The sequence below is a fragment of the Gorilla gorilla genome, chromosome 10 (genome assembly GCF_029281585.2).
Source record: "Gorilla gorilla gorilla isolate KB3781 chromosome 10, NHGRI_mGorGor1-v2.1_pri, whole genome shotgun sequence".
Taxonomy (NCBI): domain Eukaryota; kingdom Metazoa; phylum Chordata; class Mammalia; order Primates; family Hominidae; genus Gorilla; species Gorilla gorilla.
In genome coordinates, this window is record NC_073234.2 from 108,354,757 (window position 1) to 108,489,194 (window position 134,438).

At 41.4% G+C, this 134,438-nt stretch overlaps 1 protein-coding gene and 2 long non-coding RNA genes across 3 annotated transcripts; 1 reads left to right on the forward strand and 2 right to left on the reverse strand.

Moving 5' to 3' along the window:
* Window positions 1–6,889: 6,889 nt before the first annotated feature.
* Window positions 6,890–32,758, reverse strand: LOC134756524 (uncharacterized). Its single transcript, XR_010129261.1, has 3 exons — window positions 32,627–32,758; window positions 8,653–8,733; window positions 6,890–7,607 (listed from the first exon to the last, which is right to left on the reverse strand). It is a non-coding gene; the product is annotated as an uncharacterized lncRNA (long non-coding RNA).
* Window positions 32,759–33,755: 997 nt separating this feature from the next.
* On the reverse strand, window positions 33,756–49,914 carry LOC109028984 (uncharacterized). The gene is made up of 4 exons (XR_008670206.2): window positions 49,791–49,914; window positions 36,858–36,942; window positions 36,036–36,165; window positions 33,756–33,938 (listed from the first exon to the last, which is right to left on the reverse strand). It is a non-coding gene; the product is annotated as an uncharacterized lncRNA (long non-coding RNA).
* A 17,642-nt stretch (window positions 49,915–67,556) lies between these two features.
* Window positions 67,557–68,039, forward strand: LOC101137799 (developmental pluripotency-associated protein 3-like). The gene has a single exon (XM_055357396.2). It carries the CDS (start codon window positions 67,557–67,559, stop codon window positions 68,037–68,039), a length of 483 nt encoding a protein of 160 aa, XP_055213371.2.
* The last annotated feature ends 66,399 nt before the right edge of the window (window positions 68,040–134,438 follow it).

The window sequence follows — 134,438 nt, forward strand, 5'->3', positions numbered from 1 at the left end:
AACACACCATAAAAATTCATGGAATAGTACTGTGCCATGCATTCAGGTACAGAACTATTGTCTTAGGTCTGGTTTGAAAAAGCAGCTTACTCTGGCTAAGAAGGAAGCTTTCCTTGACAAATAAAAAATCTATCTTTGTGGCTGAGGGTCTTGGCTGGTTAGTGTAGGCCAGTGTTTTCAAAGTGCCTCACAAATGAGATGAGTTTTAGTACTATATAGACACAGCAATAGCTAAAATAGTTATATTGTGATTTCTTTCCAAATTCTCTTTAATCCTTCTGATTACATCAAGAAGAAAATTTTGATTTGGTACTGCTACTTTTTTTTTCTTTTAACCACTTCTCTTTTTTTGTTTGTTTGTTTTTTGTTTTTTATTGGTGCTGCACAAATTAAACCTCTTCTTAAGAATGACAGAGAGAGAAGGTGCAAGGAAGCCTTAGGCTCAGAGCTTTCAGTAGACAATCCTGTCTTATTAGGATTTAATAACACTGTTTTGCTTTCGTTGTGATTAGTTTTACAATTACCTTCCCTTTCTGACAAATGACACCAGTCGTGTAACATATTGGTGGAGCACATGGCAGCTTGCTTCCCCCAGAGCAAGCGCTGGGGAGTGGGGACCCATGATGGAAGTGAGTCTTTTTAGTACCTAATCTCAAAATGACATCCTATCACTCTACCATATTCTATTTGTTAATAGCAAGTCATAAGTTGAGTCAACACTCAGGAGAGGGGGATCATACAAGGACATGAATACCAGGAAGCAGTGATCATTTGGGCCATTTCAGAAGTGTTTGCCACAGGGATATATTGCAATTGTTGTTTTCCTTCTTTTCTCCAAGAAATAATATGCTCCATGGGAACAGAGATAGTGTCTTGTTCATTGGGAGCATTCCTAGCACTGGACATAGTGCCTGAGACTTAAACTGCTCATAAATGTTTCTTTGAAGGAAACGAAAAAGGAAGGGAGGGAGGAAAGGAGGGAGGGAGGCAGGAAGGAAGGGAGGAAATGAATCAGCATGAGAAGATCAGGGCACTTTGCTAATCCATAGAAAACAGGAGATGGTTCTTTGGGGAAGGAAAACTCAACCATAAGAAGGATTGTGAAGAACAGAGTCAGTACTTTAATTTCTTTCCTAGTCTTGAGCATAAATGAGCTTCTAGGAAAGTGGAAGCACTCTGTGAAGAGACAACGCCCACCATCTTGCTCCCAGGGTAGCTTCTGTGGATGGTGAAGAGCTGAGCTATAAAATAGCACAATGTGTTACCCATGGAAGGGCAGTCCTGGTTGAGGTTCTTAATTGTGAATGTACAGATTCTGTTGAATGAATTGTGATAACCTCCAATTATCAGGAAAGAATCAATTAGGGAGAACTCCTTGGTGCTTTTTTTCACTTGCACTTGCAGAGTGCAGCAAGAAGTTACACTGAATGCACATAGACTGCTAGACTGCTTTGGCATTTAAAATTATAGAATAAACATATCACTTTGTTAGCATAATTCTTTTTGTGTGTGTTGTGGGGGTGACAGCATCTTACTCTGTTGCTGTGGCTGGAGTGCAGTGGCACAATCTCGGCTCACTGCCTCAAGGGTTTCTTGAGGCACCTCGACCTCTGTTCAAGGGTTTCTCCTGCTTCAGCCTTCCGAGTAGCTGGGATTACAGGTGCCTGCCACCATGCACTAATTTTTGTATTTTTAGTAGAAATGAGGTTTCACCATCTTGGCCAGGCTGGTCTTGAACTCCTGACCTCAAGTGAGTGACCTGCTTACCTTGGCCTCCCAAACTGCTGGGATTACAGGTGTAAGCCACCATGCTCAGCCTTTGCTAGCATAATTTTAATGGCTCCATAATATTTAATCTAACAGATATGGCACAAGCTGTTTGGTCATTACTCTACTGTTGCATTTATGGGTTGTATCCGTTTTCTTCTTTTTTTTTTTTTTTGAGACAGAGTCTCACTGTCGCCCAGGCTGGAGTGCAGTGGCGTGATCTCAGCTCACTGCAACCTCTGCCTCCTGGGTTCAAGCGATTCTGCTGCCTCAGGCTCCCAAGTAGCTGGGATTACAGGCATGTGCCATCACACCTGGCTGATTTTTCTATTTTTAGTAGAGATGAGGTTTCACCATGTTGGCCAGGCTGGTCTCAAACTCCTGACCTTAGGTGATTCACCCACCTCGGCCTTCCAAAGTGCTGAGATTACAGGCATGAGCCACCGTGCCTGGCTGGGTTGTATCCATTTTCAACTGTTATATAAAATGCTTCAATAAATGCTTTTGTAAACTTATCTTTCCACAATTGTATAAATATCTCCTTAGGTTGAATTCCTAGAAATGGAATTGCAGGGTAAAGAGTATGCACTCTGTGTGTGTGTGTGTGCATATGCATTTGTGTATACTGTCAAATTGCCCCCAGAAATTACGTATAAACTTTCATTCCCAATTTATAGATGTTTATACACATTTGATGAGACAAGATTTTAGCTGGGCTGGGTGCAGTGGCTTACATCTATAATCCCAACACTTTGGGAGGCTGAGGTGGGAGGATCCCTTGAGTCCAGGAGTTTCAGATCAGCCTAGGCAACATACGGAGACCCCATCTCTCTCTCTCATTCCATATATATATATTTTTTTTTTTAAATTTTATTTTTTTTTTTAATTTTTTGAGACAGAGTTTTTGCTCTTGTTGCCCAGGCTGGAGTGCAATGGCATGATCTCCGCTCACTGCAACGTCCGCCACCCAGGTTTAAGCGATTCTCCTGCCTCAGCCTCCTGAGTAGCTGGGATTACAGGCGCCTGCCACCGCGCCCAGCTAATTTTTGTAGTTTTAGTAGAGATGGGGTTTCACCATCTTGGCCAGGCTGGTCTTGAACTCATAACCTCATGATCCACCTGCCTTGGCCTCCCAAAGTGCTGGGATTACAGGCGTGAGCCACCGCGCCTGGCCCCCGTCTCTATATTTTAACTTTTTTGTTTAAAAAAGGTTTTAGCTGTTCTTTAAAGTTGCCAATCTGGTAGCTGAAAAATAATAACTTATTGTTTTGATTGTATGTTATAGTCATTAATGCTCCCCCCAAGCACGTGATAAGATTTAATTTTATGAGCTGGGCGTGGTGGCTCATACTTGTAATCCTAGCATTTTGGGAGGCTAAAGCAGGCAGATTGCCTGAGCTCAGGAGTTTGAGACCAGCCTGGGCAACATGGCAAAACCCCCTTTCTACTAAAAATACAAAAAAAATTAGCTGGGCGTGGTGGCACATGCTTGTAGTCCCAGCTACTAGGGAGGCTGAGGCACGAGAATCGCTTGAACCTGGGTGGCGGAGGTTGCAGTGAGCCGAGATCACACCACTGCACTCCAGCCTGGGCAACAGAGCGAGACTCTGTCTCAAAAACAAAAACAAAAAAAAAGAGATTTAATTTTATGGCCCTGGAGGTTAAGCGGGGCCATGTGACCTGGTCTGGTCATTGAGTTGTGAATAGCAATGGTATGTGTCACTTCTGGGTTGAGCAAGACCTTTCAGAGTTCTCTTTCACTTCTGCAATTGATTACCAACAATGTTTCAGAAAATGGCCTGGGTCCCATAATTGATTAACATACACATACTCTATTCAGTTTGATAGAACAACATGGAATAAAGACTCCAAGTAAGGCATGATGAGTATGAACAAAAAATATGACTTCTTTGTTGTAAGCCACTGAGACTTAGGGTTGAGCGTTATGGCAGCATTATCTACACCATCCTGACTAATACATTAAACATCTTTGCTCACTACTGAGACTAAACATATTTTCCTGTGTTTATTGACCATTTGGACTTCCCTTTTTGTGAATTTTCTGCTCATGTCCTTGCATGTTAATTTTTTAAACATATGACGCTCAGCTACACATTTGTTAAGCCTGGACCTGATCATCACTGAGGTATCAGGGAGAAAGATGAAGTCTGTGAACTAAGAAAAATAGATGTATCACAATAGTCTCTAATACCCAGGGCAAGATTTCTGCAATCTACCTTTAAGGATCTGAAAATCCTTTGCCACAAATTGTTTTTTTTTTAAAGCCATGTGCTTTCATTCAATGATAATGTCAAAATTAATAGAAGCATATTTTTGATCATTTGAATGGCCACTTTATAACTGAAGGATGTTATTTACTTTTATGATCAAGATGGTTTCTTATGGGCGTCAATACTACTACTTTTATCCACACAGACTCATAAGAAAAAAACAAATGTGAACATAATACATAATGTAATGTTTTTGCACCAAGTGAGGGACAAGTGGTATTTCAGCATATTGTACACAGTAAGATCAGAGGTTGCACAGCAGAATTACTAAAGAAAATTGTGGGAGCATTGGGTCATCCCACAGTCTGCAAGCAGGCTCAGCTCAAAAGAATCTGGCCCAGAACACAGTACCACTTTCACATTGTCACTTATCTCAGTTATGGTCCTTTGCTTGCAAACAACAGACATAGATTCTGACTAATTTAAGCAATAAAGAACTGATTGGAATAATACAAGAAAACACAGAATTCAAGCAACAAAAAGAACAAATCAGGCTCAAAAAGAACCAGACTAGGGGATCTCCAGGGGCTTCAGTACCAGAAATTCCTGAATCAGTACATTTTGGATGCTGCCAAGAAAATGACTCAATGACTCAATCCAGTCTTCCTTTTTTTTTTTTTTTTTTTTTTTGAGACAGGCTCTTGCTCTGTTGCCCAGACAGAAGTGCAGTAACCCTATCATGCCTCACTGCATCCCTGAAATCCTGGGCTCAAGAAAATCTCTTGCCTCAGCTTCTTGAGCAACTAGGACTATAGGTGCATGCCACCATGCCTGGCTAGTTTTTTAAAATTTATTTTTTGTAGAGACAGGATTTCACTAAATTGCCCAGCAATCCTCCTGCCTCAACCTTCCAAAGTATTGGGATTGCAGGCATGAGCCACGGTGCTGTGTCCATCAACCCCAGTCTTCTATCTGTGTGTCTTTATGTTCTAGATTCAAATTTCTGGCTTCATTTGGGTCATATGCTCTTCATATGAGTGGGGTAGGGGGAGGATGTTTGAGACTTCAAAATACTCAAGACATCTGGATGCTTAATGAAGAAAAAAAGTTGTTACAGTGGGGCACAGTGAGTTCACACCTGTAATCCCAGCACCAGCACTTAGGGAGGCCAACACAAAAGGATTCCTTGAGTTCAGGAGTTCAAGATCAGCCTGGGCAACATGGCAAAACCCCATCTCTACAAAACTACAAAAACTGGCCATGCATGGTGGTGTGCACCTGTAGTCCCAGATACTCGGGGGACTGAGATGGAAAGATTGCTTAAGCCTGGGAGGTCAAGGCTCCAATGAGGTGAGATAGCACCATTGTACTCCAGCCTGGGCTGAGATCCCGTCTCAAAAAAAAAAAAAAAAAAAAGTTTATATATCTCAAAGAATGTGTGAAATATTAAGGGCCACTCCTAGAAGGTATATGGGATTTAATCCTTCCTGAACAGAAGAGAGGATGGGACCTTTTTCTTATGAAGACCTTTTCTTTTCTTGCTTTTTTTTTTTTTTTTTTTTTTTTTTTTGACAGATGGAGTCTTGCTCTGTCACCCAGGCTGGAGTGTAGTGGCGCAATCTCGGCTCAGTGCAACCTCCACCTCCCAGATTCAAGTGATTCTTCTGCCTCGGCCCCTACCAGTAGCAGGTACAGGCGTGCACCACCATGCACAGCTAATTTTTGTATTTTTAGTAGAGACGGGGTTTTGCCATGTTGGCCAGGCTGGTCTCAAACTCCTGACCTCAGGTGATCCACCAAGATCGGCCTCCCAAAGTGTTGGAATTACAGGTGCAAGCCACCACGCCCAGCCCATGTTATTTTATTTATTTAAGACAGGCACTCACTCTGTTGCCCAGGCTGGAGTGCAGTGGCATGGCCATAGCTCATTGCAGCCTCGAAATCCTGGTCTCAAGCTTTCCTCCTGTGTTGGCCTCCCAAAGTGCTAAGATTGGGAGCTACTGTGAGCCACTGTTCCCACCTGCTATGAACATCTATGTCCATATTTGTACATGTAGACATAAGTTGTCAATTGAGAAATATGGTTAGGTAATGGTTGGACTGCAATTTTCTTAACTGCCTGGAACTTGTAAGTCTCTCAGTCTTTGCTAAGGAGCTCTGTGTGCATGTTGGAACTTGCCTTTAACACTCAGCCAGGCAGTTTTCAACTCTGACTTAGCATTCACTTCCTGCTAATGTAGTTTCAAGATCAGCCAGAGGTGAGAGTTCAGGGCCTTCTCAATTCTTTCCTGAACTTGTACACAGCCCTGGGCATGCATATAGTTCTACTCATTTGTATTGCTTTCTTTTTTTTTTTTTTTTTTTGAGACCGAGTTTCGCTCTTGTTGCCCAGGCTGGAGTGCAGTGGCACAATCTCAGCTCACCTCAATCTCCGCCTCTCAGACTCAAGTGATTCTCCTGCCTCAGCCTTCCTGAGTAGCTGGGATTACAGGCATGCACCACCACGCCCGGCTAATTTTGTATTTTTAGTAGAGATGGGTTTCTCCATGTTGGTCAGGCTGGTCTCGAATTCCCAACCTCAGATGATCTGCCCACCTTGGCCTCCCAAAGTGCTGGGGATTACAAGCATGAGCCACCGTGCCCGGCTTCATTTGTATTGCTTTCTAGACTCCCAGGAATCTATCACAGCATGTCAAAGCCCCCTGTGGACATCTCATTCCCCTTCTTTTCCTTTTTTAAAGTTTTTTCATTATTCTATTATTTTGCCCTCATGTTTATCTACTACCTCAGTGTAATCACCTAATGGGTTCCTCTTGCCTGCTGTCCAGAAAAGCGAATGCACTCAGAACAGCAGATTTATAAAGCAAAGAAGGAATTTAATAATTGCAGGTCTGGCCAAGTAGAAGCTACAAATCTTGTGACATCTGGCCACATGACTCTTGAGCAGTAATGCATTATAGAAAAGCAAGCTCGGGAACAAATGGCTGGTTATCATTTAACTGTACCTACATTTTAGCAGAAATCAGCTCTGCCCCTCACCATAATCCTAATCTTGTGGCCTTTCATTAGTCTTAAAAAGGTGGTTTCAGTTTTAAGGAGGAGGTCAGTTTTAGGGAGGTACTATTATCATCCTTGATGCAAAGCTAAACTATAAACTAAATGTCTCCCATGGTTAGCTTGACCTACACCCAGGAATAAGTGAGGACAGCCAGCCTGTGAGGCTTGAAACAAGATGGAGTCAGCTATGCTAGACTTCTTTTGCTGTCATAATCTTTACAAAGGTGATTGCATCCGGCAGCCATGATGTTAAACAATTGCCTCTAATTGTTTTTAATAAACCCCCATAGAGAAAAGGCTCTTTTCACTGCATGAGCTCCAACTCAAGTCAAACAATGACAACCTTGCAATTGGGGTCTTCCAGGGACCTATGAGACAGGTTAAATAATGACCATTCCCTGGGGATGGGGCTTTGAAGGAGCCCCAGTAACATTCTACCTTTCCACTGGCTGACAGGCTGCTGGTTTCCATTGTGATCATTACAAATGTGGTTGCAGCTTGTTGGTTTTGTGGCTTGTGGCTGCCTTGTTGCTTTTTAAGGCTTTCTTCGAGCTGCAAAAAGTGGGAATGGAAGTAGAAAAAGTTAAAATGACACAAACTCTCCCTTTCTGAGTTTCAGACATTTTTCTTGAATAAACATTCTCCAGATTGCTGCAAGCTTTTGATTTTCCAGAATTCTGAAAAAGTTGACTGCATAAATCTTTGAATCATGCTCATTGTTTTTATGGAAGAGAGAATATTGGGAAGGTCCTTACTCCACCACTTCACTGACATGATCTTATAAAAACCTTTTGATCTAAGAATAATCAACCATTTTATAGATTAGTAGTATTGTAGTGCATCTCATCCATTATCTAGTTTCCAAGCTGTATAAATTATGCTAATTTTTCTGCCCTTTTATTTTCTCTAAGTCCGTTGTTTTTCTCTTTGATGTTAAGTAAAGTACTTACTGATTCCACCTGATGATCAGATTGCCTCAGAGGACATCAAGCCATTCTAGCCAAGAGATTAGCTGTTTCACAAGCATTAAAATGAAAGGATGCTTGAAGATTGTAAACTAAGTAGTTTTAAGGTAGGGTTGCCAGATTAGCAAATATAAATACGGGACCCCCAGTTAGATTTTAATTTCAAGGCTGGGTGAGGTGGTTCACATCTGTAATCCTAGCACTTTGCAAGGCTGAGGTTGGAGGATCAGTTGAGCCCAGGAGTTCAAGATGAGCCTGAGCAATATAATGAGACTCCATCTATACAAAAAGTTTTTAAAAAATTAGCTGGGCATGGCAGTGAATACCTGTAGTACCAACTACTTAGGAAGTTGACATGGGAGGATTACTTGAGCCCAGGATTTCAAAGCTGCAGTAAGCCTTGATCATGCCACTGTACTCCAGCCTGGGCCACAAAGCAAGACCTTGTCTCAATAAATAAATAAATAAAATGAAATGTGAATTTCAGATAAACAATGACAAAATATTTGGGACACATTTACACTAATCATTTTCTTGTTGTTGTTTTCGCTTATCCAAAATTCAAATTTAACTGGGCGTTGTATATTTGATCTGAAAGCCCTGTTTTCGGTGAAAAATAAACAAAACAATACCTGTAAAGTCATTCTCAGATGACTTGATGGTGATACTTTCTTCTGTTTTCTTTTAAACCACTGTTGAAGCTCTTTTCTAGTCTATAAGAGATAATTAGTTTTGATTAATGTAGGTTTAGTTCTTTTATGGAAAAATATGTTAATTTGGCATGGTGACAATCCTGTCCTTATTTCTTATACATTCAACAAGTACATTTAAGATGGTCTACTTATACCTACTAATCAAGATTTGTAGTCTGTACAACCAGAATTTTAAGTTCAGCTCAGCTCCTAGGAAAATACATGTATAGAACAAATATGCTTATGAAAGGCCTCTAGAGAGCCAGAACACTCAAATCAGGAAAACAAGCCAAATCAGTAAAGTCAAGGACTTGCAGGTAGATAGATAAATATGTATGGAGAGAAAAAGAGAAACACAGAGAGAGAGAGAGACATAAATTTAAGCAATTAAATACAATGGCACACTTTATTCCATAATATGGAATTTATTATTCATTAATAGCAATCAGTTACAAATCATACAGAGCATCAGTAATTTGGAATCTAGTTGTCACTGAGGAAGACAGGAACTCAAGAAAACTCAGATAAAAAAAAAACCCTCAAAATATGTGTTGTGAACTATGAAAAAAATCAAAACACCCTCCAGACATAGATAAGGCTTTGAAGAACCTCTTTGGGACTCAGAGGCAGGTTTCAACCCCCGGTAACATATACTTTCAATCCACTGTAGTCCTCTTACTTAATCATTCAAAAATAATTTCAAAATACCCTTAAGAAATTGAAACCCAGACATGACAGAATTCATATACTATTTCCAACTCTAATTGCTTTTCATATCTCTTCATTAACCATGTATTAATCAACTAGTCTGTGTCAAGCACTGTGCTATCACTCTATCTTTTCAGAATCAATTTATCTTTGGTCATCAGTCAATCATTTTGCCTTATAATGACACTGGGCAGCTCTAAACGTGGAAGCAAGCCCTGGAAGAGACCAATTTGATCGCCAAATGTTTTCTATCTCACTATTCTCACCACACCCCAGGTGCCCCCATGACTGCCTTGTTTCCGTTTGGCTTCTCTTTGAGACACTGCTTTGTTCCACTGTCTCGAGACTAGCAACATCATGAGGGAATCTGGTATGGAGAGGCAGAGAGGAGAGTGTATGCGACACTGCCCAGTCCAGTTGCTGTCCAGGGGTGTCAAGTTGCCCTCAAAATATCACTTTGTGCAAGACTCAGCCAGGAGGAAATGACATTCTCAGCCTCCTACGTAAAGACTCAATCACAATACTTCCTTTGATTAAAAATCTAACCAGAATTCTCTACAGCTGCTTGATGTCCTGAGTGTAAGCTCTACATGGAGAAGAAAGCATCAAACATTCATAAAATGGAACTCGTTTCTTTGCTTCCACCTGCTGCTCTGAGCAGCAGTAGCCACTCTGCACAGGCAGATAAATTGTGAGTTCTGAGAAGCTAAAAAGATCACCCATTCAAAACTGCAAATATCCTTACCCAAGCTACCAACTCTCTACCCCATCACCACCACTGTGGCCCACAGTTGACCAGATTTTCTGATACTGCCACTTCCAAGGTGATTAAGTCTGGGCAGTGGCAACAGTTCAATATTTTTTTTATTTTATTAAAGTTATTTCTGAAGATGGCCAACTAGACGCAGCCAGGAAGAGCATCTCCCACCGAAAGACCAGACCATCAGGGAAACTGGGTACACTCTGAGCAGATCTTTGGAGATAAGGCATTGAGAGTGAATTCAGGGAGGACGTAGACCCCGGGCTGAAGGCAGAGGAAGCTGAGAACCATGCACAGGGCTGCCAAGCACCAGGACTTGTTCCTGGCCCCCAGTGGTTCCTTGGGAAGGGGTGAGTTAAACAGGTGGGGAGCAGCTTACTCTCACCACGGACCTACAGACTTCTAGTGCAGCAGACCCCATGACCCCCATTTGAGCTGGCAAGGACAGCTGCTCAGAGAGGTGGCAGGGGCAGAACTCTAGCCTGTGTGGAGTCCAGCGGGTTTGGCATGAGAATGGCTACAGTGGAGCATGGCCAGGGAGGCCCATCCTTCAGGGCTTGCCATGCTCCTATGGGTGGCTTTGGCTCTTGGTGACTGCCAGACCTAGACGAGCAAGGCAGTCTTCCCTGTAGGATGGGGCCAATCTAATCTGAGTGCTCCACTGTCAACCAGCTTCTTCTGGGGCCCCAGCCTTGCTGTGCTTGCTTGCAGCATAGCCTTGGATGCCCAATCAGGGTGCTTCCTGAGGGCCTTCATTTTAGCTCTTTCACTGGCAGAGCACTCTTAACCATTGGAGAATTCCAGCAGACTGGCCTATGCTAAATACACCCACCTGAAGCCTCCCTGAACCACAGCCTCCCCCTGCCACTTTACCCGTGTACACTTGCCCATGCCTGCCCTCATGGCAACACATACACACACTGCTTTGCATGTGTGTCTGCATGGGTGGACCCTACTTCTCTTTTCCCACGGATATGTGTGCGTGCATTCCACCACCCCACTGCCAGTGTGAGCATGTGCCTGGATGCCACCACCCTGCCCCCACCCCAACCCCACCAGTGCCCCACCTGTGCCACTGCTGCTGCTGAAATACACATGAGCACAGATCCTGTCATTACCACCACAACAAAGCACTTTGGCCAGCACTCTCCATCAGAGTTTTGTTGCCACCTAGCCAGGAATACTTCGACCCCCTACCAGCGCAGCAAGTTCTTAATCTCAAGGGGCCAAAGAACAAAGCTGGAGCCCTAGTACCAGCCCCACAGGGTTAGAACACACAGCTCAGGAGTGCTGAGCTGAGCCTTGGGCCCCTAAAATCTTCCAGAAACAAAGCGAGTCAGCTGAACCCACCTTATATCACAATCAAACCCTCAAGGATGTCAAAGAATATAAAAGCAAAAAACTCCATTCAAAGGACTGAAGCTTCAAAGATTAAGGAAACATCAGCCCACACAGATGAGAAAGAACCAATGCAAGAAGTCTGGCAACTAAAAAAGCCACAGTGTCTTCTTACCTCCAAACGACTGCACTAGTTCCCCAGCAATGGTTCTTAACTGGCTGAAATGGCAGAAATGACAGACATAGAATTAAGAATCTGAATAGGAAAGAAGATCATTGAGATTCAGGAGGAAGTAGAAATCCAATCCAATGAATATTAAAAATCCAATAAGTCACCAGGCACTGTGGCTCCCACCTGTAATCCCAGCACTTTGGGAGGCTGAGGCGGGCAGATCATGAGGTCAGGAGATCGAGACCATCCTGGCTAACATAGTGAAACCCTGTCTCTACTAAAAATAAAAAAAAATTAGCCAGGTGTGGTGGCAGGCGCCTGTAGTCCCAGCTACTCGGGAGGCTAAGGCAGGAGAATGGTGTGAACCTGGGGGGCAGTGCTTGCAGTGAGCCGAGACCACACCACTGCACTCCAGCCTGTGTGACAAAGTGAGACTCTGTCTCAAAAAAAAAAAATCCAATAAAACTATACAAGAGATGAAAAGTGAAACAGCCATTTTAACAAAGAACTAAACTGAGTTGATAGAGCTGAAAAACACTACAAGAATTTCATAATATAATTGCAAGTATTAACAGCAGAATAGACCAAGCTGAGAAACAAATCTCAGAGCTCAAAAACCAGTTCTGAAATCAACTGAATAAGACACAGATTTAAAAAAAATTAAAAAATAAAAAAATGAACAAAACCTTTGAGAAATTTGAGATTATGTAGAAAGATCAAATCTGTGACTCATTAGCATCCCTGAAAGAGAGACAGAGAAGGCAAGCAACTTGGAAAATATATTTGAGAATATTGTTCATGAAAATTTCCCCAACCTCACTAGAGAGGCCAACATTCAAATTCAGGAAATGCAGAGAGCCCCTGTAAGATACTATACAAGATAACTATCGCCAAGACACATAGGCATTAGATTCTCCAAGGTCAACATGAAAGAAAAAATATTAAAGGCAACTAAAGAGAAGAGGAAGGTCACCCACAAAGGGAACCTTCATCAGGCTAACAGCAAACCTTTCGGCAGGAACCCTACAAGCCAGAAGAGATTAGGGCCTATATTCAACAATCTTAAAGGAAAGAAATTCCAACCAAGAATTTTATATAAGTTTCATAAGTGAAGGAGAAATCCATTTCAGATAAGCAAATGCTAAAGAATTCTTTACTACCAGACCTGCTTTTCAAGAGGTCCTCAAAGGAGTGATAAATATGGGAAAAAGAGATCATTACCAGCCACCACAAAAGCACAAATACATAGACCATTGACACTATAAAGCAACTACACAATCAAGTCTGCATAATAACCAGCTAACATCATGATGACAGGAAAAAAGTCTGCACATATCATTAACCTTGAATGTAAATGGGCTAAATGTCCCACTTAAAAGGCACAGAGGCTGGGCACAGTGGCTCACGCCTGTAATCTGTAATCCCATCCTGGCACTTTGGGAGGCCAAGGTGGTTGGATCATTTGAGGTCAGGAGTTTGAGACCAGCCTGGCCAACATGGTGAAACCCCATCTCTACTGAAAATACAAAAATTAGCCAGGCATGGTGGTGCACATCTGTAATTCCAGCTACTTGGGAGGCTGAGGCAAGAGAATCAATTGAGCCCAGGAGGTGGAGGTTGCAGTGAGCCAAGAGCACACCACTGCACTCCAGCCTGGGTGACAGGGAGAGACTCTGTCTCAAAAAAAAGAAAAAAAAAGGCACAGAATGGCAAGTTGGACAAAGAAGCAAGACCCAACTGTATGATGCCTTCAAGAGACCTACCTCACATGCAATGACATGGATAGGATCAAAGTAAAGAGATGAAAAAAAATCTACCAGGCAAACAGAAAACAGAAAAAAAGCCGGGATTGCTATTCTAATTTCAGGCAAAACAAACTTTAAACCAACAATGATCAAGGAAGACAAAGGGCACTACATAATGGTAATGGATAATGGTAATGGGTTCAATCCAAGAAGAAGACTTAACCATCCTAAATATATATGCACCCAACAGTGGAGTACACAGATTCACAAAACAAGTTCTTAAAGATCTACGAAGAGACTTAACCCCATAATAATAGTGGGAGGCTTCAAAATCCCAATGATAGTGTTAGACAGATCATCGAGGCAGAATAATAACAAAGATATTTGTGAGCTAAGCTCAACACTTGACCAAATGGACCTAACAGACATCTATAGAACTCTTCACCCAAAACAACAGAATATACATTCTTCTTATCTGCGTATGGCACTACCTTAAAATTGACCACACAATTGGTCATAAACAATTCTCAGCAAATTCAAAGAAACGAGAATCATACCAACTACACTCTTGGACCACAGAATGATAAAAAGAGAAATCAATACTAAGGAGATTGTTCAAAACCATATAATTATATGGAAATTAAACAATCTGCTCCTGGATGACTTTTTGCGTTAACAATGAATTTAAGGCAGAAATCAGGAAATTATTTGAAACTAATGAAAACAAAGATATAGCATATCTTTAGATATAACATATCTCTGGGACACAGCTAAAGCGGTGACAAGAGGAAAGTTTATGGCACTAAACACCCACATCAAAAAGTTAGAAAGATGTCAAATTAACAACCTAATATCACACCCAGGAGAAAAAAAAAAAGAGCAAACCGACCTTAAAGCTAGCAGTAGAAAATAAATAACCAAAATAGAGCTGAACTGAGTGAAATTGAGACATGAAAAACCATAAAGAAGATCAACAAAACCAGAAGTTAACTCTTTGAAAGAATAAATAATATTGATAGGCCACTAGCTAGACTGTGATGGTTAATATTGAGTGTCAACTTGCTTGGATTAAAAGATGCAAAGTATTGTTCCTGGGTGTGTCTGTCAGAGTGTTGCCAAAGGAGTTTAACATTTGAGTCAGTGGACTGGGAAAGGCAGACCTACCCTCAATCCGGGTGGGTACTATCTAATCAGCTTCCAGCTCAGCCAGAATAAAAGCAGGCAGAAGAACATGGAAAGACTAGACTGGCTAAATCTTCTGGCCTCCATCTTTTTCCTGTGCTGGATGCTTCCTGTCCTCAAACATCAGACTCCAAGTTCTTCAGCTTTTGGACTCTTGGACCTACACCAGTGGTTTGCCAGAGACTCTCGGGCCTTCAGCCACAGAGTGAGGGCAGCACTGTCAGCTTCCCTACTTTTGGGGTTTTGGGACTCGGACTGGCTTCAATTGCTCCTCAGCTTGCAGACAGCCTATTGTGGGACTTCACCTTGTGATGATGTAAGTCAATACTCCTTAATTAAATGCCCTTTAATACATACATCTATCCTATTAGTACTGTCTCTCTAGAGAACCCTGAATAATACCTAGACTACTAAAGAAAAAAGAGAGATTCATATAAATACGAGCAGAAATGTCAAAGGGGACACTACCACCTAATCCAAAGAAATAGAAAAACCCCTCAGTTTTTGTGCATAGAGGTGTTCACAATAGTCAGAACTATTATGAAATAAAAGGCATCCAAATAGGTAGGGAGGAAGTCAAACTATCTCTCTTCATAGGCAATGTGATTCTTTATCTAGAAAACCCCATAGCCTCTGCCCAAAGGCTACCAGAACTGATAAACAACTTCAATAAAGTTTCAGGATACAGAATCAATGTACAAAAATCAGTAGTATTTCTATGCAACAATAACATCCAAGCTGAGATCCAAATCAAAAACATAATCCCATTGACAATAGACACAGACACACAGACACACACACACACACACAGAGACACACAAGTATACCCAATACCCAGGAATACCACAGCTAACTAGGAAGGTGAAGAATCTCTACAACAAGAATTACAAAACACTGTGAAAGAAATCGGAGATGACATAAACAAATGGAAAAACATTCCATGCTCATGGATAAGAAGATTCAATGTTGTTAAAATGGCCATATTGCCCAAAGCAATTTATAGATTAAATGCTATTCAATACATAAATGTTTATATATTCATTGTTATTTTTCACAGAATTAGAAAAAAAAATTCTAAAAGCCACATGCAACCAAAGAAGAAGCTGAATAGCCAAAGCAATCGTAAGCAAAAAAAAAAAAAACAAAGCTGGAGGAATCACATTACTCGACTTCAAACTATACTACAAGGCTACAATAATCAAAATAGCATGGTAATGGTACAAAACCAGACACATAGACCAATGGAACAAATGAGAGAACCTAGAAATAAAGCCATATCCCTTCAACCATCTGATCTGCAACAAAGTCTACAAAAACAAGCAATGAAGAAAAGTCTCCTTATTCAATAAGTGGTGCTAGGATAACTGGCTAGCCATATGGAGAAGATTGAAACTGGACCCCTTTTTTTCACCATATACAAAAATCAACTCAAGATGTATTAAAGACTTAAATGTAAAACCTAAAGCTATAAAAACCCTAGAAGAAAACCTAGGAAATACCATTCTAGACATAGGTCCTGGTAAAGTTTTCATGATGAAGACATCAAAAACATTTGCAACAAAACGAAAAACTGACAAACAGGACCTAATAAGTTAGAGAGCTTCTGCACAGCAAAACAAACAAACAAACAAACAAACAATGGAGTAAACAGAAAACCTACAGAATGGGAGAAAATATTTGCAAACGATGCCTGTGACAAAGGTCTAATATGCGAATCTATAGGAAACACTATACACATGTTAAGCAAAAAAATCAACAATCCCGTTAAAAAGTGGGCAAAGGACATGAACAGACACTTTTCAAAAGAAGATATCCAACAAACATATGAAAAGATGCTCAACATCACGAATCATTACATAAATGCAAATCAAAATAAAAATGAGATACTGTCTCACACCAGTCAGAACGGGTATTAAAATAGTCAAAAAATAGGCTGGGTGTGGTGGCTCAAGCCTGTAATCTTAGCACTTTGGGAGGTTGAGGAGGGCAGATCACTTGAGCTCAGGAGTTCAAGACCAGCCTGGGCAACAGGGCAAAACCCCGTCTCTACAAAAAATATTTAAAAATTAGCCAGGCATGGTCGTGCCTGCCTGTAGCCCCAGCTACAGGCACGTAAGGTGAGAGGCCAAGGTGGGAGTATCACTTGAGCCTCAGAGGTGAAGGCTGCAGTGAGCTGAGATCGCACCACTGCACTCCAGCCTGGGTGAGAGTGAGCCCCTGTCTCAAAAAAAAAAAAACAAAAAACAAAAACAAAACAAAAAACAGCTGGGTGCAGAGGCTCATGCCTGTAATCCTAGCACTTTGGGAGGCCAAGGCAGGTGGATCACCTGAGGTTAAGAGTTTGAGACAAGCCTGGCCAACATGGTGAAACCCTGTCTCTACTAAAAATACAAAAATTAGCTGGACGTGGTAGAGCACACCTGTAGTCCCAGCTACTCAGGAGGCTGAAGTAGGAGAATTGCTTGAATCTGGGAGGCAGAGGTTGCAGTGAGCGGAGATCACGCCACTGCACTCCAACCTGGGCAACACAGCAAGACTCTGTCTCAAAAAATAATAATAATAATAATAACATGCTGGTGAGGCTGTGGAGAAAAGGGAATGCTTACACAGTGCTGTTAGGACTGTAAATTAGTTCAGCCACTGTGGAAAGCTGTTTGGTGATTTCTCAAATAATTTAAAACAGAACTACCCTTCAACTCAACAATTGCATTATTGGGTATATACCCAAAGAAAATAAATCATTCTATCATAAAGACACACACATGCATATGTTCATTGCAGCACTATTCACAATAGCAAAGACATGGAATCAACCTAAATGCCCATCAATGGTAGACTAGATAAAGAGGTGGTACATATACAGCATGAAATACTTTGCAGCCATAAAAAATAATGAGAGCATGTTCTTTGTAGAAGCTGTAGGTCATTATCCTAAATGAGCTAATGTAGGAACAGAAAACCAAATACCACATGTTCTCACTTACAAGTGGGAGCTAAACACTGAGTACACATGGACGCAAAGAAGAAAACAATAGGCACTGGAGTCTACTTGAGGGTGCAGGGTGGGAGGAGGGTGAAGATAGAAAAACTAACCATCAGGTACTATGCTTATCACCCGAGTGACGAAATCATCTATACAACAAACCCCCGTGACATGTATTTACCTATATAATAAATCTGCGCATGTAGCTCTGAACTTAAAAGTTTAAAAACACAAAACAGCCGGGCACGGTGGCTCATGCCTGTAATCCCAGCACTTTGTGAGGCCAGCGCAGGCAGATCTCTTGAGGTCAGGAGTTCAAGACCAGCCTGGCCAACATGGTGAAACCCTGTCTCTACTAGAAATACAAAAAGTAGCCAGGCATGGTTGCGGATGCCTGTAATCCCAGCTACTCGGGAGGCTGAGGCAGGAGAATTGCTTGAACTCGAGAGGCAAAGGTTGCAGTGAGCTAAGATGGCACCATTGCACTCCAACCTGGGCGACAGAGAAAGACTCCATCTCAGAAAAAAGAACAAAAATAGCAACAACAACAAAAAAACAGTTTATGATGTATCTCTCAGAAAGCAATATTCCATTTATGTTTCAGGACTGGATTTCTCTATGAGCTTATTGGTGTATATGGGAGGCAGAGCATGTTCTAATAAATATTGTCAATATTTGCTTACAACAAATTTCTTTCTTCTTTTTTAAAATTTTCTTTATTTTAGTTTGAAAAAAAATAGAGATGGGGTCTCACTAGGTTGTCCAGGCTGAGCTTGAACTTCTGAGCTCAAGTGATCCTCTTGCCTTGGTTTCCCAAAGTGCTAGGATTATAGGCATGAGTCATTGTACCTAGTATCTCTCTCTCTCTCTCTTTTTTTTTTTTAAATAAAATAGAGACAGAGGCTAGGTGCGGTGGCTCATGCCTGTAATCCCAGCACTTTGGGAGGCTGAGGCAGGCAGATCACGAGGTCAGAAGCTCAAGATCAGCCTGGACAACATGACAAAACCCTGTCTCTACTGAAAATACAAAAATTAGCCGGGCATGGTGGCACATGCCTGTAGTCCCAGCTACTCGGGAGGCTGAGGCAGGAGAACCGCTTGAACTCGGGAAGCAGAGGTTGCAGTGAGCTGAGATCACACCATTGCACTCTAGCCTGGGTGACAGAGCGAGACTCTATCTCAAAAAATAAATAAATAAATAAATAATAATAGAGACAGAGTATGACTATGTTGCCTAGGCTGTTCTTTTAACTCCTGGTCTTAAGCAATCCTCCTGCCTTGCCCCCGCTAAAATGTTGGGATCACAGGTGAAGCCACCATGTCCAGCCTTTTTTTTTTTTTTTTTTGCTTTCTCTCTCTCTCTCTCTCTCTTTCATAAATTAGAGATGGAGTCTCACTATATTGCCCAGGCTAGTCTCAAATTCCTGGCCTTAAGTGATCCCCCCACCTCGTAATCTACTTTTTGGGGACTAATGAGGTGTAGCCAAAATACAACATGTGTGAGGCAGTAAATGTAGAGATTAGGAGTAGATTTGGCAAGCCAGACTGCTGTGGTCACACCCCAGCACAGAATTTATGAATCTGTCTCCTCTTCATTCAAATCTCTGCTAAAAATTACCTCCTTCTGGAGGCCCACCATGACTACTCTATTTAATACAGCTTACCCCACTGCCCTATCACTCTCTACACCATTCTCATTTTATTATGCTCAGAGTATCTATTATTCTCTGAAGAAGCATCTCTTAAAAATCTAGCTGGTAATCTTCTTTCCTTATTAGAATGTAAGCTCCATGAGAGCAGGGATCTCTCTGTATCAGAATCTGTATTGTGCTTGGTAGGTAGTTGACTCAATAAACATTTCTGAGTGAATGAATATATTATACGGAAATTGAAGAATACAAGCTTCACCACATAAGCACGTGGGAGAAAAGACAAAAAGAGAGGTAGAGAAAAAGACTCTCTTTTTATTTAAGCTTCCCTCCCCTGTTGAAATCCACTACTCCAAAAAAGGGAGACACTGACCAAAACAGAAACAAAAGAAACTAATTCTTGGTTTTTATGCTTCCTGATAATTTAAGGGATTTTCATAGATAGGTTTGACAAATGCAATTTTTTTGCCTTAGGCACTGGCACTAGAAACTATTAATAAACAAGATTGGCCTACAGAGGGTGCTAGTTCACTTCAAAAAAGTAAAAGAAGTGCATGCGCTTTTCCACTGGGTCTGGGAAAGAGTTTACAAAACAAGCAGAGACACAGCTTAGTAACAACTAATGAAACGTCTAAATTGCCACATTTTGCTTCATAATCAAAGTTTAGGAAAAAAAGGAGGACTCTGTGAAAGTGCCAGAGGCATTCAAAGACGTCCCCTGAGGAAAAGAATTGGCATCATTTTTCAAATGCAAAAAGAAGCCAAGCTAAGAGAAGCATCCATTTAAAAAGATTTTTAGTTCTTATTTTTGATAGAGAAGGGGTATCACTATGTTGACTGGCCTGATTTTGAACTCTGAGGCTCAAGGGATCCTCTGCCCCTCAGAGTGCTTGGATTGCAGGTGTGAGCTACCAAGAGAGGCATCCAGAAGTTGAAAAGACTGAATCTGTTGTGAAACAGAAGACCCAGGTCGGGGGAAGTTGTTGCCAGCCCTGGAGGGAGGAGAGGTGACAGGCCTCTGCCACATTCCACCCCCACTTCATGCTGGGACATGGGGACCTGGGGACCTGGAGACCTAGTGTGAGATGCCTGTAGACTCTGTAACTGGAGGAGTGTTCTGACAGCTGTGTTTCCTGAAACTGAGTCTTGGTTTCAGAGTTCAGCAAGGGATATGCATGGTGGTGGTAGCGTTGGGACAGAAGTGGGGCACTACTTGAGAGTTTTGAAATATGTAATTTGTCACAGCAAGGACAAGGGCAAGTGAGCCTGGCAGGAGGGAGGAGCCTCTTCAAAGTCTGGATCTGCAAAAAAAATCTTCAGAAGAGGAAATGAAACAAACAAGCGAGTTCTGAAAAAAGCTTTTGAGCTCTCTAAATGAGCAATAGTTGAGGCAGCTTTGATAGTCCAAAGCTAACCTCAAGGCTGGGATTCTTTTATTTATTTATTTATTTATTTATTTATTTATTTATTTATTTATTTATTATTTTGTAGAGATGGGAAGGGGAGGGGTCTCACTATGTTGCCCAGCCTGGTCTTAAACTCCTGGCCTCAAGCAATCCTCCAGCCTTGGCCTTCCAAAGTCTTGGAATTACAGGCATGAGCCACTGTGCCAGGAAAAGGTTAAGATTCCTTTTTTTTTTTTTTTAACTTCAAGGCTGAGATTCTTAATCCTAGTACTCTAGACGTCATATTCCAGTGATCAGATGCAGAATCCATAAGTGCTCTGACAGGTCTTATCATTATGTGTGGTGTTTTCACTTAGCGAGTGCCCTTGTTTTTGTCAGGGCACTGACAAAACAGTCAGTGGCTTGCTTAGTTACTTTATTGTAATGTTCAATGGCTAAACTTTAAACAAAAATCAATAAAGGGCAAGGAATGAGTTTGCAAAAACTATCAGCCACTTCCCTCAATTTAATTGTAAAATCAATCAAATCTGTTTTTTGGCACAATGCAAGGAAAACATCTATTTGTCCAATGAACTGTCTCATTGATTAAATGGTTCATTTGGAAGAGATAACAAAAGTCTAAGATTTTAATCTCAAGGAAAAATGTATCTTGCAAACATGTTTTCAAGATCCTGAGATCATATTATTTTCCTTTAAGGATTTGCTTCATCCCAGGTGTTCATCTAATCCTACTTTTGCTATTTTTAATCATTATTCATCTATGTAAAATGGAAAATCTATTTAGATGCTTAAAAGTCAACGTAAGCTCACAAACCTAAATTTTAGCAACTAAAAAGGGAGAAGTAATAATGATTCAGTTCTTACTGGGAGCCACTTTATACACTATTTTATTTGGACCTCATAACAACTATATGAGAGAGAACTGTGCACTCTCTGCCAGGGGTTAGGGTTAACATAAAGCCAAAACCCAGGCAGGTCAAGAAAATGAGCAAAGCAGGCCAGTTATGAGTGCTGTCACCTTACAAGGAGGTGGAAACAATGTTTCCGGATCCTGTTTCTTAAGAGAAGCCAAAAGATTTACGTAAAGTCTCCTGATTTTTTTTCAATGGTGGTAATTGATTAAAATAAATATTTCCAATACTGTATGTACTGAATAAAGAAAATTTGGGGCTGACCCTGGCCCAGCAACTGCCACTTAGCAATGTCTGGTATTGAAGTGAAAATAAGGCTCAGGGCTGGGCACGGTGGCTCATGCCTGTAATCCTAGCACTTTAGGAGGCCAAGGTGGGCGGATTGCTTGAACCCAGGAGTTCCAGACTAGCCTGGGCAACATGATGAAATCCTCTCTCTACAAAAAGTACCAAAAAAAATCAGCCAAGCATGGTGGCAGGCACCTGTAGTCTCAGCTACTTGGGAGGCTGAGGTGGGAGGATTGCTTGAGTCCAGGAGGCTGAGGTTGCAGTGAGCTGAGATCACACTACTACACTTCTGCCTGGGCAACAGAGCAAGACTCTGTCTCAAAAAGAAAAGAAAAGGCTCAGGAAGGTGACATCACTATGCTAATTCAAGGAGGAATGAAAGGGTGACCTCATGGGACAGTAGATCAGAGAATGTTCTACCTGGTGGCCAGCCTATTTGCGGGGAGGGGTCCCTAAGAAGAGGCTGTATGCTGGCTTGGGTTAGGGAGGGCCAAAGCTTGGGGGCCTGGGGGAAGGAGAGAAGCTTAACCAAAGTTTGGCTAACAGGCATTTTGTTCTGATTGATCAGTGGTGACAAGCAGTTCAGCTAGTCATTTAGGAGGTCAAAAACAGAAGACTGGAAGGTCCCTATCTAGTTTTGTCATCAGTAGACAAAGGGGCACTCATGAAACTTGTCTAAGTCATACAGGGAAGGGTGGCCCCTTGCAGTAAGTCATTTTCCAGAACGTAAAAGGGCAATGGGCTTTCTTAACCTTCAGGTAAAATTCCACTTTGTCAAAACATAAGCATGATGTAGACAAAGGCTGAGAGTGAGATCAGGCTTATTGCCCAGTCTTAAGCCATTTAAACCCAAGGTGGACTTTCCCCTCAGGAAAGAAGGGAAGGAAAGAAGCTAGGAAGGCCCTGGCTAGGTTCTGTGTGGGTTGGGGAATGTGAATCCTGATGGAGCAGCCTAAGGAAGTCAAGCAGCCCTGTAGCAGCAGCCCTGGGGCAGGTTCCTCCTGGGAGTGGAGGAGGGCGAGTGCTGCAGGTCCGTCAGTGGAAATGGGACTGGACCATTAGGCGGAGAAGACTTATCGAAGCTGCGAAGTCCAAGATCAAGGTGCCAGCAGATTCTGTTCCTGGTGAAGGCTATCTTCCTGTTTTGCAGGTGGCTACCTTCTCGCTGTGTCCTCATATGGTGGAGAGTGAGACTTCATCTAAAAAGAAAAAAAAAAACCCACTCCGGACATAGTGACTGTGGCTGGGTCTTGGACTGCAAGAAGACCATCCTGGTGAGAAGATCTTGACCACAGGTGATATTCATCTTGGATAAAAAACATTCTGATAATTCAGAATGTTTGTGCAAATAAGATTTCTAACCCAGTTCTATGGAGGTATAATTTATATATGGTAAAATTCACCTCTTTAGGTATTCAGTTTATGAATTTTGAGAAATGCAATCACCAACCACTACAGTGAAGATTCAGAACATTTCCATCACCCCAGAAAGCCTCCTAGTGACCCTTTGGAGTCAGTCCCCTCCCCTCAGCCCGAGCTCCTGGTGACCAGTGATCTGATTTCTATCCGTGTACTTCTCCCTTTTCCAGAGCATCACCTGAGTGGAACTGCACAGTATTCCACCATAGTGTTTTGCATCCGACTTCTTTTCCTTGGCATGTGCTTTTGAGATTCATCCTTTGCTGTTATATTATCACTGGTTTGTTCCTTTTTGTGGAGAGTATTTTATTGTTTGGATATACCACAGTGTGTTTATTAGTTTACCGCCAGTAGATGGACATTTGTATTGTTTCCTGTTTCTGGCTGTCAGGAATAAAGTTAATATAAATATCAAAAAAAAAAACCCAATAAAACAAGAAGCTAGAAAGTTGCTAGTTTTCAGTAGAGGGGGACAGGCTGCTGTAGAAGCTCGGGACTGCTCTGCTTTTGGCACCCAAAGGTGAGAGTGTTTTGCTGAAGGCAGCAGCTGTGAGGAGTGACAACTCCACCAAAGTCAAGGAAGCAGGTGTAGAACAGGCAGGTTATAGGTGGCAATCTGTGGTCCTAAAATACCCTGGAAAAGACCGGGAGCCCTTACAGGATTGGGAAACCAAGAGAAAATGTGGGGCAAAAAAATTCCTCAGGTTTCATTCACAGTCATCCCCACAGCCATCTTAAGTCATCAAGAAAGATTCGGAAAAGCTCCAAGAATCAGCAGATGGGGGCTAGTGCAAAATAATACTTTTTGTCTTAATTATTAGTAATCTCAATCCCTCACTCAATTCTTAGGTTGATGCCACCTGGGAAGTAATATTTACTACATTGCATTTCCATAAATGGTGACCTTTTTTGTATGGATGTTGGACACCAGCGAATGCTCTTAAGTTAACTGCATTTCATCAGATCCCCCTACTATTTAATTTGATCTTATTTCTATCATTTCACCTCAAGATTTATTGTTCTTATCTTACATTCTAAAGAACTGAGGGCTGTCTTTGAAGTGGATATGAAAAGTTTCACCTCAAACAGTCTACCAATATATCATTGAAAGTTTAAAATAACAAATACAAGAACAAAAATACTCTCCACTTGTCCAAGCATCCCAGGAGGTCTCTGTATTGTTTAAATTACTTCTGAGTTTAAATTGCAATTGCTCTAGTAAATTAGCTAACATCTGCTGTCTGCCTGATGATGAAGACCACCCTACTAGAAACCAAATACACTCTTTGCTTGAGTCATTTATTTACTATCCAGGACAACACTGACTCACAGCAGTATAATATGAGCCACATTTTATTTTAAATGTTGTAATAGTAACCACATTTTAAAAAGTGGGAACAGATAAAATTAATTTAATAATACATATTTAGCTCAGTATATCAAAAGTATTATCATTTCAACACATAATCAATATAAAAATTATTATTATTATTTTGAGAGGGATCTTGCTCTGGCACCCAGGCTGGAGTGCAGTGGAGCTCACTGTAACCTTAACCTCCTGGGCTCAAATGATCCTTCTGTCTCAGCCTCCTGAATAGCTGAGACCACAGGCACACACCACCATGCCTGGCTAATTTTTTTATTCAACTTTTCTTTTTTTTTTTGAAATGGAATTTCACTCTTGTTGCCTAGGCTGGAGTGCAATAGCACAATCTCAGCTCACTGCAACCTCCACCTCCCGGGTTCAAGCAATTCTCCTGCCTCAGCCTCCCGAGTAGCTGGGATTACAGGCATGAGCCACCACTCCTGGCTAATTTTGTATTTTTAGTAGAGATGGGGTTTCTCCATGTTGATCAGGCTGGTCTCGAACTCCCAACCTCAGGTGATCCGCCCACCTTGGCCTCACAAAGTGCTGGGATTACAGGTGTGAGCCACCGTGCCTGGCCTTATTTAACTTTTTAATTTAATTTTTTATTAATTTATTTTTTTATTTAATTATTTTATTTAGAAATTTTTATGTAGAGATGAGGTCTCACTATGTTGCCCAGGCTGGTCTCTAACTCCTGACCTCAAGTGATCCTTCTGCCTCAACCTTCCAAAGTGCTGGGATCACAGGTATGAGCCACCACACTCAGCCAATACAAAAATTATTAATGAGATATTTTATATTCTTTTGTCTTCATACTAAGTCTTCAAAATTATGTGTGTATTATAATCTTATAGCACATCTCAATTTGGACCTGTTACTGAAGGAGATTAGCCACCCCCAAATATGCCACTTTGGCAAAACAATTATTTTGAGCTGAAAGCAATTATGAATTAACAGACGCTAGAAGGAGGTCTCTGCCCTCTCCTTATCTGCCTAAAATCAGAGCATAAACTTCCCTTGGTGCAGGTCCCCTCTCCAACCCTCCCCTGCCAGGAAAGGAAGAATGACTATTATCATTGGAGAGGAGGAGTCAACACTGAGATGAGTTTGCGCAAACAGAACTTACTAAAATAACCTTTACCTTCCATTGGTTCTCTCATCATTTCGTAGTTACTTCCCTATGATTTACCATCCTTTGAAGCCCAAACTCTTTTCTCTTTGTTAAAATGGTATATAAGCCCTCAAGTCTAACTGCTTCTTTGAGTTTCACTTCTATTATGTGAACTCCCATGCACATAACTATTAATAAACATTGTGTGCCTTTTCTCTTATTAATCTGTCTTTTGTTAGTTTAATTTATTTAACTTAAGAAGATGGAGGAAAAGTTTTTCTTCCCCATCACTACATTTCAAGTGCTTAATAGCCACATAAAGCTAGTGGCTATATATTAGACAATGCAGGTCTAGGAGAATATGTAGCATAAATCATTTCTAATCTACACTTTATATTTTTTCTTATGCAAAACCTATTTTTGTCAGTACTTTTTCCATGGTTGCAGAAAATCAGCATAAACAGTGTTACATTTTAGCAGCTACCAGCAATTAGTAACGTAATGGAGTCTGTAATACTTTAGTTTTATATTCTTGAAGGTTTCAGAGCATGAGAAAAAGACCAGTCCTTTCCCAAATTTCTTCATACTTTGGTCCTGAAAAAGCTATTACTAATAGTTCTGCAAAGTGAAAAAAAGTAAATCTCAATTTAAAAATTACATGTGGTTTTAAAAACAAATAAATACAAAACGAGACTATATCAAAAAGCCAGGCACGGTGGCTCAAACCTGTAATCCCAGCACTTTGGGAGGCTGAGGTGGGTGGATCATGAGGTCAGTTGTTCAAGACCAGCCTGGCCAACATGGTGAAACCCCATCTCTACTAAAGATACAAAAATTAGCTGGGTGTGGTGATAGGCACCTGTAATCCCAGCTACTCAGGAGGCTGAAGCAGAGAATTGCTTGAACCTGGGAGGCAGAGATTGCACTGAGCCGGGTCGCGCCACTGCACTCCAGCCTGGGCAACAGAGCGACAGAGTGAGACTCCTTCTCAAAAAAAGAAAGACTAAATCAAAGTAAGAATTCACTTTGTACTTTGCTGGAATTTTCTATTCTGTAGTCAATGGTGGTTTCTAGTAGTGCAGGGTAGGGAAACTCCAGAGCCCAACTAAAATAACCACATGTTCTGAAGTTAATTAAAAGTATAAATTAGTGTTATAAATAGCAAGATGTCCCATTCAATGGTTTTAATTATTTTACTTCTTTGAAACAACAAATGGATTTGATTAAAGAATAATTTGATCTATTAAAATGTAATTAAAGGCATGTGTTTGAGCACTTCCATTATTTCTCCAAAAATACAAAGATGTGCCCTTTATCCCTTTGTATATATATATTTTGGCTGCATTTAAAATTTACACAAGTGTTCAATACCTAAAATCTAAAAGTAGGATTAGATGTAAAATTCCCACATGATTGTTATTTTATTTTTCCCACCACCATATCAGACATGAAAGATGAATTGCGAATCTTCTTCCTACTTTTCTTTCATGCTCTGCTCTGCTCTGAATGAAGACTCATGCTGTAGCAGTTAAATGAAAATAAGATCTTTTTTCCTTTGGCTTATCGTTACTAACAAAGGATTTTTTTTGGGGGGGGGTGGTAATAATTCCTGGTAAAGGAGAAGAAAAAAACTCATCATTAACAGGCCCAGCAGACTTTATGGTGATATCAATTAAATTTTTGATAAATGAATGACTCTCTGAGTAAATGAATGGATATGGCCATGACATAGGATGTAACAAATACTCAGGAACCTGGTATTAGAATCAATGCCCAGTTCTGAGAAGGCTCTGAGTGTCATCCATAGTCCTTATGCAGTCTTCCACGTGTGATTACTCCATGATGACTATTCTCTAGAAGCTTATATAAAAATAAATCTGCAGAAGGTTAGGGATGTTTGGGGCTGTTAGTACAATTCTTCAAAGGAGCTGAAGGTCTGATCAGATCTGTACAACTTTGCACATCTTGCATCCTGCCACTTCCCCAAATCTCTGCTGTTTAGTTCAGCTATTACTGCAACTATTCACTTAAAAAACGAACTGTCAAGAAAACAAGTTGTGGCTCTACTGAAGCCTAAAGCCAACCACACTGTGTTGCTTCTAGCCTTGTTTTGTGTTCTGATTCTATGCCAGGGGTTTAACTTACAGTTCACGGACTCCTACTTGGATCATGGCTTTGGGAAGTCTATGAACTTCCGGAAATAGCATGAGTCTTTTTTTCTTTTTCATTTTTATACCAAGGGCTTTCAGTGGATTCTTGCAGAACCAAGAACCACTGCGCAAAGCACACATGCACACTGGGAACTGAGAAGCAACACTGTCATAATCAGTCAACTGAGAAGAGCCCACTGATGCCTGACTGCCAAGGACCCTGCTAAGCTGCTTTGCGTCAAGAGAACAGACAATCCTGGCTTGGCACATTACATTTCAGCAATGGGGTGTCCTTTGGACTAGCGGCTTCCATTCAGTCCACACACAACTGTAAACCACACTGGGCTTTACGGATCAGAATTTTTAACTATAGAGAAAAGATCGTGCACGGGGGTAGTATATCAAATTGCTGTGCCCGGGTCTTCTCCACCACACCTATACAGGGGTGGTGATTGAAGTTAAGAGCATCACTTTTTTTTTTCTTTTTTGAGACAGAATGTTCCTCTGTCGGCCAGGCTGGAGTGCAACGGCGTGATGTCGGCTCACTGCAACATCTACCTCCCTAGTTCAAGCGATTTTTGTGCCTCAGCCTTCCGAGTAGCTGGGATTATAGGTACCCGCCACCATGCCTGGCTAATTTTTGTATTTTTAGTAGAGACAGAGTTTTGCCATGTCGGCCAGGCTGGTTTCGAACTCCTAACCTCCAGTGATCCACCTGCTTTGGCCTCCCAAAGTGCTGGGATTACTGGTGTGAGCCACCGCACCTGGTCGAGAGCATCATGTTTTGATACAATAAACAAAAGTAGAACTTGACCGTGAGGTAATTGCCATGTCATACCATGGAAATAGCTGCATGAGGGATGGCTGAGGATATTCATCTCTACAAATCATTTTCAAAGTTTATCTAGGTTATTGAACCAAAAAACCATGGGAAAAAAACAATGGTATGTATTCTTTCACACTTGATCTTGGAAGCCATGGTATGTATTCTTTTATTCCAAATACTTATCAAGGTCATCTAATAAGAGCAATTTATCTCCCTGAGAAACTTTGTGCTTCTGCCTTGGCCCATGTTAATGAGCCATGTTTGGCTCATGGTGGCTCATGCCCATAATTCCAGCCCACCTTAATGTACTAAAGGACAAAATCACATGATTTTCTCTTATATATGCAGAAAATAATGTTTAAATCAATTGTGAACTTTTGAAAAAGGTGTTTACAAAGCCAGGATAGATAAAAAGTTTTCTAAGTTGCCAAAAATCAGCAGCAAATTTAACATTTCTTGGGTAAATATTAGAAGCATTTCCTTTAAGGTTGAGAATGAGTTAGGATGCCTCTTGTTTTTTTGTTTTGTCTTAAACATTTTTTTGAGACAGTCCTGCTTCGGCCTCCCAAAGTATTTTGGGACTACAGGCATGAGCCAGCATGCCCGGCCTCTAGGAGGCCTTTTAAATTATCTTTTCTTCCATGTAATATTGGGAATTTTGATCAAGAGACATAAGTAAGCAAAAAGATCAGAAGAAAGAGAGTCAGGAGACTCAGCTGTCATTATTTACAGATGATATAAATATTCACAGAAAACTCACAAGAGAATTGGCAGAATCTGTTTAGAGTTGTGAATAGAGTTCAGCAGAGTTCTAGAGACCTTTCTGAGCTCTATTAACCTAGGAATTAACCTAACAAAAATGCCCAGCTTCTCTTGAAGAAATCTTTAAAATTCTATGAAAGCTGTATTTTTCCAACTTTAACGTACCTCCAGATAACGTGGGGATGTTTAAAAAGCAGATTCTGATTCGGTAGCTCTGGGGTGGGGCGGAGCCGGCGTTGACATTTCAAAGCCTGTCAGGTGATGCAGCAGGCCCTGTACAACACTTTTGAGTTGATGGTCCTGATGCACTTAAAGAATACATGCAGACAGAAGGCATGCTCATGTGGGGACTCTTTACCATTGCAAAGACTCTAATTCTCTCCAAACTAGTCTATGATTTTCAATACCATTCTCACTAAAATCCCAGTAAAATTTGGGGGTCAGAGGCACTTACTTAATTTACATGAAAAAAGGTCAACTTTCAGACAAAAAAGTGGGGAAAATGGAGAATTTGGCTACCATATATTAAGACATGTAACAAAACCAGGGTAATTAAAAAAACACCACCACCAATTTGATAATGCCCAGGAACAGACAATAAAACAACGGAACAGAATATAGAAACAACCCAGAAACAGACCACATGATATTGATTTACGAAAGACATGGCATCAAAACTTTGTGGCTCATGCCTGTAGCCCCAGCATTTTGAGAGGCCAAGGAGGGAGGATTGCTTGAGGCCAGAAGTTTGAGACAAGCCTGTGCAATAGAGTGAGACCCCATCTCCATTATTAATAATAAAAAAAAAACCCTGGTGAAACAAAAAATACATTGATAAATGGTATGCACAAAACTGGCTTACTAGATAGAGAGGATAAAAAATTCTCTCTCTGACACACACACACACACACACACACACACACACACACTCTCTAAGCTAAAGACCTGAAGTTGTTTATGCTTCTGGTAGAGATTGGTCTTGGGCTTCTGATTCAGAGGCAGAAAGCAGAGGCGAAAGACACACTCTTTTTTTTTTTTTCTTTTTTTTTTTTGAGATGGAGTCTCGCTCCATTGGCAGGCTGGAGTGCAGTGGGGCGATCTCAGCTCACTGCAACCTCCACCTCCCGGATTCAAGAAATTCTCCTGCCTCAGCCTCCCGAGTAGCTGGGACTACAGGTGCGTGCCACCACACTGGCTAATTTTTGTATTTTCAGTAGAGACGGGGTTTCACCACATTGGCCAGGATGGTCTCGATCTCTTGACCTCGTGATCCACCCGCCTCGGCCTCCCAAAGTGCTGGGATTACAGGGGTGAGCCACCACGCCCGGCCAAGACACACTCTTTCAAGCAAGCTTCCTGCATCAGCACATAGGATCCACTACTTAACTCCTTCAGTTAGTCACTCTTGGCCTTGCCATTCATGGAAATGCCTCTGAGATTCTCACAACAAGCCAGTTCTCATACATTGTCTCAGTATATGGTATTGTGAATTGAGTTTTATGATTTCTTTTTTTTGGTCTTCATTTGTATTTTATTGCAAACTTGGAAAAAGGCACGTGAGGAGCTGATAATCTTATCCAGGTTTAACTACACTCAACTTTTTGATTACTGAAGCCAATGCATTAGAGGTTTTCTCTAACTCTGTGTTGTTCACAAATTTTATTTTCATATCCTTGTTTTCATTCAAGTTCATAATGACTATTTGAATAGGTCAGAGTCATAGACAAAGCTCTCAGACAAATAATTAAGAGCTTTCCCACAAAGCTGGTATAGACCCGCTGGTTGACCCTACGTGGGGATAAGGCACTTCCTGATTCTTTCCCTTTGTATCCCTCCTCTCTATAGCTTAGGCCACCTGACTTCTCTCTATGGGCGTGGTCTCCCCCATTTGTCTCAGGATAATACTCAGAATTTGAAGCTCTCCAGACCAAAAACCTAGAACTCAGCACAGGATCGTGATTCCTCCTTGTACAGTGCTGGCCCTTGTCCAAGGGCTAACAGCCGAGCTTCTGCCATGCATGTGACCCTTTCTTTTTTCTTTTTCTTTTTCTTTTTTTTGACAGGGTCTAACTCTGTGGCCCAGGCTGGAATGCTGCGGCATCATTACAGCTCACTGCAGCTTCGACATCCCCAGCTCAAGTGATCCTCCTGCCTCAGCCTCCCGACTAGCTGGGACCACAGGCATGTGCAACAACAACCAGCTAATGTTTTTATTTTTGTTTTTTTTTTGTTGTTGTTGTTTGTTTGTTTTTAGTAGAGATGATGTCACATTATGTTGCCCAAACTCATAGCTGGTCTTGAACTCCTGCCCCCAAGTGATCCTCCTGCCTTGGCCTCCCAAAGTGCTAGGATTATAGGCATGAGCCATTGCACCTGGCCAACGCTTTCTGAAATTACTGTTTCAATAAACTGCTTTTTATCCCCATTATTCTCTAACTGGAGTACCTTTATATTTTTTAAAAAACATGTTTAAACTTGGGATCTTTTCATCCATTTCCCATATATCCTCATGCAGAGACTTCCCCCCACCCATACCCCAATACTAAAATTACAAGCCTGTGGCCTGTCCATCTTTCTGTGGTGCCCATTCTTGCCTGCCGAGGACTACCATTTGCTCCTGACTCAAGTACACTGCCCACTTATTAGTGTGCCCACCATTCCCATTACACACTTGCCAACCTCCCCCATCCTCTTTGTTTGCCTGAACCATGTATCTGTTTGTTACCTGTCACAGTATCTTTATTTTTTTAAATTTATTTTAATTGTAAATTGACAGATTATAGTCGTATATATTTATGAGATTGTTGTGGCTCAGAAAACAATATCCCAAAGTGAAGGCCTCAGAGGTAGCCTCAGAAGCAAGTTCTCTCTGACCTTCTCCTTCCCTCCTGTCTCTGACCCATCAGTCTCCCCTGAGGCTAGCCATAAAAACTATAATCCTTCTTCCCCAAGGTGTGTTATAGAAACTAGAACTCCTGTTCCTCAAAGCCAGCCATAAAACCTAAAAACATTACTCTAACCTCCCGCCACTCCCCGACCTTCCTGTGTAAGACCTGGCCATAAAGAAATCTCTGACTTACATTGTTTAACGATAGGTCATAAGACACTCATTCCAAAAAGGGTTCTGCCTCATACCTGGAAGGAAGACAGCTGCACAGAGAGGCCAGGAAGAGCCTTAACAGACAGGCCTTGCTGGGATTCCCCACTCGGTCTATTTCCATAAGATTACACCTTTTCTGTCCAAACACAGTTCTACACTGCGGTCCATTCTTCATGGAACCTAAGTATAAAAATGGATGGTTTTACCTGTATCTTTGGGTCTTCATTCTAAAGGCTCCCATGTCATATAAAACTATGATTAAATAAATTTGTATGCTTTTCTCTTGTTAACCTGTCCTTTTTTATAGGAGTGTCAGCTTTGACCCTCAGCATGGGGAGAAAAGGGATCACCCTCTTTCTATCCCTATGAGGTACAAAGTGATGTTATCGTTCTCTTTTTCTTTTTTTTTTTTTTTTTTTTGAGACAGAATCTGGCTTTGTCACCCAGGCTAGAGTGCAGTGGCACAATCTTGGCTCAGTGCAACCTCTGTCTCCCGTGCTGAAGCAATCCTCCCACCTCTGCCTCCCGAGTAGCTGAGACTACAGGTGCATGCCACCAAGCCCAGCTAGCTTTTGTAATTTTGGTAGAGACAGGGTTTTGCCATGTTGCCCAGGCTGGTCTTGAACTCCTGGGCTCAAAGCGATCTACCACCTTGACCTCCCAAAGTGCTGGGATTATAGACGTGAGCCACCAGGCCCAGCCCATGATGTTATGACTTATGAATACAATGCGGAGTAATTAAATCAAGCTAAATAACATATACATCACCTCAAATACTTTTTTTTTTTTGTGGTGAAGACATTGGAAATTTACTGTCTTAGCAATTTTGAAAAGTACTATACACGATTATTAACTACCTTCACCACGCAGTGCAATTTATCTCAAAACCAAACCAAAACACAACCTTGCTCCTCCTGTCTAACTGAGGCTGTATACTTTGACCATTATCTCCTCATTCCCCCAGCCCCCAGCCTCTGGTAACCACCATTCTACTCTCTGTTTCTATGTGTTCGATTGTTTTAGATTCCAAATATAAGTGAAGACATACAGTATTTGTCTTTCTGTGCCTGGCTTATTGCACTTAGCGTAATGTTCCCTAAGTCCATCTCTGTTTTGCAAATGACAGAATTTCTTTCTTTTTCAAGGCTGTCACTGTACCTTTAAAATGCCATGATCTGTTAACCAGTCTTGTCTTCCTCAGCATCTTGTCTTTCTTCAGCACTACATCATCTCCTCAATATTTTTCCATCCAATATTGGCCAAAATATTATAAGCAATTTTATCAAATGCTTGCTGAAATCCAATATGTGATGGTGGTGACTTCCTTCGGCATGTAATCTATCAATCCTATCAAAAAAGGAATGTTTAGCTTGGCACGCTTGGTCTCAGTGAATCTGAAGTAGATACCACTGTTTACCTCTCCTTTCTTTAAATGCTTGCATGTCAAATATTGTTCCATTCTCTGGAATGACTTTTACCTGTGAATGGAATCTTGAATGTCATTCTACAGTAAAATTCTCAACCAAAAAAAAAAAAAACAAAAAAAAGCCACTGATTTCTAGTCATCAATCTATAAACACTAAAGACATTTTACTATTTCACATAGCAAAAAAATTCTGAGGTAGGGTGGTTTCAGGTTGGTTGATTCAGCGTCTCAATAATATTATCAAAGACTCAGATTCTGGCCAGGCACAATGGCTCATGCCTATAATCCCAGAGCTTTGGGAGGCCTAGGTGGATAGATCATTTGAGCCCAGGAGGTTGAGACCAGCCTGGGCAACATAATGAAACCCTGTCTCTACAAAAAATACAAAAATTAGCCGGGCATGGTGACATGAGCCTGTAGTCCCAGCTATTCAGGAGGCCAAGGTGGGAGGATCACTTGGGCCTGGCAGGCAGAAGTTGCAATGAGTGGAGATTGTGGCACTGTACTCCAGCCTGGGTGACAGAAGGAGACCCTGTCTCAAAAAAAAAAAAAAAAAAAGACCCAGATTTTTTCCATATCTGTGCTCTGCCACCATCATTATGATGGCCTTATCTTTGGCTGGTTCTCTTCATGGAGGCAAGGGAGCTATGGCAGCTATGACCTGCTTTTCTACAGGTCTTCTTTTAGGAGCAAGAAAAGCATCTAGGAGCTCCCCTTGCCTGACCTGCCACTGTTTTATTTCACAGAACTGGGTCACTTTCCCCCTCCAAACCAGTCACTGGCAAGCTGAGACAGATCAGAATTTAATCCTGAGACATACAGGGAAGAGATGGGTGAACCCTTGAAATTGGCTGTTTACCAACAACAGAAAGTCGACAAATGCTCTGGGCTAGGAAACCCTACTGTCTGGTCCAGACGGAAGGAATTACTGTCTAATTTGGAGAGTGGTCATATTTGAAGACAGTTACTGATGAAGACCTATTAAAATAACATGGACTTTTTATCTATTCAAAACAGCTTAAAACAGGACTGTGTCCAGAACAAAGGGGTAGATTAAGTTATCTCTAAAATTCCCAGCCAACTGTTTAATGCTGCGATTCTGTTCTCATTGTTTTCACTGTGGAAACTGCTTGCAATTTGGAAGAGTGCGTGTCAGCAATGTTTGTGCTGCCAACAAAAGTGCATAGTTGCTGATCTGTGTGCATTTCCCCAAATAGCACATTTGTGGAAAACTGAGTCATGGGGATTCTAGGTACTGTGAATCCATCATCTGCACAATTTTCTGAATGCCTTAGATCTTAGACACTGGCGGCTTCCCTGTAAATAAACAAATTGTAATGAGACAGTTGACACATAACATGGGATTGGCCAAAGCAAAGCAGGTTTAGCTAACTGGTTTTCCTCTGGCAAATTGTTCCTTTTTTTTTTTTTTTTTTTTTTTTTGAGACAGAATCTTGCTCTGTCACCCAGGCTAGAGTGCAGTGGCATGATCTTGGCTCACTGCAACCTCCGCCTCCCGGGTTCAAGCGATTCTTCTGCCTCAGTCTCCCGAGTAGAGGGGACTACAGGCACATGCCACTGTGCCTGGCTAACTTTTGTATTTGTAGTAGAGACAGGGTTTCACCATGTTAGCCAGGCTGGTCTTGAACTCCTGACCTCGTGATCCGCCCGCCTCAGCCTCCCAAAGTGCTGAGATTACAGACATGAGCCACCTTGGCCGGCCATTGTTCCTTTTTATTTATTTTGCCCTGAAAGCAGATGATTGTGTTAAATAAAGCAACAAATTAAATGTGGATGTTAGTGCTGCAATGGAGGAAAACTTGCAGAAAAATTGACCTGACTTATTTAATCAAGTGCAGAGACATTACTGTGCTACCTGGGGAGCTATTCAAATACAATACAATCTATATGCCTTCCACCTGAGCAACCAAGTTCTTACAGCGCTAACTAGAGAAGGTGCAGGGGAGCGGGGGGAGGACTGGATAAAGTTATTTTTGTGGCAGTTAAGCTTCGATTACTTGTAGATCCATAAATCATCAGCCAAGGTTCTCTTTTCTCCAGCAGTGAGCCCAGGGAGAAGGAGGTGCATGCAAGCGATACTGCAGGGCCAGAATCAGAATCATCAGCACGTAGCAACTGATTGGATTTCTGGAGCAAGAAAGAAGAGTTGAAGATAATGTTGAACTTTCTCATTGGGAGATTTTACTAACATTATTGAGGAATTACTGCATGATGGATATTACGCTAAGAGCATTATACAATTATTATACCTCTTACGTCTCCCAGTAGTTCTATTAAGTAAGTACTATTGTTTTTGTTTTAGAGACAGAGTCTTGCTCTGTCACTCAGGCTGTAGTCCAGTGGTGCAATCTCAGCTTACCATAGCCTCGGGCTCAAGCGATCCTCCCACCTCAGCTCCCCAAGTAGCTGTGGTCCCAGCTGGCTCCATATGAAAAGCCTCTTGCTTCCTTAATTACTTAATTAATGGTAATAGTTTTTTTCTTTTTTGTTTTTTTCAAGAGACAAGGTCTTGCTCTGTCACCCAGGCTGGAGTGCAGTGGTGGTAACATAGCTCACTGCAGCCTTGAACTCCTGGGCTCAAGGGATCCTCCCACCTCCGCCTCCTGAGTAGCTGGGACTACAGGCATGTGCCACCATGCCCAGCTAGTTTTCAAATATTTTGTAGAGACTGGGGTCTTGCTAATTGCCCAGGCTGGTCTTGAACTCTTACCTCAAGCAATACTCCTGCCTCAGCCTCCCAAAGTGCTAGTACTTCAGGTGTGAGCCACCACCCCTGGTGACCAACAGTAATTCTACACTTCAATCTCTTGCATCCTTACCCTTATCTTGTGTCCTCATGATCATCATAAATAGCTCATTTGGCCGGGCACAGTGGCTCATCCTGGGCAGCACATGAAACCTCATCTGTACAAAAAAATATAAAAATTAGCCAGGTGTGGTGGCACATGACTGTGGGCCCAGCTACTTGAGAGGCTGAGGCAGGAGAATTGCTTGAGGCTGGGAGGTCAAGGCTGCAGTGAGCCGAGATCATGCTTCTGTACTCCAGCCTGGGTGAGAGAGCGAGACCCTGTCTCCAAAATAAAATAAAATAAAATAAAAGCTAATTTGTCTCAGGCTTTGAATTAATCTGCATTAGCTCATGTAATTGTTGCAATAACTCTATGTGGTAGGTACTCTCAGCCCTGTTATACTATGGGTTTGAAATGACTACTGATGTACAGAGGTTTGAAATGATGTTACTTGCCCAAGTCTCATGGTGAATGGAGGGGCAAGGAATGGAACTCAGATCATTTGACACCAAAGGTCTGACCACCACACAGCACTGCCCTCTTTAGCCAAACTAATGTTTTTGTCTTTCTTACTTTTGACCCATTTTATTTCACCTTTCTGAGGTATTTTCAGCATTTTCATTAAGATAATGAATACAACAATTATTTAAGCAGCTAATCCTTAAATATACTTCTATAAAATGTACTTTTAGTTTTATTTTCTCCTTATCACTCCCCAAACCCACCAGACCTACACTTCATATTTTCCCAAACGTGTATACACAAGGCATTCACCTGCTTTTATATGATGTCCTTTCCTGTTCATCTCAACCTGGTAAGGTTAAGAAGGAAAATGATTTTACATATCAGAGGGGAGAGTGCTACAAAAGAATATGAGACACAGACAATTTTGTAAAAAAAGAAAAAACCTTGTATGAGATACCTTATGTACATACATAGAACAGTTAAATCCTGGGCAACATGAAAAAAACCTCATCTCTACAAAAAAATACAAAAATTAGCTGGGCATGGTGGCACAGGCCTGTAGTCCCAGCTACTTGGGAGGCTGAGGTGGGAGGATTGATTGAGTCCTGGAGGTCGAGGCTGCAGTGAGCCATGATTGACAGAGTGAGACCCTGTATCAGAATAAATAAATAAATAAAAATATAACAAGAAAAAAGTGAAGTACAGTGAATGACTAAGTGTTCTAAAGAAAAATAAAAGCAACAATCCATGGAAGAGGTAGACCTTAAGGATGAGTGGGATTTGATGGGAAAAGGGTGGAAGCTAGAGTGAAGACAGAAATCAACATCTCATTACTGACAGCTATTTATCAAGCACCTCCATGTGTTTGGCCATTAAATTAAAGTTTTGAGGATAGAGATGGAAAAGCTGCTTGCTGTCTTTCTCCCAAATACTCCGTGTTTGGGAAAGGCTTAAACAGATAGCAAAATACACAGTGACACAAAGAGGCACACAATACACCGAGCAAGAGTTTCAGGCATTCTGAAAATGCAGGGAACATATCCCAGTAAGAATGGTAAGCCCTGGGACAGAGGGTGAGCGGTTTACATGGATCAAAGGGCTCACTCACGATAACAACAGCCTTCTCTAAGCCAGGCACTGAATACTATGGATACAAAGAGCCCAGAGTCATCAAGAGGAACCAGGAACTCTAACATGATGTGTGGAGCAGGCTATGCAAAGAGGGGTACCTCTCCCAGTCAGAGGCATCAGAGAAGGCTTCCTGGTGGAGGTGAGTAGGAATCACGTGCAATCGTGCAGGCGAGGCGGGGAGAGGACACTTCTGAGCAAAGAAACTGGTTAGAAAATGTATTGGTGTGTAGGGAGAAGGAGGGCCTCCAGGTCACTCAGGGTTGCTATGAGAGCACGAAGTTTAAGGCCAGGAGCAGTGAGATGACATGGAAGAGAGAGGTGGTGACTGGCTGCCTTAGGGAGCCTGGGCTTGATATTGAGCCAGGAAAATGTTTTAAGCATCCTTTAGGTTAGGGAGCTGTATGAATTAGATTCAGTTTGAGCCAAGGTTTTAGCAAGCTTCAAACGCCAAACTGAGCAAATCTTCCCTCACTGTGAGTTTGCTGTGATCACTGTTCTTATGGTTCAGAGAATAACTGTGCTCTAGATATTCGGCTCAATTCAAAGTGGAGCTGCTGAAAAATTTATTAGTGCTGGAGTGCATAGGATGCTGTTCATGCGTGACTAGCATTTCAAAGGGCTGTAGATTAAAAGTGAGAGGTCTCTAAAGTCCAATTTCAAAACCCAGAGCCTCTCCCCCACTTATCTCCTCCTTCGCACCAATCCTGGAATGAGTCTATAGACCACTGTAACTTCTCCTTCTCAACTTCCACATCTTTTCTTCTCTTTCTATTAACAACCTTCATATTCCCTTTGAGTGTTTTCTTTTTCTTTCTTTTACCACTTATGATGACCACATGGTCATACTATGGGAAATGCAGAGCTGAATCCCATTAGAGTCCATTGAGAGCCTGCTGTGCTCCAGGCATTGTTTGGGGGCATTTTAAAACATTATCTCATTTAATTCTCCTAGCAACAGTAAAAGGCGGGTGTCATTTTACATGAAGAATTCGTGGCACAGACAGGATAAATTACTTGCCCAAATTCACACAACTAGTAATGGACAGAGGTTTTTCACATAAGCTTTTTGGATGTGAATTGGAACAAACTCGTCTCTGTGAATTCCCAAAGCTCTTGGGATAACAATACAAAACTTTGTCATGACCTACAAGGGTTTGGATGGCGATTTCTCTGCTCTCTCACCCTACAACCAAACCCAGACAATTGGCATCCAGGGCCCAAGGTCCTGGCCACTCTGGTATACTGTCTCTGGGTTTCGAAACAGTTCATTTAGGATCCTTTATATACAACGAGTTACAAATCATATTCTGTGAGTTTCTGATCTAAGTTAACAGTTCTTTCTTACCAAGGAGACGATGAACCAACACACAGACAAGAAAGAGCTGCAGGGAAGTAACAATAACCTCCAACAGGTTCTTAGTTGGAACGGACCCATCGCAACAGACAAACAGGAGAAAAACAGAAGTTTATTAATATGGATATTTTATACACGCATGGGAGACATCCAGAGAATGAGTTTTCAAAGAGGTGGCTTTAAGTTCCAGTTTATATATAGCATCTTCAACAAAGAACAATAGATTTTTAGACAAGTGGCAAGACAACAAGAAAGGACTTTTTGAGTTTCTGTGAGCAGGCTGGCAACTCAAGGAAAAGCAAACAAACAGCAGATAAACACTAGTTAGGAAAGCCTGCCAATGCAAATTCCTCTGGTTCCGACTCTAGGCTGATGAGGGTCTAAAGCTGTCTTCAGTGGTTAAACTTTTCTTGAGGGAAAAGGCGGGGGTTGGTGGCCAGGATATTTTTTGCCTTTGTAAATCTATGTCCTCCTTTTGGACAAATTGAGGCAGAGACCTCTCCTGTACCTGTTTCTTCTTGAGCATCTTCAGCTCAACAATCCTTCATATTTTGGGGAAGGTATTCTGGTCTCCCACAGAGCCTTTCAAAGAAGGTTCAGCTCTGGTCTGGGTTCCTCATCTCTCACTATTATCTGAGTTTCAATGTCTCCCACCCTCCTCTGAGTCCATACTGGTCTGTGGAAGAAGGCTGCTTCCCTGAATAAAGGCCCTAATGTTCTATTTGCACAAAGCTCAGTCTTTCTCTATGCTGAACTTGGCTTTATTACTAAGTGGCTGTGAGATTTTCATGTTGTCAACTCTCCTATCTCAGTTTCAGTTTCCTCATCTGTGCAAAATCAGTCATCCCCAAAGTGTTGCCCAGATCAAAAATGTTAGAATTCTATGAAGAGCTTTACCCACTAGTAGAAGAGAGAATTAATACATTCATCAATGAGGACCCCATTTGCACTACTGTCCAGTATAATTATTTAAACTTTCTTTGTGGCATTTATAATTACTTATTGTAAATGAAACTGGTGTGAAGGACACACATTTTTAATGCCTTTAATTGTCATCCAAAGGCGCTTTCCAGCTGAAAAATTCCATGATTCTAAATGTGTATCAATTTCATGTCAGGCAGGATCAGAGGCTTGGTCAATATTATTTTTTCCACAGTGAAATTGTGTAAGGCAGGAGATCCTACTTAAGCTAACAAATGTGTATCCTTCACAATGGAAGAATAAATAAAAGTGTAAGTTGTGGATTTGCTAATAGTTTCTTCCTGCTAAAAATATTAACCTCTTCTATTCCTTAACAATAACTTAATACATGTAGTTTTAGCTTAAAATGTTGGGGAATTTTTGGTGTCTTGAAGTATTTTCTGCAAATTTATTTCTCATCTCCAAATTCTATCTCCCTTTTCTGAATGTTCTTGATGCTACATTTTCATGTATTCATCAACTTGAGATGTTTGGCTCCTTTTTTTTGTTTGTTTGTTTTTGAGACAAAGTCTCACTCTGTCACCCAGGCTGGAATGCAGTGGCATGATCATAGCTCACCACAGCCTCGACTTCCCTACCTTAGGTGATCCTCCCACCTCAGCCTCCTGAGTAGCTGGAACTACAGGCACGGGCCATAATGCCCAGCTAATTTTTGTATTTTTTGTAGAGGCGGTGTTTTGGCATGTTGCCCAGGCTGGTCTTGAACTCCTGGGCTCAAGTGATCCTCCTGCCTCGGCCTCCCAAAGAGCTGGGATTACAGGCGTGAGCGACCACACCTGACCTTTTCTACTGTTCTCTGAGCTCCCCAACATTTTCATATTTGCCAAGTCACTGTTATGTACAGAGAAATCTCCATCAAATATTTCATTATTTGAAAGAAGCGACGCCAATAAAGAATTTACTCTCTGTTTACTTGGACATAAAGAGCTACTCCAAATTAAGACCTGACATTTTCTCATCTCCTTCTTTGCAATAAAAATAAAATTGAAATTAAACTGGGATAAGTGCAACACATTGTATCTAAGCAGCCATTGTCAAACTGTTTCTAAATATCAACAGCAAAAGCTCTAATCTGAGTCAATTTTGGAATGCATGTATATTCCAAAGGGAAATGAATTTTCAAAATGGTATAGGACTCAACATTGCATATTTTAGTCTTCAGGCCAAGCAGGAAAATGCTAACAAGCTACTTCTTCCAATTTTGCTATTAATGCAAATTGATGTAAAACTACCTGCTATGGGCGAAACACTCAGCCTCTGCAAATGGTCTCATTCTGAAACTGTCAGTGTCAGGGAAATGGTGTTTCCCTTCCACAGCTCATTGAAATGGAGATGGCATGGAATGGAGTAAAGGGATGGGGATCTGCTTTCTAATCAGGCAAAATTAGATTCATTTGAATTGGTGCATGGACTGAAATGAAGGGAAAATCCAACCAGTGCCTATTTTTACCTCCTTAGACAGCCTTTGAGCAGCTAGGCATCGTAAAATCACACATGCTAAAATTTCCCACATTGATACAGAATTCATGAGGAAATTATTTTCACACTTTAATGGAATGGGTCTATTGCTTACATTATACAATGTAAGGGAAAAAATTACTAAACTCAGAAGCACATTTCCACATTTCTCATCAACTTAGTTTCTTTGATACAAACATAAGAAGCTACCCCAACTATTATAGAGCACATTTTGCAAATTTCACTAATGCATAGTACTCATGTGACATCAAAAGCAAAAATATCAAAGCAAACACACAGACAACAAATGAAAGCAAACCTTAATAGTGTATCATTCAGTGAAAAATACATGTTCTAAAGATTGTGATATGTGATACTATGGAACTATAATATATTCCAGTTTCTACAATTTCAGTTCTTTTCAGATTTGGTGTTTATAAAATAACCTAGTAAAGAAACAGTAGAAGAAAGTGAAATTTTACACAGTGGATTATGTGAAACACAAACTAATGAAACCAGCCAAAGTTTCTGAGTTCTTTTTTTTTTCCCAGCCTTCCCCCAGCCAAATGAGTTTTTAATTCATATAGGATTTTTTTAAAATCATTTATTTAATTCTCCTATATTTTAGAATAATAGCGTTCTTAGGTTAGTAGTTTTCAGACTTTAAGTTTTCAGGACAGCAAAATTTCCCAAGGCAGTAGAAAGAGCTAACATAGAGTTGCCAAACTGTTAATTTTGCCAATAACAACAATAACAAAAAGCTACCATTGCCATCATTTCAGACAGGAAAGGGTATTTCCACACCAAAAATGTAGGAAGTTCATAATGTCAGAATACAAAAGAGCTCTTCCCAAGAAATACAATTTGTTAACCGTAGATAATTTTAAAGGATATACTTATAGTTTTATATACATTTAGAAACATTTATAACATAAAATTTATTTTATACTACAACAAATATTATGTTCCCTTGGTACAATTTTTTTTTAATTTGATAGCACTATATGTATTTCATACTCTGGTATTTGATAGCACCCATGATGAAGGGCTCTAAGGTGTCATTTGTTTTGGTGTTACATTTTTATCAGTGCCATCATGAAAAATTCTGTTTTACAGATATGAGCAAAAATAAAAACAATAGTCTTAATAGTGTTTTGTTTTTTGTTTTTGAGATGGAGTTTCACTCTTGTTGCCCAGTCTGGAGTGATGGTGTGATTTGGACTCACTGCAAACTCTGCCTCCTGGGTTCAAGCGATTCTCCTGCCTCAGCCTCCAGAGTAGGTGGGATTACAGGCGCCCGCCACCATGCCCAGCTAATTTTTGTATTTTTAGTAGAGGCGGGGTTCCGCTATGTTGGTCAGGCTGGTGTCAACCTCTTTACCTTGGGTGACTCATCCACCTCGGCCTCCCAAATATGCTGGGATTACAGGCATGAGCCACCATGCCCAGCCTAATGCCGTTTCAATTATTCTGACATAGTCTAGGCAAATCAATATGCTCAGGAACAGTAGCTCCCACATTCTCAAGTCCTTCCTTTTACCTTGCTTACAACGGGCAGGTAGAAAGGCCGGTTGAGCCAGGCCAGGTGGGTGGCTGGGACTCTGCAGGAAGTAAGCTCAGGACTCTCCTCAGTTATTGCCCCTCACTTTCAGGGCAGAACCATATGGTCTCCTTGCCTTACGGAGAGAAGCTGGAAATTTTTACAATAGGTGTTCTGTGGGCCAGTAAAAACTCTGGCCCTTCCCGGCATTTGGGAACCATTGAAATGGGTCATTTAGTCTTTGAATTCCTGAATTTTGTGTAATCCAGAGGAGCCTGAGACTCTGCGTGGATACGGGTTGAATCCACAGCCATCAAAAAGCACCTTCCCACTGGTAAGTTAAACATAGTACAAAAAGCACTGGTCCTAGGGACAGAAAAGTTGTGTTCAAGTCTCTATTTAACATAGACAGTTGACTCTTGAACAATGTGGAAGTTAGGGGTGTTGACCCTTCCTGTAGTTGAAAATCCAAGTATAACTTTTGACTCCCCACCAAAACTTAATTACTGATAGCCTGCTGTTAACCAGAAGCCTTACTGTTAACATAAATAGTCAATTAACACATATTTTGTCTATGTATTATATATTGTATTCTTACAAATAAAGTAAGCTAGAGAAAAGAAAATGTGATTAAGAAAATCATAAGGATGAGAAAATATATTTACTACTCATTAAGTGGATAATCACAAAGGTCTCATCCTCATCATCTTCACATTGAATAGGATGAAGAAGAGGAGGAAGAGAAGGGGTTGGTCTTGCTGTTTCAGGGGCAGCAGCGGTGGAAGAAAATCTGAGTATAAGTAGACTCACACAGTTCAAACCCATATTGTTTAAGAGTTAACTGTACTTGATTTCATAATGTTTTCTAATGTTTTTCTCATGTTCAGATGGGGGTTGTGGGGAGGAAGACCACACAGATAAAGTGCAGTCAAGAATTCTTGATAGAATTTGGGAGGCCGAGGTGGGTGGATCACGAGGTCAGGAGATTGAGACCATCCTGGCAAACACAGTGAAACCCCGTCTCTACTAAAAATACAAAAAATTAGCCAGGTGCGTTGGTGGGAGCCTGCAGTCCCAGCTACTCGGGAGGCTGAGACAGGGGAATGGCGTGAACCTGGCAGGCGGAGGTTGCAGTGAGCGGAGATCACTCCACTGTACTCCAGCCTGGGCAACAGAGCGAGACTCCGTCTCAAAAAGAAATAAAAAATAAAAAAGAATTCTTGATAGAATTCTCATCATATTCTATCAAGGTTACATACTATCAATAGAACATCACTATTGATATCAACCTTGATCAACTGGTTGAGATAGTGTTTGTCACATTTCTTCATTGTGAAGTTACTTTTCCCTCTTTCCACACTACTCTTCAGAAGGAAGTCACTTAAGGAATGGGAAGCTATGTTCCACCTCCTTCAGGGTACAGTACCCTCATAAATTGTTTGAAATTCATTTACATGGAAGATTTGTCTATTCTCCTCCATCTATTTATTTATTTGACAATTTATTTATATCAATATGTTGTCATTAGTTTTCATTTCAACTGTTCTAATATGTGTATAGTAATGGTCTTAATTTGCATTTCCCTTAATGGCTAGTGATATTGAACATATCTTCAAATGCTTGTTTGCCATCTTTGTATCCTCTCTGGTGAACTCTCTGGATGTCTTTCGCCAACTTTCAACTAGATTCTTTTTAATGTTGAGGTTCAGAGTTCTTTGTATATTCCAGATACTAGTCCTTTGTCAGATATGTGATTTGCAAATATTTCTCCCAGTCTTTAGCTTGTCTTTTTATCTTCAACAGGGTCTTTTGCAGAGTAAAACTTTTAAATTTTGATAAAGTCCAATTTATTATTTTTCTAACGGTTTGTGCTTTTGGTATCACATTCAGGAACACTTTACCAAGCCCAAGGTCCCAAAGACTCTTCTATGTTATCTTCTAAAAGCTTCATAGTTTTGCATTTTACATTTACATCTATAATTCATTTTCAGTTAATTTTTGTATAAGGTATGAGATTTAGATGAAGATTTATTTTTGTCTATGAATATCTAATGAGCCAAGAATAATTTTAAGGAAGTGATATCAATGGAAATGAACTCTAAACCAGATGGGAAGAAAATGAAGATGGGGCCAGGTGTAATGGCTCATGCTTGTAATCCTAGCACTTTGGGAGGCCAAGTGGGGGGATCCCTCAAGCCCAGAAGCTCAAGACCAACTTGGGCATCAAAGTGAGACCCCATCTATACAAAACAAAAAGTTAGCCTAGTGTGATGGTGCAGAGTACTGTGGTCCCAGCTACTCTGGAGGCTGAGGTGGGAGGATCCAAGGCAGAGGCTGCAGTGAGCTGTGATCACGCCACCACATTCCAGCCTAGGCAACAGAGGGAGACCCTGCCTCCAAAAAATAAATAATAAGTAAAGATAGAAGGCTTATAGATAATTCTTAAGTGTTAGAGTCCATGCTTAAGGTAAAATAAATGTAGCTACGGGCTGGGCTTGGTGGCTCATGCCTGTAATCCCAGCACTTTGGGAGGCCAAGGTGGGTGGATCACCTGAGGTCAGGAGTTCAAGACCAGCCTGGCCAACATGGGAAAACCCCGTCTCTACTGAAAATACAAAAACTAGCCAGGCATGGTGGTGCGCACCTGTAATCCCAGCTACTCAGGAGGCTGAGGCAGGAGAATTGCTTGAACCCGGGAGGCGGAGGTTGCAGTGAGCCGAGATTGCACCACTGCACTCCAGCCTGGGTGACAGAGCGAGACTCCATCTCAAAAAAAAAAAAAAAAAATAGTAACTACAAAGCCAGTCAGCCAAAGACTAAGAAATAGATAGTAGTTGGAGATTTCAGAAAGAAAGCAGGTACTGGTGGTGTAAATAAAAAGCCCAGTAGTGGCCAAGAGGGTGACTGGCTGAGATGAGGTGGAGTGGGGTAAAGAAGTTAAGGAACTGAGATATCAGGGTGTAGAGAGGCAGCCTGTGAAAGCTGAGGTCAGAGAATGATGCAGGAGTGGGTGGAGAGAAAGCACATTGGTCAGGGGCTCAAGTGTTTTTGAATGAGCAGGAATGAGCGGAGGTCAAGGAGATGACTGGTCCAAGATGGGGGGAAAGGAGCAAGAGGAGACAGTGTCAGGAGGGAGGCAGAGAAATGCTTTGCAGTCAACAGTGAGGAGCCAGGGGGATGCTTTTTCTACTTCTTGGCCTTAGGGTGCAAGGGGGATGAGAAAGAAAAAACAAAACAAAACAAAAAACTATCCTGTCCTTGAAGAGGCAGTGGGGAAGGAAATGGCCTCAGAAGTCTTCCAATGTCCGTTAGAGCAAACAGGTGAAAGGAATATTTGGAGAAAATGCTGCATGAGCTGATCCCAGGACAAGAGGCAGGAGGGCAGTTTCAGGAACTCAGAAATACCAGGAATAGGAAGAAGGCTTTGAGTCACACTGGAGAGCAGAGCCCAAGTGACAGAGCTGCCCTTGGTTATCATGAAATTCTGAGCGATACGTCGTTGTTAGACTGGGCCTGAAAGTCAAGAGTGGAAAGTGAGTCCTCAGAGAAAAAGAGGGTGAGCTGATGTTCAGGCCTCTAACTGAGATAATTATGTGAAAGCACTTTGCTTATTTATTTATTTGTTTATTTATTTTGAGACAGAGTCTCGCTCTGTTGCCCAGGCTGGATTGCAGTGGCGTGATCTCGGCTCACTGCAGCCTCCGGCTCCCCAGTTCCAGTGATTCTCCTGCCTCAGCCTCCCAAGCAGCTGGGATTACAGGCATGCACCACCACACAGCTAATTTTTTGTATTTTTAGTAGAGATTGGGTTTCACTACGTTGGCCAGGCTGGCCTCAAACTCCTGACCTCAGGGGATCTGCCTATCTCAACCTCCCAAAGTGCTAGGATTATAGGCCTGAGCCACTCCATCTGCCCAAGCACTTCGTTTATAAAGCTGTGTCTTAAAAAGCTGGAAATCACTAGCTATTGTTAGGGGGTGAAAGGCATTACACAAAGCAAATTAATATGTTTGATACTTGTCCAGAAATTATATATTTATGATTATATCTACACACACGATAATATTAAAAAATATCCATTGTTGCTGGGAGCAGTGGCTCACTGCTATAGTCCCAGCTACTCTGGAGGCTGAGGATGGAGAATTGCTTGAGTCCCGGAGTTGGAGGTTACAGTGAGCTATGATCATGTCACTGTACTCCAGTTAGGGTGACAGAACAAGACCCTGTCTCTAAAAAATAAAAATAAAAAAATCCATTGGCCTAGACATAACAATTTCATGGTTATATAGACAAATATATAAATACACACATACACGTTAGCCAGAAATGGTAAGTTCAAGCAGCTGTAAAATAAAATGCAATCGGACATTTTACAGCTTGTATTTTAAGGTCCTGGCTCAGTTCAATCTGTCTTCTCACTGGTTCCTGCTTCTCTCTTCTTTGTTCTACTTCTATTTCTCACCATGTTTTGACAGGTGAGGTTGTTCATGCAAAGGGATCCAACAAAAATACAGGAATGCCACCTTTGCCTCCTCAACCAGGATAGGGCAACCCTCCCTTTCCTCCTTGCAACAAAGCAGGCAAAACACACATTCTCCTACCGCCCCACCATGAAGCTGAGGCACGAATGGCAGTGATGCTATTGTTTTGCTTGCAGGGAGGGAATTTTTATGCAATCAATAAGTCACCTGCCCTCTTTGCCCAGGATCAGCTCTCCACCCAAACCCCTGTGAGCTTCAGTGGTAGAATACTTCAAGCTTCAGCCAGCACAAACATGTCACAGCAAGAGGGACAGTGATTGTATTTGCACACACAATTTGTTTAAGTACAGGCTTTATTTGATCCTTAAAAAAAAGAACAGCTTTGGTATTACATTACAACCAAAGGAATTTAGCCTTTAACCTGCAGTTTCCCTACTCTCAGTGATATAAAACCTTTTTCTGATAAGAGGTGAGGCCCAGTGAAATTTTCTTCTTTTCCCTCTTTCCCGGAGGTGAGGTAATGAACTAACAACTTAATTAGACCCTGTTTTATACCAACTAAAATAATAGAAGGGAGTCTTTGGTAACATGGCAAAAAAGAAAAAAAAAAAACCCCAGGAACTCCAGGCATCATAATACAGAGAAATATACGATTAGAATTAATCAGGATATGGAAAGATATGTTTATCCTGTAGATACTTCACCCTGAGGCCATACCATTTTTATTTCCCCTCCATTGGGCATAATGGAAGGGACTTGAACCCTCTGCAACGGACTGAATATGCATCCCCCTGAAATTCATATGTTGGAGTTCTAATCCCCAAGGTGATGATATTAGGAATGGGGCCTCTGGGAGGTCGTTAGAGTTAGATGAAGTCCGGAGGGTGGAACCTTCATCATGGGATTAGTGCCCCATATAACAGGCCCCAGAGAGATCCCCTGCTTCTTCTAGCATGTGAGGTTACAGTGAGAAAACGACTGGCTATGAGGAAGCAGGCCCTCTCCAGACACTAAATCTGTCAATACCTTGATTTTGGACTTCCCAGCCTCCAGAACTGTGAGAAATAAATTTCTGTGTTTATAATCTACCCAGTCTATGGCATTTTGTGATAACAGCCTGAAGGGACTATGACATTATTCCCCACTGCCCAGCTCCACTGAGAGCTTGAGAGCTAGGACTCTAGAGGACACCCGAGAGAGAGAGCCTGGCTGGAGAACAAAGGGAGATAGGCTTTTTTTTTTTTTTTTAAACAAAGGCCTTCTTGTTGCCCACAAAGGAGGAGGATTCTCATAGACTAATTTCCACCAATGGAAAAAAATAAGAGCAGCTTTGCACCATCCTCTGAACTCAGTGTCTCTCCAATCATCACACAGCAAGGTTTTTTGTTTTTGTTTTTGTTTTTCAGGTAATGGTCTGTGTATTTGTTTTCTATGCTGTGTGACAAATTACCACACGCTTAACAGCTTAAAGCAACACATGCTTATTATCTCACATGCTCTTTGAGTCAGGTGCCTGAACACAGTTCAGCTGGGTTCTGTCCTTAGGGTCTCACCTGGTGGCAATCAAGGTGTTGGTCAAGGTTGGGTTCTCATCAGAGGCTTGACCAGGTAAAGATCTCTGTGCATACTCCCTCAGGTTGTTGAATTTATTTCTTTGCCACTGTAGGGTTCACGGCAGCTCAATTCTTCAAAGTCAGCAACAGAGAGAGAAAGAGAGAGAGAGAGAGACTCTACATGGGTCTACTAAGAAAACAGAGTTCTACATGAACTAACATAATCTTGGGAATGACACCCCATTACCTTTGCCATATTCCATTGGTTACAGGCAAGTCACAGGTCCTGCCTACACTCAAGAGGGCAGAAACCTCAGGAGATAGAGATCCTGGGTACCACCACAAAGTCCATCTGTGTCTCTCTAGTCTAGAAATTTAAGGGTATAGCCAAGGAGTTCTAGAAGCAACATTTGTAGAAGAATCATAAAACGAGGGTAGATATTTTAAGTCTACACACATATTCATGCACCCTAACCTACAAATAAAATAAAGGTAGGCGTTTTTCTTGGTGGTCAATGGCTTGAGATATTGTAGTCATGCAGTGTGGCTTTGCATCTCTGATCTATGATTTATTGGTTGCTTAACTTTACTAAGCCTCAGTTCCCATCTTTAAAATGGGAATCATGGTACTTATCTTTGAAGCTGTTATGAAAATTAAATTAGATAAAGTAGACAAAACACTTAGCACAATGCCTGGCATAAAAGTGCTCAAAAAATGATTGCTATTGTATCCGGGTAAGATCCTGAGGTGTCTCAAACAAAGTAGAATTTTATTTTTTTAGTTTTATATATTTAATTAACTAATTAATTTTTGGAGACAAGATCTCCAAAAGTCACTCAAGCTGGAGAGCAGTAGTGCGATTATGGCTCACTGCAGCCTCTAGCTCCTGGGCTCAAGCAATCTTCCCACCTCAGCCTCCTGCATAGCTGAGACTACAGGCATGTACCACCATGCTAACTTTTTTTTTTTTTTAGTAGAGCTGGGGTCTCAATATGTGGCCCAGGCTGGTCTCAAACTCTTCGGCTCAACCCATACTCTCACCTTGGCCTCCCAAAGTGCTGAGATTACAGGGGTGAGTTACTGCACCCAGCCCAAGGTATGATGTTCTCTAGACACAGATAACTTAATCTTCAAGGTTGGGTTCCCTTCTGAGATCTAAGAGGTTTGACACTATTTTGGCTCCATGCTTCCCTCAAAACCATGGTCTTTTTAACCTCCTGAGTGGCTCTACCAGGATCTCAAACCTACCTTTTCCTGTATCTTCATCAATGGAACCGGTAAACTTTTGCAATGCTGAGTTCAAAGTCCCTGCAGACCTTCACACTTCATAACTGGAATGCCCTGGAGGAGGCTGGCCTCTTTCCTACCCACCTATGCCTCCACCCATCCTGTCCTTAGGCAGACACCTACAGGTCCTAGCTGACTGTCTTAGCACAAGCTTCCTATATGCTAGACCTGCTTAGACCTTGGAACCTGGCTCCTGAGATGGATTCACTCAATTATTCACTCACTAAACACCTAGGTGACACTTACCATGTGCCAGACACAGAGCTAGTTTGAGAGAGAGAGAAGAGTGATGAAGACAGAACCCTCTCTTCAAGCAGGCCATTGGCCAATGGAGAGGCAGACACACACCAACAGAGTAAAGCCAACACTTGACTTTGGACAGGAATATATCGGACATCTTACACCAATCCCTCAGCCTGTGAAAATGCAATGATCAGCCGGGCCCCTTGCTTTCTCCCATGTCTCAGTTCCATCAAGATTCATGCTTCCTGTACGGTCTCACACCACTTGTGCATTTCCAACTTCTACTACAGTTTTATGCCTCACGTGATAAGCAGTTTTTGTGCTAGCTGTTTAGTAAATGTTTAGTACTTACTAAAACATTTCATACACCATGTTTTCCTTTCTCCGCAGAACGTGTGTGATGGACTTATGGACTCATTCACTGCATCGATCTTGGGCACTGCCCAGCTTCATGTTCCACTCCCCCATTTATCCCAAATTGCTGAGGATTTCCTAAGAACCATCACTTTCCAGAGCTCATTATTTTCTGTTATTCGCCTCAGCAGCACAAGCTGTTTTCACAAAGAAATAAAGGGTCTTCTATTCCAGAAGAGTTCTTCTATGCATGTAGGTGAGCAGACAGTGCAGAGCCATGCTGAGGTGTGTGTGCCTTGCTGTCACTGTCTTTCCTCCGGGAGGAACACTAGGCTCCTGTAAACCAGGCTTCCCACAGCCCAGGAGGAACACATCCATGCCTTGCCAGTCATTTGCATCTTAGTAAGACTAAAACTAATAAAACTAATAATAAAACTTAAAATAGATTGAAGGATTACAGTATGCCAAGCATATATGTATTGTGTTATTTGGCCCTCACAGTCACCTTTTGAACTAGGCACCAGTACCAGCTTTAAGAGCTCAGGAAGCTGAGGTGTCAAGATTTTAAGTCATTTGCTCAAGGTCATACAGCTAGGAAGTGTAGTGGGAGAGTCAGTCCCCCATTTGTCCAATGCAGTGCTGTTGCCCAAGTGTGAAGAGGGATGTGAGGGTCTGAGAACAAAGTTAGCCTGCTTAGTACTTTGTCCAAGGTCAGCCCTGGCTCCAAGCCCAAGAAACAAGGCAGGATCAGCAGCCACAAAGTCCAACAGTCAGCCAGGCTCCCTTACTGCAGGGGTCTCTATCACAGCCCAGCTCTGGATATGGGCAAATGAAAGCTAGCAGCAGAGTACCCAGGCTACCTCTGCACAGGGAGTGACTGCGGAACTTCAAGAACAAAAGAGAGGCAAAAGATGTGGGGTGGCCTGGCTGGGAGGGACTAGGGAACAGGGACACCTTGCAGATAACTCTCAGGACTGAGGAGTAAATATCTTTTATTAAACAAAGCTTATAATTCTGACTCTAAGCCTGGCATTTCTAACAATGGCAGGGACTGATGGCTGTGAAAGGCACTAATCAGACACAGTAGATTCGTGTTTACACTGGGAAGGGCTGCTGATCCTGCATAGGCCTTTGAAGCCACCCGTGCTCACACAGATTGTAATGCACTATGAAGTAATGTCTTCAAATAAAAGGGAGGAGTTGAAATAGACCTGTCTAGCCAGTTATTTCTCTAAGGCACTTCAAAGAAACATTTTCTTTGATCGTTTTGACTTTCCATCTATAAGAAATGTGAACATATTACTCATAGAAATTGCTGAGAGACCTCAGACTGATGGGGGCTTCAGTTTGACCCATCACCAGTGAAATGGGAAGGATAAGGTAGGGAAGGGCACACTGGTTCTTAAAACTTCCACCAGGAAGTGACACACATCCCCCACTCCCTCACATTTCACTGGCCAAAGCAAGTCACCTGGCTTATCTAACTTCAAGGGGAACAGAGAAGCACCATCCCGCCACATGCTGAGAAGGAGGGTGGGCAGATACTCATGACCCCCAGTAAACAGCACTGATGACTAACACAAAGGCCAAGTGATAAGGAGGTTGTTTTTAGGAGGTCAAATGAAGGAGTATATTCTTCAAGAAAATAAGGCACTGATGAGCTTTGTTACATCTCCACAGTAATTTCTAAAATGGAATTTCCCCATGAAGGCCTTTAATATGAGCATTATAATTGTTTAAGAAAACAAAGTGTCCTGATTTGACTAAATTATCAAGGAAAAATGTGGAAATTACAAAACTGGGACCAAAGCAATTTTCCCATATGTAACTGGAGGATGAAACAATCCATCCGTCATTCTGGATTGTTGGTGGGAAAATCCACTATAGGACTCTACAAAGGAAAACTACCAAAACTTGGATGGCACCTTAAACCTTTTCTCCCTGGAACTTGCCTATTATCTTGCTTTTTCTCTCAGCAGTTTCAACGCATTTTACGTGTATCACCACATCTGGAGCTTCAGATAACCTGACGATGACTATTTATATTTCACTCACGTGTTACTTCACTCAACAAACATTTATTTTGAGGATCTACTACACGCAGCATTCTTCTCTAGACACTAGGGATACAAAGATAAAACATGGTTCTACCTGTAAGGTACTTATTAACAAATTTAGTTGAGGGAAGAAAGAACATGAATCAGAAAATTATAGAATATTGCAAAAGTACAGGCTGGTCTCAAGGTAGTGAGATATCTTAATTGATTGTTCAGTCAGTTGCAGATCGAATTATTCGTCCTACTCTTCCCTTCTCATTACCGTACTTGACTAGACTTTAAGAAAAAAAAAAAGTAGGCCAGGCTCGGTGGCTCACACCTGTAATCCCTGCACTTTGGGTGGCTGAGGTGGGCGGATCACCTGAGGTCAGGAGTTCGAGACCAGCCGGGCCAACATGGTGAAACCCCGTCTCTACTAAAAATATATAAAAAAAAAAAAAATTAGCTGGGCATGGTGGTGGGTGCCTGTAATCTCAGCTACTCAGGAGGCTGGGGCAGGAGAATTGCTTGAATCTGGGAGGTGGAGGTTGCAGTAAGCCCAGATTGCACCTCTGCACTCCAGCCTGGGTGACAGAGTGAGACTCTGTCTCAAAAAAAAAAAAAGCGCCAGCTATTATGGGAGAGCTGAAATGATATTTATAAGGACATCACCTTCCTTGCAAGGGAGTAGTGTCCGTGTAAGGGTCACTCAGTACACAGGGACATGGCTTGGGGCAGCGCAGGTGTGCATTGCACAATATCAAGGCACACTCATCCCCTTACAGGCTTCTTAGATTTATGCAGATGTCAGTTAGGTGTCTTGAACCATGAGTACTCCTATCTGTGCCACCATTTGAACTATGAACAGGACAGCCAGCAACTAACCAACCCTTAGTTCTCTGAAATATGTTCATCATATGCTTACTCTTATTTTTATTAGTATGATATAATGATAATCTCTAACTTGCTGAACAATTTTTTTTAATAATCATCAATTATACATCCAGTCTAAGACTGTTCTAACCACACTGGAAGTCCGAGATAAAGATATGCCACAGTCCTTGACCTCAAAAAGCTTTAAAACTAGATGGGGAAGAGAGACAAAAGCACATAAATCAATTCGAGGATAATTAAATGCTAACTTGTGTAACATTAAGTTTAAATGCAATCTGAGTTATGAAGACCAAGACATCAGCCTTAGATGGGACTTCATCTGGAGCTTAAAGGACATGGAATATTTGGGTAGGCCAGGGGAAAGAAAATGATGAGAATGTATGACTCTATCGATCTTTGGCCATTACTTCCTGGGCAAAACACCTCCAAGCTCACGCCTTGCTGATGGAGAGTAGCAGCTGCCCCTGTTGTCAGAGCAAAGAGGGTGGCACAGCTGATAAAGGGTAGGGAACTCTGCCCATCACTCTCTGACCTGCTCTAACTCCTTTCAGCACATCAATTTACCCCATGCCATTGTCCCAGGTTCCTTCCGTATAGAGCAAGTCCTTCCTTCTGCTATTACTTTGCAGCAGTTAAGAGCACACGCTAGTTCACTAATTCTCCAAGTGTGGTCCCCAACCAGCAACATGAGCATTACTGGGGAACTTGTTAGAAATGCAAATCCTTGACCCCTGCCCCAGATCTAGTGACTCAGATAGTCTGGGGATTAGGTCCAGCAATGTGTGGTTTCCCAATCCCTCCAGGAGATTCCGGTGCACACATGTTTGAGAACCACTGGGCTCAGCAGACACCCTGGCTTCAACTCCTGGCTCTGTTGGCACTCATCAACTCCATGCCTCAGACAGATGGTTAATCCTGCTAAATCTCAAAAGGATATAATAGTAGCACCCATCCCCATGGGGCTATTGTGAAGAAAAAATGAGTTAATGCATAATGCAAGGCCCTTAGCCTAATTAATCCTTGATAATTGGTAAGCACTCAATGAATTAGTACAATTATCGCCTGATAAGATTTCCCTTTACTTTTTTTTTTTTTTTCACCCAGGCTGGAATGCAGTGCCACAATCATGGCTCACTGTAGCCTCGACCTCCTGGGCTCAAGTGATTCTCCCACCTCAGCCTCCTGAGTAGCTGGGACTACAGGTATACGCCACCAAGCCTGGTTAATTTTTTGTATTTTTTGTAGAGATAGGGTTTCACCATGTTGCCCAGGCTGACTTCGAACTCCTGGGCTCAAGCAATCCATCTGCCTCAGCCTCCCAAAGGGGTGGGATTACAGGTGTGAGCCACTGGGCCTGACTCATTTTCTTATCATAACATGGTTGGGAAATCTTATCTAAAGATATGTTTCTCAACATATCTAAAGATGTATTTCACTGCTCCTTCTCATCTCCTTCACCATTGTCATCTCCAATAGCCCCATTCTCACCACTCTTTGGCTTACTAGTCTTTTTTTCAACAGCATAAGATTTACCGTTTTAATCAATTTAAGTGTACAGTTCAATGGCATTAAGTACATTCACATTGTTGTGTTATCGTCACCACCATCGATCCCCAGAACTTTTTTTTTTATCTTTCCAGACTAAAACTCTGCACTCATTAAGCAGAAATTCCCATGGCCCCTTCCCCTTCTCATCCTTGGAAACCAGCAGTCTTCTTTCTGTCTGTCTCTGGGAATTTGACTACTCTAGATACTTCATAAAAGTAAAATCATACAGTATTTATCCTTTGTGATTGGCTTATTTCATTAGCATAATATCCTCAAGTTTCATCCATGGTGTAGCACAGGTCAGAATTTTTATCCTTTTTAAGGCTAATATTCCATTGCGTGCATAGGCCACATTTGTTTCTCCATTCATCTACACATGGACACTTGGGGTGCTTCCATCTTTTGGCTGTTATGAACAGTGCTCCTGCAAATATAGGAGTACAAATGTCTCTTGGATTCTCTGCTTGTAATTTTTTTTTTTTTTTTTTTTTTTTTTTTTGAGACAGTCTCACTTTGTTGCCCAGGCTGGAATGCAGTGGTGTGATCTTGGCTCATTGCAACCTCTGCCTCCTGAGTTCAAGTGATTCTCCTGCCTCAGCCTCCTGAGTAGCTGGGATTACAGGTGCCTGCCACCATGCCCGGCTAATTTTTGTATTTTTAATAGAGATGGGGTTTCACTGTGTTGACCAAGCTGGTCTTGAACTCCTGACCTCAAGTGATCCACCTGCCTTGGCCTCCCAAAGTGCTGGGATTACAAGTGTGAGCCACTGCATCCGGCCTCTGCTTGTAATTCTTTTGGGTTTATACCCAGAAGTCGATTGCTGGTGGTTTACTAATCTTGATAGCCCCCATCTTTAAGAGAAGCCTTAGTTTCCTGTCTCCTCTGTCAAGGTGGCTTAGCCTCCACTACCAGAGAGCAGTACATCCTCCTTCTGCATCCAGGAGAATGTTACAGGAGTATCCTGTATTCTTCAAAAACTTGAAACTGGGTGAGTAAAGGGCCAGTTTTCCTCTAAAACATACTTAGGCCCCTCTAACCCTAGACTCCATTTGATCAGAGTAAATGGTTTTTATTGTCTGTCTACAAATACAAACTCCTCAAAGAGAAAACTTTATTTTCTACCATTCCACTGGTGACAAGGACCTGAGAATAAAGGAGGATTATAGGGCAGACTGTCTGCTATGATAACTTATTTTTCTTCCAGTTGTTTCCAACCAAACATACAGTATTATTAACTTTGACTGTGGTCATCATTTTGGCTTCAGGCTTAATCTATTTTGACTAGGAATATTGTCCTCGGAAACACTACAATTTCCTGAAGAGACTGCAAATCAGCAGTCTTGACTAAACTCATACATGGCCGTTATCTTTCCTCTGCTTGAAAGATGTACAAAGACAGTATGTCATTGTGAGCCAGGAGGTTTTCTTTATTTAGCGTCTGCCTTCTGGCTCAGCTATAAGGTAAGGCAATTAGGTACCCAACATTTATAACAGACATGTTTAACTTCCCTGATATGTCCTGCAGAAGTTAAGCAAACACAAAGATAATAGATTTTAACTAGCAGTTAGGAAGTTTAGACTTCAAACCTTTGAGACTGTATAAAATATGATGGCGAGACAATGGACAATGTACAATGTATTCATTTACTACTTAAAACCATCTTGAACTGAAATATTTAAGGTAGAATCATTTCTACCTGTGAGGTCCACAAGAAATGGGTACTAAACATCTTTTAATGCAAGACTTTGATGTTGAGCATGGTCAAGAATAAGCAAAACAAATGTGATCCCTCTAGGAGGCAGTGTTGTGTAGTGGAGATATCTTGATTCAGGTTGGCTATGTTGCTGTTAGCCTCCACCTCATACTGGTTATGACCTTGAGCAAATTACTTAAGATCTTCATATCTCAGTTTCTTCACCTGAAAAGTGTAGATACTATTAGCACAGGAAGGCCATTTCCTGTCATTTAAGGGTAACTGGTACCTGGAAATTGCCACATTCATTGATTGATTGAGACAGGGTCTTGCTCTGTTACCCAGGCTGGAGTACAGTGGTGCAATCATATCTTGCTGCAACTCAAACTCCTGAGTTTAAGGGATCCTCCCACCTCAGCCTCCTGAATAGCTGGGACTTCAGGTGAGCGCCATCATCCCTTACTAATTGTTTTTTACGTTTTTAGAGACGAGGTCTCCTCATGTTACCCAGGCTGGTCTCTAACACTTGGCCTCAAGCCATCCTCCAGTCTTGGCCTCCCAAAGTGCTGTGATTCCAGGAATGAGCCACTGCACCTGGCCTCTAGGGCCACTTAAAATAAATGCACCAAAATATCATTTGGAAAAAGTAGGTGTTATTGGGACGTTTTCTTGAAAAATGAACTAAAAATTACACCAATTATAAAACTCTCTTACATTTAACCAAATTTAGTTTAAAATTTCAACTGCACAGTTATTCTCAGAAAAAAATTCAACAAATAAATTAGTTTGGAGCAATAACCTATTGCTTTGGTATTGGATTCTCCCTTTTGAAGCACTTGTCACTGTTCCCATCATTGTTTTCTTCAATTGTTAACAGGTTGAGTCATGTCAAATCCTTGTTTGCCATTGGCTTGCAAATAGTTCTAGTAGCTCTCCTCCATCACTTTCATCAACTTCATGAAATTCTAAATGTTTAGCAAATTGTGCTTTTTCCCTTTGCAGTCCTTCTGCTTTATATTTTCAATGTACAGTATCATGTGGTAAATATCTGACAATTAATGAGACTATGGCCAACAGGGGTGACTGGCCCACTGGTCAGAAAATATGATGGATCAAACAGGAATAGACATTTGAATGGAGACTGATTTTAATAAAGGGCCAGCTCATGACAATTTTTACTTTCCTAACACCTATTAACTACAGAGACGTGGAAAATGAGTACTCAGATAGCATAAACGCTCCATTTCTCATTAAATTGTCAAATGCCATGGCTCAGCACAGTGCCACATGAATAACATGTGCCTTAGCTGTTAATATTCTCATTATTTATTTAAGAGGACCCACATGTTCACAAAGGAGTTGAAGGCATTTAAATACAAATTGTATATAAGCTAAGAAGAATATTTTCCTTAAATCACTCCACTTTTCCATCAATGAACACCATGATTAGAGAACAAAGGAATCCCTCACTCTTAAACCTGCCTCTATTCCTTATTCCCCTTTCCCCTTATTTTGTCTTATCTTCTCTCAACAACACTTACTGCCATCTGACAGACTGAAAGTTTATATATAAATACATGTGTGTGTGTTTTAATCTTTCTCCTGCCACTAGAATCTAAATTTCAGAGTCCAAGGATTTCATTTGTTCATTTATTTGTCCCTAGCACCAAGAACAAGATCTGGCAGATGGTGCGTGTTCAGTAAGATTTGTTGAATAAATGATGAATGGAAGACTCCTCATTCCAGGGCCCAAGTGCCCAGGGACCATCACAGCAATTCCGTGGCTAGGGATCCCAATGCACTATGTCCTGAAAGAGCCTCTGATGTGAATAGGAAACACAATCAGTGGATACTGTGCAAATCCTAAGAAGAAAAGACAGCACAGAGATTCCAAGAAGCACACGGTAGATTGAAAGGCTGTGCACAGTTACTGCAAACTCAGCCCTGATTTGTGGTTGAACTAGGCTCCATTCCAATTCAATTCAATTCAGAAGGAATAGAAGGGTCTTCTGTGGGGCAAAGGAAGCAAGTTGGAATTCTCCCTTCCACAAAGAAAAAGATATGTGTTTTTGCATCATGGTGTAGTGGAAAGAACTACCTGTACAGATCAGAAAACTGGTGTGCTGATCTCAGCTCTGACATGACTTGGGTCTGTAACTCAGCAAAATCACTTCAAGCTTTCAGGGCTCTACAGCTTCATCTGTATCACCAGAGGGTGTGACTAGATCAGCATTTCATAAAGCACAATCCTTGGAACAACTGGCACTCTAGACCTGCACTCACAGGTAGTCGCTAGACACATTTAGCTATTGAGCACTTGAAATGTGGCCAGGGTCACATTTTAAAATGTAAAAACTAAAGCAACATACAAGGAAAATTTAAAGTGTCTCACTAATAATTTTTATGTTGATTAATGTTGGAATAATAAGCATTTTGTAGATTGGGTTAAATACATTATTAAATTTGGGATAGAAGGGGAGGCTGGGCGTGTTGGCGGAAAGGGGTATATGGGGACTGTCAGTACTTTCTATTCAATTTTGCAGAAAATTGAACCTAGAACCAAAAAATGAAGCCTATTTATAAATAAATAAAATTTATATAAAAAGTTAGGTTTACGTGTTTCTTTTTACTTTTTAAATGTGGCTACTAAAACATTGAAAATTACATATGTAGTTACAGATATGGTTGGCAGAATATTTCTACTTGACATATATTTCTATTGCTGTTCTATAATCTGAAAGAAGAAAAAATGTTTCTCTAACCAAACTCTGTACATCATATCCCCCACACTTCACCATCCCTCTTCCTTGTCATCATGCTCATTATTAAGGTGTGAATATCGACATGGATATAGGGTGTGGAAAGGTAGACAATGGAGATTTGGAGGGGTGATGGGATGGGAGAGGGGTGGATGATGAGAGATTACTTAATGTGTATAATACATGTTATTTGGGTGATAGATGCCCTAGAAGCCTTGACTTCACCACTATGCAATCTATGCATGTCACAAAATTACACTCATACCCCATAAATTTATGCAAAAAAAATACCCAAAGTGTGTTTAATACACAGTATGGAGAAACATGTTTGATTGGCATTTTCTAGATGCATTTAATAACGGAATCTATTTTCCACTGACCATCTATTCATACCCTTCAGTTCTGAGGAAGATATTCTGGAAATGTCAGATCTAGATTCTCTGTAAAGTCTTTTTGGAGTCCGATAATTTGTGATATTAGGATTCTAAGGATGTGGAAGGAGGCCATGAGTGAGAGTCTAACATGCCTGTTCAGATAGGGAGAGTTTTAAGGAGAAATCATGTTCTTCACCAACACCTCACAGGAGAGGTAGCAGCTAACTGAATGCTGAAAGGGAAGAAAATTGGGAGACCAGAGCCTGGAATCAAGGGATTGGGGAGGAGAGCCAAGCTCAGGCCCAGGGTGTCTCCTAAGAGAAGTAAACCTGGCTCTCTACTGTGTGGGATGCTGATGCTTGAGAAACCAGCACCACAGGAAATGTCAATGTCCTGGATAGAAGTTGGAAATGGAAAACATGAAGTTCCAGCAGCAGCAGCAGTATGAGCAACTAGAGGGCTGCAGAAATCCCACCGTTGAAAGAACACCTTCCATGTCAGTGGGTCAAACCCAGCCAGGGAGGCTAGGCTGCTCCACACTTCCACCCTCTCACCCCCAGGGCTCCAGAGAGCAGATGAGGAGAAACCCGTAAGGATTTATCTAGCCAGATAAAGCACTGAAGCCACAGCCTGTGGCCTCTGACTGAGATTTCTACGTGAGTGATAAGAAACCTATTTCTGTGCCTGACATTTCTGCCTGTTTCCAGACAGGGTGTCCCAACTCAAGTGCTATGTGGCTTAGGATTTCTGGGGTTCCATTATGAATTGAAGTTTCTCTGGGATGAACCTCAAAAATTCTCCTACCGTATTGCTTCCTAACTTCTCCTTGGGCCTCTGAAACTGCCAAAGTCTTGCTTTGTAGAATTACTTTCTGTAAGCTCCAAGTGTGTATTTATTTTGAATTAACATTGTTTACAGCTTTATTGAAGAATAATTTATATACAATAAACTTCACCAATTTAAAGTGTGAATGGATTTTAGTAAATGAAAATAGTCATGCCACCATCACCACAATCACATTTTGGAACACTGCCATAACCCCGAAATTGTCCTCAGGCCCCTTTGCATTCAACTCCTGTCCATATCCCCAGCCCCAGGAAAAAAACAATTTATTGTCCCTTTAGTTTTGTCTTTTTAGGATTTTCATTAAATATTTTGAGACAGCCAGGTGGGAAGGGATCCCCAGAGAGACTCCAACCGGCCTGCGCCCCGGGAGGAGTGCGCACTGGGGTGAAGCCTTGGGAAGTTCCTGCCATTTGCAGGGGGAGGAGCCTGGCCTTTCTTCTTCCTGGGTGGAACCCGGGATTCAATCTGTGAGGCAGAACCCTTTACTAGCAGGACTCTCACTCTGCTGTTTGCCCTTTTTTTCCTTTTCACCCAATAAATTCCATTTTTCTCACCCTTCAAAGTGTCTGTGGGCCTAATATTTCATGGTCGTGTGATAATGACCCGGCTCTTAGCTGAACTAAGGAGAAAGCCCTACAACGATTTCAGGTAAATGGAATCATACAGTACTATACATGGTATTTTGTTTTTGGCTTCTTTCACTTAGCCTGGTGCCTTTAAAATTCATCCACATTGTTGCATCAGTACTCTATAGAGGAGGAAAAATAATTTTTCCTCTACCCTTCATGAGTTCTTAATTGGGACAGACCCTTGTAACAAAAAACAGATTAATAAGAGAAAAACAAACAGAAGATTAATCACATGTATACCTTACGCATATGTGGAAGATACTCAGGGAAAAGTGAATAAAATCGCCAGAGTAGATCTCAAAAGCTTGCTTACACTTGAGACTACAGTCATGTACCATGTCCCCTGAAATAAAGAAAGAAGGGTGTGGGAAATGCCTAGTTATGGGGAGCTGGCCAGGAAAAGCCCCGTAAACGAGGTTTAGATTTGTTGTACAGATTTAAGCCTATGCCTTCTCCATTGGCAAGAGTGTCTAGTGATCTACCATCCTTTCCTCCTGGTACAGAGAGGGAGACAATCTTACAAATGGAGAGTTCCTTTATAGATGTACATTTCTCTTACAAAAGGGTAACCTCTACTCTCATTTTCAGAGCTTCTCCTGTGTCTGCTGTTTCCCAGAAGAATCAGCTCAAATAATCCTTATGCCAAAAAGGCATATTTTGAGGTAGTATATTCTGGTCTCCTACAGTCAAATTTTGGGGGTATTGTGCCCTGTAGCGCCATCAACTCCATTCCTTTTAGTTGTTAATATTTAACTGTATATCACCATTTTCTTTTTATCTATATATCAGTTGATGGCCATTCAGATTGTTTCCAGTTCGGTGTTATTATGGAATGATATTATGAACATTCATGTATGTCTTTCAGTGGGCATATTTTCTCATTTCTGTTGGGTAATACCTAAGAGTGGAATTACTGGGTGGTAAGTGTATGTTTAACATTTTAAGAAGCTTCTTTTTTTGAAACATCTGTATTGTTTTCCATTGCCAACAGCAGCGTATGAGATTTCTAGTTGCTCTATAGCCTCACCAACACTTATTATTGCCAGTATTTTTAACCTTAACTATTCTAGTGTGGGTGTAGTGGTCTCCCATTGTGGTTTTAAGTTGCAGTTCTCTAATTACTAATGATGCTAAGCATTTTTTCATGTGATTTTTGACAGTTCATGTATTTTCTTTTGTGCATTGTCTATTCAAATATTTTTCTCATTATATTATTGGATTGTTTTCTTAAGTTGTAAGAGAAATTAATGTTATCTGGATACAAATCCTTTGTTAGATATATATTTTACAAATATTTTCTCTTAATGGCTTAGCTTTTCATTTTCTGAATTGTGTCTTTTGACAAGCTAATGTTTTAACTCTTTATGAAGCCCAATTTATCAATTTCTCTTTTACAGTTCATGCTTTTTGTAATCTATTACGTAAGAAACTTGCCCTAATCCAAGGTTACAAAGATTTTTTACTATATGTTATTCTACAAGGTTTATAGTATTGGCTCTGAGATTTAGGTCTACGATCTGTTTTGAGTGAAATTTTGTGTATGCTGTGAGGAAAAGGTCAAGGTACCTTTCTTAATATAGAGATCCAGTTATTCCAGTATAATTTATTGATGGCTGTTCTTTTCTTACCTTGGCACTTTATCAAAACTCAATTGACTATGTTAGTGTAGGTCTATTTCTGGACTCTCAACTCTGCTGCATTAATCCACATACCTGTCTTTGTGCCACTACCACACTGTCCTGATTTTCTAGCTTTTCTAGTAAGTCCTAAAATCAGATAGTATAACTCCATTAAGTTTGTTCTTTTTAAAAATTATTTTGGGTATTCTAGTTCCTTTGCAGATGCTGCATTTTAAATAATGCTTTAATGATTGGGAAATATAGCATATCTAATGCTATACCCATTTCATTTATTTATTTATTTATTTATTTATTTTTTTTTTTTTTTTGAGACAAAGTCTCACTCTGTTGCCCAGGCTGGAGTACAGTGGCACCATCTTGGCTCACCGCAGCCTCTGCCTCCTGGATTTAAGCAATTCTCCTACCTCAGCCTCCCGAGTAGCTGGGATTATATGCATGCACCACCATGCTTGGCTAATTTTTGTATTTTTAGTAGAGATGGGGTTTTACTATGTTGGCCCAGGCTGGTCTTGAGCTCCTGACCTCAGATGATAAGCCTGCCTCGGGCTCCCAAAGTGCAGGAATTACAGGCGTGAGCCACCACACCCAGCCATGCCCATTTTATAGACAAGGAAGCCACAGACTTATAGACAAATATCTGACTTCACAACACAAGTCTGAGTTTCTGTCTTTTTGTGGTCATGTCTCATTTTCCTACTGGACTGCCAGTAAGGATCCTATGACAGCAGAAACTATGTAGGTTTTCTTCACTTCTGAATCCCAGGTAAAGTAGCTTTTAAAGTAGGTTTTCAACAAATACTTCTTGAACAAAAGAAGGAGTCAGGCCCAAGAGAAATTCAATGACTTGTGTCTGGTACTAAGGTCAGTAGCAGAACTGAATCCAGAACTTGAGTTTCCAAACCCTTCATTTAGTACTTTTTCTATCATGCAATGTGAGTGGAGGAGATAGAGAAGAAATGCAAAGAAGAAAAAACAAAGCAAATGATGTTGGTGTAGATAAGAGCATTATTAGAAAGTTTGATAAATGCTTTTGTTTTGATACATCTCAGCCTATAGCCTGCTGCTGCCAGCCACTAAACACTTACATGTTTTTTGCTTGAAATACTTTTTAACATGCAGAGGGATATCCAGATGATTCACAGATCCCAGACCACAGCCTAAACAGGAGGCAACATTTCCTTCCTGAGCATGGTTCTAGGAAAATAAAGAACAGGTGCATGAGGCCAGAATGAGTCTCTGGGGCTCACAGCAGACAGACCCCAGCTGAACTCTTTTGGACTGACAATGCTTCCAATGAGGAAAGATCTTCAGGGAGCAATGTTTGGCAATGATTTTCTCCCTACAATCTAATTATAAAGTAATTTCAATCAAATATATACAAACATATATATATATATAAATATATATATATATATCTTGTGCTATAGTTCTTCTTTTTTTAAACCTGGAAAACCAGGTGCCAGAAAAAATAATAACATGGTGTTAATCTGAGAAGGAAAGTAACTGGAAAAGAGGATAAGGAACGTACAACAATCAGACAGTGGAGGTGGCTCCGACTCCACAACCTCTAATTCATGTGACATGTAATCTTCTTAAACAATGATTAGAGATACTAACTGTGTATTTGAAGGGGATGGAATTGTCATTAAGTGCTATGCAATATCCTGTCAACCAAATTCTCCCTTCAAGTAAACACATGTCGCTTCTGTTGAAATTAGTAGGTGTCACAGGTAACCGGGAGGCAAGTTTGGTTCTGGGACCTTACAAGGCACTGTGAAGACTTTGATTTACAAGCGATTATTAAGGAAGATTTCCACCAGAAGTAGTCATCCATAGGGGAGAAATTAAGTATCTTTATTTCAATAGAGTCAAGAAACATTCGCTGATGGTAGACTTTGTTCAGAGCAAGATGCTAAGTGTTGCTGCGACAATCCAAGAAGAAACATGGACAGCCCTTCCCCAACTTGCTCCCAAATCTGCAGGTGAAAGGCAGACCATCTCTTGTGTCTGCCTCATTCCCTCAGTTCTCAGCTTAAATGTCACTTTCTCTGGATGACATTCGATTTGCCCAGTAAGATGCATCATATTTGTAATTACTTGTTTAAGGCTTGTTTTCCTCTTCACCTCCAAGAAGAAAGGGACCACGCTCATCTTATGTTGGCAGGCTGTGGATGTCTTGAGAAGAACACAGGTTCTAGAGCCAGCAGCCTGTGTTCATATTTCAGCTTCACCACTTACCTCAGTGTGATCTTGGGCAAATCACATAACTTCTCTAAGCTTTGGTATCCTCATCTGCCAGACAGAAATAATAATTCTCTAGTACTTACCTCATAGCACTGCTCTGAGCTATGATTAAATGAGGTAAAGCCACTAAGTGGCCTGGCATGTATTAAGCCCCCAATAACAATGAAATAAAATGTCAGCAGTTAAATGAAGTTCATCCCTTTAGTGAATAAAAAAAGACAATGGTTGCCATTCTCTGGTTATTATAATGATCATACAACAACAATAATTCTTATTGAATGCTTACTATGGGCCAGGCACTGTGATAAATGCTTTACGTATAGTCAGTGAATTTAGGACATGTGGATATCAAGCCATCAATGACAACCTGGCCTTTTAAACTCTTCTCTCTGGGCATATCAGCATTTATTAGGGAAGTAGGACCATCAGAAAAGCCAGTGTTGGTGGCATACGAATGTCTCTGTAAGTCAATGTCTTGGAAGGAACTGAATGACATGCTCAAAGGGTTAATTGAGGAGGATGAAATGAAAGAACTGTGTCAAGGATTTGGGCACGGTTAAGGAAAACAATAAGCATCAAGGAATACCTAGGGACTAGCAGCATTGGGGCTGTTACTTCCCCTAAGCTTGAATGGATAAGAAAGAGAAATGGTGTTTCCAGGTGCAGTGAGATCTATAGTCAAGGGAGTCTATACTGCCCTGCAGGTGCAGTAGTGGGAGATAGAGTATCCCAGCCATGCCAAAACCATGGTGAGGCAGGGAGCATCCAGAGAATGCTCAGAGCACTCTCCTCCTGCTTGCTTCATCTCCTGTTGCTACCTCTCCATGGCCAAACTGTGCTAGAAGCCAGACAGTGATGGAGCCAAGGTGATGCAGCCCATAATTATCTCCTCCTGAAGCAGAGAATAAAACAGAGAAGGGCTGAGAATGAATCTATCTAGAAGAGCAAACAGAATAACCTGCACAAAACCACTGACCATCACATCTACTCAAACTTGAGTAAATTCATGTTGACTACATGAAGAACATTACAGGGAAATGAAGAATCTCAACAGTTAAGCCAAGCAAGACTGGCAGAGCTTAAAAAGTTAAAAAGAGGTTGGAGCTCTGGTTCTCAGTCTCTTTCTGGGCTACCTTATAGCAATTTGAGGCTCCGTCATCAGTTTCTGCAAGGTTTCAAAGATCCAAGAGAAGCTTAGTGTTGTGTCAAGATGCTGATGGACCCACCACAGAAGTTTAATCCAACCTCCATCCCAGAGTCTTCACAAATGCTCACCGAAGAAAATTCCCAGGACGATTCAGGGGCCTCTCAAATCTGCTCCGAGACATTGATAAAAAACCTTAGTAACTTGACTGTCAATGCTAGTAACGAATCCCCTTCCCCTGTACCGGAATGTTCACTCTATGAACAGTCTACAAGAGCAACAATCCTCAGGGAAATCACAGATGACTTGCTTTACAGGAGGAGAGGAGTAAGAACATTGCTGTCTGTGCAGAGAGAGAGGATGGCAAGATTCAGATACATGTTACTCGGCGGAGTTCATACGCATGAAAGAATACTAAGAAACACTGGGCTTAAGGGAGTTAAGAAGGAATCAAGACCATTCAGATGTCCCTGCAGTTTCTGCTTGTTTAACAGATGGGATCCTTCTGAGAATGCTAGAATAGGGAATTATGACACCAAGCCACTTCAGCCATAAACCTTATTCTTGCACCTTTTTTTCTTGCTGGTAATTTTATATAGCAGATTAAGAAAGCTACTCTATGCTAGTATAGACTATACACCAATACTTTTGATAATGAGTTCTAGGATGTATTTTTCTTCTTGTATCTTTTTCTTCCCGCTATGATACTAGTAATTTATAAGGGATCTGTGTAATTTGAATGTATTTGAATAACTTTAGCTCTACTGTTTGATTTGACCCAAAGAAGCCAAGACGACATAAGTATTCCCATGTTTCTTAGAAGCCCAAAGTCAATGAGATGAAACCCAACATCAAGAAATTGAAGCAAAGTTACTTGTGGATAAAGAAAGCATTAGGTAGTTTGGCTATAGCATAGTAATTAGATTTTCTGTCTTTCAAAATTTTGGATTGCAATCACAGCAAACTTTGTTATTTTTACAGTTTTCAGTACAAAAAGGAGTTTATATAGAAACAATAAAGTTGGCATTTGAGTACCTTTAAAAAAAAAAAGTTAAAAAGAAAGACAAGCTTTTATTTCCTGCTACAACTACTGAAGATGCAAAAAAGGTAAGGGGCATTAGTTAGCAACCAGTGTCTATTATTCCTCTTTCTGCTGTCATTGTTGAAAGATGAAAGTTCATGCAAGCAGGCTCCATTCTTGCAAATGACCTAATTATCATATTTAGTTGAATGTAAAAACCCTAGTTTTTCTGATGAATCTGAAACATCACAGCCAATCACCTTTGCCTTCCCATTTTCCTGTCTAACATCAACTGATTAAGATTGGGAGTATCTTCTGTTTGTTAAATGAAGCACAATTCTTCTGGATGATATCTTTATATTTTATTTTTTTGTTGTGATAAAATATATAATACCTAAAATGTGCCTTTTTAACCATTTTTAAGTTTACAATTCAGTGGCATTAAGTACTTTCACATTGTTCTGCAACCATCACCACTATCTATCTTCAGAACTTTGTCAACATCACGAAAAGAAACTCCCTATCTATTAAACAATATGTCCCATTTCCCTTCCCCCCAGACCCTGACAATCACCATTCTACTTTCTGCTTCTGTGACTTTGCCTATTTTAAGTACCTCACATGAATGGAATCGTATAGTATTTGTCCTTTTGTGACTGGCTTATTTCACTTAGCACAATGTCATCAAGGTTCACGCATGTCATAGCGTGTATCTGAATTACCTTCCTTTTTTAAGACGGAATAATACTCCACATTATATGTACATACCATATTTCATTTATCCATTCATCTGTCAACGGACACTTGGCATGCTTCCACCCCTTGGCTAGTCTGAATAGTGCTGTTCTGAACATGGCTGTGCAAATATCTGTTCTAGCCCTCATTTTCAATTCCTTTGGGCATATACCCAGATGTGGGATTGCTGGATCATATGGTAATTGTATGTTTTAGTTTTTGAGAACACGCCATACCATTTTCCGTAGCAGCTGCAGCATTCCCACAGCAATGCACAAAGGTTCCAATTTCTCTACATCCTCACTAATGTTGCAGAACTTTATCCTCAGTTCAGCTAAAACCAGGCTCTTGTCACACGACCAGGAAAGATTACGCTTGCGGACATATACAAGAGTAAGGAAAACGGAATTTATTGGGCAAAAAGGAAAAAGGCAAAATAGTTCTTAGCAAAGAGAGAGAGAGTCCTGCTAGCAGATTTACTGCCTCACAGATTGAATCCCAGGTCACCACACAGGAACAGGAGAGGCCAGGCTCCTCCCCACTGCAAACGCCATGAAATTCCCGAGGCTCCACCCCGTCCTCCCAGTGTGCAGGTGGGCATTATTCAGAAAGAATCAGTCAGGAAATGGCAGGCTTCATCCAGAACCAGCAGTCCGGTTTTTCAGCCTTCAGGCTGCTTTAGGCTCAAGGGCAGGGTTTTGCCAGGGGACTTTTGGCTGCCGCCTGTCTCTATCACTAACACATATTTACTGTTTCTATTTTATTTTATTTTATTTTAATTTTATTTTATTTTATTTTATTTTTTTGAAGACAGAGTCTTACTCTGTTGCCCAGGTTGGAGTGCAGTAGCACAATTATGGCTTACTGCAGCCTCAACCTTCTGGGCTCAAGCAATTCTCCCACCTCAGCCTCCCAAGTAGCTGGGACTACAAGTGTGCACCACCACACTCAGCTAATTTAAAATTTTTTTTCTAGAGACAGGGCCTCACTATGTTGCTCAGACTGGTTTTGAACCCCTGGGCTCACGAGCCCCCTGCCTCTGCCTCCCAGAGTGCTGAGATTATAGGTGTGACCCAGCATGTCTGGACTTTTAAAAAAATAATAATAATAGTCATCATAATGGGTATAAGGTGGTATTTCCTTATGGCTTTGATTTGCATTTCCCTAGTAATTAGTGATGTTGAGCATGTTTAAATGTACTTATTGGTCATTTGCATATCTTCTTTGGATAAATGTTTGTTTAGATCTTTTGTCCATTTTTAAATTAGGTTATTTGTTTTGTTGTTGTTGAGGTGTAAGAGTTCTTTATATATTCTGGGTATTAATCTCCTATATTTATAATTTGCAAATATTTTTTCTTATTCTGTGGATGGCCTGCCTACTCTGTGGATAATGCCTTTTATGCACAGAAGTTTTTAATTTTAATGGAGTCCAATCTATGTGTTTTTTCTGGAAGATTTATCTTATTTTATTTTAAGACAGAGACCTCAGCTCACTGCAACCTCCGCCTCCCAGGTTCCAGTGATTCTCCTGCCTCAGCCTCCCGAGTAGCTGGGATTACAGGCGTGCACCACCATGCCCAGCTAATTTTTGTATTTTTAGTAGAGACGGGGTTTCACCATGTTGGCCAGGCTGGTCTTGAACTCCTGATCTCAAGTGATCTGCCTGCCTCAGCCTTCCAAAGTGCTGGGATTACAGGCGTGAGCCACCATGCCCGGCCAAAGATATCTTTTAATGTAGGCTTTGCATGGCTAAAATTTTTGAAGAGCAAGGCTCAGATTGGATGTGGTTTTGGTTGTGGTGGATTTTTATTCTATTCAATTTACAGCAGAGCAAAAAGAATAAAGGCTTAGGTTTCATAACTCACAAAAGTGCCCTAACTGATTCATATACTTTGGATGATTCCATCATATGTCCAGCATTGAAATTTTTCCTCATGGCAATTGAGGGATACAGGTCTCCCTGCCTCCTCTCCAGTCTATTGGATGCTCTAGCACCTTGCCGGGAGGCAACAGAAGGGAGTCAGATGAAAGTTACTCTTTCACTTGCAGGTCACAGTGTATTAGTCTGTTCTTGCATTTCTATAAAGAAATACCTGAGGCTGGGTAATTTATAAAGAAAAGAGGTTTAATTAGCTCATGTCTCCTCAGGCTGTACAGGAAGCATGGATGCATCTGCTTCTGGGGAGGCCTCAGGGAGCTTTTATTCATGGTGGAAGGGAAAGCAGGAGTAGACATCTTACATGGAAGGAGCGAGAGACAGGGAGAGAGAGAGAAGAGAGAGATAGAGACGGGGGGTGTGTCAGACACTTTTAAACAACCAGATCTCATGAAAACTCACTATTGGGATGACAGCAGGAAGCAGGATGGTGTTAAACCATGAGTAACCACCCCCATGATGCAATCACCTTCCACCAGGCCCTGCCTCCAGCATTGGGAATTACATTTCAGCATGAGATTTGGGCAGGGACACAAATCCAAACCATATCACACAGTAACCCAACTCATTTTCTTAAGCAAAGACAAACTTAAAAATGTGGAAAACATTTAAATTCTGCTCCGAATTAATTAGCTTCTATAACTGAAAGAGAGAGTGGTATCCTGGCTTCAGGTATGGGTGGCTCCAGGTTTGCAAACAATGTCCCAGCTCTGCTCTTCTTGGGTAGGCACCATTTTTAGTTAGTACTTCTCTTTTTTTTTTTTTTTTGAGACAGAGTCTCTCTCTGTCACCTAGGCTGGGGTGCAGTGGCGTGATCACAGCTCACTGCAAGCTCCGCCTCCCAGGTTCACGCCATTCTCCTGCCTCAGCCTCCCGAGTAGCTGGGACTACAGGCGCGTGCCACCATGCCCGGCTAATTTTTTGTGTTTTTTAGTAGAGACGGGGTTTCACCATGTTAGCTAGGATGGTCTCGATCTCCTGACTTCGTGATCCACCCGCCTTGGCCTCCCAAAGTGCTGGGATTACAGGCGTGAGCCACCGCGCCCGGACAGTACTTCTCTTTATGATAACAAAATGATGCCTGTTGGCTCTTAAATTATTTCGTACCTTCTCAGCAGCTCCAAGCAGAAAATAAGTTCTCTTTTCCTTATAGTTCTAAGAAAGTCCTTGTGTGATCTTTTATCTTAAAACTGACTACATTGTTGGCCCCACGGATGAGTAAACATCGGTGGGTCAGCTGAAGTGCTTTCTTTGTTGGGAAGACACGTTCTCTGATGAACAACTATGGTCAATATTGACACCTGTTACACTATGAATGTATTTCTTCCCATCATTAACTTGCTTCAGCTCTTACGTGGAGGAACTACTCATACTGATGGTACACTATTCAGGGCTGCATGAAGATGCCCCTGCTCCCAAGATGCGAGGGACCAGTGGGCTAAGAGTAGCAGAAAGAAAAATCCATAGAAATATTTTGTTTTGGAAACCAACATTTAGGCGTACATCACTGCCTCATGTAGTATTTCAAAGTAAATAGAATCAGTTCACTAATCACCCAATTCTGCTTGTTTTTAAAGAATATAAATACCAGCTAGACTGAAGACTTGAATAGGACTGAGTGTATGTGCATATAACATAAGGAGAAAAGCTGTGAGTATAAGAAAAACGCCTATCTTATTTTCTGACACCTGTCCAAACAAGCAGAGGAAGGTGAAGACAGAAGACCATTTCGGCATATTAAATATGAGAAAGAAATAAAAATACTCTGGGGCCTGTGAGCCAATGATCTATCCTCTGACATAACTGTTATTTCTATAAAGTACAATTTTGAAGCTCCTTGACAGCTGAAAGTTGAAAAATTACTTGTTTATCTTTTTCACTCCTCCTTAAATGCCAAGTTTACATTTTACTCTTCGTACCACTATGTTACTTTCTACCTATTCTGCAGGCAGTCAATTTAAGATATGATGTATTTGGCTGGGTGCAGTGGCTCACATGTAATCCCAGCACTTTGGGAGGCTAAGGTGGGCGGATCACCCAAGGTCAGGATTAGAGACTAGCCTGGCCAACAGGGTGAAACCCCATTTCTACCAAAAATACAAAAATTAGCTGGGCATGGTGGCAGGCACCTGTAATCCCAACCACTTGGGAGGCTGAGGCTGGAGAATCACTTGAACCCAGGAGACAGAGGTTGTAGTGAGCCAAGATCGTACCACTGCACTCCAGCTTGGGTGACAGAGCAAGATCATGTCTCAAAATAATAATAATAATAATAATAATGAAAAGATTTATTTGCCTCCTTATGAAAGAAAATTTTAAAATAAAATAAAATGTAACATATTCCCACCCCAGGACCTTTGTACTTCTTGTTCCCGTCACCTGGAACACTCTTTCCCTAGAGAGCTATACAGCTCACTCCTCCACTTCATTCAGGTCTCTGTTCAATTGCCACCTCATTGTAGGGGCTTTTCCAATCACCCTATCTAAAATAGTCTCCTCCAACCCCATCACTCTCTCTCTACCTTTTCTTACAACACTCATTCCTACCTGATATTTTATACATTAACTTATTTTTATCTATTGTCCCCAATAGACTGTAAGTACTACAAGGGCAAAGACATTGCTTTGTACCCAGGCACTGCTTTATCTCCAGCACACAGAACACTGCCTTGTACATAGTAAGTGTTCAATGTATAGTATACAGTGAATATATCTCAATCTTTTTTTCATTGCTACAGACAAGACAGCATTGTTCCCATGCAAGGGCACACTCCCACAGGGATAAACACATCATGGCAAAGCTTAAAATTAATTTTCTGGCAGTACAACCAATGGTGGATTTTGTTTTAGTTGGAAATGGAGGGTGGAACTCAAAAGCATTTTACAATTATGTCAATGATAAAGATCACTTATTTAAAGATCCCAAAGCTCTTATAAGGGAAAAAATAGAATTATGTCTTACAAGACAACACAGCAAATCAAATTTAAAACTTTTTAACATATATTTTATATATATATATACTTTTTTTTTTTTTTTGAGATGGAGTCTCGCTGTGTCGCCCAGGCTAGAATGCAATGATGCGATCTTGGCTCACTACAGCCTCCGCCTCCCAGGTTCAAGTGATTCTCCTGCCTCAGCCTCCTGAGTAGCTGGGACTACAGGCGCCCGCCACCACGCCTGGCTAACTTTTGTATTTTCAGTAGAGACGGGGTTTCACCATGTTGGCCAGGCTGGTCTTGAACTCCTGACCTCAGGTGATCCACCCACCTCGGGCCTCCCAAAGTGCTGGGATTACAGGCATGAGCCACTGCCCCAGGCTCACATTTTTTAATTTATTCATTCAGTGCCCATCACATGGATCCTGTCAACCTTCAGTGGACCATGGGCATATACTTTGGGAAACAATGCCGTAAAACAAATACCTGATTAAGTATTCATTTTAGTTCCCAGTATGTGCCTGATACAGTTCACTGCTTATGAAAGGAATATAAAAATATGAACAGGCCCTTGAGGAGCTTATAACCGAGTAGATACTCAATAAATATTTACAGAGATCAAATTTTAGAGATCAAAGCAATGTATATGTCTAGTATCATTAGAAAGAATGAAAACACTGGCTGGGCGTGGTGACTCATGTCTGTATTCCTAGCACTTTGGGAGGCTGAGGCAGGTGGATTGCTTGAGCTCAGTAGTTTGAGACCAGCCTAGGCAACATGGTAAAACTCTGTTTAAAAAAAAAAAAAGAAAGAACAAAAGGAAGGAAGGAAGGAAGGAAAGAAGGAGAGAGGGAGGGAGGGAGGGAAGGAGAGGGGAGGGGAGAGGAGGGAGGGAGGGGTAGGGGAGGGCAGGAAGGGATGGAGGGAGAAAAGGAAGGAAGGAAGGAAGGAAGGAAGGAAGGAAGGAAGGAAGGAAGGAAGGAAGGAAGGAAGGAAAACACCTTTGTCCAGTGTTGAGAATAAATGCAATACTTCCAACTCTGTGGTCTCAAGATTTGTTTTGCTGTATCTAATGCGGATGACCTTTATCAGCAAGACACCCATTAACACATAGAAGATAAGTTGCAGTGTGAATAGTGCCTTGAGACTGTGGCAATAAAACTGGAGCCACGCCTGAGTTTGCAGTTTATTTGGCTGCACGTGGCCATGGAAAGTGGGCATGAACCATCATTGTATGATATACTCAAGGCTCAGGAACATGTATACAGGTTATTAAGTCAAAGTAGCTGTAAAACACTGCACGAGAGTTAATTCAGTCTGTTAAATATTTTACACCTCTTACAAAAATATCTACCCTAAAAGAAAATTAGATACAGTGAATAATTCACAACATAAATGCTGTTGTGTGGGCAGGAGTTGGGTGGTATTTGTTTTTATGAGGTGAAATCTGCAGTTATAACATAGACTTCTTCCTAGAATGGCAAACAGGATTCTAAACTGGCAACAGGCAGCTGCAGGTCTGATGTGAATTTACAGGTTGCCTAGTAGTGCTACTGAAAAATAGATTGTGTGGTAGGAGGTTTTCTCATAACCTTTTTCTTTGTCATTGCTTTTCTTCTTCTTTTCCCTGTGCAGGCTGTAAACAGATTGTAAAATATGTGACACCCCAGAATCTGAGAAAAAATACAAAGCTACTTTTAGTATCCTTCACCATAGCCTACAAGTTCTCTTTCCTTCCTCCCTTCCTCCCTTCCCCCACCCTCCCTCCCTCCTCCCTCCCTTCTTTCTTTCCTGCCTTCCTTCCTTCCCTCCTTCCTTTTTTCGAGACAGGGTCTTGCTATGTTGCCCAAGCTGTTCTCAAACTCCTGGACCCAAGTGATCCTCCAGCCCTAGCCGCCCAAAGTGCTAGGATTACAGGCGTGAGCCACCAGCACCAGGCTGCTCTTGCTTTTCTACCCAAAACTGCTGGACATGTGCACTTGATACCTATGACTTCATCTACTTTCAGACAGCCATGAGGGGTAGGGAGCTAGGGAATGAAGGTGGGGCCCGATGAATGAGTATATCAATCATGTTTTTAATTTTAGATATCTTTTGGTATTTCAACATTTTGGGGAATTTACAGACCCCAGAAGAGACCACCCCTCCCAGGGCTAGCTAATTCCTAGGGATAATAACTTGCCTATAAGCATGCCTTTCACACACAAACCAACCAAACTCAAGCCCATATTCACCAACCACCTCCTTATCTCTCACACACTAGCCAATATTTCCCCTCAGCTAAATTATCTCAGGGCCAGGTATTAGGCAACCACAGACCACCTAGGTAAACCAAAGCCTGCTGGGATTATTCAAACTAGGCAAAGCTGAACTGCTTGCCCTGCCTTACCTTTCCTGCAGAAACAAGGCTCTAGCCTAAGTGTTCCCCTCGCTCCTTTGTCCCTCCTGACAGAATCTGCATGATGTGGTGTTTCTCCTCTCAGAAGAGCAAGTAATAAATTCTACTTTCAATAGCATCGGCCTCTCCTTGTCGTCACTCAGTCCATCCCTCCATAAGTTAAAATCTCACAGATGCAAATGGAGAAAATGGACTTTTGTAGCTGTTTTTAGGAACAAGGCAGCTTGGCTTCAAATCTTGCTCAGAGACAAACTACTTTCTCCAAGGCATCATCAGTGACTGTAACACCCACCTAGTCACCTAGTGTAGGATGGGAGCCAGGCATTCTCTCTGCATGGCTTCCTACTTCCCATGTGACATAAGGTTGCATGGCCATGCGCACTCCTGTGTTGACTTTCTATAGCAACATTAAGGTCCAGAAAATTTGTGTGGCCTCCTGAAGAAAGTAGGAATGCAGATCTGTAGAGGGAGTGTAAAGGTAGAGAGCCCTGCTCTTCCGATTCTCACACAGAGCCACTGGAACAATTATAACGAGCATGGCTGTAAACATTTATTTACTGAGTGCCTCTCTCTGTGCTTCATGTTTTACATGCATTGTCTCACTAAACCCTTGCAACAAGGACATTAGGTAAGTCCTATTATTATCCCATTTTAGAAATGGGAATTTAGTGTTAAAGACACTGGTCATATAGCTGGTAACTGGCATCTTGGGACTTGACAGACTAACTCTAAATTCATAGCCCACACTCTAAATCCCTGCTCTATATCATCTGTCCAAGCTGAATGAGGCTACCTCTCCCTCATGAGACAGAATTCAAGAGTCCAGTTCCCTTTGTGAATGAAACATCAGTCTGAAAACCTCAACTCCTAGTTGGGCACCTTTAATTCGCTGATGGATGGTACCATGTCTCCTTCCAAACCAAACATATTTTTGGTAGGTTTTCAGAAGCAAGATCAGCTCCAGGCAACACTGTGAAATAGGCAACCCTCTTGGTTTCTGGTGACTGAAACCAAGTGCCCTCACTACCTCTGCAGATGACCCAGATCACTCTACTCCCAATACCGTCTTCTGTGGTCTGTGCCTTAGGCCCCAAATTCATTCTCTGCCTTCCTAAACTTATCAGAATTCTCATTCCACTTTTTTGAAATCCATTAAGGGCTCTGGATTCAAATGAACTTGGTTTCTAATTCCAGTTGTACAGCTTTTAGCTGTATCACCTTGAGACCCAATTTCCTTATTTGTAACACTGTCACAATAACATAGACTTTCTCAGTTTTTTTTAATAAGAATAAAATGTGGCATATCCAGTGTGTTGTCTCAAGATCAATTCCTAACACATGGTGCTCCATAACGATAGTTCAGCCATGAGGAATATTTCCCCAATTTTCATATATGCTATTTAAACAAAAAGTAATAACACTGGCTTCCAGAACCACGAAAGTCAGACTCTTTCCATTGTAGACATACATCACAAATGCGTCTTGATAGACCAACCAGGAAAGTAAGCACTGACCTAGCACATTTGCTGGGAATTCAAGTGATATGGTTTGGCTGTGTCCTCGCCCAAATTTCATCTTGAATTGTAGCTCCCATAATTCCCATGTGTCATGGGAGGGACCCAATGGGAGGTAATTGAATCATGGGGGCGGGTCTTTCCCATGCTGTTCTCGTGATAGTGAATAAGTCTCATGAGATCTGATGGTTTTATAAAGGCGAGTTCCCCTGCACACACTGTCTTGCCTGCCACCATGTAAGATATGCCTTTGCTCCTACTTCACCTTCTGCCATGACTGTGAGGCCTCCCCAGCCATGTGGAACTGTGAGTCCCTTAAACCTCTTTCCTTTATAAATTACCCAGTCTTGGGTATGGCTTTATTAGCAGTGTGAGAACAGACTAATACACATAGGAAGTTCTGTTAAAACTAGACAGTAGAATAAATGAAAATTAAGCAATTAATCTAATAAGAGATGTAAGAGAATGCAGTCTACTTTACAATTTTGTCAAATGTTTGGAGCTCTCATGTCATAAAATTCTAAAAGGAGAATTTTGTAAAAAATTCATCACGGAAAAAGCACTAAATCAAGCATCATAAGACAAGCATCCTCATCACTGCTCTGCCACTTATTGGCCATATGACCTTGGATATATCACTTGACCTCTATGGATGGCAATTTCCTTCTCTTTAAAATGAGAATGTTGGACCAGATAATCCCAAGATCTTTTCCACTCTTGGGATTCCACACTTGTACCACTCTTTGAGTCAATGACTCCGCCATTATCCCTCTCCTTGTTCTCTGGAGATTTTGTTGCCAAAATAATTAGTGTTGCCCCCGAGTAACATCACGTAGCAAAGTCCAGTCACGCACAGGAATTCTAGGCACTGTGACTGTGAATTCTAATCCCTCTTTGGTCATGCCATCATTGAATGACCTTGGGCAGGCACCTAACTTCAGCTAACTGCCTCACCAGCCCTCCAGGGATTTGCCTGATAAATTTCCAACTCCTTACTCTCCACAAGCTGCCCTCCAAAATGCCTTTACAATGCTTAACTTGGGACCACCCATGACAAATCATGAAATTAGGCTTTTTCTCTGAATAATTCTCAATCATAGTATGTTTCTGCCTCAAACATAAAAGCCTTCTTTTCTTCCTAGTAAAATCATAACCGTCTTTCAAGGGAGGTGAAATACAAGTGAAAACTTAAAAGGCTGAAAAATTTGTCGAATCTATGGCAAACTCAAGGCTGGGTAGAAGAAATGATACACATTGTATAATAGAATCACCATGATTTCATTAGGCTAGAACAAAGGGTGGAAACTAAGGAGAAATACAAGCCCTCAGCAGGTATTTTTGAGCAGATGTGTCTTATAATAGGATTGGCACTACAGTCTCTGACCTAAATGTAATGGAAACTAAGTCCAATATTTCTATTAATAATAATAATATAATAGCTGTCATTTGTTGTGCAAATATTGAGTTAGGCATTCTGCTAAGGGATTTACATGCTGTACCTATTAGAATGCTTTCAGCTGCAAGTAAGAGTACCTAACTATAAGGGGCTTGGTGGTTTCCTGTCTCACATTGGCTGAGGAGTAGTTGGTCCCAGGGTTGGCTAATTGAGCAGCATGACACCAGGGAGAATCCATCCTCCAACTCTGCTATTTTCCATGTGTGGGTAACGTCACCCCTTGTGGTTGCACAATGGCTGCAATGATTCCAGGTGCCACACAGATATTTCAACATCTACCAAAGCACACCTCCCACATATCTCTTTTTATTGTTTAGGAAAACTGTACCCAAAAACTTCCTACAAATTTCCCCTGACATCTCATTGTCCAGGATTAAATCACATTACCCACACCTAAACCAATCAATGACAAAGGAAATGGGACTGCCAATATCATCTTAGATCAATCATGATTCACCTCTGGTTCACCTTCCTTGAACATATGGTATGGTGACCAACCTACCCAAACAAAACTGAGCCCCACTGGCAAAGAAGGGGAGGGTGAGCTGGGAATCGGCAGTTGGGTAGATAACAGTGTCCACTACACACAAATTATTTCAACAAATACCCTCTGAGGAATTATTATCTTCATTTTGTAGATGAGGAAATTGAAACTCAGAGAAGTCAAGTAAATTGCCCATGGTCACACAGCTAGAAGTTGAGAAATTCTGTGTTCTTAACCACCATATTGATAGTTCTGAAGTTTCAGTGTATGCAAGAAACATTAGAGAGTTTAGTACAAACATAGATTCTCAACCCAACTCCACACCCAGGGATTCTGATTCAACAGTCTAGGAGAGGAGCCCTCAGTCTTCATTTTCAACAAATAATTTCAGTTAATTTGGATACAGGTGGTCTATGAACCACATTTTGAGAGAATAGGATTGGCTATCACTTGGACAGAAGTCCGACTTAAAACAAAAACAAGGCCAGGCATGGTGGCTCATGCCTGTAATCCTAGCACTTTGGGAGGCCAAGGCAGGCAGATCACGAAGTCAGGAAATCGAGACCATCCTGGCCAACATGGTGAAACCCCGTCTGTACTAAAAATACAAAAATTAGTTGGGTATGGTGGCACGCGCCTGTAGTCCCAGCCACTCGGGAGGCTGAGGCAGGAGAATGGCATGAACCTGGGAGGCAGAGGTTGCGGTGAGCCACCGCACAGTCTGGACAACAGAGTGAGACTGTCTCAAAAAAAAAAAAAAAAAAAAAAGCAAAAAAGCCCCCTGATTTTCTGGAAGTCCCAGACTCACTATCTACAAAAGCCATCCATCGTTTTTAAGTACCACCACAGAAACATCTCATCCCAGTCCCTCTATAGTCCGTACAGGTCAGCCCCTATATAGTGTCAAGATCTTGCTCCCTAATTTAAGAAGATTATAGATAAAACTTTCAGATGAGGGGAATGAGCTCCATGAGAGATCTAACAGGTCATCTAAGTAACCATTGAAGAATGTGGGAAGATTTACGGTTGAGGACAGTCAACTCTTGTGGGTAGGGATGAGAGAAAGCCATCATCACCCTTTAAATATTGGCTAGGATATTATGTGTAAAGGACACTCAGAGGTAGGATCAATGATAAGAAATTATGAGGCAGTTCATTTTGTTTTACTATATGGGAGAACAGACTAATAATTAACTTGCTCAACAATGGTAAAGGCTCTCCACCTCACAAAACACTCCGAATGCATTCCAGCAGAGGCTGGCAGACCCTGTGCCTGTCACCAATGTTGTAGAAGGGAGTCCTCCATTGAAAGGAAGCATTGTGCAGATGACTTCTAAAATATGCTGTGATCCTTCAACCACATCCTCTGCAAACTGACTTGTATACTTTTTTCACTATAGTCATTTCTGCTGAATACCTTGGGGTACCATTTAATTTCAAATGCATTAATGTCCTATTTTCCCAAATTGATAGAATATGTCTGACTCTTCTTTGTGTCTTCATGGTACCTAGCTCAAAACCATGCTCGTCATAGGTACTTAATAAATTGTTGGTAAATGTAAAAGGATGGCGTAGAATGGCGGGTAAGCACATCCAGATGATGGGTAGAAGATAACTGTTAGTACTTCTGCCCTGTTTACCACCATTCTTCCCTTTCTGGACAAGGGGCATGGAGGCTATATTTGCAATATGCACCCTCCTCACTGGCCATTATTGATTGGGTCAGAAATTAACATGTGATTCAAGCTAGGGCCATAAGACTGGCACTAAGATATTAAGACAATCTTTTAAGATGGCTATAATTGTAACATGTGAGCTAAGAAGCATGATCTACTGAAAAAGAATGAGGCAGATGACAGACAAAGACTGAGCTCCCTGGCTTTCCGTCTCCTGGGTCCCCATCCCTTCCTGAGGCTCATGTATAAGTGTGCCTTTGGTCTCTGAGAGGAACCCCTCTGTCTTTGTAAAATTCTTCCTCCTTTCTTCCCTTTCTTCTTTTCTTCTTTTAGATTTTATTGAAGTTGGTTTTAGTTCATCTCAATCAGAATATTTAATCCAAAGAAATTTGTTCCTGCGTTTGCTGTTGAGGCCACTGATGCAAATAACTCATGCTCTTAGAATTCCAAGAAAATCCAGGATTTGGGGGACCCCAGTGACTATAGAGCATTTAGACCTTTGCATGTTACCAGATACTTTAGAAGGTTCGAGACTGGTTCTACTGCAGGCTGATTTTCTTACCACTCCAAACCCTAACCTGCAGGGGCATCAAAGCTCTTATGAAGGCTCTACCATCAGACCACAGGTCTCCTTATAACGAAGATCCCATCTCCTGCAGAAGAAATTTTGAGGTAGGGACTAACCTGTAGTGCAATGAGGCAAGGCCAGCCCAAATAACAGATGGGAATATTTAGAGGTATCTAGAACTCCGTTATGCTACAAAGTGTTTCTCCATACAACATCTTGGGTCTACATAAGGCAGTATCCCTGTAAGATGCAAATCGTCTTTTAAAACCACATTTATCAGTGAGTAGTCAGTCACATGAACCTTTGTACTTCAGTTTTGTGGCAAAACTGTTTCCCAATATGCCTGTGTTTTTCTTAATCTGTGCCCCATGCTGTTAAGCAGAGCATGTGGCCTGTCACTTTGACATACTTAAACAGGCTGTGAACAAATCCAGCTGATGCTTTTCCAAAACCCATTTCAATCTTGGCTGCAAGGGCATCTCTGGCTGTGAGGGGTAGGTAGGAACAGATAGTCCAGGAGTAGGCAAGGAAATCATTGAGAAATCCATGTTTTTCTCTCCTGCAATTAGGATATCTCTTATGTTGGCTAAAGATGGCAAATCATTAATACATGGGAGATAAGAAAGAACCAATCCTTTCCCCTTTCATTCTTATTCCTTAGAGTTCTGATGATCATACTTTGCCTAGGACATTCGGAGGCCCCTGCCATAGTCCTTTCGTCAGCCCTTACTGCTTTTTGATCCTTTTGTTTTTCCCCAGGCATAAATGCCACTTGTGCTGAGTTCCGTTAGGAAAGGAATCATGTTTCACAAGGTCCTCACGTTGTAGAATGAAATCTCTCTGACTCATTGTATAAAGATGCAAAACCCTAAATTCTCTTAATTAAAAAAGTAGAACCAGGGAAGCCAACTCAACTTCTTGCTCTGAATCTGAACAGAAGTGCTGTTTGGTGAAAGCAACTCCTCAGATGTGTGACCAGTTCAGCATCCACAGACAGTAATGAGGAATAACTTTAATAACCAATATTCTATAAGGATAGGGACTGTCATCAGAAGAGACATCAATAATCTTCTCTTGGCAAATGAACAAACAAAAATCACTCCATTTTTTCACTGAAGCTTGAAATTTCTTTAACAGGAATTAAATATTTCTGGAGAGGCTATATGTAATTTTGGCTAAAAGTTTAGGTATTTACTTGTTATTGCAACTAGGCAATAAGTATCAAAAATTTTCAAAATATGCATACCTTTCGACCTCACAATTCCACTTCCAGAAATTTATTTCTAGTAAATAATCTGAAAGTTGTACAAAAAAGTCTGTACGTGAAGCTTCATTATAGCTTTTTAAAAACTTTTTATAATGCAAATTTCAAACATACACAAAATTAAAGAGGATAATATGATGAACCACTGTGTATGTACCACCCAGCTTTATCAATTATCCACATTTTACCCAGCTCCTGTTTTATTTATTCTCCACCATTCTTTTTCATTGCTATTTTTGCTGGAATGTTTTAAATGCAATTCCAGCCATCTGGCATTAGTCTTTTAAATATTTTAGTTGTAATATTTTTAAAATAAGAATTTTTTTGGATCTTAATATTACCTGGTATCTTTCTTTCACCATCCAAGTTAGCAATAATTTCTGAATATCCTCCAATACACATTCATGTGCAATTGCAGAATGTCAAAAATGTCTTTTTACGATTTGTTTAAATCTGGATCCAAAAATTTTCGTAGGTTGGATTTAGTTGATAGTTCTCTTAAGTCTCTGTAACCTATGACATTGTCTCCACTTTTTATTATGCCATTTATTTGTTGAAAAATTAAGGTCATTTTGTCCTGTAGAATTTCTCATATTCTGGATTTGGTCAATTGTCTCCCTCTTGTATCATTTAATCTTTTTTTTTTCCCCTGTAAACTGGCAATTAGAGCCTGAGGCTCAATTGAATCCAGGTTCTCTTTCTTTCTTTTTTGGGTAAGAATACTTTGTAGATGGCTTTGTGTACTTCGTATTACATCACATCAATAGGCGCATCAGGCTGTTCATCCCATTTTTAGTGGTGTATACATCAATTAGCAGATTCAAGTGCTCTCAGCCTAATCCCTCCATTATATACTTTTTCATCAATTTTCCACCTAATGGTTTTAGCAGTTATTGATGTTCGTTGCCTAGATCCATTATCTCATTAGAGATTTTAAAGTGTTGATGTTGTAATTTTTTAATACCTTATTGTTATATTAGCTCTTCCTTCTGTAATGAAGCTTTTGATCCCCAGCTTTTTATTTTTTAAGAAAATGTCAGTTATCAAATAGTAAACACCTATAACCTTCGCCTAGATTCACCAATTGCTAACATTTTGCTACATTTGCTTTATCACTCTCGTTATTTATACTTATTTTTTGCTGTTTCATTCAAATTAGTTTACAGACATTATGGCAAGCTTTAAATATTTCAGCTTGTGTCTTCTAATAACGATGACATTCTCCTCATAACCATAGTTCCACACTCAATAAATTTAGCATTGATTCAATATTATCTAATAAAGATTTTTTAATTGCCAATTGTCACCAAAATGATCATATATATATATATATATATATATATATATATATATATATATATATACTTTAAAATCCAGAATCCTTCAAAGGTACATGTGCTACAGTGGTATCATGTCCAGTAATTTTCTACTTCCATCTTCTTTCTACATTTATTAGTTGGCATTCTTTTGTAAAGAAGAGCTTTCTCTTTTCCCCCATTGCCATCATTATTTTTTAGATGCTCATATTGACTCAAATTTGTCCGATGGGAGCAACCATAACCTGGTTACTGCATCATTTTGACCCAGTCCCATTGGTCTTTGAGCATTTACTTACTTTCTGGCACACGTGATTCTAGGCTCACGTTACACTTTCCCAGTCTCACACCTAGAATCAGCAGTTTCTCCAAACTTCCCTGGTTCTTTTCAATGAAAAGTGCTGTTTAGAAACCAAGATTTGGCTGCTAGATATGCTTCTAGATATGCTCATTGTTTCTAGACCCTGTCAGTGCACAGAGCTAAGAAATATATCTTTCAAGAAACATGAGTTCATAGTGATACCTCTTATTCAAATCCTATATCATAGAGAAATCTTCTTCCATTCTCCCTTTTTATATTTTATCTTCTCCCACAGTAAGAACCCTCATTTCCAAAAAAATTAAGTGTTTTTTTGTTTGCTATATGCTTTAATATGCACAAAATATTCTTAGTATTACTTAGCAATAGTATTGTACCACCACAGAAAACAAGTAAAATTAAATATTTCTTTAAAGTTCTTTCTCTTCATAAAATATATTTTATTAAGGCGTATTAAAAATTCATTTGAGGCTGGGGATGGTGTCTCATGCCTGTAATCTCAGCACTTTGGGAGGCCAAGGCAGGCAGATCACTTGAGCCCAGGAATCCAAAACCAGTCTGGCCAACACACCAAAACCCCATCTCTACTAAAAATACAAAAATTAGCTGGGCATGGTGATGCATGCCTGTAACCCCAGCTACTCAGGAGGCTGAGGTGGGAAGATCGCTTGAACCTGGGAGGCAGAGGTTGCAGTTATCTGAGATTGAACCACTGCACTCCGGCCTGGGCAACAAAGAGAGACTCTGTCTCAAAAAAAAAAAAAAAAATTTGAATTAATTCTGCTTTCTATGTAGGAATACTTGCTGTAGAGTTGGATATATAGTTAGGTTCATTTGTTTCTCTTTATATTCAGTTTCAGTGTTGCCCTTTTCATTCTTTTGATTTAATTTTTGAACATGTATAATTTTTACGTGGTTCAAAAGTCAAAACTACAAGAAGGAAAACTAAAAAATAATAACCCTATTCCTATCCTTTGTATTCTATTATTGTCCCCAAGCCTCTTTGGTGTCTAGTTTTATGAATTCATAGATTATTTTTTATATGTTTATGCTTGCAAATATAATCAAATATTTCTTCTTTTTTATTACTGTTATATATATTTTGCTATTTAAAAAGATTTATATTTTTAACATAGTGGTTACCTTTTTACTAATATTTAATTTTTTAAGGGTCATAATCCCTTTTTCTTACATAGACTTCTACAATTGGTTTGTACCTTTAAATGATATCTTCTGTCTGCCACTTACTACCTACATATCAATCAATAGTCTTATTTTACTTCCTCCTTTCCCTTCCTCTTCTTCAATGTTTTCAGTTGTATTATCTCTAATGTATCAGAATGTATAATATATACATATTTTTCTTTCACCTCTGTTCCCATCTTTGTTTAAGTCTTAGAGCTACAATTAAATATAATCGGCACTCACCATCAGTACTTTGCTGATATCTCGTCATTTCCTGGTGGGATACATTTATTGTCTAGTAGATTTCTCAGGATGGAATCATGATTATGTGTATTCTCACTCTTGTATGTTTACAACTATTTGCCTATAGCCTTGATATTTGAAGGTCAACTGGGCTAGATAACACAGACTTGTTTTTAAAAGTGGGAATTGAAACAATTCAAGGAATCAACAAAGATTGGTAATATAAATAAATAATGGTCAGTTAAATAATGGAATCCTGTCCATTCAACCATTATACATACTACAAACAGTGTGGAAAAATTGAAAATGATACATAAACTTGCAGTGGTCAAATTTGTGCATATGAAGTATAAGAATGCTACAAATGTGTGTGCACATGTATTTAGTAAAAAGGGTGTTGGATATACATGAAAAAGTTAACAGTAATTTTCTCTGGTTAGTAGAATTATTGGTGATCTTTAGCTTCTTTGTGTGCTTTTCTGTATTTTTTAAGTTGTAGCATTTGTGGGATTGGAGAGAATACAATTTTTTTGAAGAGCACGACAAAGATCTAAAGTTTTCAAGGTTTATTTTTAATGTGCTGGCTTTAATCAATACCACAAGACAGGGTGTACCAAGGAAAGAGCAGTGTGATCTAATTAGCAAGCTCAGGACAGCATAAGCTGGCCTCAGTGCCCTGCCTGCGCTAGGCACTCAATCAGTTGGTGCTCGTGATGATGAAAACTAAAAGGAGTCCGTTCCAAGCAAGAACCTTTTGGGGAGTAGAGTTAACTTTTCTGAGTCAAGCTCCTGCCTCCAGGTTTGCACCGAGGATGAAATGAAGTAGTATTATATATCTGTAAAACCCCTGTCACTTCATCCAGGCAGAGAAGATAGATTGTTAGTACCTTATTCTCAAAACTAACAGAAATGTGTTCAGTTTTACTTGTTCTGAAGAATATAAAAACAATATGGATGAATGGCCAGTAAAAGGAGCCAGAAGCAGCCTATGAGAGTGTTCTAGAAAAACATGAAGGGGACAAGAAAAAGATACGAGGGATAGATGGATAAGGAGGGAGAAAGAGATAGAGAGAGGACAAGATAAAGTTTAGAGCCTATCATTAGAATCTGTAATACTTGGGACTTTGCCTTCCGTTTAAGTAAAATGGAGGAAATCTGTGCCCATACATCTGACTGTGCTGTCGTTATGACAAAAAGAAGTAAATGGAGTTCAGGGTACACTATACACCTGCTTCTTTAAGTAATCCATGCCAGGTAACTAATCACTGGGATTCCAACGGTTGTTCTTCCAGTGGGGGTGACCGTGAACTGTACCCCAGAGCAACTGAATCAGAATTTGAATGGGAAATGTCAGCCATAGAATTTGTTTAAAACATCTCTTCCAATGATTATGATGACTAGCCTGGTTTAAGAACTGCTGGCCCGTACATAGGGCTACCATCTATCCCCTCTGCTGGGACAGTCCCAGAGCAAGTATTACTAGCAGCCCTTTCTCTTACAAAAATCTCTCTGCAGGGTATATATTATGCGGTTTCCTATCTGTACCTTGCCTCTGCTATCGGCATTCTCAGTGAAGGTGCATAGGGATAGGCTTGTACCATTACTTCCAGTCCAGAACTGAACACAAGACGTAGAGAAAAATTACCCCACGAAATTAAATTCGCATCAAAGTGTAGACCAAAGTCAGATACTCCCTGAGAGTGGAATCTGATGTATAGAGAAAACAAAGGCATAACTTTAAGTGGGGGAGAGAGAATGGGAAACCCGAGACATCTCCAAGACAATTTCTTCTGCTACTTCACCATTTGGCTCAAGCCAATTGAGAGAGCCAGAAATGAACATGGGTTTGGTTTTATCTGCTAGTTATTTAAGAACTTTTGGTTGTTTCTTCTTTACCTCTTCCCCAGTTTCTGGAAGAGTCAAAATAAGATAATCATTTGGCAGTGATATAACATTGCTCTTCAACTGCTGAGAAACCAATCAATATTCCCCATCTAGTAATGTGTCATTCAATATTGAGTGTTACCTTGTTCTAGTTTAATCCTGATCTGTTACCTCTAAAATAAGGACATGCAAAGATAAAGATAAAAACTTGGGCACTCTCAAAAATATTCATGTTATAAATATGTAAGGGAAAATATTTCAGGTCACAGTCCTCAGTACATGCCAATACATTCTTGGGGTACCCACTTTCCTGCAGCACCAGACACCTTGGCTTCCTCCTATGCTCTGGACATTTTCATTCTTCCTCTTTTTGCTCATCCTTTTCCTGTATCCCATATTATGGGCCTTTTCCATGGAAAGTCTTTTCAATTAATTCACTTTTAAATTCATATTCACGTTACCAAGATTACAAATTTTAAAACATGGTTTTCATTACTTTCAATTCAAACTATGACTCTATCTACAAAGCCAGTAAAACAAGAAGATCACCTTCAAAATTTCTCTGACAAGTTTCTAGAAACTCCAGTCGACAGACTAAACTGCTTAAAGAATCAATCTCAGGTACAAATTTAATCAAGTAAATAGTCTTAATTTTAAACTGCATTTGTAAGTGTAACATATTCAGAGTCATTTTTACATGCTTCAAATGCTTGACAGGATGAAGTTATAACCATAACAAGCAAAAACCTCCCTAGCATTTAAAGATCTCTTGTTGCAACTCTGATCAAATAAACTTAAAAATATAAATTGAATTATCTTAACTATTCCAGTTCTATTTACAAACTTATCTTTATAAACATTCACCTTACAAATCCCAAGATTAAAATGTTACAGATTTTATATTGCTATCATAAAGATAACTTTTTAGGGTCAGAACGTGTTGGATTCTTTTGCAATAGCAAACATACTGGCCCTTTTAGAGCAGCTTAATTTGGGCAGATGGAATTCAGCAACCCCTAGCCTAGGCTGGATTCAACTAATCTCTTTACCGCCTGATTGAATTCTTCATTCCTTTCATATTCTTTTTGTCCAGTTCCATCCACAAAAGCCCCCATCTGTCTAAAAACGATCAGCCTTTCTTTGACCCAAAATTTCACCAAATCATAGTCATTTCTTCAAGTTGTATCTGAAAATCCCTTTGAAATGCACATATACTAACTTGGATGGAGACCGCATCATGGCTTTAATTCTCATAACACCATCAACACCGCACACACATTGGTTTCACTTACTCAACAAGAGGCGCAATGAGGTAACAGACTATTATGAAATGAATTTCAATGTCTTCTAAAAACTTTTTTTGTTGTTGATATTTGTTTAAAACACCCTGTGGAAAGAACACAGGCCTTTTTGTAAGCAATTTTTGAAAGGCTTGTCTCCTAGGCAGCTACAAACTCAAGACATTGCTAGGAGAAATTCTGTTATATGAAGACAGGGAGAGCTGGAAGGGATCTGATGACCATTCGGTCCCACCCCATGCTGTACAAAGAAGAAAACTGAGCTCCAAAGAGCAGGGGTGAAGGAGGGTAAAATGCCTTCACTTCTTCTATGTTCCAATTAGTGTGCAAGTTGAACTTCAGTTGAGATGCACAAAGTGGCACTCAATCCTTTCCCACTCATGCACGTTGCAGACATTGCCATGCTCCTCAAGCTCACTCATCCCCTGGCCCTGAATTCCTAGAAGACCACTCAGCCTTCACCCCCACTGAGTCAGTGGCAGGTACCATACATTCACTCACCACCCTCAAACTTCTAACCCAGCCTCACAAGAACCTAAATACTTTGTGAACAGAAGCTACATTTCAGTGGACCAAAGGGTGAAAAGGAGATGAATAAGTAGAGACTCTCTTTCCAGCAATCTAGAGGAGCAAGGTTGCACAGCAGCTGAGGGAGAGATGCAGGGTCAAGGGCAGGAGGGAGGCTGGAGAGAGTTGAGCCTATTCAGCTTTTAGAGGGAGACAGAGGGAAGGAATTGAGCCTGTCCACAGAGACATGGAGGAAGGTGAATACATAGGGCAGAGAGGGAATGATTGGCAGGGAAGGAAGAACCTTGAGAAGGGAGAGCAGGCATGGAGTGCACAGGTTGAAGTATTGATTTTGAAGGAAGGAGAGATGCTTCATTCTGCAAAATAGGAGGAAGGAAAGGTGGATATGGGCATAAATACTGCTAAGGATGTGAATGAGAAAACAGTCCAGATGACCATGAGGATGGGGGATAAGCCAGGAGGGAATGTAGACTGTGTGGATAAGGAAGAGTCTAGGATCTGGACACCTTCATGAGCTAACTGATAGGGTAGTGGGGGTAAGGGAATGAGTGAGCTGGGAGGATCTAGGAGTTTGAGACTTGGGGATGAGGGAATCCTGAGTGATGACGCAGCAAGGTAGGGCTGTTGAAATCCCGCATGGCAAAGTATAGGCTACGTGAAAACATTGAGGCTGAAACTAAAGATCAGAAGAGTTAGTGCATCAGGAGGACTCTCTTCCTGGACACTGGAGTTACCCAGCTGGCAGTTGGCAGAACATGGGGGAGAGAAAGGTCGTGAGCCTGCTGCCAAAATCTTTTTTTTTTTTTTTTTGATACAGAGTTTCACTCTTGTCACCCAGGCTGGAGTGCAATGGTGCGATCTCGGCTCACTGCAACCTCTGCTTCCCAGGTTCAAGAGATTCTCATACCTCAGCCTCCCGAGTAGCTGGGACTACAGGTGCACACCACGACCCCCGGCTAATTTTTGTATTTTTAGTAGAGTCTGGGTTTCATCATGTTGGCCAGGCTGGTCTCAAACTCCTGACCTCCAGTGATCCACCCACCTCGGCCTCCCCAAGTGCTGGGATTACAGGCGTGAGGCACCATGACCAGCCCCAAATCTCATGTGAATGTTGGAGACTGAGAGGCAGATTGACACATGATAGGGATGACATAGGACAAAGTGTGAACCACAAAGCCAATGGAAATTTACATAAGAGAGAAGGAATAGTGACCTGGCAATAGCTTTGGAGAGCAAGAGAGATATTAATTCCTAACTCCCAGACCAGAGGGGCAGAGGGCAGGTGAGCATGAGCCCTCGCCACTTGAGAAGGATAAAAGGGAAGCAGGAACCTTAGGGGAAACTAAGGTTCAGCTGATAGCAGAAGACAGAGGAAACATTTAGGAAAAACGTTAAGGATATATGAATAGAGTTCCAAAGGGCACAGTTGAATGATGTGGAAGGAAAGGAGGAAGGGCAAGGAGACAAAAAGCATCCCTTTGTAACAGGATAAAGATTAAAGAGGTTTTTATCTAAGGCAATGGCTGAGATTGAGAGAGAAAGGAGGCAGGGAGACCTCTGGCCTTAACTGACTAGCTGTGTGACCTTAGGCAAGTTACTTGCCCTCTCTGTGCCTCAGTTTCATGATTGTGAAATAAGGATAATACTAATACTTACCTCATAAGATTGTTGTTGCTATGAAGATTAAATATGTTAATATATGTAATGCACTTAGAAAAATGATCAACACATAGTCAGTTGTGAAGAAGAATTAGTTTTGGAAGGAAAAAGATTCCACTCCGCACTTTCCTTCAAGTGACAGACATTCAATTATATCAAGTCCTGAAGAACACATCCTCATTTCCCATCACTTACACACAGCAAAAGCCCAGCATGCAAGAGAAAAAAAAAAACAAAAAACAAACCCTATCAGAGTCAGTGATAGATTCAGTTTCTCAGTAATTAACTGTTATCTGTTCCTGTATAGAAAGAAAAGAGTGCTTAAAAAGTTGGTTGAAGACAGAAAGAATCTAGAGCTATAAATGTTAAAGATGAACAGTTAATATCATCAGAGAAACAGAAATCAAATCAAAACCACAAGGATATATCACCTCATGCCCATTAGGATGGCTACTATCAATAAAAGCAGAAAATAACAAGCGTTGGTAAGAACGTGGAGAAATTGTAACCCTTGTTTGCTCTTAGTGAGAAGGTAAAGTGGTGCAGCCACTGTGAAAACAGTATGGCAGTTCCTCAAAAAATTAAAAACAGAACTAGAATGTGATCCAGCAATCCCACGTCTGGGTACATATGCAAAAGAATCGAGAGCAGGGTCTTGAGCAGATATTCGAATACTCAAGGTTATAGCACTACTCACAATAGCCAAGAGGTGGAAACAACCCAAATGTCCATCAGTGGATGAATGGATCAACAAAATGTGGTATATCTGTACAACGGAATAGCATTCAGCCTTAAAAAGGAAGGAGATCCTGACACCTGCTACAATATGAATAAACATTGAGGATTTTATGCGAAGTGAAATAAGTCAGTTGCAAGCAGAAAGATACTGTATGGTGTCCCTTATATGAGGTCACAGGAGGGGCATAGAAACAGAAAGTATAATGGTGGTTACCAGAGGCCTCAAAAAAGAGAAGAAGGAGAGTTGTTTCATGGCTATAGAGTTTCAGATTTGCAAAATGAAAACGTTCTGGAAATCTGTTTCATAATGATGTGAATATACTTAGTACTACTGAAATGTACACTTAAAAATGGTTAAGATGGTAAATTTTATGTGTTTTTATAATAAAGAAAAATGAAAACAAAAAGATCATCTAGTATCTCCCCCCTTCCCCTTTACAGGTGACTGAAGTAAAGCCCAGAGAAGGTAAGCAACTTATCCAAGGTCACACAGTTCACGGAGGCAGAATCAGGACCAGAACCTGGGATTCTGACCCCTGCAGTAAGGATCCTTCCATTACATCCTGCTCTCTATGTGAGGTGCTGAGGTAATGGAAAAGATGACACTGTTGATTTATCAGTAGTGACAGTGACATTCCAATGAACCTGAAAGGGATAAAGATTCTACTCTGCTTATAAATGTTCATGTGCCTGTGCTCTTTCTCCAAATCTCATCAGGATTATTCAAACCAGCAGTCTCTGACAGGCCACAGTGGAAACCTCAAGATATTCACAGCTGCTCTAGTCTGGAGACAGGCCAGAAAGCAGATGAGAGCAGTTTTTCCGTTCCTGGGCTGTTGCCCCTGTAATTTAGAAGTCCCGACACTGGAAAACAAGAAGAACTCAGGGGCTCACTTAAAAGCAAGCTCAGTGTGGGGTCTCCAATGTCGTGCAGGGAAGCTGCTAGTCAAAACTTGCTAATTTGAAATGGGTTCACTGACTCCTTCTTCGGACTGAGGGAATGAAGTCTTTTTTCCCCACTTAGAAGTTTTTCTTCAGCTCCTTATTTCAAATTCCATAAAAGAGACAACAGGAAAAGCTGGCCCTAGCCCAAGAAGCAGAGATGAAAACCAGATCTCTATTTTTGTAAGTGTGATGTCTACAGGTTGCCTTCTATTTTATATCAGAAAGTTCTATTGTTTCCATGGAAACAATGAGTGTGGCTGAGGATCCCTACAGGACCTCAGCACTTTTGGGGCTTGGGTGATTGGTGCTATTGGCTTGGTGATTCCAAAAACCTCCCTAAGTTTCAAAATTTTAAAGCTGAAGCCAACCTTCTCACGTCCCTGCTGTGCTCCTCCCATCTCTTTGACACACAGATACCTCATGCATATGGCACCGCTCTGAGCTCTGAAGGTGTTAGGAAAATCCTCCCTGCAGAAATATGACCTGTGATAAAGAACTAAATAAAACATTTTTTGGCAAGAACGTTTCTGAAGATCTTTCCAATCCAGAAATATTTTTTTTGTTTTCAGTAACCCTACCAAGGCTGAACCAAGATGCCTATAAAAAGCCTTCTGTGTTCCCCTAAGCACTCTTAATGAATCCTCAGGAAGGATGGAATAAGAGGGGGGTCAGAGACCTGAAGCCCGTGCCAGAGGCTGAGCATGCCAGCGTGGCTTGGTGCACTGGTGGCAGTGCTCAGGGCCCCTGCCTCCTGTCCTCCCATTGGCATGGTCTCAGCCCACACTCCTTAAGGGAATTGGCTGTGCTCCTGCCTTGTCTCGCCTGTGTGTCTGCTAGTTATTGAACAAAGGGTGGGATTACTTCCATGCCCAGTTTCCCAGATGCTCGCAAGCACAGAGCCAAGAATCAGCTGAAACAGAAGGGACAACTGAGCAGAGAAGCCCTCTTGATGAGACTCGGCCACACTTGAGCTGTTGTTCCTGCCACGAGACACACCTGTCATATAAAAGCCAACAAGCCATACAGGAAACATGGTGTGTCTCCTGTTTACAGCCGATCCTAGAAAACAAAAACTTTGCTGAGACAGCACCAAACGTGAAAATGGGGAGACCAGCCAAGGGGCCTGAACCGTGCACAGCCCCTCTCCCTGTTGCGTAGACAGGAGGAGAAGTCAAAAGCTAAGAAGGTTTTGCTGCTTCCAGAAGCTGTTCCCTCACCTCCTCCTCTCCTTCACTAGGTAATTTTCCCCAATCTTCAAGGACTAGCTTCAGAGCCTGAAACTCCAGGAGCTGACCCCCTGATAAAACTTTTTACCCCAAAGTAAACGCAGGCAAGATGCTTGCTCCGGGTGGAATGATGGGCACCTCTTGGTTCATGGCTACCTTCTGCAAGCTAAAAGGACCTACAGGGTAGGGGTGCATACTATCCCTGGAAACTGAAACACAAGAAAGTCTCTTACAACCCCCTTGATCACCCAGAAGTCATTGGACCATCTGAGGCTCCTCCAGCCCCAATTCCTTCAGGAGCTAATTGCAGAAGAATTTCAAAAACAATCTCTCATCAACTTGTCCAAGGAAACCAGGACTCAATATACCAGAAAGTTGTGAAAATGGGGTGTCCAGTGGGATGACTAGATCCAAGGTTTAGGGAGAATTAGAAGGGAGATAGGAGAATTGGAGAAAGGTAAGGACAAAGAGGAAGATTATTCCGGGGCAGGAGAGAAAAAACCAAAAATATTAATTGGAGTAAATAAGAAAAGTATTAATTGGAGCTGTTTTGAGGGATCCAGAGAGGAAACCATTCCCCTGGCACAAGGTGCATGTTTTAAGGGCAAGAGAAAAAAACATATGAAGAGCACTGAGTAAAAGCACTGAATTTTTTTCCTGGCTACTCCCTTGGAAAGAAGAAAGGAGAAGAATTGTGTCCATAATTATGCCTTTTTTTTTTTTTTTTTTTTGAGACAGAATTCACTCTGTTGCCTAGGCTGGAGTGCAGTGGCATCATCTCAGCTCACTGCAAACTCCAGCTCCCAGCTTCAAGCAATTCTTCTGCCTCAGCCTCCCAAAGTAGCTGGGATTACAGGTGTGCACCACCATGCCCAGCTAATTTGTTTTTTAAACTTCGTTAGTACAGACTGGCTTTCACTGTGTTGGCCATGCTGGTCTCGAACTCCTGACCTCAGGTGATCCACCCGCGTTGGGCTCCCAAAGTGCTGGGATTACCAGTGTGAGCCATTACACCCAGCCTATGTCATATTCTTTACAAAGCTGAGGTTAAGGAAACCAACTTGGTCCTTGGATCAAGTCATTTATTTCTATAAAGCAGCTCCAGGCTGCTATAGGTAAGGAGAAGAAACATAATAATATAGATCAATACTGACTTGGGAGTCTTCTCTTCTATGAGTTTCCATGAACAAAATTTGGGAGTCAGGGATGTGGAAACAGAAGGGAGCTGCAACTCATTGAGCATCGCTCTGCTTTGAGCCCTGGGCTGAGTGCTTTATATTCAGGACCTTTGTACTCCAGATCCATACAAGCAGCTGCCCACCCAATATCCCCACTTGGGTGTCTAAAGGCATCTCAAACTCATCCCAAACTGAGCTTCTGCTCTTTCCCCCATATCCTGTTCCAGCCACAGTCCTTCATTCAGTGGATCTCAGCTCCATCCTTCCAGTGGCTCAAGCCAAAAGTGTTGGAGTCATGCTTCACCCTGTATTGCTCACATACCCCATGCCTGCTTCAGTAAGAAAATCTGTTGGTTCTACCTTCAAAATGTAATCTGGAATGGCTGTACTTTTCCCTACCCCTACTGGCTCCACTCTGGTCCAGAACATCCTTATGTCTCACTTGGATGATTGCAATGTTCTCCTTGCTTCTACTCTTGCTCCTTTGCAATCTATTCCCACCACAGTGGCCAGGGGGATGTTTTTTAACATGTCATATCATGTCATTCCACTGGTCAAAATCCGCCAACAGCTTCTCATTCTACTCAGAGTAAAAGCCCAAGTCCACCCATCTGGACCACATTCCCTCCCTGATTCCATCTAGTGATACCCCTTGCCCACTCGGCTTCAGCCTCACCAGCCTCTAGGCATCAAGGCTTTTGTGCTTACTGTTTCTTCTGCCTAGAGTCCCTGTCCCTAGATCTCATCCCCTCAAGTTTTTTCTCAAACATTACTGTGGGGAGGCTTTCCCAACTAATCTGAATAAAATGGCCTTCTTTCCTGCTTAATTTGTTTTCCAGAGCCCATATACAATATCTCTTATTTATTTTCTTTATTTATCATGTCTCTCTTCCCTAGAATGTAAGTTCCTGAAGTTAGGATTTTACTCACTGCTGTATCCCCATTGCCTAGAATGGTCATTGACACACGGTGAATGCATGATGAGTGATCTATGTAGTTGTGCCCTCTGTAAAAAGTCTGCTGGGCACGGTGGCTCATGCTTGTAATCCCAGGGATGTGGGAGGCTGAGGTGTGAGAATTACTTGAGCCTAGGAGGTTGAGCCTGCAGTGAGCTGTGATCACATCACTGCACTCCAGCCTGGGCAACAGAACGAGACTGTCTCAAAACAAACAAACAAACAAACAAATAAAATAAAAAAGCTATGAGTTGATGAATCTATCTCAAATCTATTCTTCATCCAGAGTCCTCATTCCAAGTGAACTACGCACCCAACATCATGAGCTGCCTAAACTGTTGACCAGAGCATCAGCTCATGCAGCCCCAGGGAGATCCCTGATGTTCAGGCACTACTGGGGGAGGAAGACAAGGTACAAAGAAACCAACAGGAGTCAATGTCAAGGATTTCACAGGGGATACGAAATTTTGATTTGGTTCATGCAGCTTGGATTCCTTCAGAAAGCCTTGAACTGTCACCGTTAGAAAAAGATACACACACATACACACACATGCACACACCCACACGCCCTGCCTGGGAGAACTGACGTTACCAAATTCCAGACAGCCGAAAACAATCTTATCCTAACAGGGAGAGAGACATCATGGAGAAAATGGCATTTAGTAAGGAGAAAAGGAAATATAGCTCCTGAGTTTGAATGGAAGAAGAACCTAAAAATAACTAGGCTGGGCGTGGTGGCTCACTCCTGTAATCTTAGCACTTTGGGAGGCTGAGGTTGGCAGATCACTTGAGGTCAGTAGTTCGAGACCAGCCTGGCCAACATGGTGAAACCCCGTCTCTACTGAAAATACAAAAATTAGCTGCACATGGTTGCAAGTGCCTGTAGTCCCAGCTACTCGGGAGGCTGAGGCTGGAAAATCACTTGAACCCAGGAGGCAGAGGTTGCAGTGAGCCGAGATCGTACCACTGCACTCCAGCCTAGGTGACAAAGCAAGACTCCATCTCAAAAGAAAAAATATGAAAATAAAAAAATTAAAATAAAAATAACTTGCCCTATTCAAAGATATCTTGCTTGCCATATATTTTATAATAAAAATAAATACATGAGTTGAGGGAATGAGGTGAGGGTATCTTTAATACTGCCTTCTATTAATATCTTGGCTTTCTTTCTGAGAACACATGGTACATTCCAGGAAGACAGCCCTGTCTTATTTCTAATTTTCTAAAATGATTGTTCCTGACTTTAGCAGTATGACATGGGTTTTTCCAAGCCCAATCACTCATGAGTTTTTAGCCTAGTAATCTTTAAAACCAAAGATGCGTTTTTTCTGGGAGCTGGGGAAGAGGAAGGCAATGATCATTTACAGAGCCCTATTATGTGTCAGACACTTTATACTTCACTCCTCAAATTTGAAGTTCATATCATTATCCCTATTTCACAGATGAGGAGACTGAGGCTTAAGAGCGTTAAGTGATTTGCACATGATTGCCCAGATAGCCAAGGCTTGACCTCAGGACTAATGAACTCCAAAAATGCTATTCCTTCAACTATGCAGTGTTGCGTTTTTCCTACAGTGACTAACAGAAGAGTGAGAGCTGTGCCTGGACATTAATAATGAATTAGCTTTGTTTGTAAACCCCTGACCAAGAAAATATGTAATACACAATATCTATACCTGTAGACATTTTCCTTCATTCAAGGAAATTGCACTTCAAAAGAATGGAAATAACACAAAACAGTTTGATGGTAAACCAAAATAATCTGTTCAGGTCAAAAGAAGTCAGACTTGATCCAGCCTTCGAAGGGCATTTTCTAGCATCATCTGAACAAATCTTACTCCATCTGTAAGGTGGAGATAATTATTTAATTTTTAAATTTTTCATGTATGACTTTTTACACCTTTAAACATCTCTAACAATTGAAAGTCATGATGTGTATGATTCCTGAGCGATCCATTGGGATGCTACAAATAGCTGTTAATAGAAAATCCAGGCTGGGCATGGTGGTGCACACCTGTAATCCCAGCACTTTGGGAGGCCAAGGTAAGAAGATCGCTTGAGCCCAGGAGTTCAAGATCAGTCTGGGCAATAGAGCAAAACCTCATCTCCACAAAAACTACAACAATTAGCCAGGTATGATGGTGCATTCCTGTAATCCCAGCTACTCTGGATGCTGAGATGGGAGGATGGCTTGAGCCCCAGAAAGTCAAGACGGCAGTGAGGCGTGACTGCACCATTGTACTTCAGCATGGGCAACAGAGGAAGACCCTGTCTCAAAAAAAAAAAGGAAAAGAAAATCCAAATGGGATGACTTTAAAAATGAGAACTTTTATTATTTCATATAGCAAGAAATGTAGAGACAGAGTGGTTTTAGGCAATGTCAGTAGCTCTGTGGCATGACCAGGACACGGGTTTCTCTCATCTTGCCACTCTGCCACCCTCTGTGCAATGGCTAGTCTTTTCAAGGCAGGCTCTTGTAATGGTCTCAAATGGCTGCCTCAGTTCCAGCCAACATTCAGATGACAATCTTGAGAGGTGGAAAAGGAATATTCCTGTCTTGGGTCTCTTGGGTCTCATTTTACAGGTGAGATAAAACTTCCATCATTCTGGGCCAGGCATGAAATTGCAGGGATGACCTAGGAACCTATATGCTCCTAGTGATACAGAGGCACGAGCAAAGTCCAACTGCACAAGCACATTGCAAGCCTCCTCTTTCATCCCATCTGTTAATATTCCATTGCTCAAGGCACATCCATGGCAGAACCCAAAGTCAAGGAGCAGAGAAGTATACTGCTCCTGTGTTGGCACTGTGACGAGGGTTCTGATATATGCTACTACAGGGAGTGAAGAATTGGGATCAAGGATTTAAACTACCAGCCACGCGCGGTGGCTCATGCCTGTAATCCCTGCACTTTGGGAGGCTGAGGTGGGCAGATCACCTGAGGTCAGGGGTTCGAGACCAGCTTGGCCAACATGGTGAAACCCCATCTCTACTCATAACAAAAAATTAGCGCTGGCGGCGTGTGCCTGTAATCCCAGCTACTCAGGTGGCTGAGGCAGGAGAATCACTGGAACCTGGAACCTTGGCTGCAGTGAGCCGAGATCACACCACTGCACTCCAGCATGAGTGACAGAGTGAGACTCCATCTCGGGAAAAAAAAAAAAAAAGAATTTAAACTACCACCTGTGGTTATATTAGGCAGAACCTTATGAAACTGCCATATTTCAAATACAAAATAGTAGAATGCTGACCATCCTGTATGATTCGGTGTAATGCCATCACTGGAACTTCAGCATGACCTTTTGTCCACTGGCTATCAGAACTCTCTGGAAAGCAGAGGACACAGTTGGTGGTTCAGAAAAAGCAGATTTACTAAGCACATAGGAAGTGAAAAACAGGAAATTGTCTGTCTCTGAAATAGTAGTATCATTCCCTTTAAGCAGAGTCATGCTACATTTGAATCAAGCACTCATTAGAATTTAAAGATTATGTGAAAATAAACCTTCAAGGTTGAGTCCCAAAGATATTTTTCCCTGGGAAGTCAGATGTATCATGGTCCCATAGGAAGACTATTACTTTTAAGTAGAGATTTAATTACATTTTAGGATTGTTTTAATTATCCCCGCTCAATAAACTTCCTTTCCAATAGAATCCACGAGCAGCACATCCTAACAAAAGTTCCCTAGTTTGTCGTCCCCTCATCCCTTTTCCCCTCCACCACGCATATATACCCATGAACTTGATTTCCCTGCCTCCACCTTAGTTCATTCTCATCTCTTTGGAATACCTGTTAGTCACTTGCTGACCTCCAGTCATCCTTTCCACACTCCTGTCCCCATGCAAACTACCTCCTCTGCCTTCCCATAATACTCTATATATCTGTAATATAGAATTTAACACATTGTAACAAAAATATGTAAGTATACATCCATTTCACCCTCTAGATTATGAACTCCTTGAGTTCAGGGACTGTGTTTTATTTATCTTTGTTTTTTTGTTTTGTTTTGTTTTGTTTTTGAGACAGTCTTGCTCTGTTGCCCAGGCTGGAGTGCAATGGCACAGTCTCGGCTGAGATTACAGGCATGTGCCACCACGCCCGGCTAATTTTGTATTTTTAGTAGAGATGGGGTTTCTCCATGTTGGTCAGTCTGATCTCGATCTCCCAACCTCAGGTGATCTGCCTGCCTTGGCCTCCCAAAAAATTTTGTATTTTTAGTAGAGATGGGGTTTCGCCATGTTGGCCAGGCTGGCTCGAACTCCTGACCTCGAGTGATCCACCCTCCTCAGCCTCGTAAAGTGCTAGGATTACAGGTGTGAGCTAACATGCCCGGCACTCTCAGTTTATTTTTGGCTTGTGCAAAGTCTAAAGCAGATGTGCCTGCTTGGGCAGCTCTCCACCAAGTGGTAATGCAGGGATCCAGCCTTCTTCCCTCTTGACACTACCATCTTCAACATGTGGCTTCTAAAAACAGTGCAAACATGAGACATGTCATAGGAAAGGCACAGCAGATGCTCACCACCTTAGCTCAGAGATGACACAAATGACTCCTTGGCTAGTCACATGGCCTCAGTTAGAAATAGGGGTGTGGTGAGGAAGGCAGGTGGGAGGGCCTGGATGAGCAACAACTCTACACGATGGAAAGGGAGCATGAATCTTTGGTAGTTAGCTAACTATCTCTGCTACAGGGAGGAGAGAGGAAGAAAGGTAGGGAAAAAGGGAGGGAGGGACTTACTCAATGCCTAAATACATACATACTACTTTTTAAGTCCTGTGCAAAGACTTCTCAAATTTTCTGCCACTTAGATCCTTAAAACCAGATGTAGAAAGCAGTTGAACAATATGCTAAGACAAAACACACCAAATATAAAAACTAAAAATAAGGAGGAGCCCATTGCAGTTTCATGTCTTAAGCACAGTCAGGAGGAAGGAAAGCTTCAGGATCTGGGGACAGGATATACATATGTCTGCTTGAGTTCCATGTCTTAACTTGAGAGAGGAAGAGAGAAGAGGAGAATAGCAGGAATCTGCTCAATTGGAAAGCTTCTAAGGAGAGGAGGCTTATGGGAGAAGCGTTATCAAGGGATACATCCTGCTATGAAGAAGGCAGAGTGTTCAGAGTGAAAAGCAAACCAGAGAATTGGGGGGACATGACTGGGTCATGAGAGAATCATAGTCATCACTATTTGGGAGTGGATGAGGAGTGAATCACCAATATGAGACTACATGTCCAGCTATTGCAGTTCAATGCGAAACATCTCTAACAAGTCATTTTAGCACCAGTAAGCTCCTGCTCATGAGAAAAGCAACCACTATCCAGGAGGTTGCATACAGTGAGGAGGTCTGGGATTGGAAGCCGGAGGGTGAGAGAGGAGGAGTAAAAGCATCTGTGGTGGAGACTGATAGCTGTTCACTCAAATCCATTTCCTCTTCTTCCTGGGCACAGGGCCTCCCTTGCAGTTCAGCATTGCCATGTCAATGAAATATGAATAGAAATAGTATGGGCCCCTTTCAGAATCAGCCTATAAAATCCTCCTATGTGCGATCCTCCAAGTGTCTTCATCCTCTGCCAGCAAGATGCACATGGCAGTGAGGTCTTATGTTTTGGTGAAGCCACATTTGAACCTGAGTCCTTGAATGACTTCATGGAAGAGAGCCTACTTGCCTAGCTGGACACCTGCCAGGACTGTTAGATGCGCAAGAAATTAATTTCTACTCAGTGATAGACACTGTGACTGACACCCAGATTCCATGTCAATCAAGGACTTATTGCCACAGCTGAGGTAGTGCTGTCAGCAAAGAGTCCCTTCAGGGGCTGCCTCCCTGAAGAACAAGAGAATGGTTTTATTTAAGGTTATGCCCTTTTGAGAAAAGCCCACATCTGGGGATCAACCAATGTGAGACTCCACGTCCAACATTGTGATTCAATGTAAAGCATCTCTAACACAGCATTTTAGCACCAGGGCTTCTGTAGTCTTGACCAAGGTTTAAAGCATCTGGCCTGATTTACAGATCAACTTCTCTTTTGCCCAGTGCTGCTTCCGTTTACTCTTTTCTACAGGTTTTTAATGAAAGAACACTCTTTAATCAACATCTGGCACACTAAACCCTCAGAGTCGCCTTCCTGGACCCCCTGTCTCCCCCCGCCATGCCCCGTAAATACACTGTGTTGTTGGATGTGTTTCATCTATATGCTGTGTTAGTTCAGATAAGCCATGGCATATTTAATCTACATATAGATGAAACATTTCTTCTGCTGACACGGCTATGCTAGGTTGGCCAGCACACATGTTCCTTGCTATGTAGAAAAGTCTAGGCCATCTGCAATAGGAGAGAATTTTGTCAAGACACAAGCAGTAGAGACAGAGGCAGATGGGAGAGAGAAAATCCAGCTGGAGTGAGTCTCTTCCCAGTTTTTGTAGCAATGATTCCTAAAACTTTTCCTTCAGCAACTCTAGTATCTTCCCCAGTGACAGAAGCCATTGACTCCCTTTTCCTTCCTACTTTTTTTTTTCTTAAGATGGCTTAAACTGGGTTTCTGTCATTTGCAACCAAAAAAGTCCCAATACAAGCGGTTTTGTGCTATGTAAGTGAAAGAGTACCCTACCCTTTCACTGGTACTCTCTCAAAAGAAAATTAGAGACAGATTTACATAAACTTTTAATGAAACCATCATTTATTGAGAACTTTCTACATGCCAGTTCCATTCTACATACTTTTTTGTTTTGTTTTGTTTTTTTAGGCAAAGTCTCACTCTTGTCGCCCAGGCTGGAGTACAATGGTGTGATCTCGGCTCACTGCAAACTCCAGCTCCCGGGTTCAAGCAATTCTCCTGCCTCAGCCTCCCGAGTAGCTGGGATTACAGGCACCTGCCACCACGCCTGGATAATTTTTATATTTTTAGTAGAGATGAGGTTTCACCATGTTGGCCAGACTAGTCTCAAACTCCTGACCTCAGGCTATCTGCCCGCCTTGGCCTCCCAAAGTGCTGGGATTACAGGCATAAGCCACTGCGCCCTGCCTGTTCTACATACTTTTAATATATTAACTCAGTCCTCACAAAAGCCCCACGAGATGGGTACCATTACTATTATTCTCACTTTCAGACAGGAAAACTGAGACACAGAGAGATTATGAAATACACCCGAGGTTACCCAGTTTATGAGTGATAGATACCACCAGCGCCTGTGCTCTTACCCAGTGATGCTCTCTTGCCTGTGTTCACACAGCCTGAGATGGGGACATGAGAGGCTTCTGTCTCATATGGGTTATATTCATGAATGACTAGGGTTCTTTCCCTTCTCTCTCTTTTTTCTTTTTTTTTTTTTTTTTTTTTTTTGTTGAGATGGAGTCTCACTCTGTCACCCAGGCTGGAGTGCAGTGGCACGATCTCGGCTCACTGCAACCTCCGCCTCCCAGGTTGAAGCGATTCTCCTGCCTCAGCCTCCCGAGTAGCTGGGATTACAGGCACGTGCCACCACGCCTGGCTAATTTTTGTATTTTTAGTAGAGACGGGGTTTCGCCATTTTGGCCAGGCTGGTCTTGAACTCCTGGCCTCAGGTGATCCACCCGCCTCTGTCTCCCAAAGTGCTGGGATTACAGGCATGACCCACTGCGCATGGTAGGTCCTTCCCCTTCTCTTTGTGCATCCATTATAACTTGCAAGAGCAACTACCTTACAGAAGTTAACAGCAAAAATGAACCAGAAGGCAGAGAAATTGATCCCCAAACTAACAAGCAAAAGAAGTAATTAGGGGTGAAACTGTGAGAGGAAAAGCCAGGGCTGGGAGGGCGTGCAGACCTGAAGTTATTTAAATGATAAAGGCACGGGGTGCTGCAGGAGAGACGTTGAAGGGTTAATGTTGGACATATAAACACCAGACCAGTTGGGAAGAGCCCAAGAGGCAGAGCAATCAGCTCTGAACAGTACACAGGAGGCTGACCAAAGAGCAGTGCTTTCTAAGCCAGGACATGGGCTAGAACCTGCCAGAAAGAATGTGGTTTTCTCAAGAACCAGGAGAATGGGGTCAAGAAAGGTCAAGCTGGTAGGGAAACTGAGAGAGGCTCTGAGTCAAGAAAACCTTGGAGGGTAAAGTGTCAGGTCTCTAACTTCACATTCCCTATTATCATGTAACTGTGAACTCTTCACACCCCGAGACTTCCCACATTGGAGTGAAGAATTGGTTTCTTAAACTTCAAGGGCTAGGTGAGTGTGATGTTTCCTTACTGAGCCAAGGAATAACAGAAGAGTACGGGGCAGAGCTACATTCCCAGAGAAAAGTCAACAGGAGTCCAGTCCTGACCCCGTGACCACCATCACCCATGGGAGACAATGGTGAAGGCTTCTGCTGCTGAGTGTGGGGCACTCTGGCATTTTGTCACCACTCTTAAACTGAGTTTGCCTCCAAATATGTTAGCCTGCTTTAGAATAAACAGTGATAACAATCCATTTATTTGCAGAGAAGGACTTCCCTCCACTTACCCTGGGTTAAGCTAAAGTAGAATGAAATATTGGTAAAGGCGGGCAGGCACACATTTCATCCATCATTGCTTTTTTTCCAGGATGCTCTTGACTACATCTTATGTGCATATAATGTCTCTGATGATAAATATTTCAAGATTAGAAGATTCTCCTTATTTACCACTGCCTACAGTCACTTTTTACAGTTTCACACCAATTTAAGTATGAATACCAACTATGGTAGGTGATGACATACATTAGCTCACTTAGTGTTTGAAACTACCTCGAGAAAAGGGCATTATTATATTTCGATTGTGGTAAAATATCCATAACATAAAATGTACCATTTTAACCGTTTGGAATTTACAGTTCAGTGGCATTCAGTATATCTACTTGTTGTACAACCATCACCACCATCCATCTCTAAAACCCTTCCATCATCCCCCAACCATCACTGTCATCCATCTCTAAAACCCTTCCATCATCCCCCAACCATCACCACCATCCATCTCTAAAACCCTTCCATCATCCCCCAACCATCACTATCATCCGTCTCTCTAAAACCCTTCCATCATCAGCCACTGAAACCTCACACCCATTAAACAATAACTCCCCACTCCCTCTTTCCTCCCAGCCCCTGGTAACCATTATTTTGCTTTCTTTCTTTATGAATTTAGCTACTCTAAAGTCAAATTGTACCTCAGATAAGGGCAGTCATAATATTTGTCCTTTTGTGTCTGGCCTATTTCACTTAGCATGTTTTTGAGGTTTGCCTATATTGTAGCTTATGTCAGAATTTTTTTCCCTTTTTAAGGTTGAATATATTCCATTGTGTGTGTGTGTACATACATGTAAGTATGTATTTTGTTTATCCACTTATTCTTTAATAAATATTTGAGTTATCCTTTTGGATTTTGTGAATAATGCCGTTATAAACATGGATGTCCAAATTTCTGTTCAAGTCCCTCCTTTCAATTCTTTTGGGTGTATACCTGGAGACGGAATTACTGGATTATATGCTAATTCTATTTTTAAATTTTTTAGGAACCTCCCTAATCTCTTCCACAGTGGCGGCACCGTTTTTCACTCCCACCAGTAACGCACAAGAGTTCTAATTTCTCCATATCCTTGAAAGCCATTATATTTCATCCCCAACATTACAGACAAGGAAACTGAGGCTCACAGAAATGATGACTTCTCACAGTTACACAGCTACTGAGTATCAGATCCCCTACGGGAAGCCAGGATTCCTGACTCCCTGTCCATCGCACTTCCCCAGTCCTACAGCTGCCTCAGTCACAGAACAGCAAAAGTAGAAGCCCACTGAAACCCAAAACCAGCAGAATTATATCCAGGAAAGAATTTGTGTCTGGGAGTTACTGTGGGGAAAAGCAAGAGAGATCAGATTGTTACTGTGTCTGTATAGAAAGAAGTAGACATAGGAGACTTCATTTTGTTCTGTACTAAGAAAAATTCGTCTGCCTTGAGATTCTGTTAATCTGTGACCTTACCCCCAACCCCCTGCTCTCTGAAACATGTGCTGTATCAACTCAGGGTTAAATGGATTAAGGGCAGTGCAAGATGTGCTTTGTTAAACAGATGCTTGAAGGCAGCATGCTCCTTAAGAGTCATCACCACTCCCTAATCTCAAGTACCCAGGGACACAAAAACTGCGGAAGTCCGCAGGGTCCTCTGCCTAGGAAAGCCAGGTATTGTCCAAGGTTTCTCCCCATGTGATAGTCTGAAATATGGCCTCATGGAAAGGGAAAGACCTGACTGTCCCCCAGCCCGACACCCGTAAAGGGTCTGTGCTGAGGAGGATTAGTATAAGAGGAAGGCATGCCTCTTGCAGTTGAGACAAGAGGAAGGCATCTGTCTCCTGCCCGTCCCTGGGCAATGGAATGTCTCGGTATAAAACCCAATTGTACGTTCCATCTACTGAGATAGGGAAAAACCGCCTTCAGGCTGGAGGTGGGACATGCGGGCAGCAATACTGCTTTGTAAAGCATTGAGATGTTTATGTGTATGCATATCTAAAAGCACAGCACTTGATTCTTTACCTTGTCTATGATGCAAAGACCTTTCCTCATGTGTTTGTCTGCTGACCCTCTCCCCACTATTGTCTTGTGACCCTGACACATCCACCTCTCAGAGAAACACCCACGAATGATGAATAAATACTAAGGGAACTCAGAGGCTGGCGGGATCCTCCATATGCTGAACGCTGGTTCCCTGGGTCCCCTTATTTCTTTCTCTATGCTTTCTCTGTGTCTTTTTCTTTTCCAAGTCTCTCGTTCCACCTTATGAGAAACACCCACAGGTGTGGAGGGGTAACCCACCCCTTCAAGTTACCACCCCAGTTATTCTTATAATGGTGATAGCTCGAAACACACTGTTGCTAGAACTCTTCAAGCAGAAATGTATGTGGTTCAATGACAAGATTGATCCGTTGATTTAGCAAACATTTCATCCTTCAGTCATCCGGAATTCATTAATTCATTCAACAAGCATTTATTGAGTGCCTATTAGGTGCCAAGCATATTTTTAAGAGCTGTGAACAAGACTGCCAAGCTTTCTCCTCTCATGGAACTCACATTCTCGAGAAGAAAACAGACAATAAATAGAAAAGCAATAAATTGGATCATTTCAATGTTATAAGCACACTGAAGTCTATGAACAGGGTGATGGGACAGAGTAATAAAGGCAGGGAGGAAGAGCGACTTTAGATACTGTGAAGCCTGTCTGGAAAAGGTGGTATTTAAGCTCCATGTGAAATCTGGTAGAAGAACATGTGGGCATACAGAAGAGCAATGTAAAGGTGTTGAGGTAGAAAGAATTGGAATGTTCTAAGAAAATCAGGGTGTCAGTCTGGTGGGACCATGGAAACAAAGAATGGAGAGTAGAGGGAGATGTAGTCAGAGAGAGGACAGGCACCAGATCAAATGGGTCTTTATACGATAATAGCTAATGTTTATTTAGCACTTACTTTGTGTCAGATGCTATTCCAAGTAATTTTTATGGGTTAGTTATTTAATCATTACGCAACCCTATAATTAAATACTATTATTATTCCCACTCTTCAGATGAGGGCACTGAGGCCCAGAGAGGCTACATAACTTTTCCAAGGAGCTCTAGTTGGTAAGGGGTGGAACGTAGATTTGAACCCAGGCAATTTGGCTTCAGAGTCTCGGTTCATAATCACTTTGTCATAGGACCATCTTGTGATTAGATGTTATTGCAAGATCAATAAGATATCATTGAAGGGCTTTAAGCAGAGGTGACAGGACTTGTTTTGTATTGTTGAGATGATCACCCTAGCTGCTGCATGGAGCAAAAAGGGAGGCAGAGAAATCAGTTGGAGGCCATTATGGAATTCCAGCTGAGAGAAAGTCATGGTGTGGATGAGGGAGGTAGAGGTGAAAGAGACAGAAATAGACACTGTTAGGATACCTTTTTGAAGCAGAGCTGTAAGGGTTTGCTGACACCTTGGATGTGGAGGTGAGGGGAGGGGAGGAACTCAGGCTCACTGCTAGGTTTTTTACTTGAGCCACGTGTCAAGTGGAGAAGACATCTAGTGAGTTGGGGGAAGAACGGGGTGTAGAGGGGATATGTGTTGAGTATTTGAATGTCTAGCATCCATTTCCCTAACAGCACCCCCATTTCTTGTTAGGGAACACCACCTCCTTTTTTTTTTTTTTTTTTTTTTTTTGAAGCTGAGTTTCGCTCTGTCGCCCAGGCTGGAGTACAATGGTGCAATCTCGGCTCACTGCAACCTCTGCCTCCCGGATTCAAGCAATTCTCCTGCCTTAGCCTCCCAAGTAGCCGGGATTACAGGCGCCCGCCACTGTATCTGGCTAATTTTTTGTATTTTTAAAGAGACGGGGTTTCACCATGTTGGCCAGGCTGGTCTTGAACTCCTGACCTCAGGTGATCCGCCCACCTCGGCCTCCCAAAGTGCTAGGATTACAGGCATGAGCCACTGCGCCCAGCGGGAACACCTCTTTCTTACGAGTTATAGTCAAGCCGAGAGGCCATACATGATTGAGATAGTCCAATCAGGTAATCCTTTCCTGGAATGTGAATCTGAAGAAGGACAAAATTCAGTCCCTCCAGGAGCTCCTAACAAGTTTTTTCTTTTGCAAGGCAGTTGCTGTGCTTCCTAGTTCCAAGTCCAGGACTCCAGCCTGCCATCAATTCTGCAAGTCCCAAAGCCTTCCAGCACATTCTGCCTGCCTAAGTTAGCCAGTGCCAGTTCTTCTTGCTTGTAAGCAAAGAAAGTACAGGTTGGGGATAGGATAGGGTAGGGGTGTGATGCTCATAATCAAGAGATACATTTTGGACGGGGTAAGTGTAGTAGTCTGTTTTCACGCTGCTGATAAAGACATATCCGAGGCTGGGAAGAAAAAGAGGTTTAATTGGACTTACAGTTCCACATGGCTGGGGAGGCCTCAGAATCATGGTGGGAGGTGAAATGCACTTCTTACATGGTGGTGGCAAGAGAAAATGGGGAAGATGTAAAAGCGGAAACCCCTGATAAAACCATCAGATCTCGTGAGACTTATTCACTACCATGAGAACAGTATGGGGGAAACCACCCCCATGATCAAATTATCTCCCACTGGGTCCCTCCCACAACATGTGGGAATTATGGGAGTACAATTCAAGATGAGATTTGGGTGGGGACAACAGAGCCAAACCATATCAATGAGATTAAGATGCCCATAAGACGAGTCAAGGAAGCTGTTTGATATATGAACCTATAGTTCAGGGGTGAGGTCTGGACCAGAAAGAAATAAATTTGGAAATCTTCAGCATATACATAGTATAGTTCTGTGTGGGAAAATATGCCATCTCTTTTGCTAAAAGGATCCTGATTTTCTTTCGGGGAAATATCCCTCCTTCTTGGCTAAGAATCATGACAGGCTGTTAATCAAAGTTCCAGATTCTCCTCTAGCCAAGAAGTAAGGAGAAGTCTCAGGCCTGAAGAGTCAGCACAAGCCATTTACCCAGTCATAGTGATTATTCAGGGCTATGCAGATAACCCAGATCATTTCAATAAGAATTAGCCAAAGGACTTTTAGTGGAACAATAAGGAAGGAAAAGTTGTTCTTTACAGAAGAATTGCTAAACTGGTACAGTGCAAGCTTGGAGCTACCAGGGCCTTTTTTTTTTTTTAAACCACCTTGGGACTGTAGCCTAATAAGAATGAGACCAACACAACACAACAGGAAAAAAGACCCAAGTAACAGAGGGAGAGAGGCCACGTGCTGATGCAGCATTGAGGCCCATGAGGCTGTCAGTCCTGGAGCTAACATCACAATTACATGAATCAATGAATTCCCATTTTTGCTTCAGAGTTGAGTTAGTTTCTGTTACTTGTAAGCAAGTGGGTTCTGACAAGTACAAATGGCATTTAAATGAGTAAGATCACACAGGAGGAAAATGTAGCTAGGACTGAGCTGCAAAACACTAATAATTAAAGCTCCAGCAGAGGAGGAGGAGCCAGCATTTTGGTTAGATTGTTTCTTGTCTTTGATGGCGACTGGGACCCGAAAGGTAATGCAATGTATTGTATTGCTGAAAGAAAGAGAATATGTTAGCAGAGTATTGCAAATTTTGTTTGATAGGTACAAAAAGGGCCTTATGTTTCCAAATTCCCAATATAAAAAATCTGCTTGTAGCTTAGTGTTGGCACGTTATTCCTGTGTTTAAAAGTCAGTACCTCATTGCTGAAGAGCACCATTGCTGCTGAGTCATGCCATCCAAGACAACTATGGCTACCTGCCTTTTCTTGGCACCCAGCATTCTGAGATGCTGGAATTCAGTGATTTTGGCGAAGACAAGTCAGACATGTGCGGACTGTTGGTAAATGTGCACCAGCCCTTTGTGGCTTGACTGCCCAAAGTCAGGGAAGAGCTTGGACTCGATCTCTGCTGGCCCCTGAATTCATTTTGGATGAGGCAGGTTGGTGTGTGCTAACCAGGGTCCCCGTTCCTAACACTAGCCAGACTGGCATCGTTGGCTTCAAAATGGATTGTTCTGGCTCCCATGTCAAAAGCGGCTCTGCACAAAACTAATATTTTGAGCAAATTGTACAGAGTTGTGCGCAGTGGAATGATGAGTTTTACCCAATAGGGAGTGCTGAGACAGCCAAATGGTGGCTCTGAAGTGAGTGCCAGGAAGCTGGTCTCGGGGATGAGAGCAGAGTCATCATAGAAATGGATGAATGGCAGGGACTGCAGAAACAATCAAGTAAGAGTCTGCAATTAGAGGAGAGTTTGCTCTTTTAGCCAGACACAAGAAGACAAAGGGAAACTCTTCCTTTTGCCACACAGGAAAGAAAATGTGGATTTCAAGTTGTTTTATTCTGGGTTAGTAGGCTCTGAGAAGCACTTAGAGCCATCCAGCCAGCCCATGCTTTGAATAACTACCATCATTGACTCTGTGAACACAAGGCTCATTGATAAACAGCACAATGATGCTCTTAAGTACTCAGGCACTGGAGCCAGACTGCCTGGGTTTCTATCCTGGGCTCACCACTTCCTTCCTTAATGTTCCTGAGCCTCAGTTTCCTCACCTATGAAATGAGGATGACCATGAACGTGGGAAGCATTATGTTAAGGAAATAAGCCAAACACAAAAGGGCCAATACCACATGATTCCACTTATATGAGGTGCCTAGAATAGGCAAATTCCCACAGACAGAAAGTGGAATAGTGGTTACCAGGGGCTGGGGGGAAGAGGGGGAGAATGGAGTTATTGTTTAATGAGTATAGAGTTTCTGTTTGGGGTGTGGAGAAAGTTCTGGCAGTGGTGACGGCTACACGACATTGTGAATGCATTTAATGGCACTGAACTGTAGACTTCAAAATGGATAAAATGGTAAATTTTGTGTTGTATATATTTTACAATTTTCAAATTAAGTTTGTTGCTACAAACAAAAAATTGACCTAAGAAGTATAGACAAAAGAATTAGTGCTGTGCGACTTCAGTACATAAAGTACAAAAAATGGCAAAAATCCTCATTGGTGTTGGATTTTAGGATAGTGTTGTAACTGCCTGAGGGGTTCTTCCTGTGACTGCACAAAGAAAAACCATGGCATTATATTAAAGAAAGAGTTTTATAGACACAAGGCCGGCATGCCACGTGGGGACCAATTTAGTACTGAAATAATTCTCTTCCAAAGCTCCTAGGTTAAGAGTTTTTCAAAGGCAGTTTGGGGGAAGTGATGGGGGTGATTAGGCCTGCTGCTGATTGGTTGGGGCAGAGATGAAATCATAGGGGGTCAACGCTGTCCTCCTGTGCACTGAATTGCTTCTGGGTGGGACCACAGGAGTGGGGTTGAGGGTCCAAGTGCAGCCATCAGGTCAAGGTGAAGCCATGGGTGTCAGACATGCAAAAAAACCGGAAAAGATATCTCAAAAAGCCAACCTACAACAGAGATGTTATCTGCAGGAATCACTGGGGAAGCTGCATCTCCTATAACCTCTGGAATAATGACTAACAATCCTTCATGTCTATACCTTAGCAAGAGACTCAGGCTCTTCTCCTTCCCCTAGCCTGGAGGCCTCCCCTTAGCTTTAGAAAAGCAATTGAGTTTGAGGGAAGGCCTATTATCATTTAAATTTACCCAAATGTCCCTCAAATTCAGCTCAGCCCCAAAGCCCAGGAATAATTAAGGGAAAGGCAAGATGGGGGTGGGGCGAGGGTAGCCCAGCTTACTGTTACAATTTTTCTTACTGATATAATTTTTGCAAGGGCGGTTTCAGTGTTGGTGTTGGATATGAACACCACTGAGGGTGGTGGAGACTGGAAAGGGAGTCTTAGGTGGCTGGTCATGTTTTCTTTCCTGATCCGCAGGCTGATTGTCTGAGTGTGTTGCCTTTGTGAAAATTATTGAACTGTCATTTATATGTGCACTTTATGTATATTAGACTTCAATGAAAAGCACCCCCCCACCTCTACAAAAGACAATATTATCCTCCTCAGAGGGCTATTTTAGTATTCAGTGAATTAATGCAGATAACAAACTTAGAACAGTATCCGGCATATAAGGGCCTCCTAAGTCATTTCCAGCAGTGTTAAAAAAACAAAAGAAAAGCTTTCCTCCAGAAAGCTTTGTGGACTCACCCCTGCGGTTGAGATGCCAATCATTCCCTTCTTATCCACACTTCCTGTGCTTTGAGATACTTTGTATTTGCTCCTCCAAATTCTCCTCCCTGCCACCACCACCCCAGACCCCAGCCCCGGCTTGGCTGTGTCCCTTTGTTAGAGTAGGTAGTTAGGCAGACATAAGCAGGGAAGGAGAGGGGCCTCTTAGCCCAGAAATGTCAGGCAACCATCAGGTGATGGTCGGGCTGTTGTTAAACTGTCTCTCTAAAATAATAATTGGTGTCAGCTGGCACCAGGGAAAGCTACTCTAACAATAGACAGAAAACACCTGAAGCTGGTGATGAGCAGCTTCCAGATAAGATCTCAGGAGCTGGATGAGCAGGCTCAAGCATGTGCATTAATTAAGATGCAAAATGGTGGAGTTTAACTGGTATATGACCTTCCTCCAGGAACGCTCAACTTGTAAGGGAAAAATGCCTCAAGTGAACATGCGCACAACTTCAGTAAACACACTGTGCAGTGGTCCTTCCCAAGCGCTGGCAGGCCACTGTGCGTGAGGATAGCCCACCCCAAGGGAAGAATCAAGGGAGGAGAAACAGAAACCCAGGAACCATGCCAATGGATAAAACCCCAAGTCAAGGACCAAATACGGCACTTGGATCTCTCAAGTTGCCCGCTCAGCCCTCTTCCAAGTGTACTTCGCTTCCTTTCTTTCCTTCCTGCTCTAAAACTTTTTAATAAACTTTTAATTCTGCTCTAAAACTTGTCTCTCACTGCCTTATGCCCTTTGGGTGAATTCTTTCCTTCGAGGAGGGAAGGATCAAGTTTACTGCAGGCCTGTCGGATTCACTGCTGGTAACACCTTTATTAAAGGTTGCAGGTCCTGTCCAGCAGGCCCCTCCACTTGGCTCTCTCCCCAGGTTCTGGTAACTGCCTCTTTTTTCCCGGGGGTAATAATGGTCCCCTGCAGTTAATCCCCAAGGATACTGTACTACTATCCCTTGTGGTTTCTTGTGGTTTTCTTATGCCCAGATCTTTATAAATCACTTCTTATTAAAATCTTCTCCAGTTTTCCCAATTGCAGTGTATTATTAACTTCTGGGACCTGACTGATATCTACCCGCTTAGAAAAGCTATGGAAAGCAGGCCGGGCGCGGTGGCTCACGCCTGTAATCCCAGCACTTTGGGAGGCCGAAGTGGGCGCATCACGAGGTCAGGAGATCGAGACCATCCTGGCTAACACGGTGAAACCCCGTCTCTACTAAAAATATAAAAAAAATTAGCCGGACGTAGTGGCGGGCGCCTATAGTCCCAGCTTCTGGGGAGGCTGAGGCAAGAGAATGGCGTGAACCCGGGAGGCGGAGCTTGCAGTGAGCCGAGATCGCACCACTGAACTCCAGCTTGGGCGACAGAGCGAGACTCCGTCTCAAAAACAAACAAACAAAAAAAAGAAAAGCTATGGAAAGCAGCCATGTAGGCTACAGGACCTCAATCAGTCAGATAACTGCTGACTAGGGCGGACACAAGCAGCTGACCATGCTGAACCAATCAGAATCATAGAAACAGAGTGATTGAACCAGTGGAGAACCACAGAACTATAAGATCATGCACAGGTAGAGCCAGGGTTGGGGCCATGGCAGCCCAAAGGCACCAGCAAGCGGAAGCTACTGTAGGGCAGTTGAAAAAATTGGTCTGTGGGGAAAAAGGAACACATGCAAAGTATCATTTATTCATGTTTTAAATGCATTAATATATTAAAAAATGTGTTCTAACAATATGCAATCAAATGTAAAATCATCTAATGTGGTCTTCCCAGTTATTAAACTCCATTTTTTTTTTTTTTTTTTAATGTGGGCATGGAGGGGACGGAGTTTCACTCTTGTCACCCAGGCTGGAGTGCAGTGGTGCGATCTTGGCTCACTGCAACCTCTGCCTCCCAGGTTCAAGCGATTCTCCTGCCTCAACCTCCAGAGTAGCTGGGATTACAGGTGCACACAACCACACCTGGCTAATTTTTGTATTTTTAGTAGAAATGGGGTTTCGTCATCTTGGCCAGGCTGGTCTCGAACTCCTGACCTCAGGTGATCCACCCGCCTACGCCTTCCAAAGTGCTGGGATTACAGGCGTGAGCCACACTCTATCTTTTTTTAAGAGACAAGATCTCACTTTGTTGCCCAGGCTGGGATGCCATCATAGCTCACTGCAGCCTCGAACTCCTGGGCTCAAGCCATCCTCCTGCCATAGCCTTCCCAGTTGTTAGGACTACAGGTGCACATCACCATGTCCGGCTAATTTTTTAATTTTTCTTAGAGATGGGAGTCTCATTATGTTGCCCAGGCTGGTCTAGAACTCCTGGCCTCAAGTGATTCTCCTCCCTTGGCATCCACAAATTACTAGGATTACAGGCATGAACCACCATGCCTGGCCTTGAACTGTATCTTTAAAGCCCCTGAAATATTGTTCCTACCAAAGTAATATAAATGAGATTATGTCCTAAAATGAACTGTATGAAATGCAAGAAAGCTACTCATTATGAAATCTTGTTAATATATGTGTGTTGGGGTGGATAAGGTAAAGAATGATTGATGCTACTTAATAAATTGTGGTTATCCATTAGTACATTTTGAAATCAATTTAAATTGCTAATGAAATACAACAAAGTAGAAAATATCAGCCTTCATCATGCTTCTAAGAGTAAATACTGATTTGTGAAACTTATTTCAGTGATACATATACTGGGTCAAGTGTAAAATGTATTTCCACTGGGTCAAAAAAGTTTTTAAAATTCTAGTTAACTGTGATTAAAATATGTGGTTCAGAAATTACTGTGATATACTACAGTGTGGGAGTAACACAGGAAGAAAACACAGTAGAGTTATTATAAATAAAATCTTGCTAACATCTATGGGAATCATATATTCTGAGCCTTAATATGTTCTTTCATAGATGGTTTTAAGTTGGAAGTGGTCATCGAGCTACCATTTCATCATCATCCTTCTCACTTTTCTCTTTTTACAAACTGGAGAACAGTACTGTCATCATTTAGGTATCCCCCCAGTGCTTGGAACACCATATGCACTAGATAAATGTTTGATACATTTCTAGAAAATGGTCTTTTCACAAAGCCATTGTGTTTACATAAAATCAATGATATGAATAAGATATTTAAAATTTCCATATACGCACTGCTGTAATCAAACATCATATGATCACTGTAATATCCCATAAACAGTGGTTTTATAGAAAAAATTTTGAGGCCGGGTGCAGTGGCTCACGCCTGTAATCCCAGCACTTCGGGAGGCCGAGGTGTGTGGATCACGAGGTCAGGAGATCGAGACCATCCTGGCTAACATAGTGAAACCCCATCTCTACTAAAAATATGACAACAAAAGAAAAATTAGCCGAGCGTGGTGGCAGGTGCCTGTGGTCCCAGCTACTCGGGAGGCTGAGGCAGGAGAATAGCAGGAACCCGGGAGGCAGAGCTTGCAGTGAGTGGAGATTGCGCCACTGCACTCCAGCCTGGGCAACAGAGTGAGACTCCGTCTGAAAAAAAAAAAAGAAAAAAATTTTGAAAGACTACATTTTAAAAAAATGAGCTATTATTGTCATTCTTTATATTATTTTTCATTGTCATTTTTATTTAGATGTAATAATGTTAATGCTAATACTGGGTCAGTAACAAACTTTACTAGCTGTAGTGAGTTGAACTGTGGCTCCCAAAAGATATGTCCACCTGAAACCTCAGAATGTGATCTTATTTGAATACAAGTCTTTGTAGATGTAATTAAGATAAGGGTCTCAAGATGAGATCATCCTGGATTGAGCTGGGACTTTAATCCAGTGAGAAATGTCCTTCCAAGAAAGAGAAAAGAAGACACAGAGACAAAAAGAGAAAGCCATGTGAAGACCAGGGCAGAGGCTGGAGTTATAAAGTCCCAAACCACAGAATGCCAAGGATTGCTGGGAGCCACCAGAATCCAGGAGAGAGGCATGGGATGGATTCTCCCTCAGAACCTTCAGAGGGAATGTGGCCCTGGCAAGACCTTGATTTTGAATTTGTGGCCTTCAGAACTTAGAGAGAATAAATTTCTGTTGTGTTAAGCCACCAACTTTGAGGTAATTTGTTAACAGCAGCTCTAGGAAACTAATATACCAGCTGAATAATATACTGATAGTTTAAAGGTCACACCAATTATAGATTTGGTTTTCCTGGCCCTTGCCTGACCTATGTCTTTCACTTGGAGAATGTTGGTAAGAGTTTATTCTGAAGCAGTAGTATTGGATTCCCACAGACAAACATACGAGGTCACATGGCAGCTGCTTTACACAGGACTGTCAACTGGGCCATTGCTATGGTTAGAATGTTTGTGTTCCCTACAAAGTTCACATTGGGATTCAATCCCCAGTGCAGTTTTATTAAGAGGCAGGACTTTTAGGAGGTAATTAGGTTATGAAGGCTCTGCCCTCATGAATGGAATTAATGCTCTTATACAAGGGCTTGAGAGCCTGTGCAATATAGGGGGACCCCATCTCTACAAAATATTTAAAAATTAGCTAGGCATGGTGGTGCACATCTATAGTCCCAGCTACTCTGGAGGCTGAATTAGGAGGATCACTTGTGCCTGGGAGGTTGAGACTGCAGTGAGCTGTGATCATGCCACTGCACTGCAGCCTGAGTGACAAAGTAATACCCTGTTTGAAAATGAAATAAAATAAATAAAAGGGCTTAACAGAGTTCATTTGGCCCTTTTTGCCCTTCCACCATGTGAGGACACCACAAGAAACCCCCCATAAGGAATAGTAGGCCTTCACCAGACTCAGCTGCTGGTTCATTGCTCTTGGACTTCCCAGCCTCTAGAACAGTAAGAAAGAAAGTCTGTTCTTAATATATTATTCAATCTAAGATGTTTTGTTATAGCAGCAAGAACAGACAAAGACAACTATTGCTTGGATTTTCTTTTACTCCTCAAAAGCCAAATATGTCCATGGTTTAAACCAAAGAAACTGGATTTTCATTCCAACTGAACAACCACAGTAGCAGAGCGATCAGGAACATGGGATGGGGTCAGATAGTTCTGGATTGGAATCCTGGCTCCAACCCTTAACTGAGGGAGTGAACTTGGACAAATAACTGAAACTCTGGGCCTCTCTTTGCTCATTTGTAAAACAAGAATTGTTAAACTCCCTCAAATGCTATCAGACAATTTAATAAGGAAAACACCATCTTGACAAAGTCTTAGTGGTACCTCAGAAAAAAGAAGTCAGGGGTGGATATTTATACAGTTTTGAGATCTTGGTTCAAGTAACCTCAAGAGTCTTTAAAGAAGGGAACTGAAGGTCAGGCGTGGTGGTTCATGCCTGTAATCCCAGCACTTTGGGAGGCCAAGGCAGGCAGATCAACTGAGGTTGGAAGTTCAAGACCAGCCTGACCAACATAGAGAAACTCCATCACTACTAAAAATACAAAGTTAGCTGGGCGTGATGGTGCATGCCTGTAATCCCAGCACTTTGGGAGGCCAAGGCAGGCAGATCAACTGAGGTTGGAAGTTCGAGACCAACCTGACCAACACAGAGAAACCCCATCACTACTAAAAATACAAAATTAGCCCGGTGTGGTGGTGCATGCCTGTAATCCCAGCTACTCGGGAGGCTGAGGCAGGAGAATTGCTTGAACCTGGGAGGCGGAGGTTGCAGTGAGCCGAGATCGCGCCATTGTACTCCAGCCTGGGCAACAAGAGCAAAATTCTATCTCAAAAAAAATAAATAAATAAAAGGGAACTGACTGGAATTGGGCTAAGATCATGATGTAACCTTAGCCCAAGGTGGACGAAGGGAGGATCTTAAAGCAAGTGTTGATGAGTAAACTATGGCTTGATGAGAGTGAGCAATTTGCCCAAGGGAGCAGATTGTTATCTCAGATAAGCTGATCAGCAGGAATTTCCTAATGCAAACAGAGAAGTTATTTGTTGGCTTACAGTCTTATCTATTCTATGAAAAGTTTTCAGAACAAGTAAGTTATATTGACACAGATGGTCTGAGTTCTAAGTCCAAATAGCAATGTCATGTTGATGGCAGTTGTCACAGTTCTCAAGAGAATGATATCTACTTTCTGTGGCTGTTGTCAGGAGTAAATGACATCATGGTTCTATAGTATCTGCCACACAGCAGGGACTAAATAAGATATTATTATTATCCATTTTAATTTATTTTGAAAGACCAAACAGATGTAATAGGAAATTTTTATATCTCTCAAATTTTTATTGCTTTTCATAAATAATAAGCAAAGTAAATGGCTTGCGGCTTTCCTGGAGTTTAGGAACTACTAAGTTACTAAGGTTATAGTAGAATTTGCACTTACTGAAAGAAAAAAAAGGGGACAAAAGGAAAAAAAACATTGAGAGCTCTTTTTCTTTGCCATGATGCTAGTTGTTGGCATATTTGCATTCCCCCAAGGACTTGGGAGTAATTAGCTCTGCATAAGCTGCACATCTTCAGGAAGAAAACAACTTTTATAAATGCAGAGAGGTTTCATGAAATGGTGTGTCATATGGAAATGCAATAATTTCTGGAGACTAGGAGTCTTTATTCATTCCCTCTGCATATTCTCAATTGAATTAGTAAAATTTTCTTAGAATGCTACATCTCTTCAGTCTCTGAACATACAAAGCCCAGAGGAACTTCTTGAGTGTTTGTACATTTGAGTGTTTGACTTCAGAATCTCTAGACAGTGGTTGAGTCTTATCCTCAGGAACAGAAAGCAACATGGTCAGATGCCTGTTTGACTCCAAGGGCAGTGCTCATTCAATGCCCCCACCCCAGCTTTCTCCACTGAACCCCGCAGCAGCATTCTAAAGACTGCAGGAGGGACTGCCCTGGTGTTGCCCCCTTCACTCCAGGGAGTCTGAACCTGCTTCACTCAACTTTCCCATCTCTAAAAGAGAGACAAAAAGTGCATGCACTCTTAATGTTTTGATGCGTCATTAAAATAAATAAAATAATCCAAACGATGTAGAAGAAAATTATTTTACTGACAAATAATAATTATACATATTTATGGGGTGCAATGTAATATTTTGATACACCAAGGGATGATTAAATCAAGCTAATTAACATATGCATCACCTCACCTACTTACCTTTTTTTTCCTAGTGAGAATATTTACAATCTACTCTTAGCAATTTTGAAATATATAGTAAGTTATTATTAACTATGGTCACCATGCTGCGCACTAAAATTTATTCCTCCTGTCTAACTCAAACTTTGTACCCTTTGACCAACATCTCCCCTTTCCCTGTTCCCACCCTGTACCCCCATCCTTGAGTAATCATCATTCTATTCTCTACTTCTGTAAGTTCCACTTTTTTAGATTCCACAGGTAAGTGAAATCATGGAGTATTTGTCTTTCTGTGCTTGGTTTATTTCACTAAACATAATGTCCTCCACGTTTATCTATGATGTTGCAAATGACAGAATTTCCTTCTTTTTAAAGGGTGTCTGGTATTGTGTAGCCAATTCGTCATAATCCCAAGATATCATTACTATGTGATAATAAAGGCAAGTGTATAAAGTAAAAGAAACTGTAGTAGGTCAAACTAATAAGAAAAATGCTGATCTGAATGTCTATGCAATGCATAGATTGTGTTTTTAAAAATGCAACAGTATATAATTTCCGGACCTGCTATAGTCTTGGGAACTAAGCAGTATAAAACTTGGCTAGTGACTAGATAGAATGATGATCTATAACAGACATTAGTTACTTATATGCTTAATTAATCTGAACATTTACCCTACACTGTTATTGGTGTTATTAATTTGTTCAATTTGTTAAAAGAGTTTCCTAAGAAAATGTGGCTTTATTTCAGTACCTATTTTGAATCCCAAATATTTTTTATATTCTGGCTTGATAACTGAGTAACTAAGAGGTTTCAGGGCCTCGCTACTTGGGTTTCTATACAGGCCTACCATTTTCTGCCTATGTTTTCTTAGATTACTTCACCTCTCTGTAACTTAGTTTCCTCAATGATAAAATAAAAATAATAATCATGGTCACCTCATAGGGTAGTTAGGAGGATTGAATGTGTTAGTTCTTATAAAGTGATTAAAGAACCAAATGCATAGTATGTTAGTTCTTGTTTATTTTTCTTGAAGTTAACTGTAGGAATTTTACCACTTACAATTTACAGTGGCATTGCTCTATGGGAATAATACTACGTGGGAGGATTCTACCGTGGTTTTTGATATAGTTTGGATGCTGTGCCCCTCCAAATCTCATGTGGAAATGTAATCTCCAGTGTTGAAGGTGGGGCCTGGTGGGAGGTGATTGGATCATGGGGAGTCTTTCCCCCTTGGTACTGTCCTCACCACAGTGAGTGAGGTCCTGTGAGATCTCATTGTTTAAAAGTGTGTGGCACTCCCCCAACTCCTGCTCCTGCTTGCGCCATGTGAAATGCCTCACTCCCTCTTTGCCTTCCACCATGATTGGAAGATTCCTGAGGCCTCCCCAGAAGCAAAAGCTGCTATGCTTCATGTACAACCTGCAGAGCCATGAGCCAATTAAACCTCTTTTCTTTATAAATTACCCAGTCTTAGGTATTTTTTTATAGCAGTGAATGGATTAACACATTTTATTTCAAATTTATATCATGTATAGCCTTGCATTGTGAAAAGAGCACAGAACAGGAAGTTAGGACATCTTGCTTTGAGGTCTAGAACAGCTATCAACTATATGATCTTGGGTGAGTCACTTCACCTCTCTGAACCTGTTTCCTCAAGAAAAATAAGCAGAGTAGGCTGCCTGTGTGATCTCAAGACAACACACTGTGCTGGAATGAGTCTTACAGCAAGAGTTCAAAGTTCAAATTCTAATTCTAGAACTCGTTGAGTGTAAAATTCACAGCAAGTCATAGAACCTCTTGGAACCCCAGTTTCCACATCTGGAAGAAGGGGCAGAATAGTATCAAAAATGCTTCACTCCCAGGAACGTGGTGAGCATAAAATTAAATAATGAAAAAGTCAACTATAAATCACTAAATAAATGTAAGGTAAAACTATTAACAAAATCTCATTTAGTTTAATATTTCTGCTAAATCTTTTTATTTTCCTATAATCTTTTCCAAGTATTTGTTCTTCTGCAGGTAGAATTCTGTGGGTTGAAACCAGACTATAAAAATCTGTGTTTTTTTTTTTTTTTATCACTCAGACTATCTGCTATGAAGAATGTTTTCCCTTAGTTCAGTTTGCCCCTGAGTCATTATCTGAGTCATGATTCTGTATGAGTCAAGAAATCTAAGAAATATAGAAATTATCTATTTATCCCCTTTCTTTTCTTTGTATAAATATCTCTTTAGACATAACCAATAAATAATTTGCCTCTATCTTGGGTTTCTTAATATTTTAAAGAGACTGTTGTAGAGGAATAGGGTAATGGGAGATTATCTTCATCAAGAAAGAGCCTGTGCATATAACCTGTACACACACACACACACACACACACACACACACAAAATCAACAAAACCCTATGCTCCAGCCAGAAAAACACCTTCTTGCCACTAGGCCCCTATTAGTGCTGGTCCCTCCACCTGGAATTCCTGTTCCTCTGATTTCTAACTGTTCAATTATACCTAGAATTCAGGGTTTTGTTATAATCTCAAACTTTCAGTGAGATGGATTGAGTGGTTCTTTGCCCAGTGAAAAATCTTTAAGGCCAATATTCCTTTTTTTGCAGATGGTGAATCTGACAGAGGAAGAATTAAATGACTTGTTCAAGGTCACCTTTGAGGAATTTGCAGGAAGTTTAACTTATGTATATTTTTCCCCTGTAGTACCCCAGGTATATCTTTTCAAATCATCCTCGTCTGAACCAATTTATACCCCCCTTACCCATCAGGTTCTCCTGTAACACATATATAATACCACATGTTGCCTTGAACTATAGTTGCTTGTGAATAGATACCTCCCTTCCCAGAGAGTAGGTCCCACAGAAGAGTAACTATCTTATTCTCCAAATCCTTTAGAGCTTTTAGCACTGAGTATGTACCCAGGTATCACAAATTTTGTATTTGTTGAATTGAAGTGGAACATCTCAAGGATATTTTTCTATTGCCTTTCTATGAATGAGCTCAGTTTTGCATGAGTCCACTTTGATTCTCACCTAAATAAGATCATGTAGAAACACCAAAAGCACCAGTGTAGATGCAAGAGATGGTGAAGACCTGAGGCCTTCACTGCTGCCTTCTGCCAGCCCTGCAGTTCTCAAAGAACAAGGGTCGTTGGGCAATCCTTCCAGACAGCTTCTGGGAGTGACCCGTCCTTGACACATTGAGTTAGCTGTGCTCTGAAGGCCCAAAGCGATTCGAAGCATGATTTTAATGACTGTCATTACTTCTGCCATTACTACCACCCAATAAAAACCATCATCAGCTTGATGTGATTATCCCTCGGTTGTGCAGTGCCTCTGGACTCCAGCAAGCAACAGAGCATATGGTCTTTGCCAATAGCATTATTCATCAATGGAGGATAAAATTCACAGTAGCACCCAGCTTGTCACAGTGGGGAATGGCTTTGGGCAAGTCACAGCTTCAGCTCAGCTTAGCTCTTTCCAAGATGTGGGCTCTTATTCACAATGCCCTTCATAAAAGTGAAAATGAAACACATGCTGAATGGGATTTTTAGAACAATAAGAACCCTATAATTAGGAAGCAATAGCTAAAATTATATTATCCCTAAGAGCAAAGCATAGTAACAAGTTAATGCAATTACTAATCCAGCTTTTTCAGAGGTAGAAGCAAACCATGCAATTATATCCTTAGTCTATATTTTTTCGGGGGCCTAATGAAAGGAAAACAAATGAAGTGGATCCCCATCTTCCACCCTTGCCTCCGCTAAGCCATCAGAGGACAAGTTTCCCACCCCACTCTCTCCAATTTCACTTGAAAAATAAAACAGGCCTCCGGCTGTGAAATGGATTATGCTCTACAACTCTGTACCTGGAATAGAAGCCACCATTCTTCATGAAGGTTGCTGAGAATTTTGTATCGCAGCCTGGCAGCTTCCTATTCCCTCGTTAGCCTGCATATCCCACTTAACGAAAGATTCGCCATGCACTGACTTGTATGTGACTCACAGTGTGCACAGTATGCACTGACTGTGACCTGTCCCCAAATGAACACAGTACCAGCCTAACGTACCACCTTACCTATGGCTGTCTCCCATACACACCCAATCCACTGCAGGCAAATGATCTACCCACAATCTCCCAAACACAGTCTTCACTGTCTGGTCACTGCTCCTTTACACGTGGCATTCACTCTGTTTGCAGAGGCATTTTAGAGTGGATATCTAAAGAAGGAGATTTCTCCCAAGCATGCACATAGGAGGGCACTGGTCTGATGCTCTGATTGACAGTTCACTACTGCAAAGAGGACAGATGAGAAAGCAGCTCAGCTCTTTGATGCTAAGGAAAAAACACAGAACCTCACTTATCTATATGTAATTACAAACTTTAGTATCCATCAGTACCAAGCCAAAATAGTTCCTGTTTGGACATACATTATTAGAAATTAACAACAAAATTTAGTAAATGGTTGGCCAGTTCTGAACGCAGAATAGCCACCTCTGAGTGAGCATTTTGATCAATCTAACTCACACATTTCTGGTTCAACAAAGTTATTAGATGAGAAGACCCAAAACCGTGTGTAAATGGGACACAGATTTATAAACAGTTAATTTATAATCATATATGGCAAATTAACCTGTATGTCACTAATGTGCCACCAATCATAAGACATGCCATCATTTAATCTGTCATGAAGTGAAAAAACTCAATTAAACCGTGACATCATGCTTCCTTATTAGAAATGTTCATTTTTTTGTTATGCTAAATTTACATAAATACATATTTATTTAAAAAACACGGGGCCACAATATGAACATCAATGCCCAAGTTTCTGCATGCCCAGCAATGACTGCCACCCTGACAATGGTGACTGATATCATCAAGTGTAACATGCATCCTGATTCAAGTTGTTCAACTGTGACACAACGGGCACCTTAGCACTGATGAAATATGGTACCCGCCTGCATCACATGAGCTTCTCATGATCCAGCAGCCTCTTCTCACCTGACACTGGCTCTAGTCCCCAGTAATGACTCTGATCCTGTTTGTCCTAGGAGTCTTCTCTTCCTTTGTTTCCCACTTCCCTCACTGGGCTACTCAGTAACCAGTTAGCTGTTAAGGCGCAAGCCTTTTTTTATTTTAATTTTTATTTTTTCCAAAACTCCTCAACAATTGCAATTGCCACTTTGTTTCTACTATTATTGCCCTTGACTTATTTATTTATTTATTTATTTATTTAAGTTTCTTTTGTTTTTAAACAAGAAGGCTGGGTACAGTGGCTCGTGCAGATAATCCCAGCACTTTGGGAGGCCGAGGCAGGTGGCTCACTGGAGGTCCTGAGTTCAAGACCAGCCTGGCCAACATGGCAAAACCCTGTCTCTACTAAAAATACAAAAATTACCTAGAGGTGGTGGCACACGCCTGTAATCCCAGCTACTCACGTGGCTGAGGCAGGAGAATTGCTTGAACCTGGGCAGCAGAGGTTGCAGTGAACCAAGATCGTGCCACTGTACTCCAGCCTGGGCAACAGAGCGAGACCCTGTCCAAAAAAAAAAAAAAATCTCAAGGCTGGGCACGGTGGCTCACGCCTATAATCCCAGTACTTTGGGAGTCACAGTACTCAGGATCACCTGAGGTCAGGAGTTGAATACCAGCCTGGCCAACGTGATGAAACCTCGTCTCTACTAAAAATACAAAAGTCAGCCGTGCATGGTGGCATATGCCTGTAATCCCAGCTACTTGGGAGGCTGACACAGGAGAATTGCTTCAACCTGGGAGACGGAAGTTGCAGTGAGCCAAGATTATGCCACTGCACTCCAGCCTGAGCAACAGAGTGAGACTCCATCTGAAAAAAAAAAAAAAAAAACCCAAGAGAATCTTCCATCATCAATTGAAAAACAGTAACTGCCCTTATTCTCACCCAGGAGGAGAGAATGAAAAAATGTTATTATTTTAATATCTTTATAATTTTAGTACCATGTACATAACATGAAGTTTACCATTTAATCATTTTTATTACAACAAAATATTTTTTAATTTTTCTGCTATTGTTGTCATATACTTTACTTCTGTGCATGTTATAAACACCATGATACATTGCTATAATTTTTCCCCAAGAGGCTTTCAGAGGTCTGCAATGAGCTAGGGTCAAAAAAACAGTGATCCAGTATGCTAGTTCAAAGACTGCCTCTCCTTGGCTTCCAGGAAGCCTTCTAAACCTACCTTTTCTATTAGCCTACCTTTTTTTATTTTTCATTCCAATCTTTTAAAATTCTATTACAGATGTACAGCAAGATCAAAGGGAACACCTTGTCCCTGGGGCTTTAGCTACTGGCTGGAAGAGAAGCATAGAAATGTCTTTAACTCTTTCCAGTCGATATCACTAAGGTTATCCAATCATCCCATGACCATTCGGCCAGAGGGGGTGAGATCACCCCACCACATCCTTTACATGCACACACACACACACACAAACACACACACACCTTTCAGGCTTACTGTTGCCTTTTTATTTACTTTGTTTCACCTTGGAAGAGACTGTTAATGCTCATGCTAACCTGATTTCACCTGTATAAAAATGTCCAGGGACATGTGGGCATTCTGTGATTTGTCCTGGTTCTAAATATCCCTGAGGGTGGTCCTGACCCACATAAAAACAAGTCTGCTTCAGAGCCAGCTTCAAAGCCTACCTCTCTGATCCCCAAACCTCAGGTGATCGCACTGTCCTCTGGCCAGTGATGGTTCTTAGAGTCTGTACTTCCTATTTGATATTTATACGCAATGGTGTGCTGGTAAATGTTTAGCACCTGGCTCTGGGGGTGGAGAGGTAGGAGTCTGGGTTCGGCGGGTTTATAGATTCAATTTCTGTGGTGTAAACACTCCCACCATGGCTATTTCAAGCCACCAGTATGATGTCACTGACCACAGTCAGGAAGAGACACAGAGTGGCATATTGTTATGTAGTATTCTACCACACAGATATAATACACATAAATAACTTCAAGATCAGAGATAATACTGAAAGGTAATAAAACAATTAGAAAGTGATGAGTTTTGACTATTTATTATCTTTGTTATTAGTATACTTTATTTAATTATAACTTTATATAATTTAATTTCTAATAATGGCTGTGTTTAATAACCAGCTCACAAAACTGGAAAACTTAGCAATTGGCTTTTGCAAGCCAGTAGGAGCAGCTCCAGCCCACAAAAGTAATAAAGTATATGCTATCTTGTATTATTATTTTAAATCTTCTATGTCCCCAACTAAATTATATACTTCAGATTATGAAGTTATTTGTCTTAAATACTTCTTGTTATTTACCATGCTGCTAAACACAAATAGGTAATTAACTTCTTTTTTTTTTTTTTTTGAGATGGAGTCTCACTGTGTTGCCCAGGCTGGAGTGCAGTGGCACCATCTCGGCTCACTGCAACTTCCGCCTCCCAGGTTCAAGAGATCATCCTGCCTCAGCCCCACTAGTAGCTGGGATTACAGGTACGTGCCACCATGCCCGGCTAATTTTTGTATTTTTAATAGAGATGGGGTTTCACCATGTTGGCCAAGCTGGTCTCAGACTCCTGACCTCAGGTGATCCACCTGCCTCGGCCTCCCAAAGTGTTGGGATTACAGGCGTGAGCCACTGAGCCCAGCTGGTAATTAACTTCTAACATTAATAACGTTTACTCATTGTAAATGTTTTTGAGAGGCCACTAAAATTCACCAATAACAAAATTTAGACTGGGCCCCAAATCTGACCCTTCCTGAATCATATCTTTAACCTAGAAAGTTTATGCACTAAAAAAATTTATCAAAAAAGATATATTGGCTGAGTGAGGTGGCTCACCCCTCTAATCCCAGCACTTTGGGAGGCCGAGGCTGGTGGATTGCTTGAGCCTAGGAGTTTGTGACCAGCCTAGGCAACATGGCAAAACCCTGTCTCTACTAAAAATAAATGAAAAAAAAAAAAAAGATATATTACTGACAGTGTAATTGAATCATTTCTGCTACCAGCTATAAGATTGCCTACCATTAATAGCAGCGGTGACCAGCTTTGTTATCAACTCTGTTAGGAACATTGATTAACTTTCAACCCCAACAAGCAAGCAAGCCAACTCCTATGACAGCTGAAGTGAGAGCTCTAAAAGAGAGAGTATTCTTGGAGGAGAGAGCCCCGTGGTGGGTAAAGAAACTGAGAAACTTAGCTAACCAAACTTGCAAGAATGATCAGTCTCTTTACAATTTACCGTTACCAAGAATTGGCATGTAACCCAAAATGTCAACTTATTATCAAGGACATACTATCATTATCCTACTGATAGAATATCTTCCCAGTAACAACGATATTGGTATTCATTAACCAGGATTCTTCCTTCCCAGAAACAAGGAATCAGATTAGCAATGAGAAGGATATTTGTCGTGTATCAACATGGAGAATTTAAAGGTCTTGAAACATATATCCTCTAGATATGAAAAATCCAAACAAACTATCTCTCTTCCACAGTGGAGTGTTATCTATTTGGTACAAAAGTAATTGCAGTTTTTGCCATTAAAAGCAATGGCAAAAACAGCAATTACTTTTGCACCAGCCTAGTATCTAATCCCCAGACTATTAATATCTACCAAAGTGTTTCTGTCATCTATGAAAATTACTGGTAAAGTCTGTGAAAATTTTCACTGAAGGTTAGCAAAGGCACTATTATCTCATGCCGGAGAAGTTACAAGTGAATACTAGTACTAGTAACTAGTATTCATTAATACTAGTTAGCTTTGTACACTACAGTTCCATGGCAGAGACAGCTTACTGAAAATATGCCCCAGTTCAGGGTTAGCAAATACATAGCACATGTGCTGTCCCCATCCCTTCCCATACTCTTGGCAGACATCACTAATTGATCACTACACTCTTCCTTCATTGAGTCTTACAGTTCTTCCCAACACAGCTCTATATGCAGCACTACCAATCCTGGCCCTGAGCTCCAGAAGAAGAATTAGGAAGCAAGGCATGTGCAGGTTTCTCACAGGGAGGTTAAGGACTACATGGAACTAAGTGCATTATTTCAAGTTCATTTTGATAGCTTGCTGTTAGAAGGTTAATGTTGTTGCCTGTTGCTCCTTACTGTAAACCCCTAGGTCCTGACTACCGAGGGGATATCAAGGGCTCTATGTTGGCTTCGGTTTTTCTCTTCTCCAGTGTTACAATATGGAGATGCCTACGTCTTACTTACACAGAACGAATTGTTCACCATCATTTTGTCAGTGAATGTATGTTTTAGAAGTCAGTTACTATGGGTGCAGCACACCAGCATGGCACATGTATACATATGTAACTAACCTGCACATTGTGCACATGTACCCTAAAACTTAAAGTATAATAATAATAATAAAAAAATAAAAATAAAATAAAAAGAAGTCAGTTACATATTTAAGCTTCCCTTGGCTCTTTGCCACTTCCACTAGAGGGCGCCACTGAAAAGGAAAGGAGGTAAAACTAAAGGGAAGCCATTTTTCTCCTTAGTGCCTTTCTGTTGCCTCTGCTCAGCCTTACCATCCAGAAGAGGAAGTCCTCAACCAGTCTGCACAGCCTCTGGTGTACCACCGACGTAGCACTCTCCACACAAACAGAAACATCTCTTGCTATACTTGCCCTTCTCCTCTGATCCCAAACACCCTTCATTCATCTCAATCACTTTCCCATGGACTTGTTTTCCTTCTTTCATTAGACCCAGAGCTCCATGAGGGCAAAGCTGGTCTTTGTCTTCCCATACCATTATGGTGCCTGGCACAGAGTAGGTCTTCCATACACAGTTGTGTGTTACAAACCTCATGTGCTGAAAAATCACAAGCCTCTTATTCGGGGTGACAGAAATGGAAACCACACCACCTTATTAAGTCGTAGCAAATTTTCCACAACTTCATAAGCACGTGCTTGGACCCTGCTTTCTAATTCTTCAAACCAGGAAATAACTCCCACATGGGCACTAGTGTTCTGCTCTTCTACACAGTGGAATTAAGCTTCTTAACTCCGCATCTATAAGGTTTGATACAAAAGGAAACTCTATTGTCATTTAACCTGACGTTCTAGCAGTTTTCCTTGAAGGTCTCACAGGAGAACTTTGGGGACAATCCTCTCATCAAAATGATTTCTAGCTGCTACCCTTCTCCCACCTTGAAATTCTTAAAGTTTTTTCCCCCCTTGTTGACTTTAATTATGTTCTTCCAATAGCCTTGTAAAATTGAGCAAGTTCCCGACAGCATTTTGAAAGGCCCTGTGAGCTCCCTGGTCAGCATTTTCAATCTCTAATTATAAATCTGCCTGATGGCTTTCACTTAATACTTCTAAGGTGGGGCTGAGGGTAATTGATGGTTTTGAAGCTAGCTCTTTAATAGCAGCCGTCAATGTATCAAGGCTTAATTTCTTTCACGATCTCAGAGAAGTTGCTGCAAGTGGTGAGGAACTTATGTTATCATCCATCCTAGGAAAACAGAGAGATTTTATTAGAGTGTAGTGAAATATTTATAAGAACATTAGAGCTTGTGGGACTCAAGAACTGACTTCACCTCAAACTTTCATTTGCATACTTGCTTCCAGGGAAATCTATTATGGGATGGCCTGGATATATCACTTTAAAAATCCTGCTTTTAATGAACAAATGAGAAAAGGTGAGTAGTTTTCTCTAGAAAGAACATTTTTCTCACCCACTGTCTTCCCAGAAAGATAAAAATATGCTCAAAATATAGCACAGAAATAAAGGGACTACTTTGAAACAGAGACGAAAACATTTTAACTCAAGAAAGAAACGTCAGTGATGATGGAGGATTTCCTTAACAAAAAGAAGAGGCTTCACTTTTTGTTCACAAAGAAACTCGGTCTCTCAGTCTTTAGTTGTGACTTTCTGTTTTACCGAACTATTATTTTAATTGTGGCTTCTCTGTGTTCTCGTTGCCTTCCCGTAACATTTCCATGTTACTTTGTTGGTACTCATTGTCCTTCTGACAAGCCATGTCAGTCTCTTCCACACTGCCTCTTCCATCAAATGTATACTACAGTACCTTCATTAGCCCATTACAGATGCTATGTTTATTCATTCATTCAACAAACATGTCTTGTGGGTCTACCATTGGCCAGATGTTATGAATACGAACACAGAAAGCAGTCCACACTCTCAAGGAACTTGCAGTTCAGTGAGAACTTGACTGGTTAGAAACCACCTGGCAATGTTACAAACTATATTACATTTTCAAGCTATATTCAAGTTATCAGAGACTGTCATCACTCCTCCAAGCTAGAGATTCTGATTAGCTGACACATTTGCAACACTGATCTAGTGGACAAGATGTAACTATGATTCCTTGACCTGAATTTAGAGGCCTTTAGTACAAAAACAGTGCTGGGAGAGAAAGCTGAGGGAAGACTGGTAGAAGTCTGGAACTTCAGCAAAGAACAGATAAATTCATAGAAAGACAGATCTGCTTTCCTCTAGTTCAGCGGTTCTAGGGTAAGACTTTGTGCAACTGGGAATTATAATTTTCTGGCAGCAAAGCTGTATCAGCCCTTTACAGGTTTACCTAGAATAATTCACACTCCCTTCCTTAACGTTCTACCTGGCCAAACTCTCCAGGCCTAGCATAAACCTCAGAGCCCACAGTGAGAATCATAGTCATCTAGTTGCTCTGACTTACTGCAATAAGAAACCAATGTTTTGTTTTGTTTTGTTTTTATGAAGTAAATGATCTTTAATGCCAAAAAGCACACTCGCTTTGGGTAGCTCAAGAGGTGTAAATTCAGACAGAAGCCTACCTCCAAAGTACAGAGCAGAAAAAAGCATTCCCAAAAATGCATTCTGGATTTTACCTCTCAAGCCCATGCTTAAAGTCAGCATCTGTGTAATGCTAATGATTAGTAAATCAAAAGGCATTTATTTAATGGAGCCGCTTCAGTATGCTGCAGTAAGTTGCCTTCTGCCATATGGCTTTGGGTATGAAGTGATTAAACTATAATATCTGGAGCCTCTGTTGCTGGCTATTTAATGGTGTTATGCATCATGAGCTCCGAGATGGCTGCAAATCTGTTTTCAGTTTGCATTCCCAGCAAAAAAGGACTCCTGGCCCAGAGGGATTTAAATCCTCCTCCACTAATCACTAGGGCATACAGAATCACACTGATCCTGCATATAGTTAGTAGCTACAGACAACCCAATCCTAACTCAGGGAAGAGACAGGGACCTTCATTAGGCAGCCATTCCCGGGGTTTAAAAACAAAGAAAATGATAATCTGTAATGGCTAAGAAAGCAAGAAGAAGGGAAGGAAGGCCCAGCACAGAGCCCTTGAGATGAGGACAATTTGGGCACAGTAAAAAGGCTGCAACCTGGACCTTCTCAAACACTAGTCCATTGGCTGATCATAATCACTACCTGGCATTGATAGCATCTTCTCTGCCAGGCACTCTGCTAAGCACTTTAACACATGCTACCTAGGGTGGGTGTGGTGGCTCATGCCTGTAATCCCTACACTTTGGGAGGCTGAGGCAGGAGGATCACTTGAGCCCAGGAATTTGAGACAAGCCTGGGTAACATAGTGAGAACCCATCTCCACAAAAAATAAAAAACAAAAATTAGCAGGGCATCATGGTGCCTACGTGTAGTCCCAGCTACTTAAGGGGCTGAAGTGGGAGGATTGCTTGAGCCTAGGAGGTTGAGGCTGCAGTAAGCTGAGATCGCACCACTGCACTCTGGCCTGGATGACAGAGCAAGACCTTATCTCAAAAACAAAACAATACGAAACAAAAACATATCTCACCTCTCTTAATATTCACAACATCCTCTATCTAGTAGGTACTACTATTGTTCCCATTTTACTGATGACAAAACAGAGGCTCAGAGGACTTAAGCAAGTTGACCGAGGTCACAGCTGGTTAGTGGTGGAGCTGAAGTTCAAATTCAAGTTGGCTAGACTGCAGGGCCGAAATTCTCTAACTACAGTCCTAGTTGAGCATTACCACTAGTTCCTTAGGTAAGAAACACTGATGGTGAATACCACCATCAGGGGATTTTTAGTTTCTTGCTTCTAAATATGATCAGTAAACTATGTATGATCCTCATTGCAATGGGTAGGCTTAGTCTTTTTTTTTTTTTTTTTGAGACAGAGTCTCGCTCTGTCGCCAGGCTGGAGTGCAGTAGTGCAATCTTGGGTCACTGCAACCTCTGCCTCCCAGGTTCAAGCGATTCCCCTGCCTCAGCCTCCCAAGTAGCTGGAACTACAGGCGGCATGCCACCATGCCTGGCTAATTTTTTTTTTTTTGTATTTTAATAGAGACAGGGTTTCACCATGTTGGCCAGGATGGTCTTGATCTCCTGACCTTGTGAGCTGCCCACCTTGGCCTCCCAAAGTGCTGAGATTACAGGCATGAGCCACCGCGCCTGGCTGACTTAGTCGTTTTCAACAAATCCTTTTGTTGGCTTCATAAAATCCAAAGTTAAGAAACAATTTCAAGTGCTGTTACATACAGGCACCTGATCCAGCAAACCATGCCTAGTATTTAAATGATCCCAGAACTTAGAAAGGGCAATAATAGATAGTTATTTCCTGTTCAGAATTCTGCCTCGATATGGCTCGTGCCATTTTATGTGCTATCCATTATAGTATTGTAAGTGTTACTAGGAATATAACCCAGTTCCTGTCCCCAAGAATGTTGCCTTTCTACTGGAGAGACTGGAAACAAAGAGGTCAGTAAAACTTCAAAGTATAAGCAATTTAATTCCTCAGTGGAATTAAAGTACCATAGACATGGAGAGAATCA

What these genes read in the sequence shown, in the direction of transcription:
- LOC101137799 (XM_055357396.2), top strand. Translation starts at nt 67,557, where the DNA reads ATGGACCCACCACAGAAGTTTAATCCAACCTCCATCCCAGAGTCTTCA.